General features: G+C 38.3%; 3 protein-coding genes and 1 pseudogene across 8 annotated transcripts in view; 1 reads left to right on the top strand and 3 right to left on the bottom strand.

The window, feature by feature from the left end:
* ARL10 (ARF like GTPase 10) overlaps nt 1-5,147 on the bottom strand; it is a 13,096-nt gene extending 7,949 nt beyond the window's left edge. Inside the window, exons 1-2 of the mRNA XM_079145325.1 lie at nt 4,883-5,147; nt 4,068-4,269 (exon numbers count right to left, since the gene is read on the bottom strand). Of these exons, the coding sequence (XP_079001451.1) occupies nt 4,068-4,269; nt 4,883-5,065 (385 nt within the window). The 5' untranslated portion in view covers nt 5,066-5,147. The remainder of the gene's footprint in view (nt 1-4,067; nt 4,270-4,882) is intronic.
* A 7,208-nt stretch (nt 5,148-12,355) lies between these two features.
* LOC306664509 (dihydrolipoyl dehydrogenase, mitochondrial-like) lies at nt 12,356-13,790 on the bottom strand (annotated as a pseudogene). Its single transcript has one exon. The product of its transcript is annotated as a dihydrolipoyl dehydrogenase, mitochondrial-like (transcript).
* Nucleotides 13,791-32,270: 18,480 nt separating this feature from the next.
* KIAA1191 lies at nt 32,271-47,279 on the top strand. 5 transcript variants are annotated; one of them, XM_079144259.1, is made up of 9 exons: nt 32,271-32,480; nt 33,402-33,509; nt 33,760-33,845; nt 36,834-37,012; nt 40,468-40,594; nt 42,423-42,547; nt 46,429-46,535; nt 46,727-46,869; nt 46,974-47,279. In XM_079144259.1, exons 3-9 carry the CDS (start codon nt 33,818-33,820, stop codon nt 47,180-47,182), a joined length of 918 nt encoding a protein of 305 aa, XP_079000385.1. In that variant the 5' UTR covers nt 32,271-32,480; nt 33,402-33,509; nt 33,760-33,817; the 3' UTR covers nt 47,183-47,279. The 5 variants fall into 5 exon arrangements, with proteins under 5 accessions (XP_079000385.1, XP_079000386.1, XP_079000387.1 ...); XM_079144260.1 differs by having other exon boundaries at nt 32,272-32,480; nt 36,818-37,012; XM_079144261.1 differs by lacking the exon at nt 33,760-33,845 and having other exon boundaries at nt 32,272-32,480.
* Nucleotides 47,280-48,071: 792 nt separating this feature from the next.
* On the bottom strand, nt 48,072-127,202 carry SIMC1 (SUMO interacting motifs containing 1). The gene is made up of 10 exons (XM_079144119.1): nt 126,983-127,202; nt 81,850-83,232; nt 78,357-78,589; nt 77,358-77,427; nt 73,696-73,850; nt 67,577-67,729; nt 65,429-65,557; nt 57,795-57,951; nt 57,538-57,622; nt 48,072-49,376 (listed from the first exon to the last, which is right to left on the bottom strand). Exons 1-10 carry the CDS (start codon nt 127,109-127,111, stop codon nt 49,126-49,128), a joined length of 2,745 nt encoding a protein of 914 aa, XP_079000245.1. The 5' UTR covers nt 127,112-127,202; the 3' UTR covers nt 48,072-49,125.
* Between the last annotated feature and the right edge of the window lie 16,977 nt (nt 127,203-144,179).

Raw genomic sequence — 144,179 nt, 5'->3', positions numbered from 1 at the left:
AGGCCCTAGATTGAACCCAGGGCCTGCAAATAAATAAATAAAACCATTAATAAAGGCTTTTCCACATAGAATTGATGGTCACCAGATATAATTATTTATGTGACCTAATGCCAATAGTCTATGATAAAAATTAAAAAGGCTTATCTGCTTCTTTGTAATAGATGAGCTACTACTATTTTCCAAATTATTCTTTGCTTAGATTCTTTAAAATTAGTAACTATGGCACTATGGGATTGAATCCAGGGGAGCTCTTCCAATGAGCTACATTCCCAGCCCTTTTTATTTTTTATTTTGAGACAGTCTCACTAAGTTGCTGAGGCTGTCCTCAAACTTGCAATCCTCCTGTCTCAGCCTCCTCAGAAATTGGAACTACAGGTGTGCACCACCATACCCCATTTAAAAATGTAGTTTAAAAAATGGTTTTATTTTTATGAGGAAACCTTAATTCATAGCTAGAAATCTTAGTCTTTTCACACCTCAAATATCTTTTTTTTTTCTTAATTTTAAAGTGGTACTGAAAATTGGATCCAGAGGCACTCTACCACTGGACTACATCCCGGCCCTTTTTAAATTTTATTTTGAGATAGGGTCTTACCAGCCAAGGCTGGGTCTTGATTTATGATCCTCATGTCTCTGTCTCCTGAGTCTCTGGGATTACAGGTATATCCCCCTAGGATCTACATTATTTTTGGTACTGGGGATTGAACTCAAGGGTGCTTTTCCACTGAACTACATCCCCAGTCCTTTTTATTTTGTATTTTGAGACAGGGTCTTGCTAAGTTGTTGAGGCTAGCCTTGAACTTGTGTTTCTCCTACCTTAGTGTTCCAAGTTGCTATGATTAGACACCCAGCTATATTATTTTAAATGTGTTTTATTTTCTCCATTTTCAATGATCTAAAGACATAAGATAATAGTTTTTTTTTTAAATATTCTTTTTAGTTGTAGATGAACACAATACCTTTATTTTACTTACTCATTTTTATGTGGTACCAAGGATCAAACCCAGTGCCTCACACATGCTAGGCAAGTGCTCTACCACTGAGCTATAATACAGCCTCAGTCCAAGTTTTGTTTCTTTTGAGTTAGAATTTTTCCTTAAAAGATTTTTTTTCAGGTTTGATATAGGTCTCTCCTATAAATAACAAGACCTTATAAATAATGAGTATTAAATTTAAATGACTACTTCTTCAAAGCAATGTAAAGTTGATGAGACCTTGTCCTATGCCATTAGATAGTACCAGAGGTCAGAGAAAACCTATTTGTAACAAATCAACATATGAGATATGGAAAAGAAATACAGAAAATATTTTTCACCATTTCACTATTCTGGTTTGCTTGATTAATGTTTAAATTCCAGAGGAACTTAAAGGGTTTCTTATAATATTGATCTGCTCTTAACAAAGGTTATAAGAAATGACTTACCAAAAATTTTATCAAGATAATTTCCTATATTTTCTGCTTTTGTTATTATTTATTTATTTATCTTTATTTTTGGTGCCGGGGTCAAACCCAGAGCCTTGTGTATACTAGACAAGCAGACTACCACTGAACAACATCCCTAGCCCTTTGTTAATTTTTGATTGCTTAAAATAAGATTTAAGTCCTATAAGAATTAGGATTTATTAAAATATTTATTTGTTCTAAAGTCTTTTTTTGGTTTATAACTGGTTAAATGAACCACTATTTTTATAATGATATGATATATTTCAAACACTTTGTAAAGCTTTAGAAATCTGAATCTGGATATAATGCTGTAAATCATGACTGTTGTCTTAACATACTGTATAGGTAATTTTAGTTACCTTGCCAGCATGCTTCCCAAGTTTTGTTTTGTGAAGTTACTAAGCCCACTAAGTAATAATACCTTATGTATTATTTGTAGTCATTTTAAATAACATGAACCATGTCTCTATAGTTGATGAGAGGCAATCCTGCTTTATTCATTCTTTATCTCAAGTCAAATTTAAGGTTGAAGATTTTGATATATGATAAGACTGGCTATTTTAAAAGAGTTTTCTCAAGTGTACTATTTGCATTATAATTTAGTTTACAAAATACATATGTGTGTATACAGGTAAGTTGTTTTTGTGTATGTGTAACATGGGGATCAAAACTTCAAGACTCCATTTGAAATTAAAGGCAACTTTCTGACAACTTTTTCAGCATTCCATATTTCCTTGAGTTGAGGCTGAAGGGCTGCCTCTCTGTGACCTGATAGGTGTCAGGGAACCCAGGACTGACATGTTTTGATTAATCTAGCTAAATCTGGTTAGTGAGTTCAATCTACATATGTACATTTTCTACCTTTTGCCCCACTCTGCCTTTTCTCTTCTTGTAAAAGACCCTGGGCTGCCTCCCCCACCCAACCCCAACCACCAATAAGGAATTGGAGACAGAAAGTTCTCCTCTACCTTTCTCAAAACTGGCTTTGAATAAGCCTATTTCCTTGCTAGCATGCCTCCCCAGTTTTAAGTGGAGCAATGAATGGTAAAGCCATTCCCTCTGATAACAAGGAGGCTATTATAGTACTGACAGGAGAGATGACAGTGGTTTGAACCAAGGAGCAACAGAGGAGATGGGAAGTGGACAAATACAGAGTATATCAGGATACAGCTGACAGAATTGGCTAATAAAGTGGGCACAGGAAGTGGGGAAGGGAATAGTCATCAAAGTGTTGAATTCATTCATTCTGTCACCAATTCTTGGTAGGTATTATAAGGGGTCACAGTGAAGGAACTGTGCGAGAGGAAGGTACCAGGCCTTAACAGAGAGCTCTGAGTTTGAAACTAGGCTGAGTTTCTCCATTGAGCTTAGACTGTTACCTGTAAGACCTTTAGGAAGCATGAAAAACTCATCCCCTTCTGGCAGAGCTGGGGAAAAAGTGATATTGTCTCTGCTGACAAATAAGGCCTCAAGTGCAGAGTCCCCATTTAACCTGTGTCCCTGGCACATGAAGAGGAGCCTGAGAAAGTTTGGTGTAAGTACCAGAATTCTGGGTGAATGTTTGCTATAAGCAGGAAGAGAAGAAGACATGGTTAAGTCAGTCCAACAGGCAAGTATCTGAAACTAGAGGAAAAAAGCCTACTCAGGCCATGAGTCAGGACCTCAAAGTCTGATTCCAACTCCTAGCACTTAAATGCACTCAGTCTTTATGGTGTGAGTCCTGTGGCCATCAAGAAGTCCACTTGTCCTCCCCAATGAGACTAAGCCAGACACAGGTAAGTACTGATAGCATTTCAATACCCTCTCTGCCATTCTCTTCTAAAATATCAAGAAGCCTAGAACTGAAGACTCAAGAACCTCTCTGATCACTCACTCTATATGCTCTGCTAGCTACCTACTGGGGGCTGAGCCCTTGTGGTTAGAGATGAAACAGACCAATATGTGTCCAAGGTGCATAGGCTTAGTCAGCAGCATAAGCTACAGCAGAAGGGGAGGGCAGAGGAGTCCTTAACCTAGCTTGGGAATTAGGGAAAGTTTCAAACATATGTTATGTTTAAAGTTTGATGGATAATAGCAGTTTATCAAGAGAAGAAGGGCTTTTCAGACTGAGGGAACAGTACATGCAAAGGACAAGATAAGAAAGAGACCAGCAAGTGCCATTCAGAAACAAGCAATGTAGCACAGTGCTTGATAGCCAGGGCCCAGAGCCAGACACTGCATTAGAACTGGGAAAAGCTGGATGACCTTGGCTTAGTGAATGAACTTGTTCGATGTGGGTAGTAACTGATTCTAGTTTTAGGGAATTATTGGGAGGTTTTTATTAGGTAATGCCTATCAGGTGTTTGGCATAGAACCACTAGCTGTTAGTTTCTCAGTGTTAAGATATGTGAACTTCACTAGTAGTGAGGGGCAGGTGACCATGTTGGAAACCCATTGCAAAGTGCCTGAAATGCCAGCATGTGGAGCTGGAACTGTATCTTGTGCCTCTGGGAGTGGTGCGAAGAATTTTATACAGAGGAGTGTCCTGCTTATACATGCATTTTTGGCTCCCTCTCTCTCTAAAGAATCCAGGCCTAGGTTCAGCAGTGATGATGAGGAGATGGAATAGGGGGACTCTGCTCACTCTCTAATAGGTCCACCTCGAAGTCCTTTGTGGGCAGCCGCACCGAGTTGAAGCCCCAGGTGGGGATGTGGCCTTCCAGCGGTGGCTTCCCCGACAGCACACGCAGGAACGTGCTCTTCCCAGAGCCATCCAGTCCCAGCACCAAAACCTCACGCTGCTCTAACTCTTCCAGCGCCGGCTCCTCCTCCTCCTCGTCCTCGGGCTGCGGGACAGAAGACAGGCTGTGGCTGGCAACCTCCTACCTCAACCTTCGCTAGCAAAGACCAAAGGCACCATCCCTGCCCTCCTCCAGTCCAGGGACAGGCAGGTGGATCTGAAGGAGTGACGTTAGAGATGCCTTTGAGTCCTCAATTCCCCCGCCATTCCGAACATTACTTCCCCTCGGGGAGCCTCAATTTCCCCAGTCCCGGGACCTCGAGGATACAATAATTACAGCGCAGTCAGGTTGCCTGCCTCAGTCGGGCTGAGAACTTCTCCCGGCATCCTCCCGGGCTTCGTGCCGCGCGCACTGCGCAGGCGCCGGCCAGACCCTGTTGGGGCCGCACCTTCTCTCCTCAGCCGCACCCTGAGGACTGGATGTCGAGTCCCACGGCATTGCACGACCGCGCCACACATACCCAAATTCTCTGGCGCGTACCTCGGTTCCGGGACCTCATTACTGCCCGTCACGTGTTCACCCGCGCTGTGGCGGCCAAGCCCCAGACAGCGCTTCTGGCGCTCTTATGGCAAGGCCACAGACACACCCCTCGGCCACACGTGCAGAGGCGCAGACCCCGGCCGCCCAGCCCCTCTGCAGACCCCGGTCCGACACTCACGTCCCACTCGTCCCACTGGGGTAGGCGGGCAGGCTCTGGGCCCCACCAGGCCTCGCCCCGGTCCCAACGCTTCTCCCGTCCACGGCCGAAGTAGGTTTTCCAGAGAATGAAGAGCACCGAGCCGAGTACTGCGGCGGCACCGCCCAGGGCCAGCACCAAGGGGCCCAGCGGGCGCGGTGCCATGGGGCCAGGCTAGGGGAGCAGGTGTGGGCTGCACAGGCCGTGCCTGCCCGCCCGCCCGCGGAAGATGGCCCCGCTGCGACTGCAGCGGCCGCGCCCACCCACCCAACCCCAGCTCGGCACTACAAGCCCCACAATGCACCGCCGCTGTCGCGACAGGCTGCCCGCGACCTGGTGGCGTGGGTTGGGGGCGCCGGCCGGCTAGCGGAGACTTCAGTCTTCCTCTGCCAGATGCTGTGCGGATTGCTAGGCTAAGCGTGGGGAGGGTGGGACTCGGCAGTATTTCCTTACTTTTTATCGGGTACTTCCTGGGCGCCAAGGGTTTGGCTCACGGCTTTTCTCTATTAATTCTTAACAACAATACGTCGTACAAAAGTAACTGAGACCCAGGAGTTAAGAAACCTCCCCGAATTCTCATAGTAGTACATTGGTGCAGCCTGAATTTAAACCCAAGCAATCTACCTTCAGGGCATCCTTCGAGACTTAGGGGAGGAAATTGAAAGAAGATGCCTGGGATCCAGGATGCACGGTTATGGGGTGGCAGAGATGGGACTAGAACCAGTCCCCTACTGCTAGTAACCTCTACTCTCCTTTGACTACCTCCTGGAGCTCAAGGGCTCTGCTGTGTTGGGGTCCTGGGCACTTTAAAACCGACAGGGCCAGGAGTCACAATGTTTAAGCCCACTACCTTGTCCTCAGTCACTCCCAAGTGCCAAGGCTTCCAGATAACAACATGAGAAGGAACGAGAAACGCCTGAGGTATAGCCGTCCTTTGGCATTTCAGTGGGGGCACTGTCAGCATCGTTGCCACTTCAGTGGGGCAAATTGTGGAGGGTTGTGAAGTAATGGCTTTCAGTGCCCATCAGGGCCTGCCTCTCCCCCAGTATAGTGTCACAACTCTTCACTTCCTTATAGTTCCTAGTACTTCTGTATCCCGACTCTTTCCCCCACCCTCTACTCCGTCTTACTTGACTTCCCTTTCCTTTGGCTACATATTTATGCTGTTCTCCTGCCATCTTAAATTTTTACTTATTTCTTCCAGCTTTTTAAAAATTTTATTTTTATGTTAACACTTGTGTAGAGCAGTTCCTATAGCTTATTTGATAGGTGATGTCTGGAGATAGGAATAGGGAGAGTATGCTGAGGAGGTCTTAAATAACACCTCCTCTCCCCAAGTTTAGAACTAATTGAGAAGATGCAGAAGATAGCCAAAGGAGAGAAAAATGTCGCCACTCTCCTCCCCTAGAAGTAGGGAGCAACCCAAAGCCCAGTTCTGGCAGGTGGGCAGAGCCAGAAGGGCAACTCAGAAGCTGCTGAGTTGAGCATTTCAGCTGTCTGCTTCTCAACTCCCTGTTCAAATAAATGACTCCTTTGAGGAGGAGTGAGTGAGGGTTGGGAGAAAGTATGAATTTGGGAGAGAAAATGACTCCAGTGCTGTTTCATACTGTGATTCAAGACAGTGAGTTGTGAAATCAATTTAATGGGTAACAAGCATAATTTTTATTTTTTTTTAAATTTGCGGTACCAGGGGTTGAACCTGGGGCACTCTACCACTGAGCTACCCACCTAGTCCTTTTTATTATTTTTTTTGTACTGGGGGTTGAACCTGGAGGCACTTTGCTACTGAGTTACATCTCCAGTTCTTTTTCATTTTTTAAAATTTGAGACAGGGTCTCACTAAGTTGCTTAGGGCCTCAATAAGTTGCCTAGCCTGGTCCCAAACTTGCTATCTTCCTGCTTCAGCCTCCCAAGTTGCTGGGATTACAGATGTCTGCGACTGGGCAGTCACTTTAAATTTTTTATTTTGAGACAAGTTCTCATGAAGTTACCAAGGCTGTCCTTGAACTTGTGATCCTCCTGCCTCACCTTCCCAAGTTACTGGGATTACAGGCATGCAGCACTTCACTCAGCGATTTCCACTCTTACATCCATTTTCGACTTTGGCTTCCATTTAACATGGTGCAATATCCATTGTAGAAACAGAGCCACTGTTAACCTCCTGAAAAAATAAAAGGGAAGACAAAGCATCATCAGTCATTATATGTAGCATCCTTGGACATTATTAATTGTTCTTCAGTTATAACCCCACCAGGACATTCTATAACTGAAGGTTAAGTTACAAAGATAAGCAATGCCAAACTTCCTTATACAGTTTTGCTGCATACCAGTGTTTGTGAAAGAAATTGACAATGTCACTTTCCATTTAAAATTCCTCAGTGTTTTTAACTCTACCTGGCTATATACTATATGTCTCTGATGATGAAGCAAGAAGAGAGAAGTGACCAAAAATTAATGAGCACCTACTGTGCGTCAGGTCTTGTTCTGGCATGTAGTGGACTACTACATAAAAACTGAACTAATCGTTGTCATCTCCTGGAGACTTCCTCCAACAATTCAATCAACCCAAGACCTGCCATGTTGTTTATTTTGTGTAAAGGTCATATTTACCTTCATTTTTAAAATTCTAGAATCAGGCAACACTTCATTCTATAAAGTAGAATAAGTGTTCCAGTGAACCTACCATGTCTTTACAGGACACTTTGCACAAATAATTAGTGCAGAGGTAGTGACTTGAGTCAGACTGGACCAATTTCTTCCACGAGGATTTTAAAATTTGGTACCGAGAGCCTTGAAACCAAGTTCTCTGGTGGCATAAGATGTAAAATCCACCAGCCATTTGCAGCTGTTTTTCCCAATTTTGAAGAAGATATTTTGAGGTCAAAGAGGTTGACACCAAACAGGAAAAAGCAAAGACGTAGAAGGTAAACCTGGAACCTTGATGTCATTTGCATCCCTAGATATGGTTGTTTTTAAGATCCAGGGTTTGTTTTTGTTCAACTTTTCTATAACTTCCTTCCTTCTCTAATTTCTCTAATTCTCTCCTTCATTTTTTAAAAATGGGGCTCTCACTGTGTTGCTCTGACTGCTTATGAATTCCTGGCCTCGAAGTGATCCTATTGCCTCAGACTCCCAAGTAGCTGGGTCTGTAGGCCTGCCCTACCACACCTGGATCTCTGCTCATTCCTATCCTCTCTTTCTTTCTAAGTTGGTTTTATCTCTCTTGTAACCAAACAAGGGACTTTAACATGGTAACCACACAGCCAACTTATTTTTAACATTTTATTTTGAAATAATTTCAGACTTAGAGAAAAGCTGCAAAGATAATCGTACTAGTTAGTGTTCTGTTACTATGACAAATACATAGATATTCAACTTATAAAGATAAAAGATTATTTTGACTCAAATTTTTAGAGGTTCATGATCAGTCAGCCTGTTGCTTTGTGTGAGGCAGCCCATAATGGTGGGGAGTGTATCTGAGGTAAAAACTGTCCCCCTCATGGTTAGGAAGCAAGAGAGAGAGAAGGGGCTGAGAACCCGTTATCTCCTCTGATGGGCGCCCTCAGTGACCTAAAGACCTCCTACTAGATCCCACCTCCTTTTATTTTTATTTTTATATTTTTGGCACCAGGGATTGAACCCACCTGGCCTAGACTCCACTTCTTAAAGGCTCTACCACCTTCCAGTAGCACTACCCTGAGGACCAAGCCATAACACAGGACATTTATGATTCAAACTATAGCAATAGTACAGAAAGTTCCTGCATACACCTCATCTTGTTTCCCTTAATATTAACATCTTCCATAACCATGGTATAATTATTAAAACTAAGAAGTAACCAGCATGCTGACATAGGCTTATAATCCAAGCAACTCAGGAGGCTGAGGAAGGGGATTGCAAGTTTGAGGCCAGCCTTAGCAATTTAGCAAGACTCTGTATCAAAATAAAAATAAGTGCTATGAATGTAGCTCAGTGGTAAAGTGCCCTTGAGTTCAATTCCCTGTACCACAAAAAACAAACAAAAAAACAACTAAGAAATTAACATTGGAACAATGCTGTTAACTAAATGACAGGCTTTATTCATATTCCTCCTACTGGCTCTTTTTTCCTATAGTGCCCAATCCAGAATTCTACATGTGGCATTTAGTTCTCAATTTCCTCCAATCTCTGACAGTGCTTCAGTTTTTCTTTGGCTTTCATGACTAACACTTTTGAAGGGTACATTTTGTGGAATGTCCCTCAATTTGAATTTGTTAATTTCTCATCATTATAGAGTGGATGGTATTTTGAGAAAAACACATTTGGGGGAAGAAGATATGATATGCCCTAGTTGTCATCATATCAGGAGGTACATTACATCAATGTGTCCATATTATTGGTAATTTTACTTTGAGCACTTGGTATCTGCCAGGTTCTATCACAACAAAGTTATACTTTTTCCTTTCTATAATCTGTTCACTCAAAGTGGGTCATGAACTAATAAACAAACCTGGCAAAGTAGCAGTTTACAAAATCAGCATACAAAAATCAATAGTTTTCTTATATACTAACAACAAATCTGCTGAGAAAGAAATCAGGAAAACAATTCCATTCACAATAGCCTAAAAAAATATACCTAGGAATAAGTCTAACCAAGGAGGTTCTACAATGAAAACTATTGAACATTGAGGAAAGAAATTGAAGAAGACCTAAGAAGATGGAAAGACCTCCCATGTTCATGGATAGGCAAATAGAATATTGTTTTAAAATGCCATAATACCAAAAGCAATATAAAGATTCAATATAATCCCCATCAAAACACCAGTTACATTCTTCACAGAACTAGGAAAATAAAAACAGTCCTAAAATTCATTTGGAAGAATAAAAGACCCAGAATAGTCAAAGCAAGTTTAAACCAAAAAAGCAATGCTGGAGGTATCATGATACTTGACTTCAAATTATACTACAGAGCTGTTGTAAAATGTCTGCATGGTACTGGCAAAAAAAACAGACACATAGACCAAGGGTACAGAATAGAAGGCACAGAGACAAACCCACACATCTACCATCATTTGATCCTTGACAAAGGTGCCAAAAACATACATTGGAGAAAAGACAGCCTTTTTAACAAATGGTGCTGGGAAAGACGTTATCCATATGTAGAAGAAAGAAACTAGAACTTTATCTCTCACCCTGCACAAAAATCAACTCAAAATGGGCCAGAGATCTTAGAATTAGGCTACAGACTATGCAACTTCCAGGAGAAAACTTAGGGTCAGCACTACAGCTTTTAGGCACAGGCAACAACTTTCTCAATTGGACCCCTAAAATTCAGGAAATAATGGCAATAGTTAATAAATTGGACAGCATCAAATTTAAAAGCTTCTGCACAGCAAAGGAAACAATTATAATGTGAAGCACGAACCTACAGAATGGGAGAAAAATCTTCCCTAGCTACTTTTCTGATGGAGGATTAATATCTATAATATAAAAAGTGTTAAAAAAAATCAAATAACCCAGTTAATAAATGGGCAAATGAATTAGATACTTCTCAAAAGAAGAAATACAAATGGCCAAAAAATATATGAAAAATGTTCAATATCATTTGCTAATGATTAGGGAAATGCAAATCTACACTGAGATTTCATCTTACACTAGTCAGAATGGTAGTTATCAAGAATACAAAAAATAAAAAATATTAAAAAATTAAAATAAAAACGAATACAAACAATAAATGCTGGAGAGGATGTGGAGAAAGAGGAACATTTTTACACTGTTGGTGAGACTGTAAATTAGTATAACCACCATGGAAATCAGTATGGAGTTTCCTCAAAAGACTAGGAATGGAACCACCATGTGACCCAGCTAGACCACTCCTCAGAATTTATCCTCAAGAATCAAAATCATCATACTACAGTGATACATGCATGTCCAGGTTTATAGTAGCACAATTCACAATAGCTAAACTATGGAACAAGCCTAGGTGTCCATCAGTAGATGAATGGATAAAGAAAATGTAGTATATATACACAATGGAGTTTTATTCATCATAAAGAAAAATGAAATTATGTCATTTGCATAATGAATGGATCATTATGTTAAGCAAAATAAGTCAAACACAGAAGGTCAAGGGTCATATGTTTTCTCTCATATGCAGAAGCTAGAGAGGAAAAAGGAAAAGAAAGGTGCAGAGGGATCTCATGAAAATCAAAGGGAGATCAGTAGAGGAAAGGAGGCAGTGAGGGCAGGAGGGAGAGCTGGGGAGTGATATTTGTCAAATTATATTGTTATATTGTGTGCATATACAAATATGTAACAACAATCCCCATCATTATGTACAGTTATAATGCACCTTTAAAATGTGGAAACAAAAACATAAAACAAAGAGAATCATCAAGTCCACTTGACATGCAAGAGGAAGGGAACTAATCTCTGCCTTCAGAAGTAGGGCATCAAAGAATTTGTGCACGTTTTCAGAAGACCATAGTACTGGCTAGTTACTTTGGGGGAGACGCAAATATCTTGCTTCTTCTTAAACTTTCACCCACTATTTTAGCATATATGCTGGATCTTGCTTGGAGTAACTCTAACTGTGATGTTTGCTCAAATATCCTATTTTTCAAATTACTTTTTTTTTGCAATGGGATTAAACCCAGGGATGTTTCACCACCAAGTTATATCCCTAGCTTTTTTATTTTATTTTTTTATTTTGAGAGAGGGTCTTGCTAAGTGGCAGAAGCTGGCCTCCAACTTGGGATTCACTTGCCTCAGCCTCCCAAGTAGCGGGGTTTACACAAGTGCACCACCACACCTGGCTTCTCACATTACTTCTGCACTTACTAATGGGAATTTTCCTTTTTCCACCTGTTATTTATTAAATCTTTTTTTTAATATTAAGACATTTATTTTGATATCTTCATTTCTTGCCATAATATATTTGAATCTCCATTTCATATTTAAGTTCTATAGATGAAACTCTTGAGTAACTGTGTAACTATTTGTAGACTTCAGTGGAACCTTTAAAAACACCTTAAATACATAAATTCTATCTCTAAACTGCAAGAATTTCGGAGCTTAAAATGAAAGAGATGGCCATTTTATTCACGAGTCAGTTCATATGTATTTGAATCTTGTTCTAATACTGATTTGTTTCCGATATGAAAACCAAATTTAAAATAACTTAATCACTTTCCTTCAAACAAACACAACTGTTGACATATCATATTCCAGCTCCATCCTTATAAAAGTAAATTCAACTTTACTGAATCAGACAAAACCACCTAAAATTAATTCAATGAGGTCAAGCCTTTCATAAGTAGCATGGAAACTTTGCAGGATGCTACTATTCATAGTTTTTTGGCCTGCGTGTTAATGCACTGAAACAAAACATTTTAAAATATAAATTATTCCATTCTGTCCAAGCCTATTAAATACCTTCCAAAAGTTTCATAATTCAGTTGTAGAAATTAATGGAGTTGTGAGCATATCCTGTGACCTCTATCAAAATTTCTTGAATATTTCAGAAAATATATCTTCTAACTTAAAAGCTGATTGATTTGCTAAATGGTGCATCCAGGATTGCTTCTCTAAAAGCTTCTGATAAGGTTGGATGCATGTGGCAGACTCTAGCTGTATCTTCACAGGAGTCTCCATATTCCAAAGCCAAAGCAGCTGCATTTACCAATTGTCTAGCACTAGTCCTAGAATATGTGCTCCCAGTACTCAGTCCACTGATTTCTGATTAAGAGTATTCATCCTACCATCTGTATCAGCATTTGTCTTAATTCTGCTGTTAGCAGCAAAGGAAAATTTTCCAATTTTGTACTCAACACCCTCTTTCTTCAACTGCTCTTCTGATTTGCTAACCTGCGCAACTTTGGGGTGTGTGGAAATCACTGATGGCACACAATTGTAGTCAATGTGCATAGCACCCCCAGCCATTTCTTCAACACAGATAATGCCTTCATCCTCTGCATTGGACCAGCAACCAAATCACCAACAGCATAGATATTTGGGATTTTCCTTTGGAATCTGGTATTGACTAGAATCTTTCCTTTGAGATTTAATTCAATTCCAATCTCTTCTAGTCCCAAATTCTGAGTAAAGGGTTGCTGACCAATACAAACCAAGAGTACATCACAAGTGATAACTTCAGCATTACCACCAGAAGCAGCTTCAATAGACATCAATTTTTCCATCTGACTTTTTGGTAGCACCAGTAACTTTTGTATTCAATTTAAATTTAAACCCTTGCTTTTGAAGGATGTGTTGAAAGTTTTTAGATATCTCCAAATCAATTCCAACTACACCAACATGACTCCGAAATGCAACTGCTGTCACATCTGCACCTAGTCCTTGTCAAATAGAATCCAATTCTACACCAATTATTCCTGTACCAATAACAACCATCTTTTTTTTTTTTTAAGATAAAGCACCCATAGATGACACTATTGTACCTTCATCGATTGTGATTCCAGGAAAAGGAGTAACTTCTGAACCTGTAGTTACAAGAATATTCTTAGTATCAATAACCTGAATGCTGCCATTGGCTTTCATAGCTGTGATCTGATTCTTGCCAGTTATGTTTCCATATTCATTTATGTAAACAAACTTATTTTGCTTGAATACGTGGGTAATTCCACCTGTTAAATCTTTTACTGCAGTACTCCTCTGCTCCATCATCTTCTCTAAATTCAAGCAAACTTCAGATGTTCCAATTCCCCTAGACACAAAATCTTTTCCATGGGCCATATGGTAATAGTAAGAGTTATGCAATAAACTCTTAGAAGGAATACAACCAACATTCAAGCAGGTTCCATCAAGTGCTTCATTTTTATCAATGCAGACAGTCTTGAAGCCTAACTGAACAGTTTTAATTTTAACCAGAACCTATCATGGTTGTATCAGTATCAATTGACTGATGAGAGGCACTGCAGAAACTCCCTGTAGGTCATGGCATATTTGATTGAAATGGCCTCCCTTGGCCAAGGAGCAGTACACATGGCTCCAACTCTGCCTTTTCCCCTTAAAGCATTTATTTTTATAAGTATGGTTTCAGGTATGTTCATTTTAATTTGAGTTACACTCTAATACTGTCATCATTTATTTTGTTGCTCGAATTCTTCCCGCTTTGGCCTTTAGGAGTTCTTTCAGGGTGACTCCTCTGTCCTTTTTATCTTTTTTTTCACACCTGATATGGAATGCTGCATGAGTTTGTATGTTATCCTTGCCATACAGGCCATGCTAATCTTCTCTGTATTAGTCCAATTTTAGTATATGTGGGGCTGAGTGAGCACATCTCTTTTTTTGTTGTTGTTGTTGGGACCGGGGACTGAATTAAGGGGCCCTCAACTACTGAGCCACATCCCCAGCCCTATTTTGTATTTTATTTAGAGACAGGGTCTCACTGAGTTGCTTAGCACCTCGCTTTTGCTGAGGCTGGCTTTGTACATGTGATCCTCCTGTCTCAGCCTCCCAAGCTCTGGGATTACAGGCATGCTAATCTTATGAATGTTTATGAAACAGCTACTTCCTAACAGCACAAAACTTCCTTTGAACTCTTTCTGGAATGCACTGGTATTTGACTCCCTGGTAGAAGATTCATTCCAGCACTGCCCTAGATGAGCTGTCTATCATTTATTGCATCAGTGACAATAAATAGTACTAAATCAACCTGATTTTCATGTGTACTTATTTAGTCTCTGGGTACATCCCCTCCACTCTTGAGCTCTTGATTTCATCTATAATATTTTGCACATATGGTCCTACAGTTGGTTCTTCTTTACAATTTCATGTTCTACTTTATATTTCCAAAATAATCTCTTTTATTTTTTAGAATAATATTTAGAAAGGTTAAGTTCCTATTGTGCCTATTAACTCTGCTTTTCCTGGATAAAATAGCCTTATAAGGTTGTCCTTCTCTTGTAGCGTATATGTCCCTTAAGTGTCTTTTATCTTATCTTGGAAAGTCTAGTTTCCATGTGAACCAGTTTCCATGGCCAGGACTGAGTGCCTAGGGAAGAGGGGGAAAGCTCAAGCTATAGTTTGAACCCTTCTTGGTGAGTTGGGAGGGGGACTTTCTCATGTTACAGTCTAGGTTGTGAAACTCCTGGTTTGGACTGTGCTGAACTTACAACTGTACCATTGGATAGTCTCTCTGTACCTCTATCTACCCAGGTAAGTCTCTTACTAGAAGCTGCCACCCACAGTTGTCAAACTCAGGGCTAGGTATGGGGTGGGGAGGAGGGATGAGTGGTGGAAGAGAGGCTGGGAAGGTGCAGGCTTGTTCACTGCCCTATGCTTTGTTACTGACTTTCCCACACAGAGGCTCTAGTGCCACTCTCATCCAGCAGCACCTTCTCAGCCTGCAGTGATGGTGCAGTGACAATGACAGGGCTGGCTGCCAAGCATGCACAGGGAAAGATAGGAAAGAAGACAGGGCATGTCTGTCTGAAAACTCTGAGAGGAACTCATTCCCTTCCTTGGAGGTCTGTCCTCTTATACAGTGGGCTGCCACCCTTCACCCCCAGACCCAGCCTTCTTTCTGGTAGCCTCAGGTAGGTCTCACAGCTTTTATACTAGCTTCTTTGATCTGTCAACTTCCCTTTCATTCTCAGGTATCTCTTTGTGTTAGTCAGCTTTTCATCACTATGTCCAAAATACCCAACTTAGAAAAGGAAAATTTATTTTGACTCAGGGTTTCAGAGATTTAGTCCTTGGTTGACTGAGTCCATTGCTCCAAGGTGAGGCAGAACATCATGGCAGAAGGGCATGGTGGAGGAACACTGCTCTGTTCCTGGTAGCCAGGAAGCAGAGAGAGGAACCTATAATCATCCTACTGTGCAATAGCACACCATAATTTCTCATCCCTATAACCCTATAACTATATAACCCCCTAAAGCCCCTATAACTATAACTGAGTACCCATTGATCAAGAAAGCTGACATTCTGTAATGTCATTGTGATGGATGACAAAACCAGGCCTGGATGTGAAATAAACTATAAAAGAGGAAAACTAGTGCCTGGGAAAGGGAGAGTTCTCCTCCCCTTTTAGTCAGCCCTTCTTCAGGGAACCTAATCAACACCATAGACCCCTACCTCTTGGATTGTAAATAAACTGTCTCTAGGAATCTAACTACTCCCCTTTGAAGTGTAAATGCCCCTGTTGAGGCTTCAGGCCCAAGGCTAGAGATTTTTGGAAGGCCTTGTGAGAGGAGCCAGTTCTTTCCCTAATGCCTCTCTGCTTCTATAAACTTGTTTCCTGCTAAAAACTCTGCCCGCATCCTTCCGTCATGTGGACTAGAAAATTCATGGTACCAGATAGCCTATAAATGTTGTGAGAAACCGGAGGGGGGAGCAGAATTTGGAGTTTGAGTTCTCCTAATTTCCAAGCACTGTTTGCAGCTTCTTGACTGGTCTGATTCTGGCAACATTATGTCCATCTGGCCATAGATGATTGATTGTGTGAGGGGATCAGGCCAGATCAGGCCTTCTTTGGGGTCTTTCAAACTCGTATTGAGAAACAGACGCTGTAAGGGGAAAAATGCAACTCAGCTTGGGACCCGGGGCAGCAATTCTAGCTGCTGCTGCGCACTCCCGCTGTGCTGCTCTGCTCGCTTGTCTCAGTTGCGGCTCGCCAATAGCTCCCAGAAAAATGCACCGCAGACACGAGGTCTCACGCAAGAGACTTTATTATGTGGACGACTAACGCGTCTGCTCAGGGCGAAAAGAAAGGAAAAAAGAGGAAGATGGCGTGTGGCTTCTCCCAGATATTGGAATCTCGCGGGCTGGAAGGAACCAATAGCAGAGGAGAATACTTGCAAGCTGACTGATGAACCAATAGCTATTTAGCATGTTAGGACATAACGTGGGAAGCAGGAAAATGGTGACAGTGTAAACTGGAAATTCCTGTAACAGAAGAGGCAGGCAGAGCGCAGATTGACAGGTGGTGGGGAGGCTGGAAATTCCTGTAAGGGAAGAGGTGGCGGAGCGCAGATTGACAAGTGGTTGGGAGTCGGGCAAAATGGCTGTACCTGATGGGAGCGGGGCAGCTTCATACATTACAGATGCAATGTGCTATAGATGGAAGTCAAGCTTGAGAGCTGTCAGCAGTTGTGCTCCCTAAAGACAATGAAAGAGAATGAAGATAATGTGGAAAGGTGAGAAAGAAAATTTAAGCCTCTGGTTTCAGGTATTCTTGAGGGATTCCATCAACAAAGCTGGTGGAGTTGGGTTTCCTGTCAACTAAAAAGTCACCTTGTAACCTGTAAGGTATAAAGCCGCCCGCCTCTCCAGTTACAGGAATTTCCGGCCTCCCAACCACTTGTCAATCTGCGCTCCGCCCACCTCTTCCGTTACAGGATTCTGGCTTATACTGTCGCCATCTTCCTGCCTCCCACGTTAGGTCCTAACATGCTATTGGTTCATCAGTCAGCCTGCAAGAATTCTCCTCCGCGATTGGTTCCTTTCAGCCCGCGAGATTCTAATATCTGGGAGAAGCCATATGCCATCTTTCTCCTTTTTTCCCTTCTTTTCGCCCCAAGCGGACGTGAATCGTTCGCATAAATAAAGTCTCTTGCGTGAGATCTCGTGTCTGCAGAGCGTTTTTTCTGGGAGCTATCGACCAGCCACAACTGAGCCAGCGACCCCTAACATCTGGTGCCGAAACCGGGGATGGGTCTTTCCACTGGCAAGTGGAATCCCATCCAATAGCCCCAGCGCCCGTGGATAGAGGCTCACCTTCCATTTACCTGGATGCCCAGTTTTCTGCATGCAACACTGGACTTCAAATTGGAGAGTTCCCCTTAGACAGGTCCCCTAGACCACTTAAACACATCTGGGCTGATCTGAGAAGTGGCCGTTGAATCTGGTGCTCTCAAGACTGCGAGGTGTAGGGGTGCCTCCCTGATCCCTATAGTTGGTTCTAGTTGCTGGGTGGATTCCTGATTTTATGGTGCTGAGATTCTTTCTCAGGGTTTGAGGCACATCTTATATTTTTTTCATCTCGCTCGAAATCCTGACCAGCTCCTCGAACTCTCGGCTAATGCCCGGTAGACACTGGTACTGTGTGATGACCAGACCTGTGTTCTAACCTTCTCATTGCCTAGCACGTGGTCATGGGATGCCATTGATCACTAACTAGGTGGGTCTCAATCTTCGCCATGGGATCTAGGACTTCCACCCCAGCAAACTCGCCCCTGAGATGTTTATTAAACAATCTCAAACACCTTCACCTGTTTCCTGAATTAGAGCTAAACTGTCCTTTAGATAGTCAGAATGGTCTATTTATGACACCCTAAATTCTAGCTTTATACTAGGCATAATTATATGCCTAATTATACTAGTTATAATTAAGTACATATGTGGGCGACCTGGTGAATGGAAAGAGACTTTTCCCCTTCGTGTTTTTCCTTTCTTTCATGCTAAACCTAATCTCTGCTCTCCTCATCAAAAACTGAACATGTTCTTCTCAAAAACCTGAACACATACTCTTGGCTTCTCCTCCCCCTTTTAATCCTTTCTCTTCTGAGTTTGATCCAGCTGATGAGTCATCTCCTTACAGGCCTCCCACTGCAGAAGCTCCTGTTCATTCCTCTCCTTTGCCTCATTCTGTTTCTCCTTCTGCTCCTCCATTCAGCCCACCAAGTCCCCCCACCATGTGGTCTCGTACTCATATTCTAGCTCCTTTACGGGAGGTGGCTGGTGCAGAGGGAGTAAAACCTGAACACGTTCTCTTGGCTTATTTCTTATTTTCAAGTTTTTCTTTCTCACTTCTCAGCTCTCCCTGCAGGCTCAAGCCCTCCAAACCTATTAGTCCCTTTCAGATTTAGATCTCAGTCAAGGGGTACATTGAAATGTAAATGAAGAAAGGCGCAGTAGGAGACCAGTTTCAAACCTCCCCCCAAATAAAAAAAAGTGTCCATTTTAAATTTCTCCGTGGCTACAACTCAGAATACTTTTCTCCCTTTAAACTTTTCTCTCCTCATTTTCTCATGCTTTAATTAATAACCATTATCATTTTTCTTCTAGGAAATGCTGTATTTTTGAGCTCACAATTTTGATCCTACATACCTAGGTTAATGATTTTTGATCAGTTCTTTTTATCCAACTCTAGAGTTATTTTTGAACATCCATTACATTGCAATGGAGATAAATATTACAGGACTTTTACTTTTGTGTTAAATATAAGCGTGCATAAAAATTAAAATTTTAAAAATGGATCCAAATATTTTTAATTCACATGATTTAATGAGGTTCAATTTAAATTGGGTAAATTAATAGAAGTAAAATGTCCTTAAAATTAACTCACAAATCTCTAAGCGGTCAAACTAATAAAATATTAATGTTTATAAAATGTCTAACATCAATTTTTCTAGGACTTTTCTTCAACAGGAAAGAGACAGCAAATACTGTTGGTACACTTGTCTGATATCTTGGTTTTTCTACAATAAGCAACATGTATGGGATTACTCAAATGTGTTTGTTAGAGACATCTGATTAATTTATAAAGCTATTCCATGGAGTAACATACTTAAAAACATTATTCTTTGTATATTAAAGATGTTCATATTTTCCAGGTATACATGCCTTTAAAGCAGAAAATTTAGCAAGCTGCTGTTCTCCAAATTAAACTTGTCTGTAATGGTAAACCTATCATTTAATGTTCTATTATAGGACCTGTCATCAATAGGGTATATGTAAAATAACATTTGAGAAAGAGTGTAATGTGCAGTAGCAAAAATGGGACAACAGCAACTGAAATTGGGGTCTCTGATGACCTCATGGCTGTGGCATGCCTGATGCCTGGGAGTGCTCCTGTGCAGGGCCACAATGTACTGCTGTGGCAGTACATTGATCTCAGGCACACAGCTCTTGGGCAGGAAGGACAGCTCCCTTCTCTGGTTCCTGCCCACCTTACAGTAACTTTGGAACCTAATATTGCACACATATAAAGATTGCTGACATAACTCTTTAGATCTGCATTTCCATCAGAGAACAGAGCTCCATCTGATCTCAGCTTAATCTTCAAAATCTGTGTTTATAATCCTTTGCCCCTCACTGAAAAGCCCCACGTTACCTGAGATAAGGCTCTGCCTCACAACCCTGCTACACATTCATTTAAAGTTGTGTTCAAAAGTTTGATGTTTGTTGTACTGTAATCTCAAACGGGAACTCAGCCACAATTCAAGATAGCTATTGCACAAACTGAATGTTGTATTTTCCTTGTAAACTCTAATTGTTGCCTGATCAATATTTTGCAGAAGTACTGCTTCAAGAGCGAACATCATAAATTAACTTGGAATAGTAAGCCATCACCTATAGAATAGATAATGTAAACCCCAAATAGATAAAAGGGGGTAAATAACTGTAAAGTTATAGACATTAAAGCTAAAGCCCAGTACTCTTACTTTATGACTGGTGAGACTGACTTGCTTGATGGTTAAGATCAAATTTAGAGATTGAGATTAAATACAGAGGTCAAGAAAAGTCCATATTTGGGTTTTGCCTCAAAGTCAGCCTGAACCCAGGGAACAAGAGGACTTCTCCAAGGAGCTTTGCAACTCTGGGTCACACAACCTCCTGACCAAGGAGATTGATGAAAAAGCCACTCAGTGCACCTGCTGCAGAGGAGGGTCATGGAAAAAGGGAGACATCCCTAATACTTCAAGGGGAGCCACCTCATTGAGAAGACCCTGCCTAACCAAATGGCACTAATGGAGCTAAGAAGCTGCTCTTAACTTCTCTATGAGTGACCCCTGTGGAAACTCAGCTGACTCTTTAACAGACAGGAACAGGTCACTTTGATCAGCTTGATCTTAAACACCTAGCAAAGCAGTTAAAACCAAAATATAGCCATTCTTGGGCATTTAAAAATAATAACTATCAAGAGAAACTGCCAGAGTCAGAAGTTTTTAGTCAGTTTAAGGCCTACAGACACAGGTAGGCTTAATCTGTGTTTGCTACTATCTCTACTAAATGTTGTGTTTACATTCCTGATAACCTAGACAATGTTAAAGCTCCCAAATAAAGGCCTGTCCTCTCCAGCCTTTGCTAGGCCTTGTTATGGGAACAACTTCTCAGTTCTTCCACCCCCTCCTGAGGAATTATTGACTTCTGTCATCTTTATAATATGCATTAGCATGTTCCAGATCCTCCAACATTTATATTGTATCAATCTCATTTTAGTACCAATGTCTTTTTGTTCTTCTTCCATAGAAGTACCCATCCACAGATGCCTTTATAGCCTGCTCTCCCCCAACCGGACTTCTACCATGAACCCCTCAATTGACCCAATTTCTAAAAAGGAACCTCCAAATTGCTTGCCCCACGCTGCCCACTTCCAGCTCGAAGAAGCCAGATCGGTCATCACCCCTTTTTCCTACAGCAGTGAGGGAGTTCCTAGTATTAGAGGGGTAAATGAAGTCATAATTGGGGACAGGCAGTTAGTGTAGAAATAGGGGATCAGTCAGATCGAGGAAATGAAGTCCATAAAAATCATCTGCCTTTGGAAGCCTGGAAGGAGAATGAACTTTTTACATCTCACCTGCAAAACCAATCCCAGTCACCTAGGCAGGAAGGAGAGAGAAGGCTTCAAAAAGAACTGGAGAGCAAGATTTTTTTATTTTTTATAAAAAAAGAAATGGGGGAATATACGGTATAAAGCCGCCCGCCTCTCCAGTACAGGAATTTCCGGCCTCCCAACCACTTGTCAATCTGTGCTCTGCCCGCCTCTTCCGTTACAGGAATTTTTGGCTTACGCTTTCGCCATCTTCCTGCCTCCCACGTTACGTCCTAACATGCTATTGGTTCATCAGTCAGCCTGCAAGAATTCTCCTCCGCGATTGGTTCCTTCCAGCCTGCGAGATTCCAATATCTGGGGGAAGCCATACACCATCTTTCTCCTTTTTTCCTTCTTTTCGCCCCGAGCGTACGTGAATTGTCTGCATAAATAAAGTCTCTTGTGTGAGATCTCATGTCTGCGGAGCGTTTTTTCTGGGAGCTATCGGCGAGCCACAACTGAGCCAGCGACCCCTAACATAACCGAAATCTCGGTCCTCGTCCTCAATGCCAATCCAATAAAGACAAGTTTTGAGGAAAAAAAAAATAAAGTTTTATTGCTTTGCTAGCAAAGGAGAAACACATAAAACTCTTGTCCCAAAGGCATCTTGGGGAACAGGGGTTTTTTAAAGAGATTATTCAGAGAAAATTAGATTAGGGAGGAGAGATCAGGAAGGAGATATAAGAAAAATGTGACTCAGTTTGGGTCCCAAGGCAGCTCAGACCCTTGAATCCAGGGGAGCAAGCACTCTCGGGTGCCTGATCTGAGTTGCGGCCCCAATGAATGCACCCAGAAAACCATTCTGGACATGGGAAATCACACAAGAGATTTTATTAGGCAGACGACCAGAGTGTCTGCTCTCAGGGTTGCAAGAGAGAGAAAATGGTGTGGGAGTTTCTTTTAAATAGTGGAATTTCATGGGCTAATAACAATGGACCAATGACTAGCTAGGAAGTTTACAGGCTAGCAATTTGGGTTGTAAAGTGGTGTGGGGGAGGCAGAATAATGGCAGCAGCAAAAGAGCAGATCTGATGCAAATACTAAAAAATTATAGACATTGAAGTTAAAGCCTAGTACTCTTACTTTATGACTGGTGAGACTGGCCAGTCTGAATGTTTAAGATCAAACTTAGAGATTGAGATTAAAACAAAGGGGTCAAGAAAACCAGTATTTGGTTCTTGCCCTCAGAGTCAGTCTGAACTCAGGGAACAAGAGAACTTCTCTAAGGAGCTTTGCAACTCTGGGCCACACGACCTCCTGATCAGGGAGATTGATGAGCCCACTGGAGAATGAAAATCCAATCAGCGCACCTGCTGCACAGGAAGGTCATTGACAAAGGGAGACATCCATGATGCTTCCAAGGGAAGCCACCTCATCAAGGAGACCCTACCTAGCAAATGGCACTAAAGGAGCTAAGAAGCTGCTCTCAAGTTCCCCACGAGTGACCCCTGTGGTAACTCAGTTGACTCTGGAGACAGGAACAGGTCAATTTGACCAGCTTGAAATTAAACACTTAGCAAAACAGTTAAAACCAAAATATAGCCATTCTTGGGCATTTAAAAGAAACAATAGTTAAATGCAACTTAAGATATACACTTGTATTAGCCCACTAAAATAAGTAAAGATTGTAAAAATAAGTAAAGCTACAAAAGAGAGATTATTAGCAGATTTGCCTGATAACAGTCAAGAGAAACTGCCAGAGTCAGAAATTTTGGGTTGTTTTAAGGCCTACAGATCTTCCTAAACAGGACCATGCCTGCGAAATTGCCTACAGAAGATCCTACACAAGTTCACCAACCAATTGGTCAATCAATTGCTTCTCCTTCAAGACTACCAGCCCCTGACACCCAAAGCTGGGATCTGGGATTCACTAGTGACACCTCCAGCTCCAAAAACTGCTCCCACCTAAAGCCCTCCCTAATTCCTTTTTTTTTTTTTTTTTTTTAAACAGGAATGAGACTCTCTCTGCCCCTAACCAGCAGGAAGAAGCAGGAAGAAAGACCATTGTCCCACTCCCGGTATTTATAAAAACAAAAAGGGAGGAGTGTTGGCATCAGATCTGCTATTTTGCTGCCGCTATTATTCTGCCTCTCCTACACCACTTTACAACCCAAATTACTAGCCTGCGAACTTCCTAGCTAGTCATTGGTCTGTTATTAGCCCACGAAATTCCACTACTTAAAAGAAGCTCCCCTGCCATTTTCTCTCTCTTTCTCCCAACCCTGAGAGCAGATTCTCTGGTCGTCTGCCTAGTAAAATTTCTTGTGTGAGTTCCCGTGTCTGGAATGGTTTTCTGGGTGTGTTCACTGGGGCTGCAACTCAGACCAGGCACCCGAGAGTGCTTGCTCCCCTGGATTCAAGGGTCTGAGCTGCCTTGGGACCTGAACTGAGTCGCATTTTTCTTACAGGAGAAAATCAGGGAAAAGATCGGGGAGGAAAAGTTTAGGGAAAAGAACATCAGAGAGAAGATTAGGGAAAAGAAAATTGGAAAAATTGGAAAAAACTTAATCCAAGTGTCAAGTAATCCCTGTTACAACCTTACATTTGGATTGTACCCAGTTTTTTTCTTTAAAAAAAAAATTGCAAACGGGGCTGGGGATATAGCTCAGTTGGTAGAATGCTTACCTTGTGAGCATAAGGCCCTGGGTTCAATTCCTAGCACCAAAAAAAAAAAAAAAAAAAAAAAAAAAAAAGCAAACGTACAGAAAAAAATTAAGAATAGCTTAATAGGGCTGGGATCGTAGCTCAATTGTAGAACTTGTTCTTAGCATGCACAGGCTGTGGGTTTAATCCCCAACACACTGCACACATATACAAATAGCTTAATGAGGGCTGGGTATGTAGCTTAGTGGTAGGGCACTTGCCTAGCATGTGTGAATCCCTGAGTCCAATCCCCATCACCATAAAGAAAAAGAAAAATGATGCCAAGCATGATGGTGCCCGCCTATAATCCCAGAAGCTTGGGAGGCTGAGACAGGAGGATCACAAGTTCAAAGCCAGCCTCAGCAATTTAGGGAGGCCCTAAGCAACTTGGTGAGAACTGGTCTCCAAATAATAAAGGGCTGATGATGTGATTCAGTGGTTGAGCACACCTGGGTTAAATCCCTGGTGCCCTCTCCGACCAAAAAAGAATTTTGTAAATCCTTCATCCTTCATCCAGATGCAACAACTGGTATGGTTTGGGGGTGGGGCACATATTGCTGGAGTTACAAGTATGCACTACTGCACCTAGTTTCCTTTAGATTATTGAGTAAGTGAACAGCAAATACTTCTAGGTCTCTGTTGGTTGGATTTTTCTCTTACCATAGCCAAATACATCTTGATATAACGGATTGAGGCAGAGTATATGAAATTGTTTATCCTTGTATACAATGTGAGCTCTTAAAAAATGTTACCTTCCTCTCCCACTTTGACCCTTCATCATACCCACTCTGCTAAATCCAACCTGGTGAATTTAACAAACCTCTCTGGACTGGTATCCAGATTTTTATGAATCTGGATCCAGAAGATCAAAGAAGTAGGCAGATTGTACAACTATTTATTCATGGTTAAAAACCTCAACTGGGTCCTTCATATTTCCCAGTCACTTTTCTGTCTCTGAAATGGCAATTTCAAATTATCTTCCTGTTCCCCACTCTTTGCCCAGCCCCATTTCCCTCTCTCTGTTCACAGAAAAGACAACCTTGTCTCCTACTTCACAGATAATAAAACAAAACAAAACAAAACAAAAAACCCACAAAAAACAAATAAACAAATATCAGCGAAGGTCTTTCCAATCAAATTCCCTGAAAATTTCCTCCTCTCCAAGACCATCCTAACACATGCTGTGGACACACCCAAGGGTGATCTTTAGATCTCCTCTGAGTCTAATCTCTCTTTTTCTAGAGGGTTCAGATTGTTATCCTTGGATCAGCAGTGTGCCCCCAAATCCCATGTGTTAAAGGCTTGGTTGCTAGCCTGTGGTACTTTTGGGAGGTAGTGGAATCTTTAAGAGGTGGGGCCTAGCCAAGGAAGAGAGGTCATTGTGGTTGTGCCCTTGAAGGAGATATTGAGACTCTGACCCCTCCTTTCTATTTTTCTGATTCCTGGACAACAGGAGGTGAGCAACTTTGTTTTGCATATTTTCCCTACAATACTGTTCTGCTTCACCAAAGACCCCAAAGCAGGGCAGCCAATCAACCATGGACTGAAACCTCTGAAACCATGAGCCAAGATGTTTTCTCCTTATAAGTTGATTTTCTCATGACAATGGAAAACTGACTAACATCACTACATGCCATCCCCCAAATATTTAAATATACCTACTTTCCATGTTAAATATGTATTTTTTAATTTTTAAACTTTATTTTATTCATTTATTGTTTTATGTGGTGCTGAGAATTGAACCCAGTGCCTCACATATGCTAGGCAAGCACTCTACCACTGATCCACAACCCCAAACCTTAAATATGTATATTTAAAAAAAATTTTTTTAAATGTAATTTTATTAGTTTTGACAGGTGCGCATATATGAAACCATCACCAATGTTAAGATAACGTACATATCCATCAGCTCCAACATTTTCCTGCACCATTCTTCATCCCATCTTGCCCCTTCCTGTTCCTCCCACATCTCGTGAAAAGGGAAACTGATCTACATTACCTCACTCTATGTTAATTTGCATTCTCTAGAACCTTACATAGTGGATGCCACAGGTTTTTTTTTTTTTTCATTCAGCATGGTATCTTGATGTTAATACATGCTATTAGGTACAGAAGAGTTTATTTATTTTTATTGCTGAGTTGTATTTTATTTTATAGATACCCCATAATTTGTTTATCCACTCACTTTCTTAAAGTCATTTGGTTGTTTCTTTTTTTTTTTATTGTAAACAAATGGGATACATGTTGTTTCTCTGTTTGTACATGGTGTAAAGGCATACCATTTGTGTAATCATAAATTTACATAGGGTAATGTTGTTTGATTCATTCTGTTATTTTTTCCCTTCCCCCACCCCTCCCACCCCTCCCATCCCTCTTTTCCCTCTATACAGTCCTTCCTTCCTCCATTCTTGACCCCCTCCCTAACCCTAACTCTAACCCTAACACTAACCCTTCCCACCCCCCATTATGTGTCATCATCCACTTATTAGCAATATCATTCGTCCTTTGGTTTTTTGAGATTGGCTTATCTCACTTAGCATGATATTCTCCAATTTCATCCATTTGCCTGCAAATGCCATAATTTTATCATTCTTTATGGCTGAGTAATATTCCATTGTATATATATACCACAGTTTCTTTATCCATTCATCGACTGAAGGGCATCTAGGTTGGTTCCACAATCTGGCTATTGTGAATTGAGCAGCTATGAACATTGATGTGGCTGTATCTCTGTAGTATGCTGATTTTAAGTCCTTTGGGTATAGGCCAAGGAGTGGGATAGCTGGGTCAAATGGTGGGTCCATTCCAAGTTTTCTAAGGAATCTCCACACTGCTTTCCAGAGTGGCTGCACTAATTTGCAGCCCCACCAGCAATGTATGAGTGTACCTTTCTCCCCACAGCCTCGCCAACACCTGTTGTTGCTTGTATTCTTGATAATCCCCATTCTAATTGGGGTGAGATGGAATCTTAGGGTGGTTTTGATTTGCATTTCTCTTATTACTAGAGATGTTGAACATTTTTCCATATGTTTGTTGATTGCTTGTATATCTTCTTCTGTGAAGTGTCTATTCATTTCCTTAGCCCATTTGTCGATTGGATTATTTACATTCTTGGTGTAGAGTTTTTTGAGTTCTTTATAGATTCTGGAGATTAGTGCTCTATCTGAAGTATGATTGGCAAAGATTTTCTCCCACTCTGTAGGCTCTTTCTTTGCATTGCTGATAGTTTCCTTTGCTGAGAGAAAGCTTTTCAGTTTGAATCTATCCCAGTTATTGATTCTTGCTTTTATTTCTTGTGCTATGGGAGTCCTGTTCAGGAAGTCTGGTCCTAAGCCGACATGTTGAAGATTTGGACCTACTTTTTCTTCTATAATCTTCAGGGTCTCTGACCTGATTCCAAGGTCCTTAATCCATTTTGAGTTTAGTTTCATGCATGGTGAGAGATATGGGTTTAGTTTCATTCTGTTGCATATGGATTTCCAATTCTCCCAGCACCATTTGTTAAGAGGCTATCTTTTCTCCATTGCATATTTTTGGCCCCTTTGTCTAGTATGAGAAAATTGTATTTATTTGGGTTTGTGTCCGTGTCCTCTATTCTGTACCATTGATCTACCTTTCTATTTTGGTACCAATACCATGCTGTTTTTGTTACTATTGCTTTGTAGTATTAGTCGAAGTTCTGGTATTGTGATACTCTCTGTATCTATTTTTTCTTTTTTCAGTTGTAGGTGGACCCAATAACTTTATTTTATTTTTATGTGGTGTTGAGGATTGAACCCAGGACCTCACACATGCGAGGCAAGCACTCTACCACTGAGCCACAACCCCAGCCCTAAATATATACTTTTGTTGTGAAAATTTTAAGATAATTTTTTTAAAGTTTTGTTTTTAAAATTATTTGGTTATAAGTAGCTTGTCTAATTTGTAATTGACTATTGTTTCTTAGGAGCTCTAAGATGCTTGCTTGGGATTTATTTCAAAGTGAGAAAAATTCTAACTCTCAAGCTGTTTTTAAATGCAAGGCTATTTTTATAAAGATTAAATGTAGTTGAAATTCTAGTATGTTGTGCAGATATTTAATGAAACATTAATTTTGATTTTGCAGTTTTAAAAAAATAATTGGAGTCAATAATTTTATTTTTAGCTCTTAAATATGTTGTGGGCCCCTGAAAAGCCCTTAGGCCTTAGATAATTGGCAGAATACCAGGTGTCCCTTCCTGCTTCTCAGGTCACCTAACTCCTCACTCATCTGCATGTTCTACTCCTCCCTCTACCTGCTTCTTTCCAGCTGCATTTAGCTATTCTTTTTTCTGCTGTCCAGATGAACCCCTGGCTACCCTAATAAAATCCCTGTTCTACACCAAGGCTTATCCAACTACCTTTCTTTCCCTCCCCTCCCATCAAAGGTCAACTGTAAAGTTGTCTACACAGTGTCCACTCTCAGATGGCCTCTCCACCCCATGACTTTCAGGGGAAAGACCACACTCCTTATCTTGGTGTTACAGTTTCAATATGCAGTGTACTCCCAAAAAGCTCATGTCAGGCAAGGCAGAAATGTTCAGAGGTGAAATGACTAGATTATGATGGCTGTAAGCTAATCAGTGGATTTATTCATTTGATGGATCAATAATTTGAATGGATTACATGGTGATCACTGTAGGTATGTAGTATGGAAGTAGGACATTGAGAGTGTGACTTTTGGGTTCATATTTGTCCCTGGTGCCTCGATTCTCACTTTCTCTTTGCTTCTGGTTGTCATGCAATGAGCAGTTTGTCTCTGCCACACCATTCCACCATGGCGTTGTGCCTCATCTTAGGCCTAGAGCAATGGAATCTGCTGATCATGGACTGAACCTCTAAAACCATGAGCCAAAATAAATTTGTCCTCCTCTAAGTTGTTCTTGCAAGGTATCTTGGTCACAGTGATGCAAAACTGACTAACACGCTTGATATATAAAGCCTTACCCAGGGTGGGCTCTGCCAAATTCAACATACTAACTGCTTGTGGGGGTTTTAGCCACGTTCAGCATGGATGAGTGAATGGATAACTATCAGATGATGATGCTGGCTATAAATAAATTACTAATAAACTTATCTATTACTTATCTATTATCAATTACTAATAAACACAAGAGCCAATACTCTTTTCAAATGGAAGGGGGTGCAACAGATCGGGCCATACCAGATCTGGCCTCCAAAAAGAAGGAGGACCCCACCTTCACCTTTATTTATATAGGTAAATAAAGTTACATAGGTAAAGGGTCCCTGACCAGGAGGGGCTTCTTCTGTGAGGAACAGGATGGGGTAGAGTTTGTGAGGCCATTTGCTTAGGGAACTAGCATATCCTAGGGGTGAGCCACTCTGTACAGGGCCACTTTCTCCCCTGTGGTCTAGAATTTTACAGCACAAGCTTTATAAGAAACAGGGAACACATTTTTCCACATTGTATTCAGTACAATAGAGCTCAGGCTCTGGGGCTCTTGCCCATACACTTCTGTAGAGACTTCAAGCTTTGCACTTAGCACATTCTCCAGCACTCTGGTTACCTGATCAGCACTGAAGTTGTTCAAAGATACATTCTTCTCTTGCCCAAATGCGTAGTGGGCCCAGAGCTTGGGCTGCACATAGGAGCATTCCTGGATTAGAATTGGCAGACCCGCATTTGCCTTCCTCAGTTCCACACAGCATTTCTGGATGAAGTCCCTGACACCCTGGCAACCAGGTGAGCGCTGGCATAAGTGGATGCTAATCTCACGCAGGCCCAGCTTTGCCCCAACTGCTTGACGGGTCATGGCTGTTGCAATCTTAACTAGTACTCTAGGCTTTATTTTGGATTCCAGATTTGGGCAACACTTCATTCCACAGAATAAAATAAGTGCTACAATGAGTAGGACAGAAAAGGTTAGTTTTATAAACAGAAAAAGGGCAAAAGAAAGTAGAAACAAAAAGGTAGATTGGTCTTTTTAAAATTATTTTTTTCTTATAAAGCAGGGACAAGGAGATAGAAAACAGAAAAATAACTGATGGGCTTGTAACAGGGGTTCACTTAATGCTTTGACTACATTCCTTGTTGCTTTGAAACATACATGTTTGTTTCTTTTTCTCAACCTTTTCCCTGATCTTCTTTTCCCTAAACTTCTCTTCCTTGATCTTTTTTTCCTCGGGATCTTCTCCTTTCTGATCTCTCCTTCCTAATCTCATTTTCTCTGAATTGCCTCTTAAAAACCCTCCTATCCCACTGGATGGGCAGAATCACAGCCTTTGGGACAGGAGTTCCCTGTGTTTCTCTTTTGTTAGCAAAACAATAAACCATTTTTTTCCTTTTTCTCAAAACTGTGTCCTCATTATTGGACTGGCATCAGGGACAAGGACTGAGCTTTCAGGAACAGGCTAACATAGGTTACTTCAGGTAACCTTTTTGTTAAAGACTAAGACAGGGAGCTTCATTTTTTGTTTTTTAAAGGAATTACTTTTACATCTTTTTAAAAAAAAATTTTTGTAGTTGTAGATGGACAGACTGCCTTTATTTAGTTTATTTTTATGTGGTACTAAGGATTGAACCCAGTGCCTCACACATGCTAGGCAAGTGCTCTGCCACTGAGCTACAACCCCAGCCCAAGGGAGTTTCATTATGCCAGTTAACATTGGCCTGTTTAGGAACTCTGGTGGTTATCTCTCTAATCCTAACCTCTCATAAGATCAGATAAACAGTTTAAATTCAGTCAAGCCCAGTGGTACACACCGGAAATCTCCCCAAATCGGGGGGGCTGGAGGCAGGAGGATCCTAAGTTTGAGGCCAGACTCAGCAATTCAGAGAGACCCTCAACAACTTAGACCCCCATCTCAAAATAAAAAATCAAAAGGACTGGGGAAGATAGCTCAATGGTAAAGTGCCCCTGGGTTCAATCCCCAGTACCACCCTCCCCCCAAAAAAATATGTTTAATTTCAGTTTGAATTGACCTTTAGCATGAGAGTAACTTCATTTTCAATTTTAGCCTGGTATGTTGTGGCCTACTACAGGAGTTTAGACTATAAGGATAGTCTTCTGTAATTTTTACTTAGCATTAGTATCAGCCAAAGGTCATGATATAACTTTAGGAACTGGTATCATAAAAATCTGGGATATAGTTGTTTTAATCAGAGTCCGTAACTTCCTGGAAATGCTTACATTTTTATGTATTTGTGGATAAGAATTAAGGTGACCCTGACGTGATTTGTATAGAAGACAAAATGCTGTATTTCCCCTTCTGACTGTGAGTGAAGCTTGTGGGTCCTGCCAGAATGCCTGGCAAAGGTTAAATGCTGAAATCTTAAATGTGAGATTATCCCCTCCCATCCCCATTGCCTTCATGAGATGACCTTTTTTTTTTTTTTTGGTACTGGGGATTGAACCCAGTGGTGCTTTACACTGAACTACACCCCTAATCTTTTTTTTTTTTATTTTTGAGGACCTTGCTAAGTTGCTAAGGCTGTCCTCAAACTTACGATCCCCCTATCTCAGCCTCCCGTGTTGCTAGGATTACAGGTATACACCATCGCACCCAGCTATGAGATGAGCTTTGATGCCAAACTTTGGACCTGGGGTAGAGATTTGGAAAGAGATTTTTCAACTTATTTCAACGTATTTCACTTCCTTTACTTTGTTTCTTTGTCCAATTTGTAATTTTCAGGGAAAAAGAAATCCTCCTACAGGAAGCTATGTCTGCGCTGGTACCCGTCATACTGTTTCCTTAGTGTAAAAGGCAAACGATATTAGGACCACCTGACCTAGCTCCCCTTACTAATTCTAACATGACTGTTTTTGGAAAAGTATAAGCTCATTCCACTTATGAATTGAGGCGACTTCTCAGCTTCACCTCTATAAAATGGAAAACGAAACGAAACAAAACAAAAAAAAAAAACAGGATGAGAAGAGCTGGTACTTGACAGCCCTTTCTGAATCTTGTGGTTTTGGATTTGAGTGTCTTTATTGTCTGTCTCTATCTTCCTTTAGCCTGTGTTGGACCCAGGCACCGAACAGGCACTGAGGAAGTGGTGCTTAAGAATGACTCTTCCTTACAAGATGGTGGATTTCGCCTTTGGAGCGGTGGCTTCCATCCCGTAGGGCCCTTAAAAGGGCTTGAGGCCTCCGGACCGTGGACTACAACTCCCAGCATGCCCTCCACCGGGCCAAATCCCGCGCGAGCCGCCGCGGTTTCTGTAGGCTTTTTGGTCAAGGCTGCCGGCTAGCACCACAGCTTGTGCTCTCTAGTCGGTGGTGGGGGCAGTCGGATTTGCCGCCGCTCTCAAGATGGCTTGGGTCTGGACTGCGCCACAACCTCTTGAGAGACGTGGGTCTTCGGATCCTCTTTAGTGCCGGAGTTGGGGTCGCAGGCAGCTTGGAGGCAGCGGGAACACAGGTGACCAGATAGCGGGCCTGGGTGCTCCTTTGAAGATATCTTCTACCCCTCGGGAGGGGCGCGCTTCCGGTCTCACCATGCTTATCCCTTTACCGGGCTCAGGTCTCTGCCTTCCAGTCGGCCAAGGCCTCTGTAATGGGGCTTCTCCCTGATACTGCCTATGGAGCTCCGACACTGGGCTTCCCGCTTTTATCGGACCCACCCAGTCCCAGATCCCCTCCCGCCCCACTCCTCCCGACCACTCTCCCACATCTCTCAGTCCCCTGCCTTGCCCAACCCTCAGTGTCAGACTGTGGCCCTAATCTCTTTAGTCTTAATCTCGAGGGGTGGGAGAGGCTGTTGGTCAGACTAGGCCTTTCAAATCCTGGTGGCTTTGTGTTGTGTCTCGTAAAGGAGAAGCGTGAAGGGCGATAGTCGTGGGCGAGGTGTAGGAGAAAGGGGAAGGGAGTGTTTCTGGCTCGGGAATGCTCCCTTGACCGGAAGGATGGCTGAACTTTGGGTTTTGTGGTGTTCTTTAGTGAAAAACTTACTGGTTTGCTCTCAACTCTATCCGGTTACAGGGGCACAGTAGCAAGTGGAAAAGCAAGTAACTTGACTTTTTCAGGGCCTTGTCTTAATTCCCCTGTAAAATAGGTTGAAAGTAGCTGCCCTGCAGAGGGGTCACTTGTCCATGAGCTTGAACAAAAATTTGAGATAGGTAATGACTGCTTTGCAGGGTGACGGCAAGGGTTAAAAGCAAATTTTGTATAAAATGCTATACATATTAGTTGGTGTTAGTAATAAAAAGTGAATTTACCTACTATGGTACCTAGCCCCTTACTGTGAGTTACAATGAAAGGAATAATTACTCTTGCAAGGCCGTTAATGGGGAATAAATGAATGTATGGAACAGTATCAATGCTGGCTGTTTGTTGTTATTAGAACCTCTGGATGGACTCCTCCTGGGAAGTTTTGCTAATTTGCAGCACCTGGACAATGTTCCTCATTAATACCTGTGTGTCAGCATAGTCGTGACATCATTTCACTGTGGTAGGTGTCTTTTTCACCTATTGTCTTAGCATTGTCATCTCACACATGTTAAGATCAGCCACTGTTGTAGTGAGGCCTTTGACATTATCCTTTTTCTTTTCCCCATTGGCATGTGTGTCACCCATTGACTCTTGTATGTGTGTTTCAACCATGTTAACAGCCTTAAGACTGTGTACTTATCAAAAGAACAGCATCTGGAAGGATTCTTTGGTGTTCAACATGAGAAAATGCCCTTTGTTATTTTTATTAGGTGGCAGGGACTTAGCTCCGAATTATAAAGAAAAAAACACCTGGATCCCAGTCTATCAATGGCTTCAAGACAACCAGAAGTACCTGGTAAACTTAATTCTTTTTGGTTATGGTTATGTTTTGCCTTTAATGTTTTCAGCCAGGCAATTTTATCTGAACCATGTATTAATGGTTACTTTCTGCCATTAGTCTTGATATTTAGACTTACTAGATTGACATCATTTAAATATTGTCTTATTGACCATGGTATGCATCCCAAACTGAACTTAAGGTTTGTTAAATATGTTCCTTGGGATGGAGGTTGGGGATAGAATGGAGGACTGGGCAAAAAGGCACTAGCCTGGTTTAATGGCGAATTGAGCTTATTTGTAAAAATGTTTGCAGCACTTTTTTTTTTTTTTTCTTTTTTTGGTACCATGATTGAACCCAGGGACGCTTAACCACTGAGCCACATCCCCAGCCCTTTATAAATTTTTAAAATGTTGAGACAGGTTCTCACTACATTGCTGAGGCTGACTTTGAACTTGGCATCCTCCTGCCTCAGCCTCCCTAGTCACTGGGATTACAGGCATGCACCACCATTCCTGGCTTGCAAAACCTGCTAATGATTCCTGGGTCTGTGAAGGGCAGTGATTTCTGGGTTATTGAAGTGATTGATTCCTTCTTCACCTTTTTATTAGAAGGGAAGGCGATTTTTAATTAAATCTGAGTCACTTAATTTCTCATTCTCAGTAAAGTGTATAAATTGTGATGCCTTGTCTCTCAGGGTTGTTAAGACTAAATATCATTTTTGAAAATGTGAATTAAAAGTTGGTGCTACCCTTGAGCCTCTCTCTTGCTCAGCCTACTCTGCTATACCTTATCGGGTGCTCCTTCCACTTTCACCTTCTAAATATCTGTACTGTGCCTGTTAAAAGGGAAGGAAAAGTTGGTGCTAAATATGCATTTACTCTCCAGAAAAAATTCTTGTCTCTTTTTGTGGGAATATATTTCATAGAAGTTTTAGCTGACTTCATTATTTCAGAAAGGCTACTGGGGGAAGTCTTAAAGATTTTTTTGAAATTGCTCCCAAATTAGGTGAATTAATAAAAGTTTCCCATATATCCCCTAATCTAGATCTGTCTCTAGTCTCTTAACATCATCTGCTTGTATGTTAGTTTGTCTTTCATTGTTGCTGCAGTTTTCAACTCCCTGTAAGCATCCCAAGCTATACTGTTGCACTAATTAGACTAATGTTTTGTAGTGTGGAGAGCACCAGAATGTTGGGTACAGAGTGTGAGCCCTGATTTAGATCTGCTTCACACTCACAGCTGGGTGATGCTGGGCAAGTCTAAGATCTATGCCTCAGTTTCCTGAGCTGAAAAGTGGGGTGAATATTTGCTTAATGAGGATTAGATAAGATGAGGGTGTGAATGCCTAATAATTTTCTTGGGTGCTTACTTTGAGATGCTGCAGAATAGCATAAAATTCACCCATTTAAAGTGAATAGTTTAATGGTTTTTAGTATACTCACAAGGTTGCATGACCGTCAGCATTATTCTAATGCAGAACATTTTCATTACCCCCAAAAGAAACCTTGCACCCATTCGTAGGCATACCTCACGCCCCCTCCCCCTAGTCCCTGGTAATTAGAAATCTTCTTGGATTTAAATCCTGTGGAGTTATTATTTCAGTACTGGGGATTGAACCTGGGGATTCTCTACTGCTGAACTACATCTGCACCCCTTTTTATTTTTTTATTTTGAGACAGGGTCTCACCAAGTTGCTGAGGCTGTTCTTGAACTTGAGGTCTTCTTGCCTCAGTCTCCCAAGTCTCTGGTATTACAGGCATGTGCCACCATGCCTGTATTATTGTTAGTAATAAAATGGTAGCTGCTTGATCTCCTTGCTGTTTAAGCCATTTTTGGTAGTTTAGGACTTATTGTCAGGCAGGTTGATATCTTGGAGTGTGTGGTTATGTAATTTTAGCCACAAAAAAATGTCACCCGAAGGCATGTTCTGGACATTAGCTCTGATATGAAAGGATTAGCAAACCAAATGAAATGAACCTTACTCCCTGTCTGGCACAGCTGAGAGTGACCTTGGAGAGGGTTGCCTGCGTCACAGTACATTCCAGTGGTCAGTTCCAGGCAACAGGAATGGCAGGATCGGCTGGCAGTGTTTTGGGAGAGTGATTGTCAATAGTGATGGAAGTCGCTGATGTTTAAATCATACTGTTTAAATCATTTGAAACTAGAGATGATGCCAAACAGCATACTGTTTTGAATATTTCTTGCAGTGCTGTTTTCTTTGGTAAGGTAGGGAAGATAGGATTTGCAGTCAGACCTTGTCAAGCCCAGCTAGCCATTTCCTGTATGATTTGGGTGAATAACTTCATCTCTAGGGCTTAGGTTCCTCATCTATAAAATAAGAACAAGAACTTCATATCTTGAGTCTGTGTCCTCAGTCTTGTGTGAGTTGAGAGCCTTAGCATTGCAGTGAGGGTGGCCTCAATGCTATAAAGAAATCAAACTTTGAAATCACATAGGTTTCAGTTTTAATTCCAAACTGTGCTTTGAAATTGTGTGCCCTTGCCTCAGGTAAATTTAAATTGATCTTCAGGTTCCTTATGATATAAAAATGGATAGGATTACTGAGTGCATTAAGTGGAGAATCCAAAGTGTTAGGAATAGAAGAAATTAGTTCTGTTACCTTTCCTTGAATGGATTATTCCAGGACAAGGTGTTCTACTGTCCTCGAATGTTTCAGAAGCTGGGTGTGGTGACAGATGCCTATAATTCCAGCTATTTGGGAGACTGAGGAAGGAGGATGGAAGGTTTGAGGCCAGCCAGGACAATTTACTGAGACCCTGTCTTGCAATAAAAACAAAATAAAAAAGTTCCTGGGATGTACTTAGTGGTAGAATGCTTGCCTAGCATATGTGAGGCTCTGTGTTTAATACCCAGTACATCCTCCACACCCCCACAAAAAAGAGAAAAAGAAAAAAGTTTCAGAACTTTCCTTCCCATAGGTTAATTTAAAGCTGCAAGTATGCTCAGTTGTTAAACCCATCTTGACAGGTGTCTCTGTTCTTAGCTCTTGGGCCTAGCGGGCCTCTAGGCAAGATGTCCCTGCCCATCGGGATGTGCCGCCGGGCATTCAGCTATGATGATGCCCTTGAGGACCCTGCACCCATGACTCCTCCTCCATCGGACATGGGCAGCATTCCCTGGAAGCCAGTGATTCCAGAGCGCAAGTATCAGCACCTTGCCAAGGTACCTGACCCTGCTGACTGCTTCTGGCAAACCCAACCCCTTTGTTTCCTCCCTCTGTTCCAGAAACCTTCCAGTGACTTCCTGTACCCATAGTATTGGACAGTCATCACTCCCTGTGTGTTTTCTGTGCCTTAGCTAGAGTTGGTGTATCCTTTTTTTTTTTTTCTTTAATTCAAAGCTAGAATGGTTGTATCTTCTACCTGATACTCTTCTGAACCCTTCTTCCCTCATTAAAAATCCAGACTTATACATGAGTATAAATAATACACACGTGATCCAAGTTCTGTATGATCCAAGTCCTGCCTGTCCTCATCTTTCCTACCCAGTGATCCAATCATTCAAGTTACCTGAGATTTCTTGCACTTAATAGGGTATTTTAAACCTCTGAGTCTTTGCTTCACAGTGTTCTATTGCTTAGATGTTTAGCATCTCCATCCTGTTCTCTTACACCCTCCACCCACTCCATTTGCCTGACAAATGGTATCCTTTAGGTCTTTGCTTAAATATCTCTTTTGTAACATTTTTCTGATAGCTCCTTCCTTCAGATAAGACTGGCACCTATGCCTTTGAACTCTGCACTGTACCATGATCTCCATCATAATCCCTATATAGTTTTGTCACCCTCCATTAGCTTTTTTGAGGCCAGGGTCTATATCTGAGTTTGTATGGGTTGAGTGCCTTTTATCCCAAATGCTTAGAAACAAAAGTGTTTCAGATTTCAGATTTTTTGAATTTTGGAATATTTACCTATATGCAACGAAATATTTTGAAGTTGGGACCCAGGTCTAAACACAATTTATTTATGTTTCATATATACCTATCCATAAAGGCTGAAGGCAGTTTTATACATTATTAATAGTTTTGTGCATGAAACAATTTCATGGTGTGGAACTTTCCATTTGTGGCATTATGTCAATGCTCAAAAAAATTTCAGATTTTGGAGCATTTGGGAATTCAGATTTTTTGATTAAAGAGGTACAACTTTTATTCTATCTTCAGTATGTACCAGCGGGCCTGGTGTAACATAGATTCCCCAAAATCATTCATTCTGTAACTGGGGGAAAATTGACTTTCTTGAACACATGCTGTGTTTTTCCATGTGTTATTCCTCCTGCCTCAGGTGCCTTTTCCATTGTTGTCCTCTGTGAGAGCTGCCTTATTCCTAAGGTGGCTTGATCTGCTGCCACATCCCTTCTGTGCAGGGTCTCATAGGTTCTTCTGTGCTTGTTGCAATTGTGCTTCTGAGGCCTGTGCTTCCTGGCTTCAAGGATTGTCTCTCACCTCTGACTCTCCCAACACCAAGAATATAAGAAAGGTTATACTGTTGCCTGATAAACTAGGCCTGCCAGATTCTCAGATAAGGCCAAATAGCTGCAGCTTGTTCCACTGAACTTTGAGCTATATGATCTCTTGGGCCTGATAGGAAGTATAAGCAGACTTGTGCACTAGCTTAAGATTGAGCACACAACTTTAGCTCTGAACTACAGTTCTCCATCTGAGAGATGAGAATACTTTGTCATAGAGGAAACATGGGGATTAAATAAAAGGATTTAGGGGCTTGGCACATGGCACATGGTAGGTGTGTAGCTATATGACTAATGGCTTCCAGACTAACTTTCACTTAGCACAGCCATATTTGATCTTTTCCTTCTAATGAGCTGTGTTTGTTTTCCTTCTCCCATCCACCCTCATAATGGGGAGCTGCTTTCTAAGAAAGTCTCCCTGTACATCTGGGGAAAACTACTTGTATTAATTATCTAGTGGAATTGACTCAACTGCTTGTTCAGGAGGGAATGAATGTTCTATGTAAAAAGTAGTGGAAGTACTAGGAGAAGGGGACCCTGGCAGCCTGTGTGTGATGCTGAAGTAGTGAACTCAAGGGACTAGAGCAGAAGATAAGCAGGGCTCCCTGGAGTGCCTTTGAGGGCTGCACACCATTTTCATTAGTAAAGGCTGCTGATGACTTCACAAGGCACAGAATGGACTTCTAGTGTTCAGTTGTGCCCCAGCTGGAACAGCTGGCAATTTGAAACAACTGCTTTCACACAATCACACAGGGCTGGGGACTCGAACCTGGGTCTCCAGCATGAGAGTCAGGCACTCTACGAGAGGAGCTATACGGCCAGCACTTGAAACAACTGCTTTCAAAGGAGTGCTCAACTTGACTCATTACACACATTCTTTTATCTGCCCTAATTATCCACATATTAGGAGTCATCCATCTTCCAAATAAAGAAAAAGGTTCAAGTTTTACTCTAATAAGGTCATAGCTGAAAAGTATAAATCCTGTTTTGTAACAGTGATACAATATTTGAGTACTTCCTTTTGCAGGCCTCCTTTTTAGCCATCTTTCTTTTCAGTTCCTCTGGAGAGGCAGAAAACAAATAAACCGAGCTCTCTCCTCCTTGCTAGGACTCAGCATGGTGTCAGGTGGATGTTCCCAGCTTTTACACATTAAAGAGTAGGAGCTACATAGATTTTTATTAGTTTTGTTTTTTTGATACTGGGAGATGCTTTACCACTGAGCTATTTTTTTATTTTGAGACAGGGTCTCAGTAAGTTGCTGAGGCTGGTCTTGAACCTTCTGTCTCAGTCTCCCTAGTTGCTGGGATTATAGGTGTGCACCCCATACCTGGCCCAATTTTTACTAGTTTTTAAAGACCATTATTTGAACTTTTAGAACACTGGTCCTCAAACCAATCTTGGGTATCACCTGGGAATTTGTTAGAATATAAGTTTGTTTTTTTTTTTTCCTGGTGGTGCTAGAAATTGAACTCAGGATCTCACACATGCTAGGCATGAGCTTTACCACTGGGCTATACCCCAAACCCTATATATACCTTCTGAAACCCTGCCCTAGACTTACTTAATCAGAAACTCTGTGGTAGGGCCAACAGTGTGTTTAAAGAAGCTCTGCAGGTGGTTCTGATGTTCTACAAAACTTGAGAACCACTTAGAAAAGGCTCTAATTAATGTAGCTTAGTGCTTGATACTTCGTCAATGCTTTGTAATAGTACAAATTTTCTTCTGCATTTTTTGTGGGTTTTTTTTTTTTTTTTTTGTCCTGGGGATCAAACCTGGGGTCTTGTACACGATGTGCATGCTGTGCAAGCATCCTACCCCTGAACTGTATCCCCAGTCCCTTTTTCTTCTGCATTCTTATGGGCATAGTACTAGAGTATATTGGACAGACATAGGCAGGAAAGGTAATAGATCTGAGTTTTAAATTCTGGCTTTCCCTTTTATGAATTCAAGTTATTCCCATAATGTCTATATTTATTGTCACTGTGGATAATATAATAGCTATCTGCTCGGTAGAAATGACCACTGCTAGTTTCACATATTTCTTCACTTACCAGATTCAAAATACTTAAATAACTTCTTCCCTAAAGGAATAAGTTTAGGTGTGTGTCTCCCTTACCCTGCTTAAGTGCATCCTTACCTCTCTTGAACAGGAGGAGGAAGGAGAGGCCAGTGTATCCCCCCATGCCATGACCCTGTCAACGGTCACTGACATTACGGACAAGGTCCCGGTGGTGAAGGCCAAAGCTACCCATGTCATCATGAATTCTCTGATCACAAGTAAGCACCCTTTGCTCTCAGAGTAGAGTGAAGTAGGGGTGGGGAAGAGTTTAGGCCTCTTACAAAGCAGTTGCAGATGATTCTGCAAACAGGCCTGCCTTAGCATGTCCAGATATATTTTGGCTGCTGAATCCCACAGTGTTGAAGCCTCATTTTAGTGGAAGATTGACAAACATTAAACATCTCAGTTGACTTAGGTGCATTTCTGCTGTTTTGTTGATACAGTCTCATTTCTTGTGTTGGTCAGTGTGATCTTGGGCAAGTAACTTAACTATAGAGACTGTTCCCTCTTTGTAAAATGGTGAATCTAGCTGGCAGGTTGAAGTGAGGATTAAATGGTTCAGTACTGCAGAGCTGCTGCTATTACTGTCTCAGGCTCTGCTGGAGAAGCAGTATACTGAAGCATTTCCCTATTGTCTTGCATTTTTATTTTTGCTTTTTTTATTTAATCAAATTTGGTCTCCCAGGGAGGAACAGGTGTCGTGCCTCAAATATCTTTAGTCTTTAAGAATGTGTGATTGGTGGCCCTAATGAGACCTGACATAGGAGAGATTGCATTTAAAAAAAATCTTACAAGTTAACTAAAGTTTGTTCTGGAGGGCTGTTGTAGTTGCTCTGAGAAGTTAATTATTAGATACACAGATCTGCTTGTCAGCAGTAATGGCTTTACCAGTGTTAAGGTACATAGAGGTTCTTGCTTGGGTGGCTCATTTTTGAAGTTAAAGCCCTTGTTTCTCAAAGAGTTTGTCTTGACCATTTCCTGGAGAGTTCATCCATGAACCCAAAGTCCAAACTCTCACTTTGGTTTTCTTCTCTTCACTCATAAATGTACCATTTGAATTAGCAACTTCTGCTTGTGTTTTGCAAACTTCAGGCTATATTCTAGTGGTGTTAGAAAGCTTAACCATTGTTATTTTAGCACAGTGCAACTTCTTTATTGAAAATGCATTTTACCAACAAGTACAGACTATAACACTTCAGTATACTAATATCACTCATATGTATTTGTCATGTTCACCAAAAATGCATATTTTTATATAAATGCAGTTATAGTAGGTACACCATTTGCTTTTTCCCCAATAATACCACCATGCAGTTTTGATGTTGCCAGTCTTAAATTTTTTTCTTTGCTTCTATTTGTGATGGAAGTACTTCTTTAGGAGATGAATGACTAAATCAGAAAGTGCATCTGGTATCTAGACTCTTTGATCCACTGTTGCCACATTCTTATTTGTAGGAGTGTATTAGGTAGTTTGTATACAGATTAAGCAAAAAATTCAGCCATCATTCATTCCAAAGTGTAACTGACTTAACAAAATCATCAGGTCAGACTGAAAGAATGTTGAGGTCCCACGGGATGAGGCATGGTAGTAGGCCATCTTACACAGAAGAAACTTGTGATTCAGTAGATGGGCTAGTTCAAGGCAGGTGGTTTGAATCAGACTGGTACATTGATGCAAGAGAGCTTGAATATGACCTCTTTCCTTTGGCAAAGGTTTTTGTATGGTTGAAGAAGGGGTGAGTTTCTCGTAGAAAACTTTGTATTTGGAGATTTTTTTTACTGTGTCTGGATGTCAGCTGCCATCTGCAAGCAGCATTTTGAACACAAAGATGTTATATGTACAAGTAAGAGCAAGGTAAGTTCTTTAGCTGAACCTTTAGGAATAACCTTTTCTTTAGTTTGGTGTGAGGGAAGGGAACCTTGTGGGAGGTTCTGAATTACCCTTGCAGTGCCTTCCTGGGGGAATCCTCCTTCGATGGTCAATGTTGTCTCTTGGTTTGTGATGGGTTTGGGGATGGGCATGACCGTCTGCTTCTCTATTCTCAGAACAGACACAGGAGAGCATTCAGCGTTTTGAGCAACAGGCAGGACTGAGAGATGCTGGCTATACACCCCACAAGGGCCTTACCACTGAGGAAACCAAGTACCTTCGAGTAGCAGAAGCACTCCATGTAAGCTTGTTTCTTAGGAACTTTCAAAAAACAAAGCCTTCATCTTTTACGGTTTGACATATGACTCTGTGTAGAAGTTACCAGCTCAGTTAGCTGGTGGCTGTGGAAAGTGGTGGGAAGAGAACTGGGTAAAGGAATTTAGAACTGGGTAAGTCCCATTCCTTCATTCCTGGATGAAGGCTCTGGAGTGCTTGCCCTCATGGTTTCTGCTTACTCATCTATAAAGTGAGGGTTATCTGTTTTGCTTATTTCTTTTTTTTTTTTTTTTTTTTGCGGTGCTGGGGATTTGAACCCAGGGCCTTGTGCTTAAAGGGCAAGCACCCAACCAACTGAGCTATATCCCCAGCCCTGTTTTGCCCTGTTTTACTTATTTCTGATTGGAAGGATCAAATGAGTTTCATCTTACCTACCTGGTATGTGGGTGCTCTGAACTGCAAAGCAAATGTGGATTATTTTTCTGCCAGGGCTTGACTGTAAGGGAGGGGGAATTGGGCAATCTCAATAGACTTATTAAGTTTAGCTAGAAAATAGCATCATGCTCTATATTTTTTTACTTATTTATTTTTTTGGTACTGGGAATTGAACCTAGGGGCATTTAACCACTGAGCCACACTTCCAGCTAAAATATTTTCTTTAGAGACAGGGTCTCACTAAGTTGCTTAGGACCTCACTTAGTTGCTGAGGCTGGCTTTGAACTCTCGATCCTCCTGCCTCAGCCTCCTGAGCTGCTAGGATTAAAGGTGTATACCACTATGCAAGCTCTGTATTTAATTTTTTAAAAGTTAAAATCAGTGTAGAATTGGAATGATTTTGCTTTTTCGTTTATAAAATAGGAATAAATAATAATTTTGGTAAGGGTTAATTTAATGATGGATATATATTTATATATTGTCACCAGGGATTGAATCACTGAGCCACATTCCCCAGCCCTTTTTATTTTTTATTTTGGGACAGGTTCTTGCCAAGCTGCTGAGGTTGGCCTCAAAGTTGCGATCCTCCTGCCTCTCAGCCTCCTGAGTAGATGAGATTACAGGCGTGGGTCACCATGCCCAGTTTATAAAGTATTTAAAAATTTAAACATTAATTATTTTAATGAATAACTTTCAAATGACTTTGACCACCACTTTACGCTGAATGGTGCTTTATAATTTATGAGCTCATAAATTCACTTAATCTTCACATTAATGCTTTGAGGTAGATAATATTTTCTACATTTTGTAAATGGAGAGAATGGGGTTCAAGGTCATATATTTAGCTACAGTAACTGAAATCAGCAAATCTCCCAATTCCCTATCTCCCCTCTCTGCCCCCCACCCCTTGCAAAGTCCGAGAATCTGCCTTCCAAAGGAGCTTAGATTTTCCTCTGAAGGAAAATGGCTTTCTGTAGGAAAGGGTAGGTCATAGTCTAATCACATTGCAAGTTTTATTTTAAGAGTTCTGAGCCGGGTGCAGTGGCGCATACTTGTAATCCCAGTGACTCAGAGATTAAGTCAGGAGGATCATGAGTTCAAAGCCAGCCTCAGCAAAAGTGAGGCACTAAGCAACTCAATGAGACCCTGTCTCCAAATAAAATACAGAATAGGGCTGGTGATGTGGCTCAGTGATCAAGTGCCCCTGAGTTCAATCCCTGGAACCCAAAAAGGGAGAAAAATAAATAAATAAATAAATAAATAAATACATACATACATACATAAATACATAAATACATAAATAAATAAATAAGGCTGGGGTTGTAGCTCCCTGGGCTCAAAAATAAACAAACAACAAAAAATGGGATGGTGTGGGTTGGGGCTGTGGCTCAGTGGTATAAGTGCCCCTGTGTTCAATCCCTGGTACCAAAAAAGAAAAAACAGTTCTGAATAGGAGATGAATGGCCTCTTATGTTTAGATGTTGTCTGTGACCCAAAAGCTCATGTGTGAGACAATGCAAGAACATTGAGGTGAAATGAGTGGGCTATGAGAGCCTTAACCTAATCAGTGAATTGATCCTCTGATGGGGATTAACTGGGCAGTAGCTGAAGGCAGGTGGTGTGTGACTGGAAGAGGTTGGCATTGGGGGTGCATGCCTTTGGGGTATATACTTTTGTATCTGGCAAGTGGAGTCTCTGCTTCCTGATCATCTTGAGAGCTGCTTCCTTCTGCCACACTCTTCCTCCATGACTGTTTTAGTCAGCTATTTCACTGACCAACACAACTATAAAGGAGGAAAGGTTTATTTGAGGGCTCACGGTTTCAGAGGTCCTAGTCCATAGAAGGCTGGCTCTATTCCTCAGGGCTCAAGGTGAGGCTGAACATCATGGAAGAGTGGAAGAGTGTGGCAGAGGGAAGCAGCTCACATCATCAGGAAGCAGAGCAGAGACTCCACTTGCCAGATACAAATACGTATACCCCAAAGCCACGTCCTAATTCCCATCTCCTCCAGCCACTCCCTACCTACATCCAGTTACCACTCATTCAATCCCATCAGGGATTAATTTGCTGATTAGGTTAATACTCTCAAAACCCAATCATTTCTCTTCTGAACCTTCTTACATGGTCTCACATGAGCTTCTGGGGCACACCTAACATCCAAACCATAACAATGATGTTCTGCCTCACCTTGAGCCCCAAGGAATACAGCCAGCTATCTTTGGACTAAGACCTCTGAACCCATGAGCCCCCCAAATAAACTTTTTGTCCTCGATAATTTTTCTTGTCAGGTCTTTTGGTCACAGCAGCAGAAAAGCTAACTAAAACATGACCTTTGGGCATAGTGAGGAAAGCATAAAAGGAAGGAAAGGATCATGATGTACAGTATGTGGAAGGGGGAATAATGTGGATCTGGTGGCTTGTGGGTAGAGATATGAGACACTGGACTGGTTGTATTGTAGGAGCATTCCAGATGACTCTTTTGTAGGCTAAGTTTAAAAAGCAGTGATGTGGGGGATCAGTGTTTAGCTGGTGACCAATTTAAGCTTTCAGACAAGAAAGATACTTTCAGAGAGGTATACTGTTACTTTTTAACACTTATCTGAATATTTTCCAGAACAGAATTCCATTTGAGCCGTTTACTGTATGTGATCATAGAATTGGCTTTGGTTGGCCCATTTTTTGCATCCTGGCCTTAGGAGTGGAATATGAGGATAGCTGAAGTGCTAGATTTAACTAGCATCATCTTATAATTAATTGTTTATGTACACAAATTGATTTGTTGAGAAAATTCAAGAGTTACCATTTGTTTAGAATGTAGCTTGAATTAAGCAGTGGCGTAATAGACACTATGGGAGACTTGACTTAGAATTCTAGAACTGAGAATTAGATTTATTCCCACCCAACCACTACCCACTGGACTGTAGTCTGTTGGAGGTATATTTACAATGCTGAGGGGACCTGGAATAGCTGTTTATGGGAGAGGAGGAAGAATGGGGTAAGATCCCCAGAGGAAGCATTTAGCTAAAGAATAGCAAGCCTGATTCTTGTTTTTGAGTCAGAATGGTTAGGGGCTGCACATGGTAGAAGATGCAATGAAAGGAGCACTCAAGGTGCTGCTTAAAAGGCCAAGAATACAGCTTGATTCTGGCTCTCCCACTTACTGGTTGGGTACATGTGGGAAAATTACTTTCCTGAAGTAATACCTCTAGTACCCAGCTTTTAGTACAGGGATGTTTGAGATCTGTTACAGAAAGAGTGCAATTCTTTAAAAAGATGGTTTCATTCAGTATGGCAAAAACAAAAGACTGTCTGTTGTATTTTCAAAATCATTCTGCCTATGCTAAGAATGTTTTTATTTTATGCCTTAAATTAATGTGAAACAAATGGTTCAATGCCCAGAGAACTATTTAGTGGCTATTTTGGGTTTGCTCTCATTTTGAAAAAGACTCTCTTTTTACCCATCTGAACAGAAACTAAAGCTACAGAGTGGAGAGATAACAAAGGAGGAGAAGCAGCCTGCATCAGCCCAGTCTACCCCAAGCAGCACCCCTCACTCTTCCCCTAAGCAGAGGCCCAGGTGAGCCATTCCTGAGACTCTTCTGAGCCTCAGTGTGCTTCAGCCTTAGGAAAGCTAGTGCTCAAAGTTGGATTTAAGTCTGTGGTTTCAGAGTGAGAAGTGCTAGCTCACAGTTCCCTGTTCTTTTGGTGTGAGATTCTTCTAGAGGTGCAGGAAGAGGATGTATTAGGATGTTTTATTTTCTCTTCCAGAGGCTGGTTTTCTTCTGGTTCCTCTGCAGCCTTACCTGGTCCAAATCCTAGTAACATGGATCCTGGAAATGGAGATAAGGACAGAAACTCATCAGATAAATGGAGCCTTTTTGGTCCAAGACCCCTTCAGAAGTCTGATTCTGGTAGGCAGCTCTTTCAACAAAGAAAGCAACATGGCAGGCATCTTACTGTATTATATACTGGACACTGATTCTGCAATCATTTACTCTGTGGTTTACTTTTGTAGGAGGTTTTGCCATCCAGGCCTACAAAGGAGCCCAGAAGCCCTCTCCCATGGAGCTGATCCGTGCTCAGGCCACCAGAATGGCTGAAGATCCAGCAACCTTCAAGCCGCCCAAGATGGATGTCCCAGCCATAGAAGGGAAAAAACAACTGCCACGGACCCATAACCTCAAGCCACGTGACTTGAATGTGCTCACACCCACTGGCTTCTAGAGTGCTTTCTGTCCCAGGGACTTGCGATAGAGGGTTTCTTGTCCTTTACTCCTCTTTTACCTTGGCTCTGACATAGGAAAGATATATTTAAACAAAACAACAACAACAACAACAACAACAAAAACAGGCTAGAGGTGGAGAGTTAATTAATTCTGAGAAACATCAGTGCAGTTTGTCCTTCTGTGGAAGAAACCTGTAGTGTTTTAGAGTCAGATTAAAAAGTCTCAGCAGTGATGTTTGGGGGACTTCTTTACCCTTTCTTGTATCATTTATCCCAGACCAGGACTTTGATCATTGCTTACTAGGTAAATGTTTATGCTATTCCAAAGCCTAGGCTTCTTTTTACCACCATCAGCATAGCATTAACACATCACAGTGTAGGGGTGCCTGCTGACAAGTTTGGGTGACTGGCCCTTTTGACTCTGCTGATCTTGTGCTCCAGCCTTGTTAGGTAGGGGGACCTACAACCTGTTTAAGGTCTGGTACAGTTAACAGCCAGACTTGGCAGGAACTCCTCTTTTCTAGGCTAAAACTGGTCTCCTTGCTTTTTGGTCAGTCTAATGGATTGATTGCTTTGTCCTGTAGCCAGTTCTTCATGCTTCTTGGTACCTCTTGGGCCACTGCTGTTGGAGGGATACTTCTCATATACATGTCACAGAACAAACACTAGTCTTGCATATCCTTTCTTGCACTTTAAAGTGAGATTTAACTCCAATTTGGTTGAAACTTCCTAAAAGGAAAAAGTAAGTCTATTGATTTGATATTGATTTTTTTTTTTTTTTTTTTTTTGGGTGGTGCTGGGGATTGAGCCCAGGGCCTTGCCCATTCTAGGCAAGTGTTCTATCATTGAGCTATATCCCTGACCCTGGGATTTTCACCTTTTTTAGAGTAAATAAGATGGTAAGTACAGTTAGATTATACACTGGTCCAGTTAAATTATTCATGCAAAATTAGTGTCAGTTATTTCAATTTCTTTGTCCAGGTCAGGGCTTTTTGGAAGGGAGGTGGAAGTATTCAATGGAAGAAAAGCATTTTTCACCGAAACCAGCCTCATATCTTTATGCAACACATATCTTAGAAATTGCATTTTTATTTCTCCTCACTGTACATTTGTCTTGAACACTGTCTCAGATATTTGCTGTTTTTGTTTTGGTTAGGAGTTTTGTTTACATAAGGAGCTGATCTTCTCATAGAGAAGCCCTGAAGTCTAAAATTGTCAGAACAACTAATTTATTTGTGTCTTCTGTTAAGATCTTTTGTTTGGACAATAAAAATCATTAGTTCTTTCTCAAATGTGGGCATCTTTTTGTCTTGTTAAGAATAGCCATTCTGCCTACCCAGTCATGGAACCTAAGCATGGTAAACTTTGGTGTTTTGAAAAACCATTGCTTTTTTATTGGATCCTTTTAACATCAAATGTTTTATAACACTCTATCCTTTTGTTTTTTTGTCCCCGCTTTGTTACATTAGATCTTAAGAGACTGGCCACAAAGTCATATTCATAGGCAATATAAAAGGTCTAATACAGAATGTGTTATATTAGGAAAAACAAATGTCTTTCCAGAAACAGGCTGTCAGTTACTTAAATAACACTGACATACAGTTTGTTCAGCAGAGGGATTCTTTTCTCACATCTTGAATGGAAATGTTAAATATAGAGTGCATGTAGTGTTACCTGTTTCAAAAAAAGTATAGATAAATAATTTATTAAAAATATATATACACCTTGTATATTTAAGCCATATTTGAGAATAGGCCAGGATAGGATTATCAAAAAAAGAGAGATATGCTAGAGTCAGAAAGTGATTACAACCTACAGATAAATAAGATAGGTTTGGTCCTGCGAGATTTTTAACTACTGTTCATACTTTTAGAGCTTCTAAGAGACATAGTTCAAGAGGTATTCTTGGTGCTCAGTGCTAGGAAGGCCCTTAGGGGTTGCTCTAGTGCTTCGGAGCGGGCTCTGAGTCAGGGTTCAAGTCTGCAGCATAGAAGAGCAAAAGCTTCAACAAGTGCACTTTGTCTTGCAGCTGAGGGACCAGAGGCTCCCCCAGCATCTGGATTAAGCGACTGCGGAAGGCTTCGATCTGCTTCTCCACATCCACCACTGTGATGTCATCTCCTTGTTGGGGCTTGGGCTTAATCCTTTTGATTATTAAGTCTTTTCGATCGATCACTGAACTCCGTAGGTGCTCTGCAAGAGGGAAGAAATCAGTGAAACTATACTGTTTTTTATTTCTCTGTGATTAAAACAAAAATGAAATCCAATACTAGTAGGTAAATAGATGTTGCCTAGTTACTGGGAGGCAAGTCAAAGGCCATTTAAGTTACTATGGCAACCCCATTTCCAAAGGTCCTGTATTCTTGGTTTATTCCGATCTTCAAGAAGTTTTATATATTTAAAAAATTGTATTCTCTTAGTTTTTTCCTTTTGATTTAAACCATGAGCCTACATGAAATTACATTTCAAATTAATAGCCAGCCATTTTTATTTTCAGACAGGGTCTCTCTAAGTTGCCCAGGCTGGCCTCGAACTTAGGATCCTTCTGTATTAGTTTTCCATGTAGCAGGATTACAGGGGTGCACCACAGTTTCTGAAACTATTTTGTATGTATTATAGAACAAATGAATAAATATAATCTTGGGAACAAGAAGGTTCTTGTGTGAGAAGACACACTCAGGTGTAGAATAGGAGGACAGGAAGAATTCTGGGATGGCAATTGGAATGGCAATTGAGGTGTATTATATTTATAAAATTATGTAATGTACTGTCAGGGTCTAGAAGCAGAGACACTCCAGTAGCAATTAGCATTCTAGTTGTTAAGGCAAATCCTAGTTTCCATACACATTCTCCACTAAAAGCAATCAGTTTTTTGGAGAAAAGGTTAAATTTTGAGACCAAGGTAAGGTAACCTGCAACACTTTCTGTGAGAAAAGGAGTGCTTAAAAACTCAGGCTGGCCTATAATCCCAGTGGCGCAGGAGGCTGAGGCAGGAGGATTTCGAGTTCAAAGCCAGCTTCGGCAAAAGCAAGGCTCTAAGCAACTCATTGAGACCCTGTCTCTAAATATAATACAAAATAGGGCTAGGGATGTGACTCAGTGGAAGAGTGCCCCTGAGTTCAATCCCTAGTACCCCACCCCCACACCCCAAAAAAACAACAAAAAAACCCCAAACAAACTGATGGGGTCCTGTCAAAAGCAATATAAAGGAGGTTCCTGTTAGACAAGTTTTGGACAAATGTGATCAGAAAAAGAATGTCAAAAAATGGATTATTTAACATATTGAATTTTTAAAAAAAGTCTTGAGGGCATAGTAGGAATGGTTAAAGGGTGTCCTTTTTCTAGAAGAAGGTCAGTTAAGAAATGTAGAAGAAAATGAGGAACTTGCTACTTTTCAGACTAATACTAATACATTACTATCTTACCCAATTATTGGGACCAAAATGACATTGCCTTTGGTTGGTTAAGGTAGTAATGCAGAGGGTCAAACTTTGAGACTGAATATCCCTGTCAGCCTTTCACTTGGTTTTAGCATTCATTTGTGGGTCTTACCTGAATCATATATCAGTCTGAAAAGTAACAGACAGGACCCCATCAGTTTTTTTTTTTTGTTGTTGTTGTTGTTTTTTGGGGTGTTGGGGGTGGGGTACTAGGATTGAACTCAGGGGCACTCTTCCACTGAGTCACATCCCTAGCCCTATTTTGTATTATATTTAGAGACAGGGTCTCAATGAGTTGCTTAGAGCCTTGCTTTTGCCGAAGCTGGCATTGAACTCGCAATCCTCCTGCCTCAGCCTCCTGAGTCACTGAGATTACAGGCCAGCCTGAGTTTTTAAGCATTCCTTTTCTCACAGAAGGTGTTCCAGGTTACCTTTCCTTGGTCTCAGAATTAATGCTGTTCAGACTATGGGTGTGTGTGCAACTGCCCTGCATGACATTGCCTTTTGATGTCATGCACTGGGAAGGAAGGATTCAATTTTTCTATTTGGTGGTCTTGCCAACAGATTTTACTTTTTTTATTCATTTAAATTGGTCTTGCTATGTTGCTCAGGCTGGACCCAAACTTGTGAGCCAGCTTTCTGAGTAGCTTGGATTATAGGCATGCACCACCATGCTTGGCTTGTCAATAGATTTTAACCTGAATCTTATTGTGAGGAGATATTAGACAATCCCAATTGTTGAACATTCTACAAAATAAATGGCCTCAACTATTAAAAAATGTCTGTTGAGCTGGGCACAGTGATGCATGCCTATAATTGCAGCAACCCAGGAAGCTGAGACAGGAGGATCATAAGTTTAAGGATAGCCTTAGCAACATAGGGAGGCCCTGTAGCAAAATTAAAAAAAAAAAAATTAAAAAAGGGCTGGGAATGTAGTGCAGTGTAAAGCATCCCTGGGTTCAATCCCCAGTTTAAAAAAAAAAAAAAAAGTCTTATGAAAGACAAGTAAACACTGGGAACTCTGTGAGACTGAAGGAGACCTAGAGTATGACTTCCAAGTATAGTGCTTGACACTGGACTGGATCCTAGCTCAAAACAAAATCACTTATTGAACATTAGATAATATTCTATCAAGAATCAGTTTCTTGTGATAATTAGTAGTGAGAGTTGTGTAGAAGAATATCTTTGGAGATTCAAGCTGAAGGATTTAAGTAGGAATATGATAGTACAACTTATTTTCAACTGTCTCAGTTCTCTCTACCCAAAGTTTATAGATGGAGCAACAGCTAAGCTGCATGTGGCAGCATGTTAACAGTTGGTGAATCAAGATAAAGGGTGTTCATTATACTACTCTTTTAACTTTTATATAAGTCTGAAAATGAAAATACTGGGGAAAATAAAAAGTTATAAAGGTAAACCCTCCCACATCCATTGACCAGCCCCAATCATTCTAGAAGTATGCAGAATTGAGGCAAAGGAGTTCAGGGTTATATATAAAACAAATGCACTGAGGAGTTCTGAGGGTTTTATCATGACTCCCAGATGCACCAAAGTAACTCCGGCATCATTTTCTCAGTCTCCTTATTTATAAAATAAGCATAATGGCCAAAGGACTGAACTGTTTGGAAATTCAGAAAACAGCTTACTATTATTTTATGGTACTAGGAATTGAATCCAGATGTGCTTTACCATAGAGCTACATCCCTAACCCTTTTTGTTTTGAGACAAGGTCTTACTAAATTGCTTAGGGTCTGCTAAATTGCTGAGGCTGGCCTTGACCTTATGATTCTCCTGCCTCAGCCTCCCAGAGGCTCTAGGATTACAGGTGTGAGCTACCATACCCAGCAGAATAAATTTATTTTAAGCAGTATATTCTGTTACATTTTCAATTAGTATGCTCAGTGTTTTCCCTCAACTTTCAGATCAAAGTACTTAAAAGTAAAGTCCCTCTAGATTTATACCAGTGGGTCTAAATATAGTCTGAAAAGAAAGTACAATAAATATACTGTAGTGTGTCCAAAATCTGGAAACAGGAAACAGTGTTGCTTTTAGATGTAATGTAAGGCCCTTTGAACATTCATGCAACAATTTATGGTGAGCATCTATTGTGTTTCTGGAACTGGGCTAGATTGTAGGGACAGTGGAATCAGACTTTGGCCCAACTCTGTGGACTTACATTTTAGATGCAGGAATCCTGAGAAGGAATAAACCCACAAAATAATTATAGATTGTCATGAGTACAATTAAAGGAATAAATTCAATGCTGTGATAAACAGTAGTAAGTGGGGTGGGGAGGAATGAGGGAAGCAGTTCACTTTGGCCAGGAAGAGCCCATGAGCTGAGTCTAGAAGGATGAGATGGAGACAACTATGCCTATTAATAGGGGCAGAGCAATCTAGGTAGAGAGCACAGCAAATGCAAATGCCCTGAGGCAGGAAAAAAAGCTTGCCCTGAGGCAGGAAAAAAGTTTGCTTTGAGAACTAGAGATCAAGTCAGGGAAGTAGAAGGGAGTAGTAGGAGGGAGATGCATTGGAGGGTAGGCTGGGCTACATAATAAATGTGGAGTTTGCCCTTTGAGAGCAAAGGGAGTATCCTGAGGGGTTTACTGCAGGATTTTAAGTAAGGAAATGTGATGTTTTCACTTTGCCACTGGTGGAGAATGATCTTAGGAGGACAAGAGCCTCTGCAGACTTTAATTGACTTAAGGCATGGTTACTTGGACAAATCTAGCAATGGTTTTGAAAAGATGTAAAGAAATATTGAAGGGGGTGAAACAGGGAAGAGTAAGGATGTGAGCAAGAAAAATGTGGAGTTTATTAGAATAATGCAGGATAATGTCCATCTAAGCAGTGCCCATGGGGAAGGAAACTTTGGCCGTTCTGGTCTGTTTGGCAGGGTCTTGGATTTTATGCCTCAGTGGGTATGAGAGTTCTTACATTGTAGGGTGCTCATTACTATGTGAGGTGATTTATGTAACAGGCTGAGTAATACCTGACTCAAGTTATTTTAGCTGAAAGTATTATTATTAGTTACAGGATCTATAGTGGAGTTAGCTGTTATTATTTTATCACCACCACCACCACCACCACCATATAAGAATTTCTAACAACACACCAAACTGAACTTCTTATCTTCCTTGCAGATTTTTCTCCATTTTCAATGATGGCAGAGTCCTGGAAATCATCATTCAAGCCATCGACCTGATCTTCAAAGAATTTCTGTTGCATCTATTGCCTTACCCACTGCCCTACCCACACCAGTGTCACTTCTAGTCCTTTGCCAGATGATTCGCCACACACCACGCAGAGCGACCACTGAAATTTACAGATATGATTATGATACTCCCTGACCTAAAATCTTGACATTTTCCTCTGACTCTTGAAATTCAGTGGAATTTCTTCAGCATGACTCAGGCCCTTCATATGCTGTCCCTTCTAGTTTCTTTGGGGGTTGTTCTCTGATTACTCACTAAAGCCCAACCCTATTAGTTAGTTCAATCATTAAGTAACTTTTTGCCTTAGATTCCATAAACATGCTCTTTCTTCTTTCTGGAAAACTCTACCCTCCCCATTTGGCCAATACCAGTACAGGCAGCCTTCCATATCTGCAGCTTCCTTATCTGATGATTTAACCATTAGTGGATTGAAAATATTCAGAAAAACGAGTGCCTGTACTGAACATGTAGACTTTTCTTTCTTGTCCTCATTCTCTAAAAAATATAGGTAACAACATCATGTACATTGTATTAGGTATTATAATACAGAAATGATTTAAAGAACATGGGAGGATGCATGTGGGATATATTTAATACCATACCACTTATACAAGGGACTTGAGCATCCACAGATTTTGGTATCCTTGGGGTTTTCCTGGAACTGACCCCACGGATGCTGAGGGATGACTGTACTTCTTATCTCAGATATCACTTCTCTATGAAAGCTTCTCAGGTTCCACCAAAAATATATATGGTCCTCCTGTTCTGTGCAGCTGCACTGCCTTTCACAGGATTTATCTTAATTGTACTTAAATGTTACTTGTGTGATGATTTGTTTAGCTTCAATCTTCCCACTAGACAGTAAGCTCTGTGAGGGTGGGAGCCAAGTTGGTCTTCTTTTTCACTGAGGTTTTCTCAGTAAGCCAGGCATGGAGAAGGCATTCAATATCTTGCTCCAATGAATGTATGAATTGAAATGATCCTGCCTGCTTCAGCTTTTCTCCTCTTTGTGGACAGGGATCCCTGCAGGAAGGCTCTTTGGTGACTCTATTTAGGATGACTCACTTCAGTTTTGTGGGATGCTCTGCCTAAGCTGTCCAGCTCAGTGGTATTCAAGATATTTTTAAGTTCCTAGGACTCATGCTTTCAAAAACTCCATGACAGACAGCAATTTGTAATTTTGCTAAGTCTCAAATGAATGACATGGCAATGAAACTGGGATGTGGGGGACTGATTTCCTTAGCCAGAGAATGCAAGCTCAACTGGCAGCTCAGTAGCCATGTCACAATAAGGCTGCTCTGCTCAAATACTTGCAGAATAGTATTTTGGGATACACTGCTTTCCAGGTCCATATAAAATAATCTAAAAGTATTAAAGGTGAACTTTAAGCAATATTGCTTTAATATTAAACTTTTTGTTAGATATTCAAAATAAATAATTACATAAACCTCAATGAGCCTAAGTACCCAGGAATTTGCCTTTGGGGCTTTGTTGTAATAAAGACACGCACCTCTAAGAGTGCTAAAAAACACACAAAGTACACAACCACACATTGCTTTCTTCACAAGATACCCTTTGAAATTTTAGTCATAAGAATCTGAAACAGGGCTGGGGTTATAGCTCAGTGGTAGAGTGCTTGCCTGGCATGTATGAGGCACTGGGTTTGATTTCTCAGCACCACATAACAAAATAAATAAAGATATTGTGTCTATGGCTAAAAATATTTAAAAAAAAAAAAAAAGAATCTGAAACAAGGCCAGGAACGGTGGCCCATGCCTATAATCCCAGTGGCCCGGGAGGCTGAGAAAGGAGGATCACAAGTTCAAAGCCAGCCTCAGCTGGTAAGGCACTAAGCAACTCAGTAAGACCCTGTCTCTAAATAAAATACAAGATAGGGCTGGGATGGGGCTCAGTGATCGAATGTCCCTGAGTTCAATTCCTGGTACCAATCAATCAATCAATCTGGAACAAGAGAAGATCCTTGTAGTTTAACCCTGGCCAGGCAAATAGGCAGACTGAGATCCAATTTACAATGATTGAACACTTAGCTACTTTTATCTCACACTCATGAATAATCAATACTTGCAAGTTACATAGTATCATTCGCATTCTATAGAATAAAGAAACCAAAGCCTAGAGACAAAGTTAGCTGCCCCAAACACAATAAGGGGTAAAGACAGAATCTTTTTCTTTTGGTACTGGGGATTGAACCCAGGGGTGCTTTACCACTGAGTTACATCCTGGAGTTGGGATTTAGACCCAGACTTTTTTTTTTAATACCTTAATTTAATTTATTTATGTGGTGCTGAGGGTGGAACCCAGTGCCTCACATATGCTAGACAAGCGCTGTACCACTGAGCTATAACCCCAGCCCCCAGACTTTGTTTTTAATCTAGTGCTATTTTAGGGAGGAAAAAGTCTCTGTATTTCCAGTTCTGGTCCTGAGAAAGTCTAAGTTTCTCTCAACTTTCATGTGCTATTACTGAGTAAAATCAACATCAACATGATGATAGGCAAGCAAATTTTATATGTATACTTCTTTTCCTTACTATTTGAGAATAATTAGTAGATACTGTGTACAATAGTTCAGTATGGATGCCCTAAAACCAATGACATTTACTATCAAAATCTGGTACAATTATCAGAAACAATAAACTTAATATAATACTATTATCTAATCTCTTCAAATTTCTCCAATTATCCTAATAATGTAATATATATATATATTTATATTTATATATTTGTGATGGGGATTAAACCCAGCAATAATGTACTTGATCCAGTTTAGAATCATGTATTGCATATAATATTCACAAGATTTAGTTTCTTTGTTTTTAAGACCTTGGTACTTTTGAAAAGTACAGACTGTTATTTTGTAAAAGGTCATTCCATATGTTTTTGTCTGATGCTTCCTTGTGATTCCTTGTCTGACTGCAGAGATCCAGGACATGGATTTTTGGCAAGAACACTGCATATATGATAATGTGTTCTTTCAGCCCAACATATCCAGGAAAAATGTCAGGTTTCTTCCCTGTCGAGTTACTATTTTTCCTTTTATAAAAAAAATTAACTTCAGCAGTTAGTTCTTTCGTTTTCCTAATGTCTTCTATAACCTTTGGGTAACAAAATCTCATATGAAGCAGCTAGTCCATCATTATCCTTGTCAATATTCACCTCCTAAGTGTCAACCTGGTCTAACTTTCCTAAGATTCTTACCAATCACTGGCTTCATCTGTTATTTGAGTCTCTAGGAAGAGCAAGTTTCATGGGCTAACATTAGGGTATCTCACATCTTTTGCAAGATATACAGGTCCATTTTGCCACTGATTTGCTCTGTATTTGCATTGTATTGACGGATGTTTACAATGCCCATAGTCAGTGAACAATCAACCCAACAAGGACCTTGCAACAAGAGGCCAGAGTCAGGTGTTAGGGCCAATCAACCTTTCATGCTATGATGACTTTTGCTTATACAATCATATGACTAGGAGGCTCACTGGACTATCAGTCACAACAAAAACATGCAATTTTTCTATTTCATATTAGTGATTCCAGCTATGTGATTCATTGTCCCTTATAGTTACAACCCACAACAATACTTTATTTAAAAGTGAACAAATTAGAATCCCTTGAGTATTATCCATAACCATGTTGACTGTGAGCCGTCCCACAACACCTTTTTTAAACAAGTGCTCCTTACCTCTTAAAACATGTTGATAACTGGACAACAGAAACTGCAGATGCTCAACTAGTTCATCCCAAGTCTGCCACTGGGTTTTATCTGACTGCAGAGATAACAAAAGCAATCGATAATAAATGCATTCCCCCATTAAAGTTTTTGTACAGGTTTCAAGTAACTTTTACATAATGTTAAATAATGTTATAAGCTAAAATCCCATGGGCATAATTAGGGAAAAGGTGGTGTAGGCCTGGAATTGAGGCAGGAAAAAAACGTACCTGACACTTAAGTAGTGATGTGGAATTGTTCAGAAAATAGAGGGCCTGGGCCAGAGACAAGGGCAGGCGAGTAGGCGTCTCACAGCTGTGAAGGAATATGATTTCTAACACTTTGCAGCGCAGAAGGTGGCTTTCCATGGTAGTAAAGAACATCTCTCTATGGGGAGAGATGGAAGAGGGAGTTAACCATCAGGATTATATTTCAAAGAATATGTAGTATAATTCACCCTGAATGTTCTAACACTGCCTGAAGAAGCTAAGAGGAAATAATATAGTGGAGGCCTACAGAATCATAATGCCAATGGATAGGACAGAAATGGATTTGTTTATGAATTAACAACTGGCAGTATGAAGGAAAGTCTGACATTTGAAAAAGACAAGTTTAGGACACATTAAAAAGAATTATATCACACTGTAAATATGAGAATAAATATTTTTGAATGCCTGTAATGTACCAGAAAGTGTTTGGCACAAGAAGGAATTCTAAGATAAAGGCAGGTATTGTTCTAAAATAGCTGAGAGTTGAATGGAAGCAGGAGATGTGCAACAGGAACTTAGCATAGGCCAAGTATATTTATGTGTGTGGTACTAGTGGTGCACCAGGGATACAGAGAAGAGAGAACACATTTGGTCAGGGGACTGGAAGTAGGAGGAGGATATACTGTAAGAGTGCTCTAGGAGGCATCAATGGAGGGGAAAAACACAGGCAATAAAAAAGAAGTAAAAGACATACAGCTGTGGCACTGTGGCTTCATAAATTTCAGAACCTAGGACTCTGAGAGTCCAAGAGGGACTCTTGCCCTTGGCACGGCTCAATGCAGAGTTTCACAGCAAAGGCAGACTGGAGCACCTTTAGAAACTTCTGAGCAAGGGAGTGACAAAACGAGCTGTTTCAGGAAAGTGAATCACACTCATTGTTCTTAAAGTAGTCAGCTTCCCGAAAGGGCTCTGGATCTCAGGTACACAGGTGCATCTCTGGACTGACTGAAGGTTTCTGGTTTGTTTAGTAGTCCTTGCCAGTTTCTGGGAGGTAGACAGCTTGAGAGAAGAAGAGGAGATGGCAGCAAGAAGTGATGCCCTACACGATAAGTGGTGCGTGGTGCGTGCCTGCAGTCCCAGTTACTTGGGAGACTGAAGTAGGAGGAACACTTGAATAGAAGTTCAGAGTCAGCCTGGGTAACATAGTGAGGCCTTGGCTCAAAAAAAGAAAAAAGAAAAAAATTCAAATTTTCCCGTACTTTGTCTTTCACCAGATACATATTATTTGTGTAAAACGAAGTTTAAAAAGAAGGATGAATATTTTCAACCTTTGCTTCTTACTTCAAAACTTTTACTCATCTTTTTATGACTAAGACTCAACTTTTAAATACATCTCATCTCTTTAATGTGTTTACCTAACATTTTCTACATTTTCTTTCATACACAGAAGTCCATATTATTATATTTGAATATTTGCAAGCTATTCCTCAAATTCTTTTAATGTGTAATTTATATTTATTTGCTCACAAGACAATTTTCCTATTTAATGACCTTTTATTTTGAAGTGCATTTTATCATCCAATTTTTATGCCACAGCCTGCATAAATTTTGTGCTGGCTTATTACCATGTGACCCAGTTATCCCACTCCTTGGTGTATACCCAATGGACTTAAACTCGGCATACTATGGTGATGCAGCCACATCAATGTTTATAGCAGCTCAATTCACAATAGCTAAGCTATGGAACCAACCTAGGGGCTCTTCAACACATGAATGAATAAGGAAAATGTGGTATATATACACATGGAACATTACTCAGCCATAAAGAAGAATGAAATTATGGCATTTACTGGTAAATGGATGAAACTGGAGACTATCATGCTAAGTGAAATAAGTCAATTCCAAAAAAACCAAAGGTTGAATGTTCTTTCTGATATTTGAATGCTAACACGCAATAAGGGGTGGGTGGGGGAGAATAGAAGTTCACTGGATTAGACAAAGGGGAATGAAGGGAAGGGACAGGGGATGGAAATAGGAAAGACAATAGACTGAATTGGACATAACTTTCCTTTGTTCATATATAAATACAAGACCAGTATAACTCCACATCATGTACAACCACAAGAATGGGAAATTATACTCCATTTATGTATGATATGTCAAAATACATTCTTCTGTCATGTATAACTAAAAAGAAAAAAAAAAAAAAAAACCCAACCAAACAAAAAAACAGGAAATTTACTGGTTGCAGTGATGCACACCTGTAATCCCAGTGACTTGAGAGGTTGAGACAAGTGGATTGCAAGTTTGAGATGGGCTTTAGCAACTTAGCGAGTCCTTAAGCGACTTAGTAAGACCCTGTCTCAAATTAAAAAATTAAAAATAAGGGGTGGGGATGTGGCTCAGTGAGAGAGTGCCTCTGTTCAATTCCCAGTACCAAAAAACAAACAAACAAAACAACAAGAACAAAATAAACCCAGGAAAATAGCATACACACACTAGTGTACTAAAAATCAGATTTTTAAATATTATTGCCCTAATTATGTTATTTCTGATCACACATCACATTTAGCTGTCTGCTCTCCCTCTGCCCCCACTACAGGTAATGGGGATTGAACCCAGGGGCACTTTATCACTGAGCTACATTCCCAGTCCTTTTTATTTTTTGAGACAGTGTCTTATTGAGTTATCCAGGTTGCCTCAAACTTGCAATCTTCCTGCTTCAGCTCCTGAGTCACTGTGATTATAGACACATGCCACTGCACCTGACTTTTTTTTAATGCCTTTTAATCTGGAATTATTCTTCAATCTTGCTTTGTCTTTCACGATGTTTTTGAAAAGCACAGGTTAATTTTTTATAGAATAGCTCTCATTTGAGATTTGTCTAATACTTCCCCATGAACGGTTCAAGGTTATACATTTTTGGCAGGAGAACTCCAAAAAAGATGCTGTAATTCTCAGCGCGTCCTAATAAGAGGCACATAATGCCAGTCTATGCTACTGCTGGTATTAACTTCGATCACTTGATCAAGGTCGTGCCTCCATGTACTATATTTTTCCTTTGTAAAAAATGAGTATGTCATGGGGATATACTTGGAGGCAATAAAATATCTTGTCACTTCATAAAATTTCACCATTTTAGTGTCCACTCATTCTGAATTAATCATTATTATGATGTTTGTCAAACCATCGTTCCTTTTTCCTTAACTCATCATTTCTTCTTCCATTTTGGTTCTTTCTTTTTTCTTTTTGGTACCAGGGATTGAACCCAGGGGCACTTAATCACTAAGCTACATCTCCAGCCCTGTTTATTTTTTATTTTGAGACAGGGTCTCAATAAGTTGCTTAGGACTTTGCTAAATTGCTGAGGCTGGTTTTGACCCTGTGATCCTCCTGCCTCAGTCCCGCAAGGCACTGGGATTACAAATGTGAGCCACCTCACCCACACTGTTTTGCTTTTCTATAGTAGAGAAAGGTTCCTTCTGTTCTTCCCTTTCTGTCAGTAGTGGAGTTTTGTTATAATCCTTCACTGTCAGTATAATTTTGGAGCTCAAATTATCCCAAATTTGACCGACAGAGGCCCTGTAAGATGACTTATGTGTCTTTGGACATATTTTGAACATTTTTTGAACACTTTCTTACTTTGTGATACAAGGTATTTCAGGTTTCTTTTGTATTATTCCTTCCTCAGTTCTGGAATCAGCCATTTCTTCAAGGATCGCTGATTCCTTTCAGCATCTGCTGATATTTATATTCAAAGATCTGGGTACAAGGTATTCCCACTACAACTAAGGTGAATATGCTCTATGCTTCTATGCTTCCTCAGTGTACAGAGATAGGAAACAGATGTATGAATATGCACACATACATACACAAACTTTGCTTATATCAAACATATACAAATACACCCTCACACATCTATCTATAATTGTTAGAAACCACAAGTTTATATTGGTACCTCCAATTCTAATCCAGTACCACAGGATTCCCTCTATTCTTTCCCCTTTCATATGTGTAACTCTCTTCTCTGACAGTGAGAAACCTGGCACTCATTATTCATAATAAATTTGTTTTATCCTAGTCTACACATAAGATAGTTTTTGAATAGTTAATCCCTGCCTCTTTGAAAAAGAAACCCAGTAATTAGAGTTCGATATTACAGTTCACTCTATCTTTAGCATGAAGATGTTTAGTCCAAACACTGTTTTAAGTTACTTGGACAGATATGAAGAACAAATCAGTGGTTGCTAGGAGCTGGGAAGGATGGATGTTTGTGGCTATAGAAGGTTAGCATGAGGGGTCCTCATGGAAAAGTTTTGTATGTTGACATAACTCTACATGTGATAAAAATACACAGACTACGCACAAATAAGTGCATGTAAGATGGGTAGAATTTGAATAGTCTTGGATTGTATCAATGTTAATTTCTTGTTTGAGATATTGTAGTATAGTTATGCAAGACTCAAGCACTGGGGAAAAACAGGGTGAAGGATACACAGTACCTCTTTCTAAAAGTTTTTACAACTTCCTGTACATCTATAATTATTCTCAAAAAACCAAGGCTGAATGATCTCTCTGATAGGCAGATGATGATATATACGGGGTGGGAGGGAGGCAAGAATGGAGGAAGGATGGATTGTATAGAGGAAAAAGAGGGGTGGGGAGGGAGTGGGGGGAAGGAAAAATAACAGAATGAGACAAACATCATTACCCTATGTACATGTATGATTACACAAATGGTGCAACTCTACTTCGTGTACAACCAGAGAAACAATAGTTGTGCCCATTTGTGTACAATGAATCAAAATAAATAAATATTATTTTAAAGTTTTTTTTTTTTTTAAACAAAAGTTTCATGGCTGGATGTGGTGGCACATGACTATAATCTCAGCAACTCAGGAGGCTGAGGCAGAAGGATCATGAATTTAAAGCCAGCCTCAGTAACTTAGAGAAGTCCTAAGCACATTAGTGAGACCCTGTCTCAAAATAAAAAATGAAAAGGGTCAGGGATGTAGCTCAGTGTTAAGTGCCCCTAGGTTCAATCCCTGGTACCAATAAATAAGTAAATAAATAAGTTACCTGTTGTGCTTGGGATATATAGCTCAGTGCCTAGCATGTATGAGACCCTGGGTTTGGTCCCCAGCACTGCCTCACTCCAAAGAAAAACCCCTAAACAAAAGTTACTTAGGCTTATTACTCCTTCTTCCCCCATTATTTTATTAATTTTAAATACAATTAATTTATTTGTAGTCCACTTAATTTTTTTGGGAATGTAAAATATCATGGCTCCCAAAAGTTTAAAAGTTGTAACTATACAAAAAAGTAAGCTCAGGAAGGTATTTACCACCATCACTGTCACCATTGCCAGCCCAGTCCAGTACCTTTTCTTCTTTGTACCCCTTTACTTCTCATCCACTCTCTGTAAGAAATTTTATTAGTTTGTGGTTTACATTATTTCCATAAATGATCATAATCATGTATATTTTAGATTTTTTCATTTTTTAGAAAAAGATACGTATATTATTATTCAGATTCTTTTGTATTTTTCTTTTAAAAAACATCTTAATATATCTTACAAGTCAGTTTGTTGAAATTTTCCTCATTTTAAATTTTTATCTTTTTATAACTTCATAATGCTCCATTGGGTAGATATATAGTAAGTATTCAACCACTCTCATAGGCATTTGTTTTGTTGTTGTTGTTTTTGTTTTGTGTGTGGGGGTGGTGTGCCTGCATGCATGCACAAAATCCAGGGGTACTTTATCAGTGAGCTACACTCCAGCCCTTTTTATTTTGATGCAGGGTCTTTTTAAAAAAGAATTTTTTTAATAAACATATATAGGTAATAATGTCTGTCTCATTCTACAGTCCTTCCCATCCCCACAGCCCCAACCCTCCCCTCACTCCCCTCTGCAGAATCCAAAGTTCCTTCATTCTTCCCTACTCACCCCCCACTATGGATCAGCATCTGCTTATCAGAGAAAACATTCGGCCTTTAGTTTTTTGGGTTTGGCCTATATCAATTAGCATGATATTCTCTAGTCCATCCATTTGCCTGCAAATGATGAGGCAGGGTCTTGCTAAATTGCAATCCTCATGGCTCAGTCTCTCAAGCTGCTGAGATTATAGGCCTGTGTCACTGTGCCTTTTTTTCTAATATTTTGTAATCATTAACAATATTGTGAATACCCTTGTACCAATACTTTGTATTATTAGAAATATGTCTTCAGGATGAATTCTACAAATGAGGTTGCTGGATCAAGAGGTGAATGTACCTTTAAAAGTTCTACTGGATATTGAGACATTCCCCTTCATAAGGCTTATACCATTTTTACATTCCCATCAGCAGTGAATGAGTACCTGTTTTCATATAACCTCACTAATAGAGTGTATTATTGTTCTTCAGTTTTTCTTTTTTACTATTCAGATTGGTGAGAAATGGTAACTCAGTGTAATTTTTAATTTACTTTTCATTAAATATAAGCGAGACTGAACACTATAGGAAAATATGACAGATCTTTATCCTTGGTAAACACAGATGCAAAAACCTAACAAAACATTAGCAACTTAAATCCATCAATATATAAAAAAGATAACATGCAACCAATTAGATTTTTTTTTAAGGAATGCAAGGCTCATTAAACTTTAAGAAATTATTCAATGTAATCTCCTAGGTCAATGGGATAAAGAAGAAAAATTATGATTATCTCAAGGTAGAAAATATATTTTATAAACCTCAACATTTATTCTTTAGAAAAACACTCGGTAATCTAGAAATGAAAGAAAATTTCCTCAATCTGACAAAGGGTACCTGTGAAACATCTAAAGCTAACCTCACATTTGATGATCAAAGACTGGATGTTTTCCCCCTAAGATCAGGAATGATGCAAGGTTGTCTGCTTTCACCACTTCTCCAACCTTCTATCAGAGATTCTAGTTCATGCAATAAGGCAAGAAAAAGAAGCAAAAAGCATACAGATTGGAAAGAAAGATATTAAAATCTCTTTATTTGCAGGCAAGACAACTATGTATGTAGAAAATTCTAAGAAAATTACAAAAAATACTACTAGAATAAATGAATTTACCAAAGTTGCAGAATTTTTATATACCATCAATGAGTCACTGGAAAATGCCAAGTCACACAGGTATACAAATTTGTCAAGACTCACTGAATGATATTTATGTAAGTTAGTTTATATAATTTTATTGTATATAAATTTTATCTAAATTAAATGAATCAAATTAAAGGTCAAAGTATCTTCTAGTATAATTTGGGTGGGTGGCCAATTTGCCCCTTCTTAGAAGATTTTAAAATAGGATCAATTTTATTTACATTATTTTTGCCTATTTTAAATCTAAATTTGAAAGATGATTTAAGTTGTTAGTCGAAAGGATACAGTAAGGAAATTCAGGCTCCATTTAGGGTCTCCTGCCTCTTCCCAAGAAATTAGGCCTTAATTGCATATAGTAACAATGAATGGGGAACCTCCTTTAAAATGACATATCAATCTTCCTTCTTTTTTAAACTACTGTTTGGGATTTTCTCTTGAAATTGTTTCTAGCAGGCAGGATAGATAGAAAAGTTAATTTATGCAAGATGATTTTCTAGAAGTATTTAATTTTCTTTTTTAAAGAAAAAACACAACTAGACTCACCTTTGACTCCTCTCAGGGATATCCAGCACAAACCCAAACATCATCTCAGCAATTTTATTGGAGCTGCAGGTGGGAGTCCTATCCACCTCTACGGCTATGGACAGCATCCTCTGAAGCTGGCACACAATCCTGAGTCCAGAAGATAGGACACGAGTGAGTGGGAGGGCCTGGCAAGAGGCCATCCTATGGTAGGCCCTACCAGTTGTATGCCAAGAGCATACTATTATGGGATCTTAAAAAGCACATACTGGGTCAGGGAGAACTACTCAAACCATCAGCATGCTTTTATTTAGAAATTTCACCTACTGGAAACTCTTCTGCCAGCTCGTACTATCTGAACCTTTTAGAACCTGGGTTGAGCTGCAAAAGCAAGCTGCTCTGAAATTCAAAAATAGAACTGCCCAATCTTAAGGGTGGAGAGAACTTTAAGAACCATCTAATCTATAACTTCCCTATTTTGTGTATGATAAAACAGGCTCAGTGACTGAAAATTATTTGAATTTTTTTATTTTGGAGAAAATATGTATGTCATATATTTTTCTCCTGTTACTAGTCTCATACTAAGTTCAGTCTCAGAACACCCACTGGTGGAATCTTTTTCCATCAGACCTACCTGTGGCAGAAAGCTGACCTGATGTGGCATTAGGAATCCAGGCAATATCTCAGATAGGCAAGCCTGACCTGACACCAGTCTTTCTCAAGATGTATTATGTGTGATGAAGAAAGAGCTTTGTTTTCAGAAAATTTGCAGTCAGAGACATAACAGGTAGACAAGGGGTTCTGGCATCAGATTTTGGGTATATAAAGATAAGCTGTTCAACCTTCAAGGAATTACTAAACTGCTAAATCCAAGTCTTCTCACTCATAAAAGGGGAAATAATACTGTGTATTTCACAAGGTAAGAGTGATGTATAAAATATCTGACAGAGAGGCACTTATTGATGGTAAATGGTAGAACGTTTAATTATTATTGATAGGATTATGATACAATATTATTATTTCTACTAGCATTTACATATAAAATATATTATGAGGATTATTATACGAGATTAGCTTCTATTGAAGGAGCCTTGTCTACCTTTCTCTTGGATCTGTATATGATGTCTCGGGGAAAACCCCACTCTAGGGACATTCCAGAATATGCCAAAATAAATGCTTTACTCTATTCCTCTGGGGACAAAATTGTCTCCTAAATTAGTTGAAGCTCATAGGATTAATATGAAAGTCAGGTTGCTGCAACTATGTTATAATACAATGTGAATTTAGGTGCAAATGCTATAATTTGAAATAAGTGTGACTGGCTTTTACCAACATGATTGACATGGAATTCTATGTAACTTGTGTAAAGGCAGCCCTAGTCTCTAAAATACTGGTCACCCTTTAAGAAATGTCAAGGCCACACTCAACTCCATAAAAGAAATACTGTGAGCTGGGTGTTACAGCACATGGTTATAATCCCAGCTACTCAGGAGTCTGAAGTAGGAGGATTGCAAGATCTAGGCCAGCCTCAGCAATTTAGTAAGACCTTATCTCAAAATAAAATAAAAAGGGCTGGGGATGTAATTCATTTGTAGAGTACTTGCTTAACATGTGCAAAGCCTTGGATTCAATCCCTAGGGAAAAGAAAAAGAAAAAGGAAACACTGTAAATCTCTTTCCCATACAGTCTGCAGTTACAAGACCTGGTCTGAGTCATTGCCATTATACCTTTTGGAACCTGCAGGTTGAACTGTTATTTTTCCCCTGGGAATAAGGGAGTGAAACACAGGTATCTGAGGACTAAAGGTTGCTGGAATGCCACTACCCACCACTCTCATGTCAGTGGAGATCTGAAATGATAAGTAGCTATAACCCTTTATTGGCTCTTGGAACCCAGGAATGGGAGGGCAGGGTACTCTAGCTTTTGTTTCACTTCTGCTTTGTCAATCTGTACTCCTGTGTGAAGTCTTATTTATCTAGGAGTGAAAGCATTTGCTTCTCTTCTGTTGAATTAGAAATTTAGCCTTTAGTTAAAATAAGTCCTTAGTAAGAACTAGTCTATGTTGCAAGAGTTGTTAATTTTGAGTAAGCTGCTCTTTGGAACAGGTGCTATTCTCTAAAACACTAAATCCCAATAGCCCAGGGAAAGACAACTTTGCCTGCCCCTTACAACTGATTGGTGTTCTTGGTCAGGTTAGGTTGGGGAGAAGGGTGGCCACCGCTGGCCTTTAAGATTCCTGTTTCTGAAGAAGTTTGATTCCCATTTGAGGGCTGAGTCAGTCCATCTTCAGTTACTGCTTTGACCAGCCACTTGATAACATCTCTGCAATGGAAAAAAGAAAAAAAAGGTTAAACTTCTGGTATATTTATGGCGTTTAGGGCTTTAATTTTAACCTGAGCTCTCAGACACCAGGGTTTCCCCAAAGGCAACAAAGGGAACTTTTAGGCTATCTCCAATATTTATTTGAACAAGACTAATGAAAATCCCACATTTAGTTGCAACATGGCTATAAAGGGTAAGAAAATCTTCAATAAGCTTTGCAAATGACAGTACTAGGTTTCTCTGAACAAGAAAGGTTGAAAGGAAGTATGTTAAAATAAGAAGAGCTTAGAGTTGCTTAAGAAAATTTTAGAGCCCTATATCCTTCACCAACCCTGTAGACTACAGGTTCCCTTTGTGGAGAGATGAAACAGTCTCTGAATGGGGATACCAGATGCAGTGTGGACACAAAGGCAAACAGGGGCATGAAAATGAACACATGAATACTGAATGCAGAGACCCTGGTCACCTTCCCACATCTGTCTTCCAAAACCCTAGAATCCTGTTCTTTGTCTTTCTTATAGGAAACTGGAAATCTTTGGAAAACTCAACTGGCTCAGGTGGAAAGACCTGAAAATGCTGAGGCATTGATGTGGGAGATTGTATAAGAAACAGGAAACTAGTTTCATAAGAGATGGGAAACCAGTTCCACCTATAGGGAAGTGCAGAAATGACAAGTACTCCCATGTTCCCAGAATTTCCATCATTTTTTGAATCTCTTACCTTTCAACAGGGATAAATTACCAAGGCTTATCAGACATCTAGAAAACTTCTAACAAAAGTATACAGACACTAAATAGTTTTTTTTTTTTTTTAAAGCAACTTAGTGGAAAGTGATGTTATTCAGAGAATAAACAAAACAAAACAAAAATCTATGACCAGTATTGAAGATAGGAAATGGTATGGGTCCAGAAAAGAAGAAAATAAGAACATATTTGTTGATTAGAACAAGGAACATGTTTAAAAAAAAAAAAAAAAGAGTTCTTGAAAATTGGAAACAGCTGTGTGTGGTGGCGCATGCCTATAATTCCAGCAACTAAGGAGGCTGAGGCAGGAGGATCACAAGTTTGAGGCCAGCCTGGACAACTCAGAAAGACCCTGGCTCAAAAAAAAACAGGCTGAAGATATGGTTCCATGGTAAAGTGGCCCTGAGTTCAATAACAGTATCACAAAAGAAAGACAGAAAATAGGAAACATCATGATAAAAATGAGAAACCCATTTTCCCATAATGAAAAATTACTTTTCCAGACTGAAATGGTCCACTGAATACCAAACATGACAGATGAATACAGACCTCCAACAAGCACACTGGACAAAAAAGAGGGCTTTACAAACTTCCAGAGGAAAAAACAAGGACACACATGAAGAATCAGTAATCAAAATAGCTTATGACTTTTTAACAGCAAATTTGGAAGCTACAGGACAACAGATTTCCTTCAAAGTTTAGAAAAGTTATTTCTAAATGAGATACTTAAATTCTTCCTAGTTATCAATCAATATGTGTGAAAAAAGGTTTTAGATATACAAGATCACAAAAACTTTACTTCTCATCTAATTTTCTGTGGAAGCTCTAGCTGGATTCATCAAATCAAGGGAGTCAGCTGGATGTGTGACGCACACCTGTAGTTGCATCTACTTTGAAGGCTGAGGCAGGAGGACTACTTGAACCCAGAAGTTTGAAGCCAGCCTGGGTGACATAGTGAGACCCTATCTCAAAACAAACAGACATACAGTTAAAATAAGCAAACTAACAAGGGAGTAAACCAAGAAAGAAAGACACAGGAGAAACAGAGATCCCGGGTTGAAAAGAGTTAGAGGGAATCTTCAAGTTTATGATGAATACTGGCAAAGAGGACAACCAGTACAGCTTGAAGAGGTCAAAATGTTTCAACTCAGATCTTCACAAAGAAGAAACTGATAACCCTTGTGACTGGGCACAGTAGTACATACTTGGTAATTTCAGGAGGTTGAGGCAGGAGGATTCTAAGTTTGAGGACAACCTGGGCAATTTAGTGAGACCTCGTCACAAAATAAAAAATAAAAATAAGAAAAGACCAGGAATATAGCTCAGTGGTACATATCTTCTGGGTTCAATCTCCAGTATGGGGTGGAGGGTTGGGGGAGATTTCCCAATGTGAATAAACATCTTAAAGGGAGACTGAGACCAAGTTGGCAGAGAATTTGAGGTTGACTTCTGATATGCACAAAGAAAATAAGGAGACTAAAAAGAGGACAATTAACTCAACGGAAAGCAACTGATGTGAATGAAAGGGAAAGTAATCATAATACATGGCTGAACTCTCATATATAGTCAAAGAAACAGAAACACTGAATGCTGATTTAAATAAAACTATGATATAACTATATCAATTGCATAGGGATTGGGAAATGTGTGGGGGTGGGGGAAGAGGAGTGGAAAGAGAAGCTAACTCCTAATCTTTCATGTGGGAAGCTGAGGCAGGAGGATCACAAGTTAGAGCCAACCTTAACAACTTAGCAAGACACTGTCTTGAAATAAAAAATTAAAAAAGGGGGATGTAGCTCAGGGGCAAAGTGACCCTAGGTTCAACTCCCAGGACCCCCACCCCTGCAAAAAAAAAAAAAAAAGAAGTGGCAGTATAAGCACATCATAGCCATATGGAGGAGAACATCCAAAAGATCAATTAAGCCACATAGTTGGGAAAGGAAACACAAGGTGAGGGAACCTAGAGGCTAGTAAATTTCTTAAATTTTGAGAATTAGTTTACTCATTGTATGCACAGTTAAAAAGGAAGGAAAGAAAAGAAAATCATTTAAGAGGAAATCTTATGGAGACCTTCCCCTTCCTCCTCCCTTCCTCTCATTCTCTCAAAACTCTTCTTTGAGGTATAACTGCACACAATGAAGAGCACAGGTTTTCTTTTCCTCATTTTTAAAATTGGTGTATTATAGCTGTACATAATGATGAGATCTGTTGTTATGTATCAGTACACGCACACAATATAATGATCTAATTTGGCCAATATCCCTCCCCAGTACTTTGCCCCTACTTCCCCTTCTCTCACCCACTGGTTCTTTTTCTCTGTTCTACTGATTTCCCTTTGCTTTTCATATGATCGCATTCCACCTTTCTTTGCCTTTTTCTTCTCTAGCATCCACATATGAGAGAAAACATATGACCCTTTACCTTCCAAGTTTGGCTTATTTCAATTAACATAATTGTCTCTAGTTCCATCCATTTCCTTGCAAATGACATAATTTCATTTTTCTTCATGGCTGAATAAAACTCCATTGTGTATATACACCACATTTTCCTTATCCATTAATCTGTTATGGACACCTACTCTGATTCCATATACTGTGAACTGTGTTGCTATAAACGTGGATATACATGTATCACTATAATATGATGACTTTAATTCTTTAGGATAAATACCGAGAAGTGGTATAGTTGGGTCATATGGTGGTTCCATATCTAGTCCTTTGAGGAACTTCCATACTGATTTCCATGTGGTTATACGAATTTATAACAGGGTAAAGTGTTTCTTTTCCCCGATTTCTTTTCCAGCATTTATTATTATTTGTATTCTTTTTTGGTGTTGTTCTAATTCATTATATATGCCAGCAGAATTCATTTTGATATACTATACACAAATGAAGCACAACTTCTCATTCCTCTGGCTGTACACGATCCAGAATCACACCAGTCATGCAATCATACATGTACATAGGATAATAATGTCCGACTCACTCCACCATCCTTCTCACATTATTTGTATTTTTGATGACTGCCATTCTGAATGGTGTGAGATGAAATCTCAGTGTCACTTGGCTTTGCATGTCCCTAATTGCTAATGATGTTGAACATTTTTTCATGAGTTTGTTGGTCATTTGTATTTCTTTTTTTTGAGAAGGGTTTTTAATTCATTTGCCTATTTATTAATTGGGTTTTTTGTGTTATAAAGTTTTTTGAGTCCTTTTTATATTCTAGATATTAATCCTGTCAGAAGAGTAGCTAGCAAAGGTTTTCTCCAATTCTGTAGGTTCACTTTTCACATTCTTAATTGCTTCCTTTGCTGAAGAGCACAGGTTTATTTGATGAGATAAACGTATTCATACATCTGTGTAATTACCACTTCAATCTAATATCTACTGCTTGATAAATCCAACAGCTTTTTTTCCCCTCCAGCTGGAATATGTGATTTATTGTTCATTGCTTAAACACAAAACTGAGGACCTCACTGGGTTTTAGAGGCCATAAGCATTCACCCAAAATGTCTACTTTAAGCCTAAGAATCACACTCCATATTGTGAGAGGCTCACACCATGTAAGGTAGAAATGAAAGCAACTATGAGAAAGTGGGTTTGTGTTTCCACCTACCATTCATCCCAATGCCTACACTCACAAAATGTAAGAGTAGACAGAACTACTCTCATTATTTAAATTGTTACTTTTCACTAAAACTCAATTATGCTGAGCATGGTGGTGCATGCCTGTAATCCCAGCAACTCAGGAGGCTGAGGCAGGAGAATCATGAGTTCAAAGCCAGCCTAAGCAACTTAGTGAGCCACTGAGCAACTCAGTGAGACCCTCTCTCTAAATAAAATACAAAATAGGGCTGGGGATGTTGCTCAGGGGTTAAGCACCCCTGGGTTCAATCCCTGGTACCAAAAAATAAAAAGCTCAAAAAACAAAAACTAAAAAAACCCTCAATTATCTTTTCAGAGATTCTCTACATACTGATTTTCTATCCCTACGATTTAAACTTTGCATAAAATACCACATACAGAGAAATGAATATGGGCATGCAAACTAAGAGGGTGCTGGGAAGCTGACCAATGCCCAAAACAGCACTTGGTACTAAGGGATTGAACTCAGGAGTACTCTACTACTGGAGCTTCGTCCCCAGGCCTTTTATTTTGAGACAGAGTCTTGCTAAGTTGCTTAGATCCTCACTAAATTGCTGAGAATGGCCTCAAACTTGCAATCCTCCTGGCTCAGCCTCCCAAGTTGCTGGGATTATAGGTGTGTACCACCATGTCTGGCAATTTCCTCCTTTTTAAAAAACAATACTTGATATCCCACACTGGTTTGCGAAAACTATTCTTAACAAATATATAAGGGCATATAGAAATGTAAGTATGAGTGGAAGTTTCTATGCTGTTCTAAAAAATAGGGATGTTGGTATACTTTTCTAGTGAGAATCACTTCCAAAAGGTGAAGAACTTTCAGGAGAGAAGTTCTAGCCTAAGATCCCCAACCTATAGATCACTTTTATTTTTCTCCTCGGGATTAGCATACAGTGGTTTTACACTTTGCAGCTTCTAGAAGCTCTACAAAGAAAAAAAAAAAAAAAAGTCCTCACATGCTGGGCTTAGTGGTGCATGCCTGTAATCCCAGTGATTTGAGAGGCTGAGGCAGGAAGATTGCAAGTTTGAGGCCAGCCGGGACAACTTAGTAAGACCCTGTTTCAAAATAAAAAAATTAAAAAGTGCTGGGAATGCAATTTAGCAGAACATCCTTGGGTTCCCCAAGTACTGAAATCCCCAGTACTGAAAAACACACACACACACACACACACACACACACACACACACACACACACACACACATGCTGCCTATTATTGTCAGCCACATGACCTATTATCATATTACTTTTCTAAAACCAGTAGTGACATATGAGATCAATACTAAGTTCACTGGAGGATAAAACCAAAAACTTGAAGTCTCCTCTCTGGATCTCTCAAGGTTATTTTGAACAATACTGAAATAATTAGATCAATTGAAGTTTATGGTCTCAAGAGAAAAATCACTTGAGTCATTGTACTTGCCATATTATTGGTGCAGGGAGGGTTTCTCTTAAGATTATCTACATAATAATTATCCCTGTTAAAGTATCTAGTGACTATAAAATCTCACCCAATAGATACTGTGCTGCCAACCCATAGCCCTTTACATCTTGTCATCCCAGGGCTAGTGGCTGATTACCTGACATTGTGGGGCTGCTTATCACAGGACAGCACAGTGTTTGCAATAGATTGCTGCAGGTGCTGCCGTTGCCTCCTCAGGATCTGCTGAAAGTCATCTTCCAGGGTCTGTACTACATAACGCAGGAAAAGGACCCGCCCAGGTAGAGTTTGACCCTGTGGGACAAAGAATGAGAAGTCAGTCTGTCTTTTCAGTTTCTTGTATGGAGTAAGCATTGGCTGTCATAATCACTTAGCCCAAGACACATTCATAAGTCAACAAGTTTGCACCTAAAAGAAAGGCTTCTGGGCCAGGTAATCCCAGAAACTCTGGAGGCTAAAACAGGAGGATCATGAGTTCAAAGTCTGGCTCAGCAACTTAGTGAGGCCAGAAGCAACTTAGTGAGACCCTGTCTCTAAATAAAAAAATAAAAAATGGAGCTCAGTGGTTATGTGCCCCTAGGTTCAATCCCTGGTACAAAAAAAAAAAAAAAAAAAAAAAAAGGCCTATGGGAGAGAATAAGTAGTATGGGTCATGGCAAAAGAGGAAAAACAGGGCAACTGCTAAAAGAATCATACTCTGTAAGGTCTTAGAAACCATTTTCTTTTGTTTTAGGGATTAAAAATGATTTTCCTATTCATAGGATCTAGATACCTGTGTAGACACCTGTAGATAATTAGAATTTCCTAATGGTTAAGCTGCAACTGGAGGTCTAGAGTTGTTAGAATTGTAGATGTTTTGATTTTTAAGACTGCTGTGGCTAATCAGTCTCTTTCTCATACTCACTGGACTTTATCAGCCCAAGGATAAATACAAAACTGACTTACAGATCACAGGAAAGAAACTGGTTCTTTAATGATTGCTGAGTTGCTCAAACAACCATGATATCCACCCCACTACTGAACTTGCAGTACCATCAGCTGATGCATACCCTTACTGTTTAATCTAGTCCCAGCTGGGAATCCTGTCACAGGTAAAATGATCCTAACTGACACAGGCAAAGAAGTATGGGTTTTGGTGGCATACAGACCTTATGTTTTGTTGCTGTTATTTGCTTTAAACCTAGCTCCATCCCTTATTTAACTTACCCCTTTGAAGTCTTGAGTGTCTTTGTTATTTATCTGGTATAATTCTAACTTACCAAAGAGTGTTGATATCTGTCACATAGCATGTAGGCATGTACAATTTGTTGGTTTCCATTTACTAGGAGACAAGTGCTGGGAGCTCAGGAGCTCAGAAGGCATCAGGTGTTTCTGGGATATGTGGGAACTTTTAAATTCCACTGTATAGGTATATTCCTTGGAATATAAATTCATGGACCACAGTATGGTTCAATTATCAGGAACCAGAATGACAATACTAAGTATATGCCATTTCTTACTTTTAGGGAGGAAGTAATGATATCTTTGCTTTCCAAATGTGTATATTTTTCTCTGATCCTTAATAACTGATGTAAATAACAAAAAAAAAAACCAAGTGTATAGATGGGTGCAGTGAGTATGCCTGTAAAAAGTTCAAGGCCACCCTGTGCAATGTAATGAGACCCTATCTCAAAAAAACAAAAACAAAAAAACAAAACTGGGGATGTAGTTCAGTGGTAGGAGCGCCCCGGGTTCAAACGCCAGTGCTGCACACATAAAAAAACCAAGTACTGAAAAAAAAAAAAAAAAAAAAAAAAAAAAAAGAGGAAAAAAAAAAAAGAGCAACCCTTGACCCTGAATCCCTCTTGGCTTCCTGTCTCACCATGTGGTCCCTCTTTCCTGTTCTCTCCTCATTGTGATGAGATCCATCATTGATTCACCATTAGAAGCCAACAAATGAGCCCTCCCCCATCTTGGCTTTTTTTCAGCCTCCAAAGCTGTGAACCAAATAAAACTCCTTTATAAAAAACAACAACAACAAAAAAACCCAAGTACTTGTGTTAGTCTGCAATAAAAAAGTCTTGTATTGATAGTACTCTTCACCATACCAGTACCCTCTGAAAGTCACCCTATATATCTCTAAAGAAATAGGCTTTTACTGGTATTTCTCAATTTATTAACATTAAACATGATCTACTGAATTATGCCATGCTACATAAAGTTTAACTCACTTATGCCAAACTTCCACCTCCTATCTTCCAGAAATGACTATTCTTCATTATATCTAGGCTGTATCTCCTGATTCTCCGCTTTCAAAGATAAGGATGTTATCATAGTCCTATAATCTGCAGAGATTATAGCCCTTTCATCTCCCAGTCTTCTACACTTTTCACTTTATATCAAAAAGGCTAATAAAATGGTCTCCTATGCTTTGTATATAATTGATTTTGAACATTATAATTAAATAGAATTTACAGTATCAGGACTATGTTAACATTAATTACTATACTGGAAATCCATATACTATACTAAGAAAACCATTCGTTAATTTGTGAAGTTCTTTTTCCTATAGTTCTTTTTCCTTCCTCCCTTGATTGTCTGTCATTAATAACATGTTTCTTTCAACTAAAGATGGGCACAGTGTGAATGCCTGAGAATACTCTTCTTTCTCAAATAATTTTCTTAATTTTAAAAATAACCCTATTGTCATACTGTAAAATTCAACCATTTAAAATGCACAAACCGATGACTTGTAGTAAATTTTCCAAGTTGTGCAACACCACCATGATCTATTTTTAGGACATTTTTAACCCCAGGAATCCAATAATCTTTTGGATTTGATTTACTGTTCTTTGGACTCATGCCTCCCTCTTTTGGGGGCACTTCCTTATTTCTTGAATGCATACCCATAGGTATGCATAGGTGGCCTTTTAAGAGAGTGTGGGGATACATTTCCAAGTTCCTATACTTGGAAATGTTTTTATTATACTCTCATATTAAACTTAAAGTTGAAAATCATTTGTTTTATTCAACTGCTTTAGGGCAAGTAGGCAAAGCTCTGGCAGCTAAGTTTGGGGGTCCCTAAAGGTCAAAATATGGAACACCTTTTTTTCAGTTTACCAACTCTATATTAGATGTTTTTACTTATTGCAGATGGTTCATTACTTTTTTGAGATAATGAATCTTCTTCTTTTATTTATTTTTTTTTTTGCCTGAAAGGTAGATAACCTGGGTACTGAATTTTCTGTGCTTAAGAATGATTTTCAACAGATATACATTTACAACCCATATCTGACTCATATCTTTAACTATATAGTGTTTGATTCTAACTTCTCTGGTACTCTAAAAAGAAGATTTCTTCCATATGTGGCTGCTGTCCCTCCCACATGTATTTCTAGCTTTCTCTGCCCAGCTGGCTTTTTTGGTCCACCTTCATTAGTTACCACTCTTATATTTTCTTTAGATCTTCCAAATCTTTATTCACATATATTGTCCTCCTCTGTAGAACCATCGGTTTTTAACTTACTATATTTATTTATTAGCATTTTTGTTTGTTGGTTTTTGAGATGGTGTCTTACTGGTGGGCTCAAGTGATCCTCATGCCTCAGGCGCTTAAATAGCTGGAACTATAGGCATGTGCTTCCATGCCAGGATACTTAATAATATTTTTAATGGGCTCTCAAGAAGGAGAGTAAATATATTCATATTTGAATGGAAAAACAGCACCCACCATTTTAATAGTAATTTTTTGGCAGGGGTAGAACTTTTCTTTGTAGTTTAAACTTCCTCTGAAAAGATCCACCTTCATAATTATTATGTTACCTCTTCTTCCATGACATATGTGAGCAGTTTCCAGTCCCACTCCACTGTCTTGGCATTGGCTGGATGTAGCCTGAAAGTCAAGTGATATCAATTAGAATTATGGAGAATATATAAGAAGGAACGGGATTTGGAAAAGGACAGAAGAAAAGACTCCTTATCATCAGTGGTCTGGTTTACCCTCTGGTACCTCACTATGTCAATCTGAATGCAGTAGAACTTCACTGGTTTTGGTTATACATTATCCATTCTCCTTTTTGGGAGTTGTATCTTAAAGACACCAACTCTTTATTACTCTTTGCCAATTAGCTTTACTTGTCAGGACCCCAGGATGAAACATGATAGTTTTTGAGTTAATTATAATATTCTATGCCTTAATTCACAGTGACTGGTTCAAAGATGAGGTCATGTTTCATGTTAGGCCATTTATATCCTACAAAACTCAATTTCAGAACTCGTGTGCCTATCAGGGAAGCGCACTCTCCTACTGTAAGTGCCTGAGGTTGATGACTATCATGTGGGACTGAAAATAAAAGAAAGAGCTGAAAAACAAATCATGATAACCATTTTTTAACACAGTCACAGAATGACGTCACATCTTATTCCTATGTTTCTAGTAAGTCATTAAATTCTTTTGTACCAGCTTATGTTAAAGTCACTTCTGATTGGTTTTCCTGTGACTTGCAATTAAAATAATACTAATATATTAAGAAACCCTCTGGCTGGGCACGGTGGCACAGGCCTGTAATCCCAGCAACTCAGGAGGCTGAAGTAGGAGGATCACATGTTTGAAGATAGTTTTGGCAACTTAGTGAGACATGTCTCAAAACAAAAAAAATAAAAAGGGCTGGGTATTCAGTGGTAGAGTGCCCCTGGTTTCCATCCCTCCTTCTACCCTGATTCCCCCCAAAAGAAAAAGAAATTGAAATCCTTCCTAATGGTTAGCTAGAAAGCTGTGCTGGGTCCAAGTTCCCCAGAACAGTCAGCTGTTATGGTTCATACTGTTGAATTTTCATGAGAAGCATGTAGGCCTCCTTGAGGACATCCACAGTCTCAGAGCCACTAAGCAGGATTTTCTGGATGATGTGAGCCACAATGTCTCCAGGTGGGTAATGCTGGGGTGATACAAAGTCCATCAAAAACTGCACAGTCCCCAGGGGGAAGTTTTCTTCAATGGTGTTTGTTACCATTCTTAGTCTTCGAGGAGGGATGGGTTCTAACTTTTGGCCCTTGCTCTGTAGAGATAAAAAGAAGACAGTTAGGATGGGTTTCTACAGTACATAAAAATAAGAGATTATGGAATAGGTTAAGAGACAAAGTTTCCCACGCATTTGAAATATTTCATAATTTTTAAAAAAGAGACAAGAAAGTTGTTATCTAAAAAACTTAATGATATAGGGAAAAGCTTATATAAAATTAAAAGAATTATAAGTGCTACATATAGCATGACTTCATTTATGTTAAAACATAGCATAGAAAGAAAAAAAAGAGTCAAGAGCTAGCCTAAGCTAATTTTGGGGTGAGGGTGACAAGAGATACAGGGAGCTGTAATGTTATATCAGATAGTGAAATAGGTGAGAAAGAGAATTTAAATACATTTTGTTGCTACGAGAAAAATCTCATCTTCTGAGACAATAGTAAATATTGATGCTTTCTCCCCCCAAAATTTGTATGTAGAATGGGAGAGAATATGTGAAAAGTGTGTGTGTATGTGTGCTTATTAGCTGGGTGGTAGAATTAGGGCGGTTTTTCCTCTATAACCTCTTGTGTTTTTCCATTTTTCCATAATAGGCACTTATTAGTTTTATAATTAGAAGAAAAAAAATAAAAGTTGGATTAATATGAGACTATAATAATAGCATTAATAATAATTTTTGAACATCTAATTTATTCTTAGTTCTTTCAACAACCCTAAGAAATATGTACTATTATGTTCCCATTTAACTAACAAAGAAACATAGTTAGAGGGCAAGTATTTGTCATGCAACAAATGGCAGAAGCTGGTTTCAAACATAGATGCCATAACCTCAAAGCCAATGTCTTAACCCCTGCTCTCTATAAACAACAACAAAAGTAAATAAATGTATGTTAAAATCATAATTATTAAAAAATTTAAAATGACTATGTATGAAAAGACAACTTAGAAGGATATATACCAAATTATTCAAAATAATAACTGCTGATAGCATGAATGATTATTTTTAAACATTTTATAATAAACATTTTAAAAAATGTATTTATTTATTTATTTATTTTGGAAACAGGGACTGAATTCAGGAGTACTTAACCACTGAGTCACATCCCCAGCCCTTTTTATTTTTTACTTTGAGACAGGGTCTCCCTAAGTTGTTGAGGTTGACTTTGAACTTGTGATCTGTGTGCCTCTGCCTCCTGAGTTGCTGGGATTACAGGTGAGTGCCACTGTTGTCCGACAATAAGCATCATTTTTAAAATCAGAAAATAAGAACGAATTTTAAAACAGCCAACAAAAATCTGACAGTATAGGCTAATAAAACAGTAATGGCTTTAATTGCTTTTCCAGAAAATTAGGACAAGAGAAGACCTGTTGACTTTCCTCATGACTCAAATCACCTTGCAGGTTCCCCTGAGCTCACTGAGGAGAGACCATCAATGTATAAGGCATGCAAAGAAAATTAAGAGTGAAAGAAGAGAAGAACAAAAATCTTCCTCTGATGACTGGTTTTATGTGGAATGCACTTTATAATCTTGAATCTGTATTAGGTTTTTGTTTTTTTGCTACAATAAGGGACATCTACAAACAAATGCTTACACATTGTTTTGATGTCTATATCAAATTATTTCTTAAAGGAAATATTTTTTTTGTTTTTGGTGTGGGAATTAAACCCAGGGCCTCATGCATACTAGGCCATGTTCTACTACTGAGTTACATCCCCAGCTCTGAAAAACTATTTTATAGGACACTACCATAAGCTCTGAAAGGTGGCTATGTGTTTTATGTGTTTAAGTCAAACAACTTTATGAAGTGAATATTATAATTCTTATTTTAGAGATAAACGAAAAGAGACTCAGAGGAATTAAGGGAAAGGGCTAATAGGAGGCAGAGGTATGAAATAAAGAAGTTCTGGGAGGAAAATGCCAAAGTGAAGTATTTATTGAAAGCCCCAAAGAATGAAAGGAGAGACAGAAAAGATTCACAGATATGTTCCAGATGGCTGGGATTCTTGAAGAAGGTAAGAAAATAAAGATGAAGAAGAAAAATCTACTTTGTCTAGTGGAACTGCCTACTCATAATCTGAACTATGTGAACATGAAAGAGGGACAACTTCTATATTGGTGCAGCACCTCAGCACCACAGCCTTGACCATGGAAACTTATAAGCTCTCTCAAGTCACCCAAAGGTGCTCTTTCTTCTTCTTCTTCAGTATTCAGTACTGGTGATTAAACCCAGGTGAACTCTACCACTGAGTTATATTCCCAGTCATATTTATTTATTTATCGGCACCAGGGATTGAACCCAAGGACGCTTAACCATTGAACTACATTCCTGGCCCTTTTAATTTATTTATTTATTTTTTTACTTTGAGACAGGGTCTTGCTAAGTTGCTTAGGGCCTTGCTGAGATTACAAGTGAGTGTCCACATGCCTGGCTCCTTTTTATTTTTTACTTTGAGACAGGGTCTTGTTAAATTGCTGAGGCTGGCCTCAGATTTGTGATCCTCCTGGCTCAACCTTGGTGTTCTTGATAATGAACAGATGTTTCACCAACCTGAAGCAAACCTGCAGGAAAAAAGAGAATGACCTAGTAGATAGTCATTCAGAAGGAGAAGACATAAATGTGGACTTCTGGCACCTGGTAAGTTCAGCACTCCTCCTTCAAGGAGAGTGTGCTTTTTCACTTTTTGAACTACTTTAAGCCAGTCTTCTTAATGTTGGGGATGGGGGTTGTGGATAATAAAACAAACCAACTTTAAAGGCTTAATAATGTGGGACTTAGTCCCAATATTTTTCCCTTACATAACTAGTTTATTTCTCATATATTAATGAAGATCAATGAGAAGTAGCATTCCCATTAAAGTCTTAAAACTGAATTTCCACTCTCATATGTGGAGTAATAATTTTGTAGGCACTGAAGTGATAACTTCTCTGTGAAATGGAAACCATAATGAGAGTGCCAGGAGAAGAGAAGCATAAGAATTGAAGATAAGAATTTTATGAAGCCTATTATAAGTCAGACACTAACAAGCACTTTTCATATAGTGACCCTGTGAGGTATGTTTTTACCTCCATTTTACAACTAGGAAGGCTATGACCGAGTTGCACAGTTTTTTATGACTTGTACAGTGTCAGTTTTTAAGTGTGGGGCTAAAATTTGAACCCAGATCTGACTCTATACTGAATGTGAAAAGATAAAAATTTCATTTATCCTTGACTTGTCCTCTCATGTGTGAACTCCAGTTATAGAAATTTTATCCAAGCCCTACAGATAATCCCCAGGGAAGACAGGTTAGCTCACCTCTCGTGTGTCTTTATCGGGTATTAGTGTCTGGAAGAAGAGGTGATGTACTGGAGGTCGTAAGAAGTACTTCAGTCTATGCAGGCAGGGTTTGTTGTATAGCCCACCTTGCAGTGTTCGTGCTTGTACCTGGGTAGACCCTGAGTTGGCAGGCTCTGACAGTGATATCTCTTTTCTAGCTGGGGTTTCAATGACAGAAAGCCAAGGAACTTTCTCTAAGGAAGTTTCAGACTGTGGAGACTGTGGGCTTGGGGAGCAGCTTGGAGAGGATGGAGCTGAGATATCCATAGGAGCATCACAATTCTGTACATCATTCTGGGGAGAGTCAGGCCTGTCTTGTGGTAAGTGAGGCAAGTCTCCTGGTGAGCATGGCATGTCACCAGGTGAGCACAGCACATCTGGTAAGTGTGGTATATCTCCCCGTGGCTGTGGCACCTCTCCTGGTGACTGTGACATTTTGCCTGGGAATTGTGGTACATTTCCTAGTGACTGTGGCACATCTCCTAGTGACTGTGGCACATCTTGCAGTGACTTTGGAATGTCTTGCTGCTGTGCCATATCTTGTGGATAGAACAGCTTTTGAGGTGGACCTGGTACATCCTGTAGTAGGCCCAGAGAGTCTTGAAGTGGGCTTGGTGGGTACTGAGGATGCCATGATGACTCTTGAGGTGGGCTTGGCATACTCCACTGAGGGCATGGGACATCTTCAGGAGGGCATGGTACTTCTTGAGGTGGGTGAGACAAAGCTTGTAGCTGACACTGCATGGTCTGTGATGGGCATGACAAGGCTCGTGGTGGGCAGGAGGAGGCTCGTGGTGGACACGGTGAAGCTTGCACTGGGCATGGCAAGGCTCGCAGTGGGCCTGGCAAGGTTTGAGGTGGGCAAGGCACATCTTGCTGCAGGCATGGCAAGAGTGCCCTTTGATTGCTGCTGCTACCATTATTGCTTGTTGAGGAGAAAGAGCTAACATCTGAGGACAGCTGTAGGCTTGCTAAGAAGCTGAGGTCACCTTTGAATGTGGTTGAGCTACAATTTGGCTCTGCTGGATAAAGAGAGTCCTGACTGACGGATGTAGGGGGTTGAGGGGTTTCCGATGTGGCTTCTTCCAACAGGTCCAAATCCACGGGATCGCTGTTAATGATTCTCTGTGCTGTAGGCCGAGAGCTTCTGTCCATAAGACTTTCTATCATCTCTTTGTTGGAGAGGCTGGCACATGTCTGAAGACTAGCTGGCTCCTTCTGGGAGGGAATGACAGGTTCTAAAGTCAAATCAAGAGTGGCAATAGGTCTATTTTCTTCTTCACTTCTTGTCAGGTCAATCACACATAGTCCATTTCGATCCTTTGCCCTTGGTCTGGTTTCTCTAGTTAAGTCAATGAAATCCTGTTGAAGGATTGTGAGAAAAGAAACATTAAAGAAGGGACTCTCACCTTTATCTAAGAAGACTTATGATTTAGCTCTTAAGGATGAATATTATTTTACCTTCTTGCTTCATTGATAATTCACACATCTTGTAAAACATAAGCATTAGTTTATTTCCGCTGTTCAACATTTGCCAGTGTCAAAGTTGTCAATTTCTATACCTTCTTAAATTATTCAAATGCCAGATGTATATAACTGGGAGTGTCGTAGGAATATTTTCTGGTCCAAGGAGGACAGGGAGAAGTAGGGGATATTCCAACCTTCACAAAATAGAAAGCAACCATTGTTTGGAAAAACAAATACCTAGGATAACCTACAACAGAAGTCAAACAAGAAAGTAAGCTATTTTAAGAGAACTATGTGCTGAGAACATGTTAAGCGCTTTCACATGACATCTTAAATTTTCACACTGATCCTATGAGGTAGACAATATCATCTCCATTACACAGATGTCACAACTAGAGGTTAGAGGAACTAGGCTATTTACCTAAGGATTATATAATGAAGTGGCAGAGACAGACATTCAAATCCTGGTCTGTCTCTTTTCCCTGTTAAGAGTCTAGGATGTATAACTTTATTCAATAATCGGTTTAAAAAGAGATTCAGAAAATAATACAATAAGGGTTATAAAACCAATAATGTAAGTTTGGACTCTAATTAGATTAATTAATAGATAATTACCTATTTCTGTTCCTACTCCCTGACAAATTTGATCAGGCAGTTCACAAAGCTTAATGCCAGTCATGTATACTGTAATCCACCTCTGGTGCACAAAGCCTGCAACAATATTGCTGTAGTTTCCAGAAGTCTTCTCACTGGATTGAGGACCACTGCCATTAATACATTAGGGTCCTGGTGCTGATAATGCTAATGTTGCTACCACAGCTATCATGCTGTTATGGTTTAGATATGAGGGGTCCCCTAAAAGCTCCTGTGTTAATGCAGGAATATTCAGAGGTAAAAGGACTGGATTATGAGAGCTGTAACCTAATCAGTCTGTCTTAGTTTGAATGGGCTAGCTTTGGTGGTGACAGTAGGCTGGTGGGGTGTGGTTGGAAAAGGTCGGTCACTGGGGGGAGTGTGCATCTTTCCTGCAGTTCTTTCTCCATTCCTGAGCTTTCTCTGCTTTCTTGTGGCTGTGAGAAGAGAAGCTTCCCTCTGCCACACCCTTACCTTGGACCCAGAGCAATGGAGTTGGCGGTCTACGGACTGAGATCTCTGAAACCATGAACACCAAATAAATTTTCCTCTAAGTCGCTCTTGCCAGATGTTTTGGTCACAGCAATAAAAAGGATGACTAAAAAACACATGCTATTTCTATTAGATGTGATGGTCACCACTATCAACAGCACCAAAGCAGGGCCCGGGTTCTAGGTAGGTCAAGTGAGAAGCTGGCCTGTACCTCAGCCTGGAGCAGGAACTGCTTAGTAAAACCTACCACCTTATTCCTAGAAAGCAGCCATGCTACATCACTGCCTTTGATGACTCTCACTGGCTAGCTAAACTGAATATAAATAGCTGAAAGGCCACTGAAGATCTGAACTCTTCTCCACAGCAAATGCTAAAAATGCAGCATCACATGTGTCTCTCCCATTTAAAACCCATTAACAGATCCACCTGACCTACAGGAAAAAGGTCAAAGACTTGTGAGGTTCATAATGTCCTTCATAAGAACTGAACTGAACTGAACTCTGGTCTCATCACGGGATCAAATCACACAGACCTACTACAGATCTCCAAATGTGGCAAGCTTTCTCAAGTATCTTAATCTTTACAATGTTTGTTTATATCCTATTACCTGGCATGATTATCCCTTTGTTGGGAAATTTGTTTTTTAAGACTCAGCATATCACTGTGTGAAATCCTTTCAGATTACTTACTTATTGACCCAGATTAATCCTTCTTTCATGTCCCCACTGCATCTGTACAATACTTTTTAATCCCCCCAAATTTAATGATATTGAAAATGAAAATGCAATTTTTATTCCATTTTCTACTACTTATTACTAGTACAGGGCAATACTTTTGATTTATATATATATTAACCATGTAGCCTATGAGCCTGATAAATTTATCTACTAGTTTAACTTTTTGGGTGGATTCCACAGGACTTTTTGTATAAACAATAAGACTATATGCAAATAAGTTTTACTTCTTCCTTTCCTATCTGTATGCGCTCTCTCCCCCTGTCCTTCCTGCAATGGCTAAGGCATTTGGTACAATTTGGAACAGAAGTATTAAGAGAGGGCACTCGTGCTTTGTTCTTGAACTTAGAAGAATTTCAGACTTTCATCATTAGGTATAATGTTAGCTGTGGGGTTTCCACAGATGCTTTTTTTTTTTTTTTTTACCCAGGTTGCCCCTCCCTGGCCCTGCCTCACAGATGCTCTTTATCAGTTTGAGGAACTTCTTTTCTAATTATCAAGTTTTAACTGGAGATGGCTATTATATTTTGTCAAATGCTTTTTCTGTATCATGATTTTTCATTTTCTGTTAGTATCAAAAATTACATTGACTAATTTTCTAATGTTAAATTAAACTTGGAATTCTGGGGAAACTCCCCATGGTCATGATGTATTATTCCTTTTCTATATGATTGGGATTTAATGTATCAATGCTGTAAGAAGTTTTGAATGTTTATGGGCAATATTTGTAGTTTTCTATTCTTAGAATTTCTTTTTCTGGTTTTGGTATTGTAATAAAACTGGCCTCATAAAACAGTTCTCAAAAACTATTCCTGTCACTTCTATTTGGTACTATGTCTGTCTTCAGAGTTTGATACCATTCACCAGCAAAGCTCTCCATGACTGGATTTTGCTTTGCAGAGAAGTTATAAATTTAGATTTCTTTAGTAGTCATAGGGCTAATTAAATTTTTCTATTACTTCTTAAATCTGTGACTTATGCTTCCCAAGAATTTCTCCATTTAAATTGTCAAATTTATTGAAATAAAATTGCAATTATCCCTTATCATTTTAAAATTCTATATTATATATATAATTATTCCCAACTCCTATTTAATTTTCAATATTAGTAACTTGTATCTTCTATATTATTTTTCCCTGATTAGTATAGCTAGTTTATCAATTTTAATAATCTTATCAAAGAACCAGATTTTTCATTTGTTTCTTATTTATTTGTTCTCTTTATTATTTTCTTCCTTCTTCTTTATTTTCCCAGATTCCTAATGTGGACACTTAGAGCACTGATTTTTAAGCCCTGTTCTTTTTCAAACATTAGCATTTAAAGATTTCACTTTAAGTACCGTTTAGTTTTCATTACATAATTTTAAGTATGTAGTCATTTTATTATCATGTAGCTCAAAGTTACTTTTATTGTGGTCAGAAAACATATTCTGTATGACTTTAATGTTGGTTGGTTGGTTGGTTTTTTTTTGGTACCAGGGACTGAACCCAGGGACACTTAACCACTGAACCATATCCACAGCCCTTTTTTTTTATTTTGAGACAGGGCCTTACCAAATTACTTAGGGTCTTGCTAAGTTGCTGAGGCTGGCTTTGACCTTGCAATCCTCCTGCCTTAGACTCCTAGGCTGCTGGGATTACAGGTGTGTGCCACTGCACAGTGAAATTTCTTTAATGTTGTAACACGTGGTCCACCTTGGTCAATCTTCTTTGTGTACTTGGGAGGAAAAAGTGTATTCTGTCCTTGTTGGTCTTACTTCTGCAAATATCAATTAAGTCATGATTCTTGATAGTGTTTTTCTGATGCTCAATTTAATTTTGGGGGGATCCAGCTGTGCTATTTCCAGTTATGATTGTGACTTTATTTCCCCTTTTTTGTTTCATGTACTTTGAAACTCTGCTTATTACATGCACACACACAATTGTTCTATCTTCCTACTCTATGAATCCTTTTATCTTTATGAATGATCCTTCTTAGTCTTTAGCTTTTCCCCTTTTGTAATGATGTCTATTTTTTTCTGGTATTAACAAAGTCATTCCAAATTTCTTATGTATAATCTTTGTATGATTTTTCTATATATTCACTTTCAATGTATGTGTCTTTGTATTTAAAGTGCATCTCATATGGACAGCATGTAATTAAGATCTCTGCTTTCTGATTAAAAATTTTGACCTATTTAAACTTATGACATGTTTGTTTTTAAATCTATACTCTCGTCATCTGTTTCCTATTTATCCTGCCTGTTCATTAATCCTCTATTCCTTCCTTTGTGTTAATCAGATTTTTGGATTTCCACTTTAATTCCTCTGTTGGTTTTCTAGCTGAATCTCTTTATTAAACTCAAGAGTGAATGCTCTTGGGATTATAGTATATAAATTCAACTTATTCCAGTATGTTTAGAAAGAAGTTGAATTATTTGAGATAAAAATGCAGGAATCTTATAAAATATTCCATTTACCTGTGCCTCATCCTATATTTTTGTTGTAAACACTTTATATACAATTATGTCTGTATTACATCCATATAAATTGTCAACTTCAGGGCTGGGGATGTAGCTCAGTTGGTAGAGTGCTTGCCTCACATGCACAAGGCCCTGGGCTCAATCCCCGGTGCCACACACACACACAAAAAAGGTCAACTTCAATAAGTATTACTGCTGAGCACAGTGGTATATACCTGCCTGTAATCCCAGCAGCCTGGAAGGCTGATGCAGGAGGATATCAACCTGAACCTCAAGTGTAGCACTCAACTTGGTGAGAACTGGGATGTAGCTCAGTTGTAAAATGTCCCTGGGTTCAATACCCAGTACTAAGGATAAAAAATTTTTTTAAAAATGTATAATTTCTTTTAAAGAAATTGATAACAAAAGTTGTTATTTTCTTTATATATATAATTTCTGGTGCTATTCATTCCTTTATGTAGATACAAATTTCCACTTGATATAATTTTTCTTTGGAATTATTACTTTAGATTTCTTGTAGTACAGGTCTACCACAAAAGTTCTCTATATTTGAAAATGTCCTTATTTTGCCCTTAGTTTTGAATGATAATTTTGGAATACATACAGTTCTTGGCTGAAAGGTTTCTTGCTTCCATCATCTGAATAAGTCAGCCTTCTGGTCTTCACTGTTTGTGGTGAGAAGTCAGGTGTTAATTACACTGTAGTTCCCTACATGTTGAATATCATTTTTCTCTGGACAGTCATAGAGCCATTTTGTTGGTGTTTTGGTTTATTCCATTGCACTTCTTTTTAAAAATTTTTTTTCTTAGTTGTAGATGGACACCTTTGTTTTATTTATATATTTTTATGTGGTGCTGAGGATTGAAGCCAGCAGCTCACATGTGCTAGGCAAGTGTGCTACCATTAAGCTACAACCCCAACCCCTCTGTTGCACTTCTTGATTGAGAAGTTAATTTTTCCCATTGAATTTGAGGAAATTCTAGCCATTATTTCTTCATAGATTTTTCTGCTACTTCCTCCTGTCCCTCCCTCTAACATATTTTAGACCATTTCCCCACATCTCTGAGGTTCTTTTCAATTTGATTCCACCCTTACCTCTCCTTGAACTTGGACGATTTCTATTGATCTATAATGAACTTTTCTATTTCATTATCCTCTCATAGTCCCCCAACATCTGTTTAAGCAACTTGCATTTCCATCATATACTACTCTAAGCTTTCACAGATAAATTATTTTTCAAATTTTAATAGTTGGATTGCCAGATGGAGAAATTCAGATGACAAAATTTGTCATCTGCATAGTGAAATGAGGCAGGGAGTCTATCATACCATGTCCTCTCAATGAACCCTAGTTTTAGACCTGGATACTTCACAACAACCATGTAAGGTAGATATTTACAATTTATAGTTAAAAAAACAAAAACAAAAAAAAAAAACAACTAAAGCTCCTTAAGTCTTCCAGGGTTATGGATTTGTTTAAATTGAAGTCTCAAATTCAGCTATGTCAGTACACTACTGGTCTAAAGCTTACTTCCCGCTTATGGTGTAAATAATGGGATTTGCTGCTCATCTCTACAATTTCAGCCCATAGTTTTTGGTTAATTTTTCTCCTTGGAGACGTCTGGTAATTCCTGCCAGTCTAGCAAGTAGGAAAAATCAGTTTCATTTAGGATCCAGCTAAAAAAAAAAAAATTTTAAAGAGGTGACTTTCAAAGTTGGATGTTCTGTTCAAAACAGAAGTTCCTGGGCTGGGGAGATAGCTCAGCTGGTGGAACTCAGGAGCACAAGGCCCTGAGTGCGATCCACAGTACCGCAAACAAACAAAGAAACAAACAAACAAAAACAGAAGTTCCTGATCCAGGCATAGTTGCTTACCTTTCCCACTAGGGCCTACATGGCAAAATGTTCAAGAAATATCAGCTGAGTTGAATGAAATAATTTTGAGGAGAAAGATGATCTTGTACACCTCACTATGGGGCTTCCATTTGACAAGACCAAAGTTAACAGAGATACTTTGGGCTTATTAATACCTATCACTTACTGTTTTCAACAAAGAAAAAGGAATGGCTTCATTTTTTGGTGAACTAGAATCAAGGACTAAATCAGGAATGGCTCAGACCCCTTTCTTTGTTCCAAGTCCCCGCCCCCCCATAACATTTTATATACTTTTTCCCTGGATGAAATTACCATGTACACTCTTGCCCTTGTAGTTTGTTGTAGCAATCAGGTAGGAGTTAGAGATAAGGATGCTAAAGTTAATTTGTAGATTAAAGAAGCCCATGTGGGGTTTTAGAGCCATGAAGTTGATTATAACTAGCTGTTATCATTCTTATCAATCTCCATCTATTTGATTTGTATACCCTGTTTCTGTTATGGATTCACCTATTCTGGACATTTCATAAAAATGGAATAATCAAATATATGGCCTTGTGTCTAAGTTTGTTTTTGGGGTGATGTGGGATGCTAGGGATTGAACCTGGGGGTGCTATACCACTAAGCTATATTCTCAGCCCTTTTTATTTTGAGACAAGGTGTTGCTAAATTGCCCAGGTCAGCCTTGAGTTTGTGATCCTCCCGCTTTTACCTCCCAAGTAGCTGGGATTATAGGCACAAGACTCCACACCCTGCTTGTGTTTGGCCTCTTTAACTTACCATAATGTTTTGAGGGCTCATTCATGCATGTTGCAGTATGTATCCGTATTGCATTCCTTTTCATTTTTTATTTATTTTTGGTACTGGGGATTAAACCCAAGGGGCACTTCGCCAGTCCTTTATTTTTTGGACAGGGCCTTGCTAAGTTGCTAAGGCTGGTCTTGAACTTGCAATCCTTCTTCCTCAGTCTCCTGAGTTGCTGGGATTATAGGCATGCTCCACTGTACCTGGCAACATTTCTTTTTATATAGAGGTATCATTATTCTGTATTCATTAATCAATTTACAGGCATATGTTGGAAACATTTTCAATTGTTGACTATTGTGAATAATACCATGAACACTTGTGTACACACATTAATGTATGAACATGTTTTCAATTCTCTTGGGCATATGCAGAGGAAAGCAATTGCTGGGTCACATGGTAAGTTTAACTTCATAAGATGTTTTTCTGAGTGGCTGTACTGTTTTACATTTCAACTGACAATGAGAATAGTTTTTCTGCTTCCTTGCCAGCATTTGGTGTTGCTAATATTTGTTTTCTTCTTAAGGTTAGAATTTTAAAAAAACGTTCTGGATACAAGTTATGTCAGATACTTATTTAATCTTTTCTCCAGTTTTGTAGACTGAATTTTAATTTTAAGTCTTCTGCAGAATAAAACGTTTATTTTGATGAAGCCCAATTTATCATGTTTTTAGTGTATTGTGTCTTTGTGTCAAATCTAAGACCTTTTTGCTTAACCTCAGATATGAAGATTTTCACTTGTTTTCTTCAATCTAACACTCTCTCAACTGAGTTATTTCAGAGGCCTTCACTTATGTTTTCTAAAAGCTTTAGAGTTTATATTTTACATTTAGATCTGTGACCAAATTTGAATTAATTTTGATATAAGGTATGGCATTTAGTCAGGGTGGGTTTTTTTTTTTTTTTTCCTTTTAAATAAAAGTCCAATTATTCTAACCTCATTTGTTGGAAATACTCTCTCCTACACCCAATTTCTTTTTTGCCTTAAAAAAAAAGTTTACCTGTGTAGGCCTATTTCAAGATGTATTTTATTCCACGGATCTATGTATCAATTCCTCCATCAATACCACACTATCATGATTACTGTAGTTAAATAGCAAATCTTAAATCAGACCATTTGATTCCTCTAACTATATTCTTCATTTTGGCTAATCTAGTTCCTTTGCCTTTCTACATCAATTTAGAAACAGATTACCTTATTTTTCTTAAGTTTATTTTATTTATGTATTTTTATGTGGTGCTGAGGATTGAACCCAGTGCCTTGCACATGCTAGGCAAGCGTTCTACCACTGAGCCACAACTACATCATTAGTTGTAATTTCCACAAAGGTTATAAAATTATTTAATCATGTGTGTAATTTGTTAGTTTGTGGTTTGGGAGATTAGTTCATTTTAACTAGACTCGCCTCTTGAGCTGCTGGGATTATAGACATGTGCCACCAAGCCTGGATTTATTGATCAATTTTTAAGTTTCTCTTAAAGATTTCTTCTTTGATCTATGCATTATTTATATATACAATGTTTAGTTTTCAAATGTTTGTAAATTTTCCTGTTGTCTTTCTGTTACTGATTTCAAGTATGATTCTATCATGTAAGAGGCATAATTTTTATGATTTTGAATATTTTAAATTTTATAAAGCTTATTACTCAAGATGTGGTCTATCTTGGTAGATGTTCCATGTGTGAGAATAGACATATATTCTATTATTATTGGGTGAAGTCCAAATCTCTTAAAAGTTTAATCTAATTCTTGGCCTACTCATGTACAAGACTAAGAAGAAAAGTGACTAACCTCTTCCAGACTAAGAAAGTCCTTTTATTTGTTTGTAAGTAAGTAGGATCATCCTTCAGAACTTTAAAATTGAAAAGCTGCTTTAGACCATGAATCCATCAGAGTCTGAAGGATTCTAGAGTAAGATACCTTCCCTTCATCACTATGGTTAAAGAAATCCTACAAACTCATAGGACTGAAGCTTAACTCATTCCAAATATTTTTAAAATATATATTTTTAGTTGTAGATGGATACAATACCTTTTATTTATTTATGTGGTACTAAGGATCAGACCAAGTCCTCACACAAGCTAGACAAGTGCTCTACTACTAAGCCACAAGCCCAGCCCGTTCCAAATATTAAGTAAGTGGCATACATTTATAGTCCCAGTTACTTGGGAGGCTGAAGCAGGAGAATCCCAAAAGTTGAGACCAAAAGTTTGAGAACAGTTTGGGCAACACAGTTAGACACTGTCAATAATAATAATAATAATAATAATACAGTATAGGAATATTTTATTTGGGGATTAGGTTCCCAAGTAAACTAGTAAGAGAACAAGAGTGCCTATTTAAAAACTACCCTTCAACAGGGGCCAGCTTAAACAGGCTCCCATTGTCCCAAACAGGGTCAACTTCTATATCAAAATAAATAGTAACTCACCAATGGTGAGCAACTTTGTGAGTCCCTGTCTCAAAAACTAAAATTTATATAACATATATAATTCTTTTATATAACATTTCCAAAGAACACATTTCAAATGAAGGACAAGGTAGCGGTTACCAGGGGATAGGGATGAGGATAGGATGGTGGTAGTGGCAAGAGCAAGGTTGGTATAGTTTAAAGGGCAACATGAGGGGAATTTAGAGTACTGCAAGTATTCAGTATTTTGATTGTGCACCAGCATACACCAGGATACACAGGTGATAAAACTGTATAGAACTTTATATATGTATATGTGCATTTATACATATATGTACACATATATAAAAGAGTAAAAGTAACCTAAGGAAAAATGAATGTATTGATGTCAATATCCCCATTGTGATATAATACTACAACTTTTCAAACTGTTACCAATGGAAGAAACCACACAAAGTATACAAGGGATCTCTGTATTATTATTTATTCTACTTGACTTTTTGCCTACCAGACTTTGAGCTGCATAGCCACAGAGATCATGCCTTTCTTCTCCCTTAATTCCCATAGTGCCTAGTTTAATAATTATCATATGAATGCATGAAATGTAGAAACCAAAGAAACAGGAGTGATCCTTTTACCTGGCTTGGTGTAGTTTTAGGCAGATCCTGAAATAAAGTAGACCATGATTGGCTTTTTGGTCTAATGAACATCCCTCAGTGTGGTTGTTTAGGAATCATAATAGCTGGCATACATTGAGGACTTATGGGTAAAGCACCATTCTGAATGCTTTAAATGCATTTACTCTTTCATTTTCACAATCCTATGAAGTCCTACTCCCAAGAGCCCTATATTACAAAATCACTATTATCTCTGTTTTTAGTTCATTTAGTTTTTATTTTTATTAGTGTATTATAACTACATGAGTGGAATTCCCTATTATATATATGTACATACACACAATATAACAATATAATTTTATTACAACTGCACGTCAATCTATAATAATTTCAGTAAGAGTAAATAATAAAAATAATTTAACCTACTGAATAAAGTAACAATTCATAGATTCATACTGATAGAAGACAGGCAAGAGAAGGAAAAAATTCTTTCTAGTAGAATGCTAACTTATTAATTAGGAAATATATCTAATTAGGAAATATAATCTAAATATAATCACTATTTCACAACCATCATGGTAATAACCGATTTAGGCAAAGATTAGGACATTTAGTAGTCTCAAAGCATCTTCCTATACATTTTTTACTTAGTCAAGGGAAATAGTTATCTTCACAGTGGAGACACCTGGCTGAGACTCTACTTTCCTGAAGTGACCAAGGTTAGTAGCACCACCAAACGACAAAACAAACTGATATCATGCTCCTGTTGATAGGACACATTGAGAACATTACTTCACTAATATAGTATTTCTCCCAGAAATGAATACCCTGAATCCTAGAACATGGAAACATTAAACACGGCTAAATAAAAGGATACTTTATAAAATAATCTTCATTCTTCAAAAATGTCAAAGTTAAGAGAGAGAATGAGGAAATATTTCACAGTAAAGGAAGGTAAAGAGACATGAAAAAAAAGTAACACACATTCCCAGATTGGATAAAGAAAAAAATAGCTGGCCAGGCCTGGTAGTGCGGATCAACCCAGGAGGCTGAAGCAAGATGACTGCAAATTCAAGGCCAGCCTGGGCAACTTAGTGAGGCCCTCAGCAACTTAGCCAGATGCTGACTCAAAGTAAAAAAAATATAAAAAGGACTGGGTATGTAACAGTGGTAAAGCATCCCTTGGGTTCAATCTCTAGTACCCTCACCCACCAGAAAAGAAAGAAAAAATTGCTATAAAAAAATATCAGAGGCTGGGGCTCAGTAGCAGAGTGCTTGCCTAGCATGTGTGAGGTACTGGGTTTGATCCTTAGCACCACATAAAAAAATAAACAAACAAATAAAATAAAGGCATTCTCTCCAGCGCAACTACAAAAAAAATTCAGGACTACTGGCAAAATTTTAGTAAGACTTAGTAAGATTAGACAATAGTATTGTATAAGTGTTGAATTTCTTTTGTTTTGGTAAAGCAAATGAATATATTAAAACAAAGAAAAACTTCACCCAAGTATTTACATTTAAAAATAGGCTATCAAATGCTTGAACAAACCTTGGGCGAAACTGAATTCCATTCATTAAGGAGTTACTTTCTGCTACATACTTACTGAGGCTAATGTAGACCCCTGGCATCTGAGGATTTAAGAGTTTTCAACTGTTATCAATCTATAATAAAAAAATAAAATGTGACAAATAATACATTCTGCATTTCTGAGGCACTAATCAGAATCTCAGAAATGAAAGTGCTGATATATAAGGCAAATTAATTAGGACTGAGAAGTACTGGCAGCTGTGGCTCAGTATGATTTTGTAACTGCCTATATATTACCAGGTTCTCAATAATACTCTCTAGAGCGGCCATTTAAATTTTATAATTACACCTTACTACATTATGTTCTAATAGTTTTGCAAACTTAAGATATTCACAAAAATGTTTTGGTAAATGTACCTTGAGAGGGAGAACAGTATCCTATATTAAGCCAAACCATGCATTTACTTAAGACCTCACAGAATTTTTTCAAAATAAACTACTGAACATACATCCTAATTAAAAACCAAAACTTTAATATATCAAAGGTTTAGAAAGTTTATAGTCCAGTAATTTCAATATGGGTAATTTGACATCTCAGTTCCTACCTGCAAAGTGATTAACAATTAATTATACAATAACTTCTACTGTCATTGGTTTTGGCTCAAATATTTAAATAATTAAACAGTTTGGATTTTTGCATTTTATCATTCCTTTTTCTGTGTGTGTGTGTGTGTGTGTATGAAGTGGGGGATTATACTGAAGATGATGAGAATGAAGAGAGCTCAGGAATTAAGAATCCACTAAAATTTCATTTACCATTTCCTTACAAAATATATGTGGGAAATATGGCTTAAAGACAGAGGGGGAAAGCCTCTTGTTAAATTTATTGATTTTTATATTTATATGATATAAATAGATATCCACCCTCTGAAGAAATACATGGTATATTTAAAGGTAAAGAAGTATCAAATCTACAAGTTATTCTCAAATGGTTAAGAACACACATGAGAAATGGAAAATAAGAAGACAATATAAAAAATTTGGTAAATTTGAGTTGAAAAAGTATGAGTTTTTGTATTATTCTTACAACTTGTTTTAAATTATTTGTTAATATTTAACTATACCTCATGATTAGTTCAATGGCTGGTGCAACGAAATGCTCAATATTTTCCTCTCTTATTTTAATTGTAAAATGTCTACCACTGTTGGGGCACAGGAATCAATGGCCTAATCAGACCTGGCCAAGATCTGCCTGCTTAAAACACTTCACCAATTTCAAAAGTCATCTATGAAGAAAAGTGTACTAATTATTTAATTTTTTTAAAAGGCATATATGGCTTTGGACTTATTTCACTTAATAGATTTATCTAACATTAAATATTACCACCGGGCATGGTAGTACATGCTTATAGTACCAGCATGGTGATTTTCATCTTTTGAATAAATACCAAGGAGTAGCAAAGCTGGGTGGTATGGTGGTTCCACTTCTAGTCTTTTGAGGAGTCTCCATACTGATTTCCAAAGTGGTTATACTAATTTACAATTCTACCAACAGTGTGAAATTGTCCACTTTCTCCTGCATCCTCTCCAGCATTTATTATTTGTATTTTTGATGACTGCCTTTTAACTGTATAAGATGAAATATCAGAGTATTATTGAAGATTGATCCCAGGGGTGTTTTACCACTGAGCCACATCTCCAGTCCTTTCCATTTTTAAATTTTTTCAGACAGGGTCTCACTAAGTTGCTTAGTGCCTCACTAAACTGCTGAGGCTGGTTTCAAACTTGTGATCCTCCTGCCTCAGTCTCAAGCTTTGGTGTAGTTTTGCATTTCCTTGATTGCTAACGATGTTGAACTTTTTTCCCCCACATATTTGTTGGTAATTTTTATTTCTTTTCTGAGAAACGTCTGTTTAGTTCACTTGCCCATTTATTGTTTGGGTTTTTGTGTGTGTATGTCAGAGGGAAAGTCTTTTGAGTTCTTTATGTATTTTGGATATTGATCCTCTGTCAGAAGAGGAGTGGCAAAAAATCCCATTCTGTATATATATATATTTTTTTAGCTGTAGATGGACACAATACCTATATTTATTTTTATGTGGTGCTGAGGATAGAACCTAGTGCCTCACATGTGCTAGGCAAGGGCTTTACCACTGAGCTAGAACTCCAGCCGCTCTTCACACTCTTAATGATTTCTTGTGCAGAAGCTTTTTAATTTGATGCCATCTCACTTATTAACCACTTATTAATTCTTGGTTTTATTTTCTGAGCTTTAGAAGTGTTATTGAGGAAGTCAATGTCTGTGCCTGTGTGTTGGAGTATTGATCCTATCTTTTCTTCTAGAAGTTGCTGTTTCCAGTTCAATTGCTAGGTCTTTGATCCACTTTGAGTTGTTTTTCTTTTTTTGGTACTGGGGATTGAACCCAGAGGCTCTCAACTATTGCGCCACATCCTCAGCCCTTCTTTTATATTTTATTTAGAGACAGGGTCTTGCTAAGTTGCTGAGGCTGGCTTTAACTCGTGACACTCCTGTCTCAGCCTCCTGAGCACTGGGATTACAGGTGAGTGCCACTGCATCTAGCTGAGTTGGCTTTTATGCAGGGAAAGAAACAAGGATCAAATTCACTCTTCTACATATGAATATCCAGTTTTCTTAGCAGCATTTAAAAACCTGTCTTTTCTCCATGTTATCTGTCTTTGTCAAATCTGATTTTTGTCAAGGATCAGACAATTTGCCTCTGTGTCTATTCCCTTGGTCCACATGTCTGTTTTTATGTTAGTAATGTGCTGTTTTGTTACTATAGCTCTGTAGTGTAATTTGAAGTCAGATATTCTGTGAGCATTGCTTTTATTGCTCAGAATTGCTTTGGCTTTTCTAGGTCTTTTTTTCTTCCATATGAATTTTAAGACTGTGTTTTCTACTTCTGTGAAGAGTGTTATTGGTATTTTGATGGGGATTACATTGAATCTGTAGATTGATTTTGGTAATATGGCCATATTAATAATATTGTTTATCCAAGAACATGGGAAGTCTTCCCATCTTCTATTAATTTTTTTCTTCAGTGTTCTATAATTTTCATTGTAGAGCTCTTTCACCTTCTTGGTTAGATTTATTTCTAGGTTTTAAATTTTTTTTGCAGTGCTGGGAATTGAATCCAGGGGTGCTGTACCATAAAGCTATATATCCAGTCCTTTATATTTTTAAATTTTCAACAGGGTCTCACTAAATTGTTGAGGTTGGCCTTGAACTCATGATCCTACTGCCTCAGTTACTACAGTCTGGTCCTAGGTATTTTATTTTTTGAGGCAATTGTGAGTGGAATTGTGAATGGAATTGTTTTCCTGATTTCATTTTCAGCAGTCATTACTAGTTTTTAGAGAAGCTATTGATATTTATATGCTGATTTTGTATCCTGCTGCTTTTCTGAGTTTATCAGCTCTAGAACTCTTCTGGTGGAGTTTTTTGGGTCTTCTAAGGATAGGACTGTATCATCCAAAATCAGTGATAATTTGACTTCTTATTTGTATTCCTTTAATTTCCCTCTCTTGCCTAATTGCTTTGGCTAAAATTTCAAGTACTACATTGAATAGGAGTGGTGAAAGTGGACATCCTTATCTTGTTCTTGGTGTTAGAGGAAATGCTTTCAGTTTTTCCCTATTATGATGTCAGCTTTGAATATATCTTATATATAGTCTTCATGATGTTGAAATATGTTCCTTCTATCCCTAACTTACTCAGTATATAACAAAAATGGATGCTGGATTTTATTGAAGGCTTTATCTGCATCTATTGAGATTATCATGATTTTTGTCCTTAATTCTATACAATGAATTATGTTTATTGATTTGCATATATTGAACTATCCTTGCATCCCTGGAACAAAACCAACTTGATCATGATGATGTACAATCTTTTTAATGTGTTTCTGATTAAGAATTGCCAACATTTTAGTAAGGATTTCTGCATCTGTGTTCATCAAGGATATTGCTCTATATTCTTTCCTTGATGTGTCCTTACCTGGTTTTGGTATCAGGATGATAGTGCCTTCATAAAATGAATTTGGGAGTGCTTCCCTCTAGTTCATGGAGTAACTTAAGAAGCATTGGTATTAATTATTCTTTAAAGGTCTGGCAGAATTCAGCTTGGAATCCATCTGGTCCAGGGCTTTTCTTTGTTGGGAGGTTATTACTGCTTCAATATTGTTGCTATTTGTCTATTTTCCAATTTATTGGAATATAAGTTTTCAAAGTATTCCCTAATGATCCTCTGGATTTCAGAGATGTCTGTGGTGATATCTTCCCTTTCTGTCTCAAATTTTATCAATTTGGGTCTTCTTTCTTTTCGTTAATTTGGCTAAGGTTTATCAATCTTGTTTATCTGTTCAAAGAACCAACTCTTTGTTATGTTGATTCTTTGTATTATTTTTTATTCCCCACTTCAATAATTTTGGCTCTTATTTCCTTCCTTCTTCTGGTTTTGGAATTGGTTTATTCTTGTTTTTTCCGGGACGTTGAGATGCATCATTAGGTTATTTGGGAACATTCTGATTTTTTTTTTTTTTTAATGTAGGCACTCATAGGCTATGAACTTTCCTCTGAGGACTGTCTTCATATTGTCCTTGAGTTTCTCAAGCATTATCTCTCTTTTCTCATTTGATTCCAGGAATTTTTAAATTTTTCCCTTTCATCTATGATTTATTCATCATTTAAGAATACTGTTCAACCTCTATGTGTTTATATACTTCCTCCAGTTTTTCTTGCTGTTGATTTCTAATTTCATTCCATTATAATCTAATAAGATATAAGGAATTATATAATTTTTGTATTCAATTTGGCAGTTATTGGATGAAATATTTTATAGATGTCTGTAGGATCCTTTTAACTTCTAGTATTTTTTAAGTCTTAAGAGTATTTGATGATTTTATGTCTGGATGACCTATGTATTGGTGAGAAGGGTGTGTGGAAATCATACAGTATTATGCTGGCAACTGAGTCTTTGTCAATTGTTTTATATAACTGGGTGTACTGAAGTTTGGGGCACAGTTATTTATTATATCTTCTTGTTGAATTGTTCCCTTTTCCAGTATGAAGTGATCTTCTTTGCCTCTCCTGATTTGAGCTTGAAGTCTGCTTTATTGGATATAAGAGTAATTATTTCTACTTGTTTTGGGGCTCCATTGACATGGGATATCATTTTCCATTCTTTCACTTTCATCATGTGGATGTCTTTGCCCGTAGAATGAATCTTTTGCAAAGAACATATAGTTGGGTTTTAGTTTTTTAATCCACCCGGGCAGTCTTTGTCTTTTAATCGGAGAACTGTTTATATTCAGTGTTATTATAGAGGGATGTTTATCATTTCCTGCCATTTTTATTTATTTCTAAATGTTGAATTCAGTACTAATTCTTATTTGCTTAGGTTCTTGTCTGAGATTTATTCATTTGTGAGTTCTGGAGATTGTTTTTAACTTCTCTGTGTAGTATTTCTCTATTTTCTGTAGTGCTAACTTAGTAGTTATGAATTCTTTTAGTTTATGCTTATCTTGGAAGGTTTTTATTTCTTCTTTGATTCTGAAAGATGGCTTTGCTGGATACAGCAATCTTGTTAGTAGTTATTTTAGAGTTTATCTGAGAAACTAGAAGTTATTCTGATTGGTTTACCTCTAAGTGTGACCAAACATTTTTATCCTAAGATTTTTAAAATTCTACTCATTTTCTGTATGTTAGGCCTTTTAATTATAATGTGTGACAAAGAGGTTCTTCTTTGATCTTATCTATTTGGGATTCTGAATGCCTCCAGGATTTGGATATTCATCTCATTCCCCCAAGGTTTGAAAAATCTTTTAACTATATTCCTGAAAAGGTTATTCATGCCATTAGCAAGCATCACAAATCCCTCTTTGTTTCCAATGACTCTTAAATTTGGTCTCTTAATATTGTTCCAGCATTCTTTTATATATATCTTTATATATATATATATATAACTTTATATATATATGTGTGTATGTATATTGGTACTTAACCACTGAGCCACATCCCACAGTCCTTTTTTACATTTTATTTAGAGACAGGGTGTTGCTAAGTTGCTTAGGACCTCACTAAGTTCCTGAGGCTGACTTTGAACTCAAGATCCTCCAGTCTCAGCCTTCTGAGTCACTAGGATTATAGGTGTGTACTACCACACCTGGCTCTTATTATTATCATGTTTTCTTATTTTATTGCTGATAAGTCTTCAAGATCAAAGTCCTTGTCTCCAAAGTCTGAAATTGTCTTATATGTAATTTAATCTATTGGTAAGACTTTTAACTGGAGTTTTGATTTACTGAATTTTGGTCATTAATCATTTTAGCCATCAACTTTTTGAATTCTTGGTATTACATCCACATCAATATCTGTGGGTTCAGTAATTGGGGTTGGTTACAATTTTTTTTTTTTTTTTTTTAAGTTGTAGGTGGACACAATACCTTTATTTTATTTATTTATTTTTAGGTGGTGCTGAGGATGGAACCCAGTGCCTCACACATGCTAGGCGAGCGCTCTACCACTGAGCCACAACCCCAGTCCATTTATGGGTTTTCTTACACTTTCCTTCTCCCCATGGTCTTTCCCTCACCCAAGCAAGCACGAGGTCAGCCCTGGAAGTCCTTGCCTCTGACATTTTATGGCTGATCTGGAAAGCAGAAGTATCTGCAAGACTTCTTGGATCTTCCTCCAAAAATCTAAGCCCCCCCAGAGACTTTTCATGACAAGCTTTCTGGGCTTTGCTGAAGAACTAAAGGGAAGGAGGAAAGGTTTTCAGAAATGAAAAGCATTCAATGAACATAGACGGTTATTTTCTACTTCTAAGCTGGTGCAGGATCCTAGTTGCGCCTGATTCTCCAGCACCGCTGCAGAGAACCAAGCCTGAGAGCCACGGGTGTTGACCAGGTGGCCCTGACAAATTCAAATAGGTAGAGGAGGAAGAGAGGAGTGGGAGAGGAGGAAGAGGAAAAGAGAAGAGCTCAAGCAAGACGGAGCACGCCAAAAATAAACGAGACAGAGGGGCTGAGTAATACTGTGATCAGATAAAGAAAAAGAACCAAACGACCAGAGAAGCCATTTCCATTTAGTGACAGGACACGAAGGCAATTCGCAGAAAAGGAAACGCGATGGCTTAGAAGCGTAGGAGAAACACTCGATCTCGGTTACAAATTTTTGGAGACATCTTGTTGGCTTGTTTCCTTATGCTTTTTGAGGTGCTGTTTTTGTGCAGCTACTGATATAATTCCTCTCCCTCTTTTTTGTGGGGGTCCTTTACTCAGTAGTAATCTCTTTTATAATAAGCCCATGGCTGGAGGTATATCTTGGCTTCAACACATCTGATCAGCATAAACAAAGTGTTAATTTCAACTAACAGTACCACTCTGAGAGAGGATCTGCCAGTAACAGTGTTACTTTAAGAGAAAATACATGTTATAAAGTCAGCATTATAAAAGTTATTACTAGCTGGGTGCAGTAGTGCACGTCTGTAATCCCAGGGGAGGCTGAGGCAGGAGGATCACAAGTTCAAAGTCAGCCTCGGCAACTTAGCAAGACCTTGTCTCAAAGTAAAAAAATAAAAAGGGCTGGGGATCAGTGGTTAAGCACCCCTGGGTTCATTCCCCAGTACCAAAACAAACAAAAACAACAAAGAAGTTATTACTAATGACTATTGACCAAAGAGAAACATGGATGAGAACTAATTTAGAATAAGCTGTGAAGATTGTTAATAATAGTATAATAAAGTGAACTGAAACAAAGAAAATAGAAAAAAAAAGGAAAATGAAAGAAAAGGGAGGGGAGGGAAAGAAGTCAGAAGTTAGACTGGAAACAGTAAAAAGCATAAAGAAGAAGGGAAGGGAATGGATATTGCAAAGAAAAGAGGTATTGAGATAGGATCCAATTCACTGATGAAATTCATAAAATTAGATAGAACTCTGACAAAACAGAAAATGTGGGGAATCACTATCAGTCAATATCAAGGAGTTAATGCAATATCTGTCCTACAAAGAGTTACTTTGTTCTTGTTGAGGTTTTTGCAAGAGGCTTCTCTGGGATTTCAATTTGAGAATCTCCTAACTATGAAGAAGTTCATGAAACACAGATATCAAGCTGTTGGTTCTCAGCTCTGCCCCAAATCAGTCTAAATTGATAGGGAAGCCTATATGTGTTGAGCTCCACCCCTCCTTGCCTGGTTGACTCTAGAGAGGTTGTCTGCTTCAAAGCAGATGTCCCCACCTAGAATAGCTGTTATTGTCTGAGGATGGGCGTGCAAATCTGGCAGTGGTACTGGTCAGTCCTCTCACCTGTTCTGTCTGCAGACTGATCTGGGTTGCATCACACCCCTGACACTCTAAGAGTCTCAGTCCATATGTTGGAGGGAGGTGCATGGGACACATCAGCCCTATTCTCCAGTCCTTTTTAAGCTTGGAGGAGGTGGTGCAGGGGTCATCTTTTTTCAGATGACCCAGATCAGTCCCAGTTCAACCCATTGTGAGTCATGCTCCTTATCCCAGAGATCGGATCACCAATTTCCAATGAAAGCAAGCTTTGCTCCTTTATCATCTGCATACTGACAACCAGCAGCTGCTATGACTACCCTGAGTTTCTCCCCAGTCTGTGTTGCAGTGTCACTTCTTCATCCAAACTGACTTACAGCATGAGTACTCACCAATCCAGTGAGTAGTAGTGGCTGTTGGTGTTGGTTATTCAAAAAGCAAGTATACCAAAAATAAGTTCAAAAGAATGAAAGAGGAAGGAAGGGGGGAGGAATATGAAAAACAAGTTAAACATGGGGATTCCAACTCTGTGGACTGGGAAGTCCAAAGAGCCTTTCAAAGCTGTTTCTGCCCTCCCCACCTTTAATTGCCTCAGTTTATGAAATCTGTTGGACAGTGGGGTTTTCTCATAAACTTGGTGGGAAAATGTCTTTCAGCTTGTCACAAAGGCCCTTACTCCCCACTGAGCCACCGCTTGCTGCTGCTGCCACTCTCTATTACTTTTATTAATTCTATTTCTAGTCTAGAAATTGATTTTTGGGTTTTATCTGGTTGCTAGTTCTCTGGGTTGCCTACTGGCATTTTCCCATGGACTTCCTACTTCAGTGTTCTACTGCAGAACTGCTGTTTTAATTCACTGGTGGAGAGGTACTGCAATATAGGGGATTCCTCTGATCTGCCATTTTCTCCTCACTATGCTGGTGGGATTAAAGAGGTGGGGTCCAGTAGGAGGTACATAGGTCATCTGGGAATGTTCTGAGAAGGTAATTTTCCTGCAACCCTTTGAGTTCTTAGTAGAGGGTTTCTATAAAAGGAGCAAGCCTGGCCGCACCCTATTCCTATTCCCAGATGTGAACCTTCCTCCCATTCGATCCTTCTTCTCAGCCATAGGGCCTCACCAGATCCTTCACTGTGCAGTTTTGACTTTGAATCTCCAGAACTATGAACTAAATAAGACTCTCTACTTTAGTAGTCTGTTTTAAGTATTTCATTATAATAACAAAAAATTGACTAATACAACAGTTATAACAATAAATGGTACACAGATAACAATAATATGGCATCAAACGATTTTTTAAAAAATTCTTGTATTTTTAACAATCAGACTTCCTTGTATCTTGTAGAATGAAAAGTTAAATAATACTAGAGAAGATTTGATTATATCATTACAAATTTGATTTAAAAGTCATAGAACTGGACACAGAAGATGTATAATACATAATCAAGTTTTATAAAGCTTCATAAATTCATAAACAAATTTTATGAAGTGACAAAAAAGAAAAAATCAAACCATATTTTCAGAAAACAATGCAGTAAAACTGAAGAATGGCAATAAACACTGAATGAAATTACTTGGGACTCTAAAAATTTCTAATTAACTCCAGAGCCAAAGAAGAACTCAAAACTAAATCAGAGAGTTTTAGAAGTTAATGATGAGCTGGGTGCAGCAGTACATGCCTGTAATCTCGGCTACTTGGGAAGCTGAGGAAGGAGGAGGCAAGTTCCAGGCCAGCCTCAGCAACTTGGCAAAACCTTGTCTCAAAATTTAAAAATTAAAAATAAAATGGGCTTGGGATGTAATTCACTGGTAAAGAGCCTCTGGGTTCAATTTGAAGTACTGCAAAAATTAATTAATTAATAAAAAATAAAAAAATCAATGATGAATTACTTTTCAAAACCTATGGGATGAACAACAAGGAAATGGTTAAGCAAATAATGGTAATTAAAACAACAGAATATTGTATAGCTGTTTACAAAATGGAGAAAAATAAGGAAACTGGTTTTTCTTTCTTTCTTTTTGGTACCAGGGATTGAACCCAGGGCCTTAGCACATGCTAAACATGGAAACACTTTATGATAGACATGAAAATATGTTCCAGATATATCAAATAAAAGCAAAGCAAGACAGGCACAGTGGCGCATGCCTGTAATCCCAGCAACTTGGGAGGCTGAGGCAGAAGGATCATGAGTTCAAAGCCAGTTTCAGTAACAGTGAGGCACTAAGCAACTCAGTGAGACCCTGTCTCTAAATAAAACATAAAATAGGGCTGGGGATGTGGCTCAGTGGTTGAGTGCCCCTGAGTTCAGTCCCCAGTACCCACAAAAAAAAAAAAAAAAAAAAAAAAAGGCAAAGCAAGATGAATTGTGTTCAGTATGCTATTATTTGTGATTGAAAGAAAAGTAGAACATATATTTCCTTGTTTATGCATCCAAGAAACTGAAAATAGTTGGAGAGAAATTCTGGAAGAGAAATGGGTAGGAAAAATGTCACTATTTATGTTTTTGTACCTTTTGAATTTTGAACCCTAAGAATCTATTACCTACCCAGAATAATGTTAAAATTATAGACTCAACCAAACAAAAGATGTATTTGTTGGCTCCAAAGAATAATTTCATAACCTTAAGAATAGTTTTTAAAAAAATCCTCTGGGGGGGGGCATAGCTCCTGGAGGTCCCTCATTTTAGGTCAACGTGTAGAGTGAATGGAGTAAGTTCCTATTCCATCTTCCTGCTCCAAATATCCATTTAAAATATTGCCCTTGGGGAGAGGACTTATCAGATATTAAATTAATAAGAATAGATACTATATTTAATTTTAGCCAAAAGGCTGGAAAGTATTTAAATATCTTTATTATTAAGAAACACAGAAAGTAACTAGAATGTCAAATCAAAAAACCAGAAAAAGTTGGGTGCAGTGGCACACACCTGTAATCCCAGCTACTCAGGAGGTGGAGGCAGAGGGTCACAAGTTCAAGGCCAGCATGAGCAATTTAATGAGATCCAGTCTCAAAATAAAAATAAAATAAAATAAAGTAAAAGGGCTGGGGATGTAGCTTGGTGGTAGAGTACACCTGAGTTTCAATCCCAGTTCCACAAATAACAACATAACCAGAAAAAAATACAACCAAAGTTAGAGAGCAAAGGGAAGGAAATGAGGAAGGAATAGAGAAATGAATTCTTAAAAGACAAAGGGAAAAATAAATGGAATTATAAGACCAAAGACATAGAATTTAGCAATGAAACCTGATATATAAATCTGTGATGACTAAATGAATAACAGAACAAAAAAATGGAATATAATAAAATCTATGGTGAAGATTTAGTAAAAAGTACATATTATGTAAAAATTTATCCTATTAAATTTAAAACCTAGATGAAATTAATGATTATAGAGAACAACAAACTACCAAAATTAGGGTACGTTAATAGTAAAGCTGAATAAACCAATAATTATGGAAGAAATTAAAAGGATAGTCAAAGATCTTTTCAAAAAAGCTGCTAAAACTAAATATTCTAAATGCACATTATCTTATTATTTACACGTACAAAGTTTTAAAAAATTAAAATAGAAGAAAAAGGTTGGGAGTAAACAATTTTCCTCTAACCCCAGTTACTCTCCCGAGGAAACCATCCCTCTAGTCAGCTTCATGTGTTCAGAGGGTTTCTTTACTTCTGCTGCTGCTGCTTCTTTTTTCAATGTGGTAGGGATCAAACCTAGGATCGTGTGCATGCTAGACAAGTGCTCTTTCATTGAGCTATATCCCCAGCTCAAGATCGTATAAAACCTCAGAGAAACAGAATAATATGAAGTTATTTATCCTACTCAATATAATTATAAAAATGCACATAAGCTTGCTTTTTCTTTTTACAAAGCTATAATAAAGTTACAAAATGTGATCAAAGAAAAGAAAACTATTGATTGGGTGATTATCCATTCTTGTTTGCCATGGATGATTCTAATTTGTTTTATCATCTTAGTATAATTACTGAAAGAACTTCCTTTCATTTTGAAAAGTGTCCCAATATGGGATATCTTAATAAGGTCATCCTAATTACCGACCAATCTTCTTAGTGAATATAAATGCAAATATCCTTTATAAAATATTAGCAAATCAACTTCAACACTTAAAAAATTGAGTTCCACTTATGATCAGCTGGACTTATTAGAATTAATCTGATAAAAGATTGATCAATTAATAAAAGCCAGAAATGATTTTTTTCCAGGGGTCAATATTGTATGTGTATGTGTGTGTGTGTGTGTGTGTGTGTGCCTTTTATGGTTTGGAACTTACATGCCCCCCAAAGGTCATGTGTTGTAGGCTTGGTTCCAGCTAGAGATGGAACTTTAAGGAGGTGGGACCTAATATAAGGAAGTTAGGTCATTGGGGGTGGACCCTTGCAGTGGATATTGGGACCAAACCTCTCCTCTCGCTCCGTTCCTCAGATGCACTGAAGAAAGCAGTCTCCACTGCCATGTACTGTGCTGCCACAGGCCCAAAGTTATGGTGCCAAGCAAACATAGACTAAAACCTCTAAACCTGTGAGCCAAAATAAATCCTTCCTCCTTTCAAGTTGTTTATCCCAGGTACTTTTCCATAACAACAGAAAGTTGGCTCACACTGTTTAAATAAAAAAAAATTTAAATTGATACATAAAAACATAATAATGGGGGTATCATGATGTTTCTATACATGTATATACTATGTAATATTTAAATCAGGTTAAACATACCTCCTTAAACATTTATCATTTCTTTATGGTGAAGAGACTCAAAATCTTTCATCTACTACAGTTTTTTGAAATATACATAATTGTTACAACACATAATTGTTATCTATAGTCATCCTACCATGCAATAACACACCAGAACATCTTACTTCTAACTGTAACTTAGTATTCGTTGATTGACCTCTCCCCATCCCTACTTCCCCAAGAATCGCTTTTTAAATATAAAAACATGGGAAAAGATATAACGAAGAAAAACTAACCAAAAGAAAGTCAGTGTAGTGAGTAATATTAATATCAGACAAAATAGACCTCGAGGAAAATAGCATTACTAGAGATAAAGGGACCACTGCATAATAAATATTAATTTCTCAAGATAAAATAATTCTAAAACTGCTTAATTACATAAGCCTCCACAAAGCAAAAGGTGAAAAGGGAATATCCACAGTCATTGTCAGAAATTTTTACATGCCTTTCTTGGATGACTGTTTATACAGATTAAAGAGGAAGTATACAGAAGACTTGAATACATTAAGCAAGTTTCTCTTATTGACTAGTTAAAATTATACTAAACAAATACAAATATTAACCAACTTCCAGGAGTGAAAAGTACTATAATTTAGTCAATCTTAAATCAACAGGAAAATATAGTGCAAATTAAAAAGTGCTATCAAATAACTTTAGGGATTAAAGAAGTCATGAAATGAGTTAGAAAAATTTTAGAACTGATTAAGATCAAAATCCTAGGTATCAAAACATTTGAGATGTAGCAAAAGCACTATTTATAAGAAAAAAGGGAAGAAAATTAATGTTCTAAGCACTCATCTTTAGAAAACAGAACAATTGAATCTTCCCAAAGAAAGCAGAAGGGAGGAAATAATCATATGGAAATAATTAATGAAACAAAGAATACAGAAGAAAGAAGCGACAATGTCAATGTCTTTTAAAACACTAATAAAATTGACAAACATATTGCAAGAAAATTAAGGAAACAAAAAGAAAAGGCAGACAATCTGGAGTAAAGCTTTTCTCCAGAGCCAGCCCTTTTCTGATGGGACTCTAGATTTCAATACTTAGGAGTCCAAGTTATCTCTGCTGTGCAGGTTCAGAATATCTCTAGGCAGCATGCCTGGTTCCCTAGTACCAGGAATTAGACCCTGAATAATACAGGAAATGCTCAGCAAAATATCTGGGTCACCACCCTGCAGGCCTCCTTGCAGTCAAGCCTTGCTGCATCTCTCCATCTACTAACACCTTGGGACACCTCAGCTACCATATTGGATTATTCCTGCTGCTGCTGCTGCTGCCATCTTTAGTAGGGGCAGCTTCCATCTGGCGATACCTAACAGAAACCAGAAGCTCATTATCAATGTACCTATAGGTCAGCCACTGCTGCTGTCACCTACTTGGGACAGGGTCACTTACAAGGGCCCTGCAGACTTGGTTGCATCTGAGCTATCCCTGCTGGTGGACTAATAGCCACCATCTTGCTGCAGAGGCAGGAAAAGGGTACGAGGGCAGCTTGACCCCTGCTCATCCTGCCAACAGACTGGCACCCACCAGGATCCCAGAGACAACTCAGGAGCACTTGTTGGGATCCAATATCAGCCTGGTCCATGACTCTACTGAGCACCTGGTCCCAGGTTTGGAAATCAACAGGGCCCTCTTCTCCTCATTCCCCAGTCTTCCAAACATCCCCTAGCCACCAACTGGCCCAGTGCCTGCAGCTATATGGCTGATACACAGCTTTCAACACCTGGTCCTGATATTCCCAATAAAGAACAGCTTCCTGAGACAGGTGCTCAGGTCCTGATGCTCAGCCCTCAGAACCTCCAGGGAGAGAGGTTACTGATTGAGAAATCAATAGGGCAGGGGCAGGAGAGATACAATTTATAAAGACTAAATTATAGACCAGGAATTGTAGGGTCCACAAGTGGGAAGAAGCCAAGATCAGGCTCCTGTGTCACTCAAGTGGACACCAAAGGAGAGTCCTGGGGTGCAGTCTTCCAGAGGGGCTGACAATTACTATACCCTACCTCCAGGATTCCCACCTCTTAAGTCTAATCCTCCCACCTTAGTAACTATCATCATCCTGAAGGTGGAGTTACCAGCAAACTCTAGACAACCCCGCCTATCAGAAGAGAGGCAGAGAAGATATTGAACTTCAATAGAAAAAAAATTGTTCAATTTCCTTCAAGATTCTCTTTTCTGTTTTTATCTTTTTTCTTTCTTTTTCTTTTTGTTTCCGATCTCACATGCCCATCACCTTTGAAATCAAGTACTTTTCATGCATCAGGCTACGAAGACAGGAAGCTTTGAATAGTATATTCGTTTTGTTGTAGTTTTTATTTTTTTATTTTTTGTTTTTCTTGCGCTATTTCCCTGTTTCCCTGGAGTCTCTTTCTCCCTTTTCTCTTGCTAACAACCAACTTCTTTTGATTCCGTGTTCACTTTTCCTATGATCTAGTACCTCTACACTCTCACTTCTTACATCATTAACATTACATCCTACACCTTTCCAGGTTCTCTCTGTCCACCATTAGAAATTGTAGACCTTATTGCAAACCTATTGTTTATGCTGTAGATAATAATCAAACTCATTATCTCAGTTTATTAAGATAATACTATTCATGTCTTAATAAGGGCTATTTGGTTTAAGGCTGCATATTGTTTGCATTGGGTGCTATTAATATTGATCCTTCCCTTAAAGGCGAGGTATTGGAAACCTGAAGGAACACTATAAACCTATAGAGGGGAAACTGTAATACCTTGGATCCACATTGCTAGAGGGGAAGATACAGAAACAACATGAAACAACAAGGGAAGAAAGTGCCCCAAACAAACCAAGATGCTATATTAATAGAATCCATTGACAGCATGGTAGAAGAAATGTCAAAGAGTTCAGAATGTACATAATTAAAATGATCCATGAAGTAAAGGATGATATTAGCAAATGCAGGCAACAAAAGATCACTTTGATAAACAGTTAAAAGAGCAAATGTAAGAAGCAAAATACTATTTCAATGAAGAGATAGAGATCGATTAAAAAAAAACATCTCTGAAATGAAGGAAACAATAAATCAAACTAAAACCTCAATAAAAAGCATCAACAATAGACTAGATCACTTGGAAGACAGAACCTCAAACAATGAAGACAAAATATTTAATCTTGAAAATACAGTTGACCAAACAGAGAAGATGGTAAGAAATCATGAACAGAACTTCCATGAATTATGGGATAACATGAAAAAAACAAATTTAAGAATTATTGGGGGGCTGTAATTATGGCTCAGTGGTAGAGCACTTGCCTAGCATGTGTGAGACACTGGTTCAATTCTCAGCACCACATACTTATTAAAGGTGCATCAACAACTAACAAAATATTTTAAAAAAGAAATACTGGGATTGAGGAAGGCACAGAGATACAAACCAAAGGAGTAAACAATGTACTCAATGAAATGATATCAAAGAATTTCCCAAACTTGAAGAATGAAACAGAAAATCAAATATAAGAAGCTTACAGAACACCAAATGTACAAAATTACAACAGATCCACACCAAGGCACATTATAATGAAAATGCCCAATATACAAAATAAAAACAATTTTAAAGGCTGTGAGAAAAGTATCAGATTACACATAGAGGGAAACCAATACAGATATCAGCAGATTCCTCAGCCTAGACCCTAAAAGTTAGGAGGGCCTGGAACAACGAATTTCAAGCTCTGAAAGAACATGGATGCCAACCACAAATCTTATACCCAGCAAAACTAACCTTCAGATTTGATGATGAAATAAAAACCTTCCACGATAAACAAAAGTTAAAAGAATTTACAAATAGAAAGCCTGCACTACAGAACATTTTCAGCAAAATATTCCATGAGGAGGAAATGAAAAACAATTATGAAAGTCAGCAAAGGTAGGAATTACACTACAGGAAAAGCCAATTAAAGAGAAACCAAGTTAAAAAACAAAAATAATCCTAAATGACTGGGAATGCAAATCATATCTCAATAATAACCCTGAGTGTTAATGGCTTAAACCCATTAATCAAAAGACACAGACTGTCAGATTGGATTAAAAAGAAAGACCCAACAATATGCTGCCTTCAAGAGACTCATCTCATAGGAAAAGGCATACACAGACTGAAGGCGAAAGGTTGGGGAAAAAAGTATCACTCACACAGACTGTTTAAACGAGCAGGTGTTTCCATTCTCATATCAGATAAAGTAGACTTCAAGTCAAAGTTAATCAGAAGGGACAAATAAGGTAATTTCATACAGCTTAAGGAAACCATAAATCAATAAGACATAACAATTATAAATATTTATGCCCCAAACAATGGAGCATCTAAGTACATCAAACAAACCCTTTTCAATTTCAGGAATCAAATAGACCCAACACTGGGTGATTTTAACACACATCTCTCACAACTAGATAGATCTTCCAAACAAAAGCTGAACAAAGAAACCATGGAACTCAATAATACAATCAATAATTTAGGATTAACAGACCTCTATAGAATATTCCATCCATCAATGAGAGAAAACACTTTTTTCTCAGCAGCACATGGATCCTTCTCTAAAACAGACCATATGTTATGGCACACAGCAAACCTTGGTAAATACAAAAAATTAGAGATACTACCTTGCATTCTATCAGATCATAATGGAATGAAATTAGAAATCAGTGATAAATAAAAAACAGAAACTACTCCATCATCTGGAGATTAAGTAATATGCTATTGAATGATGCATGGATAGCAGAAGACATCAGGGAGGAGATAAAAAAATTCTTAGAGGTAAACAAGAACAATGATAAACATACCAAAATCTCTGGGACACTATGAAAATGTCTAAGAGGAAAATTCATTGCATGGAGTACATTCAATAAAAGAAAAAGTCAACAAATAAATGACCTAATATTACATCCCAAAGCCCTAGAAAAAGAACAGATCAACACCAAAAGTAGTAGAAGACAGGAAGTCATTAAAATCATAGCTGAAATCAATGAAACTGAAACAAAAGAAACAATTCAAAAAATTGACAAAACAAAAAGTTGGTTCTTTGAAAAAAAAAAACAAAATTGATAAACCCTTAGCCACACTAACGAAGAGGAGAGAGAAAACTCAAACTACTAAAATTTGTGATGAAAAAGGAACTATCACAACAGACACTATTGAAATGCAAAACATAATTAGAAGCTATTTTGAAAATCTATATACTCCAACAAAATAGAAAATCTAGAAGACATTAAATTTCTAGAGACATATGATCCACCCAAACTGAATCAGGAAGACATACCCAATTTAAACAGATCAATTTCAAGCAATGAAATAGAAGAAGCCATCAAAAGCTTACCAACCAAAAGTGCGGTACCAGACCTATTCTCAGTCGAGTTCTACAAGACCTTCAAAGAAGACCTAACAGCAATACTCCTCAAAGTATTCCATGACATAGAAAAGGAAGGAACTCTTACAAACTCATTCTATGCAGTAAGTATCACTCTGATACCAAAACCTACATAGACACATCAAGTAAAGAAAACTTCAGACCAATATCCCTAATGTACATAGACACAAAAATTCTTAACAAAATTCTGGCAAATCACATAAAGAACAATTAAAAAGATAGTGAACCATGATCAAGTGGAGTTCATCCCAGGGATGCAAGGTTGGTTCAACATTCGGAAATCAATAAATGTAATTCATCACATCAATAGACTTAAAGTTAAGAATCATATGATCATTTCAATAGACACAGAAAAAGCATTTGATAAAATACAGCAACCTTCATGCTCAAAACATTATAAAAAATAGGGCTAGTAGGAACATACCTCAACATTGTAAAAGCTATCTATGCTAACTAAGCCCAAGGCCAACATCATTCTAAATGGAGAAAAATTGAAAGTGTTCCCTCTAAAAACCAGAATAAGACAGGGATGCCCTCTTTCACTTTTTTTTTTTCCTTTTTCCTCTCCAGCTTTCACATGAGAGAACATATTACCCTTGAACTTCTGAATTTGGCTTATTTCACTTAACATAATATTCTCAAGTTCCATCCATTATCCTGCAAATGACATAATTTCATTTTTCTTTATGGCATAAAACTCCACTGTGTATATATACCACAGTGAAATGTATTTCTTAGTAAGACTTGAAAGTCAAAATTACTCCTTGACCCATGAGCTGCAGAATGAATGTCGTCATCAAGCATGGAAACAACATTAAGCTTGTTATACATCTCCATTAGAGCTTTTGGATGACCAGGTGTATTGTGAATAAGCAGTAATACTTTGAATTTTTTTTTCTAGCAGTAGGTCTCAACAGTATGCTTAAAATTATTTGGTAAAGCATGTTGGAAATCAATATTGTGTCATCCACGGTTTGTTGTTCCACGTATAGAGTATAGGTATAGCAGTTTTTGAGATATTAAGTGAACACTGGTTTCGGTTTAAAATCACCAGCTGTATTAACCCCTAAACAAGAGTCAGCTTAACTTCAAAGCTAGGCACTGACCTCTCTCTAGCTATTAAAGTCCTTGATGGCATCTTCTTCCAGTAGAAGGCTGTTTCATCTACATTGAAAATATGTTGTTTGATTATAGCCACCTTGGTCAATTATTTTTGCTAGACTTTTGGATAGCTTGCTGCAGCTTCTATTGTCAGCACTCGGTGCTGCTTTTTTTTTTTTTTTTTTAGTGCTTCTTTACCTTGTACTTTCATGTTATGGAGACAGCGCTTTCCTTAAACCTCATGAACTGACATCTGCTAGTCAAATTTTTCTTCTGCAGTTTACTTACCTCTCTCAGCTTTCACAATATTAAAGAAAACTAGGGGCTTGCTCTGGACTAGGCTTTGTTTTAAGAGAATGTTGTGGCTGGTTTGTTCTTCTATCCAGACCACTGAAACTTTCTCCATAGCAACAATAAGGTATGTTCACTGGAGTAGAACTTCAAATTTCCTTCAAGAACTCTTCTTTTGCAGGGCGCAGTGGTGCAGGCCTGTAATCTCAGTGGCTTGGGAGGCTGAGGCAGGGGGATTGAAAATTCAACGCCAGCCTCAGCAAAAGTGAGGTACTAAGTTACTCAGTGAGACCCTGTGTCTAAATAAAATACAAAAAAATAGGGCTGGGGATGTGGCTCAATGGTTGAGTGCCTCTGGGTTCAATTCCTGGTACCCCACAGCTCTCCCCCCTCCCCAAAGAAAATAACTCTTCTTTTGAATTTATAATTTGGTTAACTGATGCAAGTGGCCTTTCAGCCTATCTTAATTTTGACAAACTTCCTCACTCAGCATAATCATTTCTAGCTTTTCATTTCAAGTAAGATGTTTTGACTTTTTGACTTTAACACTTAGAGGTCATTGTAGGGTTACCAATTTGCCTAATTTCATATTGTTGTCTCACAATAAGGAGGCCCAAGAAAGGGAGAGAGATGGGGGAATGGCTGGTCACTGGAGCAGTCATATCACACACTATCTTACATGGGCATGGTTCATTGTGCCTCCAAACAATTGTAACAGTAGCATCAAAGATCACTGACCACCTGAACAGATAAAATAATTTTTAAAAGTCTGAACTATTGTGAGAATCACTGAAATGTGAGAGAGACACAAAATGAGCACATCATGTTGAAAAGAATGGTACCAAAAGACTTGCTTGATGCGGGGTTTCCATAAATCTTCAACTTGTGAAAAATGAAATATTTGTAAGTGGAGTGCAATAAAGCAAAGTGCAATAAAAAGGTGTGCCTGTATTTCTTCCTGTTGATATATAAAAAAGTTTACCGTAAGACCATATGTTGTGTTATGCAGTTACAGTCTTGTATATACTGTGTCTCAGTTGCAACAAGAGGTCATGTCAAGTGATTGACCCCTATCCATGTAGGTTTGTATTAGTCTATGTTTTTCAAACAATGAAAAAAAATCACCTAATGACACATTTCTCAGAACATATCCCCACTGTTAAGTGATACATGACCACATTTATGTGAATTTACCTCTGGCCTCTACTCTGTTCCATTGATCTATTTGTTTATTATTTTGCTAACACTACAGTGTCTTGATTACCTTAGCGTTACAGCAAGTATTGAGTTGGGTAGTGTTAGTCCTCTGACTTTGTTACTTCTCATCCAACACTGAGTTAGCTATTCTGAATCTTTTGCCTCTCTATGTATCAGTTTGCTGATAATACAATTGGTTGTGGTATATAGTGATTTTTAAACACTGTTGGATTTAATTTGCTAATATTTTGTTAAGGACTTTTCCATCTATAAGTAGATGAGAGATACTGGTCTGTAGATTGCTAATTTCTCTGTCTTGTTTTGTTAGTGTAATACTGGTCTTATAGAATTCATTAGGGGGCTGGGGTTGTGGCGAGGTGGTAGAGTGCTTGCCTAGCATGTATGAGGCACTGGGTTCGATCCTCAGCACTGCATATAAATGAATGAATAAAATAAAGGTCCAGCAACATCTAAAAAAAAAATACTTAAAAAAAAAAGAATTCATTAGGAAGTAATTCCTGGCTTCTATTTGATGAAAAAGATTATACAGAATATAACTTCTTTAGTAAATGTTTGGTATGATTTACAAGTTGACTCATTTAAGTCTGGTGCTTTCTGTTTTGGAAAGTTATATTCACATTTTCTACTCTCTTTTTATAACAAAATGTTTAAAGTTTAAATAACCTCAGTTTTCCTTAAATTTAATATATTCCAAACAAAATTCCAATGACATTTTAAGAAGTAATTGGTAAGATGATTCCAAAGTTCATCTGAAAGAGAAAAAGCTCAAGAATAATATAGATATCTGTAAAGGAAAACATAAGCAAGGATACTTTGTCCTAACAATCGCAATTAAAATGTGCAGAACAAATTTTAAAGTATTAATTAAAAGGAACAAAAAGAGACTTAAAAATAATTTTAAAGTATTAATACATTAATTCAGTAGAAAATAGAGTTTAGAAATAGGCCTCAAATTATCTGGAAACTTAATTTATGATAAAGGCAGTTCCATACTGTTAGATAATGCTACAGTTTTGGTCTGGAACAATATGGTCCAAGTGTTAATGGTTTGGTCCCAGCTGCTGGCACTACTGGAAGGTGATGGAATCCTTAAAGGAGGGGGGGCTTATAGGAGGAAGTTAGGTTACTGGGTGTGCCCTTAAATAAGGATACTAGGATCCCTGGTTCCTACCTGTCTTTCCAGCTTCGCTCTACCATGTGCTCCCACCATGATGAACTACTCCCTGTCCACAGGCCCAACAGCAACTGAGCCAAGTGACCATGGACTGTTAAAACCTCAGAAATGGTGAGCCAAATTAAACCTTTCCTCTTTTTAAGTTGATTTATCTCGGGTATTTGTTAGAGCAACAGAACACAGATGACCTAATCATTTGAAGAGTTTATCCTTTCAGCAAAATTATAGACAGTTGAAAAATGTTAAGTCTATCAGATTAGAACAAATTTAAGAAGTTTGATAATATTCAGGTTGTCCAGAGTATAAGAAAATAAGTATACTATCAGTTAAGAATCTATGTTACAACCTTTTGAAGTGTAACTTTGTGACTATCAATTGGGAAGCAAAAACCAAAAGAAGCCAAAAACTTTAACTTAAGCACAGAAGAAACTTATTAAAGGATAATGGGGCCAGGTACAGTGGCACCTGCCTGGAATCCCAGTGGTTCAGGAGGCTGGGGCAGGAGGATTGCAGGTTTGAAATCAGCCTCAGCAACTTCATGAGCCTCTGAGCAACTTACTGAGACGCTGTCTCAAATAAAAAAGAACTGGGGATGTCACTCAGTGGTTAAATGCCCTTGGATTCAATCCCTTGTACTAAAATAACAATAATAATAGAAGTAGTAGCTACTAGAAGTTAGAGGACCACCTGAGAACCTTGTTTGGAATCTATGAAGTTGACTAACACTGGAGCCCCAAACTATGTTGTATTATCAAAGACTCCATTGTTACTGCCATTGGGCACAAATATTCCAGTTTCCAAGGCCAGTAGCACCAATGTCATATCATATTTCTAGCACATTTACTACTGGTGTTAATAGTTGCCATTACTATTGCCATCCCCACTAAAATATAGCTTACTTGGGCCCTGTTTCTTCCTGTCAACAGCTTCCAATTCAAAGCCTAGTATGAGTACCCATGACTGGTATAACCTAGGTCCCATATCTAAACATCAGATGCAACAGAACCTAGGAAAATAGGCATCCGCCAATTCCACTTCTTTATATGGATGTAGATTATATCTCTGAAGGTGGGAGAATTGTAAATATAGTTTCAAAGTCCGGATACTAGGATCCCACAAAGAATGACATAACGTTCAGACAGTGGTGTATACTAAAATCATAAACACATATTCCACTGTAAGAAACTTGTCCTACAAGCACTGACTTATGATCATGCAAGAGAGTCTGATATTATAGCCTATAATATAAAAAATTAAAATCAATAAGGGACTGATTATATTATATTATAATACAATGCAACTAATGAGATATTTGTTGAGTGAATACTTATAATGTGCCAGAAACCATGTTGTATATACACTGAGAATAATGATGTGAGCAAAATGGACTAAAGTCTGAATGAAGTAGCAATATTTATTTAAATGTTTAAAATATATTAAATAAGTTTGAAAGTTATTAGCGTTCATTGGGAAAGAATTAGCCATCTATGTATGTCTGTGCACACATACAGAGAAAATTTCTGAAGCAATACACAGAAACTATGGTTATCCAGACAGTAGATAAAACTGTAGTTTTCTAGACAGGGGCAGATATTTACATCCTGAATTTTTACCTTGATTTATAATTTTAAAAAGATGTCTATAATTCAAAATAGGGAAATTAATGTTTCCATATAATATGATGTGTACCTTAAACAACGACAACAACAGAGAACCCATTAGAGAGCACAGGGTTTCATTTTGGAGTGAAATAAATATTCTACACTAACTAGTGGTGATGCACAACTCAGGGAATTTTATGGGAAATTTTTATGGTGTAGTATGGGATTAAACCTTATATTAAAAGACCCACTGGAAGAAGGATACTTCACATATTCTTAACACAAAAACACAAACTAAATTCCTCTCCAAAGAGGGGAAGACACCTACCTTCTTTTGTGGGTAGCCATACCAACTTCCAAGACAACTCAGGATGAATAGGGAATGGGTGTCTTGATTTGCAGGCTTACAAGGGAGCTGATCTTAAGATCTAAATTAAGTTCATATCTGATGTTTTAAATTTAAAACACCAGATGAATTTTGTTTTCTATGACATACTCCTATTTTTAATTATAAAACTCTGTATAAAAAGTTAGCCTGGGGGATGGGGATATAGCTCAGTTGGTATAGAGTGCTTGTCTAGCATGTACAAGGCCATGGGTTCAATCCCCAGCACCACCATCAAAAAAAAAAAAAAAAAAGTTAGCCTGGGACAGATATCATATTTATCCCTAGGCTTTCTTATATGGGGTAGTTTGCCATAACTGTAATATAATTTATTTACCATAAGGAAAAGATTCCTTAAAAGCCAATAATAAGAATTGTTTCTCCCTCAATAGTTACTGAGCACCTACTATGTTCAAGGTACTAAGTTAGCACTTGGGAATAGAGTTGTATATAGCAGTGATCTTAAAATATTCAGAGGAAAGGGTCAAAATAAAGTAATTTTAAAAAATTATTTTTCAAAGTACCTGATGAGAGCTCTAAAACTTTTTGGATTAAGAAACCAAGAATAGGGGGACCTATTTTTACAAAAATTATACATTTTAAAAATAGAATTATTGTACAACTTTTTTTTTTTCCACTTCATATATTTCTACCCACACAATGTTTTCTTGGAAACCTGGTATAAGACTGCAAGTTTGCCCCAGGATTTTCACTGACACTAATGCTGGTAAACCTGCATTACTGGTAAGCATCTGGTTGAAACTTCTGGTTGAAACTTCCTGTTTCCTCATCTATCAGTGATAATAATAGTACGTTCCTCGTGGGGTTATGGTCAAGATTAGTGTGAGTTAATTCAAGTAGAGCACTTAACATAGTGCCTAGCATAAATGCCAGCTTTTCTTATTACACGATGCCTACAATGATTAATTTGCTTAATGCTACATGGCAAATAGTCATTCAGAATTAAAATGCCAATTAAACATTATTAAAACACTACTCCTTGATAAGAGAGACACAGGGCCCAAACAAGAAAAACCTTACAGACTTACTAACTGCCAAAAAAGAAGACTCATAAAATGAAAGTTATACTATGCTTCTGATTAGGGAGATGGTATTATAAAGATATTAATTCTCTTCTTATTACCTTCTAAAATTAATGAAGTGGTTCTGAACTGGAGGTAGTATTATACTCCCCACAATCTAGGGAAACATTTTTGGTTGTCACAATTTAGTAGGCATATAGAACATCAAGTGTGTATATTGGATGGAGGCTAGTGATCTTGCTAAATATCCCAAAGTGTTCAGGATGACCTCATGAAAAAAAGAATTATTTGATCCAAGGACACCTGACTTAATGTAATCTTTGACAAAGTGATTCTAAAATTAATTTGGAGAGGGCTGGGGACAGCTCAATTCTTGCCTAGCATGTACAAGGCCTGAGTTTGAGACCCAGCACTACAACATAAAACAACAGTAATTTAGAGGAATAAAATGGACACAAATAGCCAAGAAATTTTCTGGGGGGGTGGTAAGGGAAAGTTGTGCTATTCAATACCAAAAGGTTTCATCAAACCATAAAACAGTAAATTTAAGGCATTGAGAAATACAGAAATCAATCAAACAGATCAGAAAAACCAGACAAATAATCATATAAAATAATTTGGTATAAAAATGTGTTACAAATAAGCAAAGAAAAGATGATTACTTAAGAAATTATCAAAATAAATGATAACATATACTATAAAATCCAACAACCAGAATTTTTCTTCCATCCATGTGCAATCGGGATGCTTCTTATAATTAACATGTATGTTTCAATGTGGTAGTGTTTCTTTTTTCCAGAAAAGCTGTTATTAAATTGAAAGCAAGTCTTAAAAATTGTCTTAGACAAATACAATAAGACAATACAGTTTGTAGAAAATGATAAGCACACTTCATGCCATAAAAATAATTTCAGATGAATTAAAGAACCACATGGTAAGAATGACATGGAAGAGGTCTAGGGATCTAGCTCAGGAGCTCAGAGGTAGAGCTCTGGGTTCAATCCCCAGCCTCACTGAGGGGACAAAAAAAAAAAAAAAAAAAAAAAAAAAAAAAAGAGATGGAGCTGGGGGCAGTGGCACCAACCTGTAATCCCAAGAAGCAATTAGACATATGAAAAAAAATTAAAAACAGAACGAAATGCTAAAATAAGAGAAAAATCTCAAATATTTGTCTAAATATCTAAACACAAAAGAAAAATACACATACAAACAAAAAATGCTAACCTTCATTAAGAAAAACACCATAAACTGTAGAGGTTTGAATTTAACACAATCCCAATTTTTAAAATTAGAAATTATTTTTAAAGTAGAAATTATTTGGAAATTGGCAAAATGATTTTAAAGTTATTTGCAAGAATAACATGCAAAATTAGCCAAAAAATTCTAAAAAGGGCAATAAAGCATTTTCTGTTTATCATTAAAACAACATGTATTGACATAAAACAAAGTTCATAAGCAGAAACAAAAATATATAAGCTCGCTATTTGATAAAATTACTATTTCAAACTAATAGGCAAAAGGGATGGATTATTCAATAAATGATTTTGAGACATCTAGTTAACTGCTTGGAGAGAAAACAAATTACCATTTTATCCCTTTTTTGAAATGAATTCCTGGTGGATTAAAGGATTAAATGTAAAAATATTTTTATAATCCTGGGAGTGAGGAAAGCCCTAAGTATGACGACAAAGAAATCATAAAGGAAAAGAATGATGTAATGAACTACAAAAAATTTAAAACTTCTTGCTGGCATAGCAGTACACGCTTATAATCCCAGTGGCTTGGGAGGCTGAGGCAGGAGGATCTCAAGTTCAAAGTCAGCCTCAGCAAAAGCAAGGCCCTAAGCAACTCAGTGAGACCCTGCCTCTAAATAAAATGTAAAATAGGGCTGGGGTTGTGGTTCAGTGGTTGAGTCCCCCTGAGTTCAATCCCTGGTACAAAAAAAAAAAAAAAAAAAAAAAAAAAAAAAAAACTTTAAAGAAAGCCAACCATAAGTTGGAAAAATCACTTCGTTAACTAAAGGGGTGAAGATGTGTTTGAAAGGGCTTGTTACAAATAGCAGAGGATTATCTGGTATGGTCCTGAAACAGAACTAAGGACAAAAGGCAAAAAATTTAATGGAAAGATACCCTTACTGCTTTAGTCAATTTTCTTAAGGCATACTGTGACTCGACAGCAATATTTCTTAGGAAATTACAAGGGCTAAGGGAGCTGTGAGTCAGAAACTGAGGATAAACACCAAAAAATATATATCATAATATTATTCCTTTCCTAAAAATATAATCTAATGTTCCCCATTCCACCTACTTTCTATTATTTTGTTCATTTGTTAGTTTCTTGCCTGTCCCTCCCCAATAAAATGTAGTTCCATGACATCTTTTTTTTTTTTTTTTTCAGTTGTAGATGGACGTAATACCTTTATTTTACTTATTTTTATGTGGTGCTAAGGACTGAACCCAGTGCCTCAGCTGTGCGAGGCAAGTACTCTACCACTGAGCTACAACCCCAGCCCCCACGCCATCTTGTTCATCTCTAGTTCCCACAGTCATTGCATGTGCTTAGTAAATATTTACTGAATGAATGACATATAAAAAAATTAAGCCAGAAACAGTGGAACCCACCTGTGGACTTGGGTGCTGAGCTGAGGCAAGAGGATTGGAACTTCAAAGCCAGCCTCAGCACTTTAGCAAGGCCCCAAATAACTGAGTGAGACCCTTTCTCAAAATAAAAACTAAAAGGGCTGCTGGGGATGTAGATCAGTGGTAAAGTGTTCCTGGGTTCAAACCCTGGTATTGAAAAACATTTAATCAAAGCCACAAGAGTTCACAGAATCTGGCTATCCAATCGGCAAAGATTAGAAAAAACAAAAATACCTTATGTTTCTTCCTAACACTCTGTACTCTGTAAATCATCTGCCATTACATTTATGTGGCTATTTACTGTTTACAATCTCTCCCAACTAAAATGAAATCTCCATCAGGGCAGGGACTTGGGTTTGCTCACAAATGAATTAACGGCACTTAAAAAGAGTGCCTGGTATATAGTAAGTACTTAATAAATAGTTATTGAAGAAACTGAAGATACCTAGGTGTGACTAGGTACTGGTGAAAAGGGTATGTTTGATCATATACTATTGGTGAGAACAGTGCACAATTTCTATATGAAATCTGTCAATATATATCAAGCTCAGAAAGTAGGGTATGCTGTTTGACTCAACAGTCTTGCCTCTAAAAGGGACTCATGCTAAGTAAAAAATGAACAAAGATCATGAGGAAATTTCATACTGGGTTGTTTATAATAGAGAAAATTTAGAAATGAAGGTATGATTTAATAGATCATAAATGTAACATAAATCTGCACAAGGAAATACTTTAAAGTATTGATGAAGACATCTATTAGAATGGAAATAAATTTAAAAACATGATGAGAGAAAAAGGCAGGGTAAAAAACTCCACATGTATAGCAAGACTTCATTTTGGCAAAATCAACTATTGTGGGGGAGCACATAGGCATATATGGATGTACATACACATTTGCAGGTAAAAGTAAGACAAACATATCAAAATTTAACACTGATTATCTCGAGACAGTGAAATTAAGGACAATTTTAATGTTCTTCATATATTTCTAAATTTGTTATAATTAGCTTCAACCAAAATTAAAAGATTATCTGAAAATGTTCTGTTCTATCAAAAACACCGGCACATTTCATTAACTCAATGAAGATTAAAGCATATGTTAAGAACCAGGAGTTCAAAAATGTCTTTTCTTTTGGTACTGGGTGGGGGGTGTTGAACTCAGGGGCACTCTACCACTGACCCAGTTGCCTTTATTTTATATTTTGAGACAGGGTCTTCCTAAATTGTCCAGGCTGGTCTTGAACTTGCAATCCTCCTGCTTCAATCTCCTGAGCAGCTGGGATTAAGGTGTGTGCCACCTTACCCAGCTCAGAAATGTCAGTTACAACTGATGGCTTTGTGATTGCCTGAATTCAAGCAAGTTATTTCCTGTAGTCAAAAAGAAAAATATATAAAACTTGCTTCTTTCATAGACTTGGCTTAGAAACAACACAAAAGTACCAAAAATTACCGTTTTTGCTGGACACTTTCCTTGCATTGTTGCATTAAAAACCTAAAACAACAAACTCCACTATGTTGTAAAATTCTAATGCACTCATAAGAAAAACAACTAAGTTTTAAAAAACCCATAATAATCCCACTAGGTAGGTATTAATGTTCTCAGACTTGAAATGCTAGAAGATAGAACTTGTCAAAGCTCATGTAGGTGCTGTGTGTGGGATCTTGATTTCAACAGCTCTCTTAACTTTGGAGCTTTCAGAAAAGTTGGGAAAATTTGCTTTAGGCTTTATAACTTTGCAAGTGTCTCAATGCCTCTGATTCTTTACATGGTTATCCTACCACCATTATCTAATTTTCAAGATAAAAGCAGCCAAAGCTTGGTGCTTTTAGAAAGCTGGCATAAATATCTGGAGAAGATTTTAATTTGGTATTGCTTTTTAGAACTTGTCTACTCCTATTCAACTCAAAAGGCTCAAGATGACAATGCTTGGTTGGGTGGTCATAGGAAGGGAAAGAGAGTCTACTGACGTATGGGTTTGAGGGGTCCCAACTGGGATAAGGATGACATTTGCATTGGAAGCTGAACCAAGATGAATGAAAATGAACAAAACCTGAGTGGAAAGGAAGATGGTAAAGAGGACAAAATCAAAGGAGAACTGAGAAAAGGGCAATAGGAAAAAGGAGGTACTTAGAGTAAATGAAGCCGTGAGTTACTTTGCAGTATTTTTTCCTTCCACCTTTTTTCTCTATATACTCTTTTCCTCAATGAGCTCAGTCATTATAAGAACTTCAATACTCCTTTCTATTCAGAAAAGTGCTAAATATCTCTAGTCCTGACTTTTCTCTAGAGTTAATTCCTGAAAGCTGATCACATTCATCTACATTTCCCATAAGCACTTTATTTATTTTTGAGATGCTGGGGATCAAACCCATGGCCTTGCATGTGCTAGGTAAGTGCTCTACTACTGAGCTACATTTCCAGACCTATTTTTAAATAATTATTTTATTTTGAGAAAGGATCTAGCTAAATTGCAAGGCTGGCCTGGAACTTGCAAGTATCCTGCTTCTGAGTCTACCAGGCACTACCAGCCTCCCATCAGCACTTTAAATCCAGTGGGTCCTAACTGAATTTAATATTTCCTCTTCCCTGAGCTTGCTCATCAGACATCTATGTGGCTGGGTGCAGTGGCACAATCCTGTAATCCCTGAGACTCTGCAGGCTGAGGCAGGATCAAAAGTTCTGAAACCAGCCTCAGCAACTTAGTGAGACTATATTTAAAAAAAAAAAAAAAAAAAGTGGCTGAGGGTGTAATTCAGTGGCAAGTGCCCCCGAGTTTAATCCCCAGTACCAAAACAAAAACAACAAAAAATCCCCAAATATCTATCTGAACCACTCTCTTTCATCCAACAAGTAATTATTATGGTTCTATTATCTCTCACACACTGCCACAGCACTAAGTACATCCATTCACTAATGAAGGTTGGTCATTTCTCCTCTGAAAATCATGTCTGTCTAATTCAACTAGATTCTTTACTGAGGTGTACTAAGAATCCCTCTTGCTTGAACCATGGCAACCTCAACACTCTGTTTGCATGCCGTTCATTCTGTAGTGATCACCTAGCACTTAGCACTGTGCCTGGGACACAGAAGGGGTTCACAGTGGAGGCTCAGGGACTGTAGACTTTCTGGGAAGGGAAATGATGGAGCAGAAGCTAGGAGACTTGTCTCCAAAGATAAGAAGTACTGTGTTTTCCTTAAACTGTAAGATCTATACACATAAAATCAGATTGATGATTCTTTTATTCCTGAGGTATGGTTTTGGGAGGCTGGAAAGATTGTTGGAGGTGTTCTGATTAAAACAAAACGGAACAAAACTATCCACTTTCCACCCCTTAAGTACTTAATAACTACTTGTTGAACATATCACCTTCCATGACAGAGACCACGAATGTTGTATCTCCATTGTATCCTCAGCCCTATAACATCTGGCCCATAGTAGGGTTCAATAAATATCTGTGGAGGATTCTGGAAAGGCAGGAACCATAGATATTTTATTCACCACAACAGCAAGAAGAACAAAGATAAAGGGCCTGGGGTTAAAAGCGGTAGTATAGGATGTACCCCCGCCACCCCGCGCATTCCCTCAGGGCTTGGTACGTGTTTGCTAAGCGAAATAAATCGCCCTCCACAACTCCAAAATCGGGCCCCTTGCTCCGTGGTCAGGCCCTGGAGCGCGGCCACCATCTGGCTCAGGCCCGTACTTCCCTCCCTCCCAGCCTGGGCTCCTGTTACCTCCCTGCACACATCTGTGCCCACCACAAGCCAAACAATTACGCGCTCCCGCGTCCCTGCCTCGAGGTCCGGATCGCAGTCGCGGCCTGGCCAGGACCCCCACCAAATCTAGCCCCAGCCAAATTTCTGTGAACGTCCGCGGCCAGGGTGGCCTGAGACCACCTCCTGCCACCGGCTCTGGCAACCCCCGCACCAGGCGCGCCAGGACATCGTCCATGTGCTCGGCCGCCCGTCGCTCTCCGGCCGTAGCCCACTCGGGTTTCAACGCCGAGCCCGGAGGCCTGGCCGCCCCGGCCCAGCCCGGCCGCGCTCCTCGAGGCCCGAAGCGGGGAAGGCGGGAAGTGGCTGCAGCTGTGAGGCGCTGAGCGGTGGGCGGCTGGGGCGTAGTGGGCAGCAGGCCGGCCGAGGGTCGGAACCATGAGAGGCCCGAGCGTCGGGCCACTACCGGGCTCGGCGAACAGCGGCTCGCTCACTCACCACTGTCCGGCGGGGCAGCGCGCCAGGGGTCCGGGACAGGGCCCGGCGGAGCCGCCGCGCCCGGCCCGAGCGGGTCCCCCCGGAGCTCTCGGAGCCGCTGTCGTCCGAGATCACGATAAAGTCCTCCATGGCTACGGGCCCCGGCTAAGCCAGCGCGCGGGCGGCCGGCGACCCAGGCGGCAGAGGCAGCGGCGACTTCGGTTCTTGCTGCTGAAGCTACCGAGGCGGCGGCAACCCGGGACATCCCCCGCCTGCCCCGCCCCTTTCCATCCCTAGTCCCGCCCTCGCCACACTCGCCCCGCCCACTTTTCGGGGCCCCGCCCACCGCCGGGCCGCGGGCGGCTGGGTCAGGGCCACGGTTGTTGTGCTTGGCGGCAGCTCCCTTCCTCCCTTCCCGAGGAGAAAAAAAAAGAAAACGAGTTGCAGCTGGCTTGGGCTGGTGTTGGGGGTGGACGACGAGGCGCTGAGATGCGGGGCTGAGCCAGCTGCTTCCGATTGAAAGTGTGAAGTGAGGTGTTCCCAGCCCCTGCCTGGTGAAGGTGTGAACTGCCCCCTCTCAGAAGAGGGCTTGATGGCAGGGAGAGGGGTCCCTTAAGGGTGGGTGACCTGATCTCTAATTTACTAGACTCATTGATGGGGTAGAGGGTGCCCTGACTGACTGAAGGGAGCTGGATCCCAACTGACAGGGTAGAGGGGCCGCCAACTGACCGTGGATGACCCACGCTTACTGATGGGGTAGACAGATACTGAGTGACTGACGAGGGTAGGTAACCTGGTCTCCTACGGATGGCTACAGGGTCCACCAACTTGCTTGAGGGTAGGTTACCTGGCTTCTGACTGAGGTAGTGGAGACAAATCCTATTTATTTGTGCACATGTGTAGGATAAATTCCTAGAAGTGGAATATTGGGTCAAAAACCATGTTTTTGTTGTTGTTTTGGTAAATGATGCAAAATTATCCTACTAAATGGTTCCAGTTTGCAGTTTCACCAACAATACATGTCTTTCAGGAATTTAATCTATGAGATGTAGAGTTGTTTAACTGGTAGCTGGAACAGTGCACACACAGAAAAGAATTTATGGGATGAGGCTCCAAAATTTGCATTTCTAACAATTTTCCAGGTGATCTGATGACCACACTTTGAAAACAACTGGTCTGGTGGACGAGGATTTTAGGACTAGTAGATTTTAGATATTCTTGTCAAATAAATGAATTGTTCTGAAGGGATGCACTAAGTTGATTTCACCTAATACCGTAAACCTTTAGTTTATTTAAGGCTCTACTTTTTGTATGTATGCTGGGGATTGAACCCAGGCCTTAGGTGTGCTAAACACACTCTCTACCACTGAGCTACACCCCAATGTTTTTGAAACATTGTCTTCTCTGGTTTCTGTGACTCTGCATATCTCTTATCACTTCTTTGTAGTCTTTTTAGTTGACTCCAATTCCTCTTTTCATCACCCCTTAAATCTTAGTGTTCCTCAGAGTGCTGACATGGACTACCTTCACACACTACCTTCTTCCTCTATGATCTCAGTGATTCCCATGGCTTCAATGATCATTTTGATGCCAACAACCGCCCCCCATGTTTATCTCCAGTACAAATTTATCCTTAAAGCTATAGTTGCATGTATCCAGATGACTATTGAAGTTCCTGGGCATCTCAAATTGAAGATGTCTGAAACTCAACTCACCTCTAACCACCCCTTCAATATTCTTTTCCTCACAAAAGCCTGCTCTCCTTCATTCTTCCCTGTCTCAGTGAGTGGTAGTACCACCAACCAGCAATTGCTCAAGTAAGTATTGTGCTTCATTTCCATCTTTTCCTCATAAATAGTTCATATCTGTTTCACCTCCTTAATCTCTCTCTCTTGTAATATTGTGATTGAACCCAGAGGTATCCTACCACTGAACTACATCCCCATTTCTTTTTATTTTTTATTTTGAGACAGGGTCTCAGTAAGTTGCCGAGACTGTCCTCAAACTTGCTATCCTCTTACCTCAACCTCCCAAGTTGTAGGCATGTGCCACCATTCTCAGTGCCTTCTAAATATTTCTTTTGTCTATTTACTTCTTTTGGCTCCTGCTGTAATGCTAGCCAAGTTAAAATCATCTCTGGCCTAGTCTATTGTAGTAGCTTCCTATCTGGTGTTCGTGAATCTACTGTTTTCCTCTTTGATTCCTTTCTGTACATTCAACCAAAGTGATCTTGAAGAAACTATGTAGTTACGTTCTCTTCAGTGATTTCTTAGTAATACTGTCTTTGTATTTAAGCCTCAACCATTGTATGTGCCAGCTCTAGCTGCCATGACAAGATACTTAGACTGAGTGGCATAAACAACAGAAATTTATTTCTCACGGTTCTGAAGGCTGAGTCCAAGATTAATGTGCCAATCAATTCTGTTCCTGGTGAGGGCTGCAGATGGCCAACTTATCACTGTATTTTCACATGGCCTTTTTATGTACATAGGGAGAAGAAGAGTTCTCCTTTGTCCTCTTATAAAAAGCCACTAATGTCATCCTTAGGGTCACACCCTTGTGATCTAATTTAACCTTAATTACCTTTCAAAGATTCACATCTCCAAAAACCATTTCATTGGGGTTAGGGCTTAAAAATATAAATTTTGGGGGAACACAACTGTTCATCCCATAACACAGTATAAGCTTCCAAACAAATATATCTTTATATGTATTTTTCTAGCTTTTATAAATATATGTTGTAAATACTCTACATATGTAGAGTAAATAGCATATATTTACTCTACAAATTGTTACTGAGCGTCTGTACTACAGTAAAGAAATATAATAGTGAACAAGATAAACTTAGTCCTTGGTCTCACAGTGCTTATTATTTAATGGGAAGATGAACAACAAACTAGGGAATCCTTATATATTATAAGTATGAAGCCAGTTTGAAAAGTCTTAACTTGTGAATCATAAATATAAAATAGTTTAATTTTCCCCCAAACTCTTGCTTCTAACTCCAGACCCTTTACTTTGCAGTCACTTTTGATAATTAATACAGTCTCATTTTAAGTATTAAAATTTAGGGCATGACCATTTAAAATGTTTAATCTCTAAGGAGGGTGGCAAGAATGGAGGAAGGAAGGACTGTATAGAGGAAAAAGAGGGGTGGGAGGGGTTGGGGGGGAAGGAAAAAAATAACAGAATGAATCAAACAACATTATCCTATGTAAATTTATGATTACACAAATGGTATGCCTTTACTCCATGTACAAACAGAGAAACAACATGTATCCCGTTTGTTTACAATAATAAATAAATAAATAAATAAATAAAATGTTTAATCTCATGTTTAATTTATAGCTCTTCCTATTCTCCTGCTTCAGATGAGCTTGTGGCAACAACAGCACTTAGGGGAGAAGGTGATGATATAACTCTTCTCTCCTCTGAGCTCTTTTTCTTCCCAAGTGAGGATGAAGAAAGAGAATGAATGAACTCTGTAAGACTGTCCATGAAGGATTGTCTATTTTCTCTCTGCTGGTTATTGCTACTTCAGTAACAGTTCTTCCATTGTGTCAAGTGTCCTTGTACTGTGTACATTGCTGCTTTCTGGGGTCTTCCCCTGAGTACTCTCTAAGCTAGGAGATTTCAGACTTGACTTCTTTTTCCTGGACACCTGTATCAGGTTCTTCAAATTACAACCTAACATATAACGGTTTATCATTTTATGGTTGAGGGAAACTTGTCCAGAGGAAATTCATGAGGAATGCCAGCAAGAGCCTTAAGCCTCAACCATTGTATGTGCCAGCCGGTTGAATCACACATGTAGAACTTAACATGCATAATTCAAGCAGAAAGGGAGTGCAGATATATCGCATCTTGGTATCCTTCTTTTAGCACCAACCATCTCTCTCCTCCTTTCCTTCATCTTAGGAACATCAGGGGTTCAACCAGGATAATGATTCAGTGAATTCAGACAAAAGTTGTCAGGTTGGGGAGAGGGATGAGCGAAAATTTGTTGCACCTTAAATTGTTGGAAGGGAGTCAGGTACAAACTGAATGGCCCTTATCTTCAGTTGGAGAGAGGTAATGGATGGTTGCCATCTACAATAAATGAGTTATTCATGGATTTATTAGCTAATTGGAAAATTTCAAATACCTATTTTTATTGTAGAATTTATGATAAAATGATTAATATTAATAAGTGATTTTCAAGCATAAAAATAGTAATATTTTAGGTGTACAACTGTGTTCTTTCTCATCAGCTATTGGGTCTGAAACTCAGGAAATACAGGGTCTGACAGTGTTATATGAGAACACCTGAAAAGCACCTGGTCCTTACTTGATAATCCAGATATGGTGAATACTGACCCTGAAGTTGCTTTCCTTAACACTGTAAGTAATAACACTTATGTTTTCTTGGTCATCCTGAATTTGTCCTGAAACATGCTGTTTGCCCAAGATTCCAAAATGATGGTGTCTTTTTTAGAAATGTGTGTGTGCATGTTTTTTAAGGTGGCACTTCTTCATAGACTTACCTGCCTCAAATCATATAATAATCCTATGTAAATTGAGAACTTAATGTAGTCTTTTATACACCTTTTGAGAATTTTAAACTCATTGAGTGTCTGCTAGGTGCCAGGCACCATGATAGGAGCCAGGGATAAAGCAGTAAGCAGGGATGGTCACTGTCTCTGTTCTCCCAGAGCTTAGCACTTGAGGAGGTATCCCTGTTTTGTGAATGAAGAAAAATAATTCTATTTCTATGATAATTAATTTTTAATTTTAAAAATGTACATAAAAACATATGTAAAAATGCTAATCAAAACCGTAATGAAGCTGGGCATTATGGCAACTCAAGAGACTGAGGCAGGAAGATGGCAAGTTCAAGGCCAGCCTTGGCAACTTAGTGAGAGCCTCAGCCCAGCAACTTAACTCAGTGCTAAAGAGACCCTGGGTTCCATCTCCAATACCAAAAACCAAAGCAAGCAAGCAATAAAACCATAATGAGATATTATTTAACACCCAGTAAGACAGTTATTTTTTTATTTTTTTAAAACTGTTTTTTAGTTGTCCATGGATGTTTATTTTATTTATTTATATGTGGTGCTAGGAATTGAACCCAGTGTCTCACACATGCTAGTCTAGTGCTCTACCACTGAGCCACAACCCCAGCCCCAAGACAGTTATTTTTTAAAAAAGCAGAAATCAAGTATATGCAAGACTATGGACTAATCAGAACCCTTGGTACATTGCTGTGGGAATGTAAAATGGTGTAGCAACTACGGAAAACAGTGTGTTGGTTTTTCAAAAAGTTAGACATAAAATTATCATATGATGCCGCAATTCTACTCCCTGGCATATGCCCCAGAGAATTGAAAACAGGGACTCAGTCAGGTAATGGTTTATCGATCTTCATAGATGTAATACTTATAATAAAAGGTAGAAATTACTCAAGTGTTCATCAGCAGATGAATTTTTTTAAAACTGTGGTATATACACATACAATAGACAATCTAGCATGAAAAAGAATGAAATACTGATATGTATCACAATGCAGATGAACCTTGAAAACAGTAGGATATGTGAAATAAGCCAGACACAAAAGGACAAATATTGAATGATTCCACTTACATCAAATAACCTAGAATAGGCAAATTCATTGAGACAGAAAACAGAATAGAGGTTACTAGTTCTAAGAGGGAAGAATGGAGAGTTATGTAATGCATACAGAATATTTGTTTGGGGTGACAAAACATTCTGGAAATGGGTAGTAGTGATAGTTATACAACATTGTCTATGTACGAGTGCTACTAAATTGTATACTTAAAAATAGGTATAATGGAAAATGTTATGTACATTTTAGTTTATTATTTGTTCTAATTAGTTATACATGACAGCAGAATGCATTTTGACTCATTGTACAAAAATGGAGCACAACTTTTCATTTCTTTGGTTGTACACGATGCAGCCACACCATTCATGCAATGATACATGTACATAGGGTAATAATGTCGGTCTCATTCCACCAACTTTCCCACCCCATACCCCCTCCCCTCCCCTCATTCCTCTCTGCCCAATCCAAGATTCCTCCATTCTTCCCTCCCCCCGGCCATTATGGATCAGCATCCACATATCAGAGAAAACATTTGGCCTTTAGTTTTTTTGGGGATTGGCTTATTTTACTTAGCATGATATTCTCCAACTCCATCTATTTACCTGTAAATGCCATAATTTCATTCTTCTTTAAGACTGAGTAATATTCCATTGTGTATATTGTTATGTATATTTTACCACAATAAAACAATATGTGAATATTTTCCTTTCACAAAAAATTAAAAACATTATAGACAGAGGTAAAGGCCCCCTTGTTCATCTCCTCAATCCTAATCTCCAGTTCCGCATCTTCAGTGCTTCTATGTTTATTCCTCTAGAACATTTCCTGTGTATTTACTGAATTCATATGCATTTATTAAAATGGCATACATTTCTAGGTTTATACAAGAGCATATATGCTTTAAATATTAAAAGCTTATTTTTTCTTTCGTTTTTCTTTTTTTCAATACATGGCAGGGTCAGTGCCTGCAGACCCGCTTTTGTTTATGCTGAAGGTGGACAGCTCAGGTTTCTCCTCTGCCCTAGGGAACACTGTGTCCCTCATGCTGAATTCCAGGTGTATAATCTCCCAGTTTCAGGACACTCCTGGCTTTTCTATGGGATTGGTTTACCAGGCAGCCTTTCAGTTTAGATAACTTTATTTGAATAATTTTCTTATCCTTTGCCCCTGCTTTATCACAACTTTTGATTTGTTGAGAAATCAAGTAGATGTCGAAGTCTTTGAAAAGTTTTTGTTTTATCCCCATGTTCAAAGATGATATATCCTCATTTGAGAAAATTAAAGCAATTCAGAATGATTACAAAACAGAACATGTGATCCCATCAAATTTTAATTATTTCTTTCCACATATCTCCAAATGGTCCATACCCACAAGTGCAAACACAATTTTACATAAATTGGATTATACTATGCATATTGTATTGCAGTTGGATTTCTTAAATTAGTATGTCCTTATGGTTTTCTGTGTTAGTGAATATGGATCTATATTATCTATATTATCCATTTTTTTTGCTCATATGAAATTTAAAAAATAACCTCACATTTCCTCTTTATATTGTAGAGAAAAGCACAGAGAAGCAAACACAAAAGTACAGTACAGTCTTCCCTCCCTGACATTCCAAATTGAATGGTTTGTAAGGTCAAGAAACACATCTATAAAATTAGAAAATTCTTGTTTCAAAAAGTTACAAAATGAAAAGTGAAGGTTAAATATCACTCTAAATTTTTCTCCTCATGATTAAATACCTTTATTAGTTTTTTGTATAAAATGTACAAAATGTATAAAATTAATACAAAATGTATAAAGTTAATACTTATTATTATTTCTTATTTTTCTACCTTTGTTTGCTTTTAACAAAAAGAAAAGCTCACAACAAATGCAAGTATTTACTTTGTTTTTTTTTCACTTGATATATCTTTGGGTCATTTCCTAAGAGCAGTGCAAACAAGTCTTTGCACATTTATTTTCTTTTTCTTTTTAATTTATTTTTACCTGTTAAATAAGAATGTAAAACTTGCACATATTAATGGGGTACCATGTAATATTTTAATACATATATACCTTGTATAATGGTTCTTTCTCTTTTTAATGACTGCTTAAAAATTCATTGGGTAGAATATGCCACAATTTATTTATCCAGTTCCCTAGGGTAAATATTTTGGTTGTTTCTAGGGTTTTGTTTGTTTATTTCTATAATGTTATGAGAACATTTTTTTTGCTTAAACAAGTTTGCCACAGGGAAATTTTATATAACAGGTTCTGAGTTAAAGGGTATGTGTTTTTGTATGATTGCATGAATGGTGTGAATCTACATTGTGTACAGCCATAGAAATGAAAAGTTGTACCCCATTTGTGTACAGTGAGTCAAAATGCAGTCTGTAAAAATAAAAAATAACTCAAAAAGGATATATGTTTTACATGTGGATAGAAATTACCAGAAAGTTTGCAACAAATAACATTCCAAGAAAAATGTTTGAGAGTGCTTGTTCCCAATTCTCAAGTACTGATTATCAAACTTTTTAGTGGTTGCCAATCAAATAATTTAAGACTGGTATCTTGTTTTGATTTTTATTTATTATGAGTAAAGTTGAGATACTTTTAAAATGTTCATTGGCCATTGTAGTTTTTTTCTTTAAATTGCTCATCTACATTGACTGTTTTGCTTTTTTCAATAGCTTTCAGTGGAATTTAAATGAATCACTAACACTTATTTAGTAACTTATTCAACTAATCATCAAATAAAGAATACTTGGAATATTTTCAATATTACTGTACAGTTTTAAGCATTCAGGTACATATCTTTGTATTATGAAGGACCAATGAGTTCTTTAAGTTAGATTTCTGGTAGTAGAATTGCTGATTTAAAGTTGAATTCTTTATCCAAATGTTCAAAACAGCATTGTATGATGGAGGAAGTAAGAGAAAGAGGAACTAAAGTGGGGATTGACTACAAGAGAAAAAAACAAGAAGAGCTAAATAGTTGCTCCTAATTATAAGACCAATTATTTCTAAATTAGAGTTGAACAAGCAAGCTAATAGTATGTGTTGTCATCCTCACTGCTTTCATCAATAAGCTTCCTAAAAATCCTGAATTTCCTTTTCTATTTGACTGCCTGGACATCAGCGAAGTCTGCAAATTTTAGTGTAAAAGATAGAGGGAGGGAGGGAGAAAGAGAGGAAGAGAAAATATTGATTTAGTAATTTTCAAGTGAATAATTATATTAAAATAATTATAAGCACATTCTGAATCATTTTATGGTCATATAATTTCAGCATTGGTTTTACATTTCTGTTTCCACTCTCTGAGTTGGTGCATAATGTTTGGGACTTTGGTAGTTTATTAATTTAAATTAAATGGAGAGAGTGGGAGAATTGAGTCAGTTTACTTACATTGTGGACTCCCTGGCAAGCAGAACTAAAAAGAACCTGTGCACAAAGCAGACTGTGGGAAGTGATTTAGGGGAGGATGAATTGCACAAATCCTGTCTTTGTTTGTTACAACTTGTTCATTAGCAGTAAGTGTAGTAGAAAATCTGGGGTGAAGTAGTTATACGTTGCTGATTTCAGTAATGATTAAATTAGGAAACTGATTCAGGTCAAATAATGACTACAATGTCAACCTTCATCTTACAGGATTTATTGAGGGTGACACAGCATTAAACCAGGCATTCCAGGATTGCTTGGGTGATTTTAATGAAGTGTGAGGTCTGCCTTGAGTTATCAGAGAATTGAAGATTAAACCATTTTGTAAACACAATTATCTTAACATTTTTTGCATTCATGTTACTGACAGGCAAGATGAAGTAGACAAAAATTTGATTTGTTTTCAATTGGTTTGTAATAAATATGCATTTATTTGACACATAATGAGAGTATATATAAAATGTTAATCTATTTTTCTTTTCCAATGTTACTTTCTTGCGAAAACAGACTCCCAAGACAAAAAACTACTACTCCAATTAAGTTGTTCTTTGTCTTTGATACCACTATGTGCCTATTAAGTTTACATATTTGTGACAACATTACGTCCAAGATTTGATTTATACATTTTGCTTACTATATACTCTATTTTGCTATTGTTTTTGTTTTTATCTCTTCTTATGTTCTTGCCTTATACACTCTTCTTTGACGACCATAAAGAAGGGATGACATTTGCCCTGTTATATAAGTTCATACACCTTCTCCATAATCATATATAATTAACAAAGATATGTAGACACATGATCACACACATATAAATAAATAAATATACAAAAACTGTATAAAAGATTGTGAATTCATCATTTTCTGTTACAGAAGTGAAATCATAAATTATACATATTTCTCCTGGGCATTCTTTATCCTTTAATTCATCAGGGCAGCCACCAAAACAATCATTGCAGATCTAACTTGACTTTTCAATAGTGATGCAGTTATGTTGATCATTGATATGTACATTAATTTACCCTTCCTCCACTAATGGACATTCAGGTTATTTTCAAGGTTTTTTTGTTGTTGTTAAAATCAATGATATAATAAATAATCTCATAGATTTGTCTTGAGATTGTTAGGAATAGTATTGTTAGATCAGAGGATACATATGTTTTTTGTTTTTGATGTATAAAGTGATATTACTTTAAAAAAGCAATTGGCCATGTCACCCAATATCAAGGTGCAGACCTTATTGGTATCTTAATTCAAACAAACTATAAAGATAGGAAGTCTGGGGCTAAGGTTGTGGCTCAGTGGTAGAGTGCTTGCCTCACCTGTCTGAGGCACTGAGTTTGATTCTCAGCACTGCATATAAAGAAATGAATAAAATAAATGTCTGTCAACAACTCAAAAAATATTTAAAAAATAAGAAGTCTGACATTTATGAGACAATTGGAAATTTGAACTCTGATGAGGTATTTCATTAAATTATGGAGTTTTTATGATTATTTTTAGATATGATAATGGTAGAGATATGTGCCAAAATACATGGATGAAATAATTTGCTTCAGAAAAGTACTGGAGAGAGAGAGATGTGAATGGAAGTGTGGATGAAGTAAAGAGTGGTCATGGTTCTGAGTTGCTGAAACTGGTTTATCAGGAGTCCATTGTTTTTCTTTTTTCCTTCCTTCCTTCCTTCCTTCCTTCCTTCCTTCCTTCCTTCCTTCCTTCCTTCCTTCCTTCCTTCCTTCCTTCCTTCCTTCCTTCCTTCCTTTCTTTCTTTCTTTCTTTACCAGGGATTGAACCCAGGGGTGCTCTACCACTGAGCCATATCCTCAGCCCTTTTAAATAGTTCATTTAGAGAGACAGGTTCTTGCTAAGTTGCTTAGGGACTTGCTAATTTGCTGAGGCTGGCATTGAACTTGAGATCCTCCTGCCTCAGCCTCCTGAGCCACTGGGATTACAGGCGGGCTCCAACATACCTGGTTATTGTCTTCTTTTATATATATTTGAAATTTTCCATAATAAAAAGAATATTTTTTTTTGAAATGGGGTCTCACTATGTTGCCTACGTTGTCCTTGAACTTGGAATCCTTCTGCCTCAGCTTCCCAAGGAGCTGGAATTACTGGCATGCCTGGCTCAAAAATAATAATTTTTTAAAAAGTTGTTTGACTACCACCATATAAGGCATGTTGTTCACCTGTATTTTTAGTGTATGAGAAAACACATTTCCCTTTGTTACCTCTAATGCTGGGTATTATCACTTTTAAATTTTTGTCAATCTGATGTTTGCAAAAAGATATAAGTTGCTATAATTTGCATTTACTTTACCATTAGTGAAGTTGATCATCTTGAGAAAGGGTCAAGCTTCCTTTTTGGCAGCTAGCTGCCAGGCCACAGTGTTGCTAAATGTTACCATCTAGGGGTGCTAGGTTCCTTATCTTCATTCAGCAAAGAATTGAAGAACAGGACACAGAGGTAACAAGCAGTAAGTTTATTGCAAAAGTGACAGATACAAACTTCTCCAAAGAGAAGGGACCCAGAGCTGGGAATCTGGTGGAGGATTTTGGTTTGTTCTTTTTGTGGTCTCTGGACTATCTTCCTTTCCTTATCTCCTCTCCTGTCCACACGTGTTTGTTATTGATTGGTGCCCCTATGTCCAGGCATCGGTTTTAGTTTTCCTATTGGGTCCTCCACTTAGGAGCACAAGTATGGAAATGTCTGTCTGACTGAGTCCCCTGCTCATATCCACAGGCACTTTTATCAAGCAGGAAGTTGACCTCGTTAGAAGACCCTTCATGCTTCTTTGTTCTGGCCCCGCTGGCTACTTCCTCATTCACCATCTTGCCCAGGCTGCCTACACCCTTCTATATCTCCTCCATAAATGAACATAAAGAATACTTTCTAGAATATAAAAAAGATGTAAAAAGGTCACTCTGAGAACTATGTTTGGAACAAGATAGAGAAAAAACCACTTTGCAACCACATGAACTAAAACATCTTCCACTTCTGATTAACCTAAGTAATTGCTGTTCTTTTACCAGTGACAATTTTAGGCTTGCTTTAATCCTCTGACCTCCTAGATTGAAATTACTAAACTATCCAGTCACCGAATTGCCCCAGTTTATTGAAAACCCTCAATTCACAACTAATCCCTAGTTCTTTAGCTTTTCTTGGAATAATCCAGCCCAAGGCCAAATTCTGTGAGAAGCCTCTTCCAATTTCCTCTTGCTCAGGCCTGTATAGTTGCTCTGGAGTACTTTGTCCCTTGCTATAGCAAGGTAAATAAATGAAACTATATTTTACTATAGATATTGTTTCTGGTGGTGTTTGGTTGGTTTTGAAGTAATCTTTAAAAAATTTTAAAATTATTATTATTTGTTGTTGATGGACCTTTATTTTACTCATTTATTTATATGTGGTCCTGAGGATTGAACCCAGTGCCTCACACATGCTAGGCAAGTGCTCCACCACTGAGCCACAACCCCTGGAAATAATCTTTTTTGAGAGTTTATTTTTCATTTGGTTTTCCTCTTCTTTGGAATGCTTTTCCATTTTAATGGGTAGATCTGAAATTTTCCCTTTTGTTTGTGTGTTTCATATTTTATCTTCCACATTCTTCTCTAGGAGCCATAAGTATTACTTCTTAGTCAGAAGTGATTAAAAAATAAGCATTTCCATTTAGGTTACATCACTCCAAGTTTGATGACATTATTGAGAATTTTCAGGATTTTAATTCACCCATAAGGTTGCCAGAGGTTGGGGATAGTTTCTGAGCTAAATTGGATCTCTCCATTTGGTTGAGTCTCTTCTGGTTCTTTTCTTGATCAACAATCTAGTTTACAGATATTGAGAAGGGTGTGTATGTGGTGTGTTTACCTTATATTGCTCATTTCATTAGTGAGGAAGAAAAGTTGTTCTAATGCAATTTGTCTACTAGTAAATCTGATATTTCTATTAGAATTCTGCTGTGAGATGTAAAAAAATTCAATACTTCTTTGTTAATAGTTATTTTATTGATATGAAATATTACCATTTGTCCTTTTTGTGCTTTTCATCTTGAATTTTATTGTTTGTTACATTTGTTACATTAATATTGTAACACATACAACACAATCCTTTGTTTGGTGTGCTGGGAAAATATTTCAACATTTAAATCCACGTGTTTTTATCCAATCTTTTCTCCATTCAGAACTAAACTGAGTTATCCTTCTCCTTAAGGGATCTCATAATAGAACCGAATACAGAAAAGGCAAATTCTTGGCTTGTGAATTTTAAAACTGGGCCTCAGGTGACAGACAGTCTGAGCCAGTTTCTTCTACCTCACTTGGGGGAAGAGAAGAATAGGTCATATTGTTTGTCCATTTTCTTAAATGTTACTTCTCTCCCTTGTAGGGTGTAAGGTGATAAACTTTTGGTGTTGAGTTTTCCTCAAATATTTTCTTCTTTTCGAGGCATTTATCTTAATTTTTGAAGTTCCATGTCAGTGCACATGTGAGTGCTAGTTCTGGTTATCACACCTTGTTGCCAGTAATTTCAGGAAAAATTTGGATTTGTTGCTGAATGAGTATGTTAGTGTCCAGTCTTCTGAGACCAGGGACCAACACCACATCATTTCCATGGGCACTGCACTGCCCTGTCTCTCAGGCTCAGGTACTTACATTCTCACTCACTCATCTACCTAGAGGGAGATGCCTCTGATGCCAGTTGCTTGGCAAAAACCGGAGTTTCTAATGAAACTGATTAGAGGAACATTTCTCCCTCAGTTATTTAATGAAATGAGCAATATATGGTAAACACACACACACACACACACACACACACACACACACACACACACCTCTTCTCAACATCAGCAAACTATATTGGTAATCAAGAAAAGAACCTGAATTGTCTATAGCAAACAGAAAGAACCAATTTAACTCAGAAACTACCCCCAACCTAGTAATGCCTAGTAATGCAGCTGTAAACATTTCTGTACAATCTGTGTGGATATGTCATCTCATTTTTCTTGCCCATCATAAAGGAGAAGTTGAACACCTGATTGGCAAAAGGCAATCCGCAGTTCTCCTGGTAAACACCAAACCATAATAAATTCAGAGACAGCATTGTCTCCTTTGTCATTCTCTGCTCACCTACTCTCTTGAGAGTGCATATAAACAATAACAACAACAAATCAGCTGAAGAATGCCCCTATTGGAAAACTATGTAAGTACAGTATACAATTCACCTGGCCTGCAAATTTTGAAAATATGCAATTCTTGAAAGATCTTTTTCTACTTGGGGTTGGGTGGGAATTGCATTACTTCTGTTTTCTACATATAGTGAAACCTTGTTAATATTTTAAGTAATAACTAATGACACTATTTCAAATGTGTCATTTTAATTCAAACATAAAGTAACAGTACATTCTACCTTCATTATGAAATGAGAATAAAAATATTAATTGGGGAATAAGCATGGGAAAACCAACTTTCCACGTTCAGACAAGTCTGAAAGCACTGAACACATTTAGAAATGATTACTACAAGTGAATGGGTATTGACATCTATACATTTGCAGGATTTATAGATTTTTCTGAGTGGGACAGTCACACATTCTATAGGGATAAATTGCAGGAAGAGTTTACAAATTTGGGGAGGGCAAAAAATTGGGCAATTTCATGATTTTAAAAATACTTTTATTTATTTTTATGTGGTGCTGAGGATCGAACCCAGTGCCTCACATATGGTAGGCAAGCGCTGTACCACTGAGCTACAACCAGAGCCCCAATTTCATGATTTTAGAGAAAAATAATCCAAATGCTTTTAAATAAGATGTTAAATTTCTAGGCATCCGTTATGAGAGTTTGTTGAATGAAATTAAGAAGATGTTTACAGTATATTCATGTTTTGCAGTCCTGTGCATTCATTAAAAAGGAGATATACATTTCTACATGTTTTGTCATGACACAACTCCCAGGATTTAGGTTATAAGAAAAAAGTAAGGTATACAGCAGTATGTACACTATGCTACCATTTCTGAGTGTGTGCTCCCACACATTTGTGCTTTTATGGTAGGAGGATTTCTCTGGAGGATTGTCAAAAACTGGTAGCAATGCTGTCTCTGGGAAAATTGATTAACTAACTGGGCAACAGGAGAGGAAGGGAGATCCACTTTTATGGAACGTGGTTCAGTTTTACTTGATTTTGTCTCTTAAAACACAAGGAACTTTGCTTCTGTAAATGTAAGGCCAAAGTCAAGGAAACATTTGTTTGGAGCTGTTAAACAAATTGTGATTTTATTTCCTTATTTTAATGGATAGAATATAAGCCTGGACATACTATTATCTTTTTACCAGAAATGGTAAAACTGTTTGATACTGGGATGAATATGGAGGAAAGCAGAGAATAGAGATGAAGAAAGCAAGACATTCTGAGGATTTCATTTGAACATGTGGATCAAGCAATGCCTGACTGATTGAACTCATTCCTGGACTTTATAATCCTTTAAGCTAAAAATGTCCTTTTGTGATAAACCAGTTGGAAATGGATTTCTGTCACTTACAAATGTGAAAATATTGACAAATACACATGGGACACTGCCCTGACATTGCATTTCCATGTGACTTTTACATAAGTGTTGAATATTGCGTAGCCCTTTCTGATTTTCCCATATCTCTTCCTTTAAAAATACTTTCTTTTGAAAAATTTCAAACTTAAAATAGTGTAACAACTTGTAAGTATGGAACAATGAACTTTCATATGTCCATCTAGATTCATCAGTTATTATTTTGCAAACAATTGCCTCAAAGGCTCATTCCATTTTGTTTTTATTATATTCACTGAATCATTTGAGAATTAGTTATACACATTATGACTTTTGCTCATAAATATGTCAATATAGTCTCCTAAAAATAAGAACATTCTCTTATAAATATAGTACCAAACACAGGAACATTAACATTATCATCTACTATACAACTTGTATTCAAATTTTTCTAATTGTCCTTTTTAAAAGTTGAAATAGAATTCAAAGATTATAAAAATTACCATTTTAATATGTGTAATTCAGTGCTCTTTGGTTTATTCACAGAGTTAGACAACCATCGCTATTATCTAATTTCAGAATATTTTCATCATTTCCAAAAGAAACCCTGTGCTCATTAACAGAAACTTCCATTTTCTTCTCTCCCCAGCCCCTGGGCATCCACGAGTCTCTGTCTCTGTGGATTTGCCTATTATTGACATTTAATTTAAGTAGGCTTATGCAACATACTGTCTGGCTATTTTTACTTAGCATGTTTTCAAGGTTCATTGATGGTATAGCATACATTAGTACTTTATTCTTTTAATGACTGAATATTATTCCATTATATGGATATACCACAGTTTGTTTATTTATTCCTTAATGATGGACATTAGAATTATTTCTATTCTACTACTTCTTCAGTGATTTGGGTAGTTTTTGTCTTTCTAGGAATTTGTTTATTTCAGTTAGGTTACCTAATATGTTGGAAACAGTATTCCCTGATAAATCTTTTCATTCCCCTTTGTTCATTCCTTTAGTGCTTTTAAATTTATTGAGACTTATATGGCTGAATATAAGGTTTACCCTTAAAAATTTTCCTTGTGCATTCTCAAGAAGAATGTGTATTCTGTTGTGGTTGTGTGGAATGTTCTGAAAGTGTTACACCTATTAGCTTGTAGTGTTGCTCACGTCTTGTATTCCTCTATTTTCCATCTCATTTTTCTATATATTGTTGAAAGTGGAATATTGTCCGCAGGTGCGTATCACTGCACATGGCAGTATTTTTGATATCTTTGACAAATGATAACTGATTTGTCTTTTCGCATGTCATATGAATGGAATAATATAGTTTATAACCTTTTGAAATGGATTTGTCACACAGCATAAGGGCTTTGTGATTTATCTAAATACTATTGACAAATTCTGAGTAGTATTCATTGAACAAATGTACCGCAGTTCATCCATTTAACAATGGAAATTCATATGGGTTGTTTTCAGTTTGGCAATTATGAATAGAGCCACTATAAGCTTTTTAATATAATCACTAGTTTTCTTTTCTCTAGGAGAGATATCCAGGAGGGTGATCTCTGGCTCATATGGTAAGAATATTTTTTAATTTTATAAGAAACTGCCAGACCCTGTTTTGGAATGGCCATACTATTTGTAGTTTCAGTAGCAGTGTTGGACCTCTGAA

This window comes from Sciurus vulgaris (genome assembly GCF_902686455.1).
Source record: "Sciurus vulgaris genome assembly, chromosome: 6".
In the NCBI taxonomy this organism is placed as follows: Eukaryota; Metazoa; Chordata; class Mammalia; order Rodentia; family Sciuridae; genus Sciurus; species Sciurus vulgaris.
This window is presented reverse-complemented; position numbering and strand designations above follow the sequence as displayed.

Excerpts from the sequence above, each read along its gene's own strand:
- KIAA1191 (XM_079144259.1), top strand. The coding sequence starts at position 33,818 with ATGGCTTCAAGACAACCAGAAGTACCTG. Across the intron at positions 33,846-36,833 it reads AAGACAACCAGAAGTACCTG|CTCTTGGGCCTAGCGGGCCT; the intron begins GTAAACTTAATT and ends CTCTGTTCTTAG. Across the intron at positions 46,870-46,973 it reads CCTTCAGAAGTCTGATTCTG|GAGGTTTTGCCATCCAGGCC; the intron begins GTAGGCAGCTCT and ends TTACTTTTGTAG.
- SIMC1 (XM_079144119.1), bottom strand. The coding sequence starts at position 127,111 with ATGGAGGACTTTATCGTGATCTCGGACGACAGCGGCTCCGAGAGCTCC. Across the intron at positions 65,558-67,576 it reads ACCAAGAACACCAATCAGTT|GATTGTGTGCCAGCTTCAGA; the intron begins GTAAGGGGCAGG and ends TTCTGGACTCAG. Across the intron at positions 57,623-57,794 it reads CATCACTACTTAAGTGTCAG|TCAGATAAAACCCAGTGGCA; the intron begins GTACGTTTTTTT and ends TTATCTCTGCAG.